The sequence below is a fragment of the Lampris incognitus genome, chromosome 21 (genome assembly GCF_029633865.1).
Source record: "Lampris incognitus isolate fLamInc1 chromosome 21, fLamInc1.hap2, whole genome shotgun sequence".
Classification (NCBI taxonomy): domain Eukaryota; kingdom Metazoa; phylum Chordata; class Actinopteri; order Lampriformes; family Lampridae; genus Lampris; species Lampris incognitus.
The window spans coordinates 27731941-27875629 of NC_079231.1; the positions used below are offsets into that span (position 1 = coordinate 27731941).

At 48.1% G+C, this 143689-nt stretch overlaps 2 protein-coding genes across 4 annotated transcripts in view; both read left to right on the plus strand.

The window, feature by feature from the left end:
- The first annotated feature begins 26607 nt into the window (after nt 1–26607).
- LOC130131457 (insulin receptor substrate 2-like) lies at nt 26608–99904 on the plus strand. Of its 3 annotated transcripts, XM_056301136.1 has the most exons (4): nt 26608–29469; nt 29708–30216; nt 80213–80259; nt 85419–87943. In XM_056301136.1, exons 1-4 carry the CDS (start codon nt 26780–26782, stop codon nt 85467–85469), a joined length of 3297 nt encoding a protein of 1098 aa, XP_056157111.1. In that variant the 5' UTR covers nt 26608–26779; the 3' UTR covers nt 85470–87943. The 3 variants fall into 3 exon arrangements, with proteins under 3 accessions (XP_056157111.1, XP_056157112.1, XP_056157113.1); XM_056301137.1 differs by lacking the exons at nt 80213–80259; nt 85419–87943 and adding an exon at nt 99568–99904; XM_056301138.1 differs by lacking the exon at nt 80213–80259 and having other exon boundaries at nt 85419–85499.
- Nucleotides 99905–136240: 36336 nt separating this feature from the next.
- LOC130131665 (DNA ligase 4-like) overlaps nt 136241–143689 on the plus strand; it is a 27555-nt gene continuing 20106 nt past the window's right edge. Inside the window, exon 1 of the mRNA XM_056301441.1 lies at nt 136241–136317. The gene's annotated coding sequence lies outside the window, so the exon portion shown is untranslated. The remainder of the gene's footprint in view (nt 136318–143689) is intronic.

Below are 143689 nucleotides of genomic sequence, written 5' to 3' on the forward strand. Positions count from 1 at the left end.
ATGTCATAACCAAAATATGTTGTATAATTACACAAAGTATCACCACATAATTATTATTGTTATTTTCATTGTCAACATTGTTGTTTTATTTTATTATATCATCAGGAAACGCTTATAGTAGCCCCTCCCTGTTGTGACCTCATTTCCTGTTAGTAGCCCCAAAACGTATGTCCCCCCTGACCTCTGCCTCTTTCCCGCTCTGGACATGTAGAAAGAGGCCACAGCAGGAGCTGATCTAAAGTTTCCTGAAACCTGTCCTGTGTTGTTTATATGCCACAGACAGAATACAGATCCCATGCATGAGAGAAGTTGTCCTGTCTTTCCTACACAACGCAACTGAAACAGTACACCGGCCACACCTGCTGCCGTATGACCCGTCCGATCCGTCGTCGCCGATGAGAAAGCGTCGCCACCTGCTGCAGCCGCCGTCTTCTCTCAGCCCGCCCCGCTCCATTCATGGTATCAGGGTTAGCCTGCTATGCTAACAGTGCTACAGATGCTAGCTAGCTAGCTAAGCTCCGTGTTGAATGGTGACGACTGTGTGCGGGGAGGGGAGGGAGGGGAGGTCGTGTTGGGAGGATTTTTTTTTCTGTCGAGTTTTTTTCCGCAAATGGTGCTGGCTAGAGCTGTGTATGTTTATTTATGGGTGGAAGAGAATTGGTTTTATTTTAGGTAAACTATTTCCTGTGATCTTGTTAGGGAATTTGAAGCCATAGGCTGGATGTTTTGATGCTGTGAATTCGTTTGCTTTTGTTTCATTGTGTTTGTTTATGCACTGTTATAGCCTAATTGAGACATGCTAGCAGAGATATCTTCAATACACCTGTTAGCCCTTCCTCTGATGGGCGTGATGCTACTGATGGTGTGGGAAGGGGACAGTTCATTCATGGTATGGGAAGGGGACAGTCCACTAGTGTGGGTAGAGGGCAGTTGGTATTGCCGGTTGGCCATGGGAGAGCTAGGTCTAGGTCTGTGTGTCCTGTTGTGGGCAGCCTTGATCAGGGGAATGATGAGTCACTGTTTAGTGTGTCGGGTCCCTCTGCCAGTTCAACACCTATCGTACACGCCCCCCACCTGTCTCAGCAGACTTCCCCCCAAGTTGTTGTTACTACTGAAACACTGGGCAGTGTTATTACTGATTTAGCTAAACAGATTAGCGTGAAAATATCGCTGTTAGCTTCCATGCCATGCACCTGCCCAGCAGCCCCCAATCTCAGTCCCAGCCTCTAGACAACCAGAATGTGACTATCGATCCCACACAGCTTAAAGTCGTAGTCCAGTCAGAGTCCAAGCCCCCTCCCCCTTTTAAAGGTGACAAGTCTGAGAAATTTTCCATTCATGAGTGGGAAGATATGATGAGGAGATACATGAGCAGGATGGCCTGCGGCTCAGATGCTGAGAGGTCTGACCTGATAATGAGCAGGCTGAGTGGTAAAGCTAGAGATGTGGTGAAAGTGTCACTCCGTAGTCGTCCTGGAGTCAGTCCAGCTGAGCTTCCTACCACAATATTTGACATCCTCAAGTGCAATTTCAGCGAGCTCACATACTCCAGCATGCCTATGAAGGACTTTTATGGGACTGTGCCACGCGTGTCAGAAAGTGCAATGGATTATTGGATCCGACTGAACAAAGCCATCGATGTTGCTGATGAGAGCCTCCGCAGGCGAGACAAGAGTGTTGAGGATCCGAGTGTTGAGGTAGTCATGATGTTTATCACTCATTGCCCTGACCCCAGACTGGCAGTGTATTTCCAGTTCAAGCTCGTGGAGCAGTGGACAGCAGCTGAAGTCCAGGAGAGGTTGGATGGTCATGTAAGGAGTCTGAAGAGCACAGCTGCCCATCCCCAACACGCAAACGTCTCAGTCTGCACACATTAATGGATGGTGCCAGCCCCTCACTGTGGCACATAGCACCAGCCTGTCGTGGTAACCTCTCCACCGGTTTCGTCTGCACCTGCCACTGCATATACTCTTGTTCCCAGTCAGTCTCAACAACGCCCTATGTTGGCTGCTCAGTCTCCTCCTATGCCTACTGTGCCTGTTATTGATGTGAACGTTCAGCAGGTTACCGCCCTGTTTGACAAGGTCCTGTCTCTGTGTACGACAATGCTAGCTACCTCGGGCCAGGCTCCCACCCAGTCCCAGAACTACTGTCACCGGTCTCAGAGTAACTCCCACCGGCCCCAGATCCAACCCCGCCGGTCAAGAGGCTATTCCAGCATGCCAGAATGCACTCACGCTCAGTCCAGTTCCCCGTGCTCAGTGTGTGGTGACAGTAGTCACACGACCTATTCACACTGCAGGTTTCACAGACTTTGTCTCCGCTGTCATTAGCCTGGGCACTTTGTGAATGTATGCGCCACGGGCCCCCAGCCCCCAGTTATGCCAGCGTAGTCTCCCACTGCAGATTTAAACTAGAGCGCCCGTGTGATGAGAGGGGTAGCAGGGGCAATAGTGATTTAACCCTCAGTAAAGAAGAAGACTTGCATTCACTTTATGTACAGACCTGTAGTGCATCACCTGGAGATGAGATGGTCATACTGACAGGCTCTCAGAGAGTAGAGCAGAGTAGTGAGTTGTTTTATGCTTCTGTTAAGATTGATGACAAAGTTGTGTTGAAAGGTATGTTAGATTCGGGCAGTATGTCATGTACCCTCAGTGAAGCTGCAGAGAGTGAGCTTAGAGATTCTGGGGCTCTACCCTGTCCCCAGCCAGTGCCACCCAATGTTGTCCTTGTTGGTTGTGGTGGTGGTATGACTAGACCAAGGTGCATTTATGAGTTGGAGATTGATGTTGATGGTTTTAAATTCACTGTTCCATCATTCGTTGTTCCGAACCAAAAGGATGAGTTTATTGTAGGGAGCAATGTTCTCAGACCTATCATTCAGAAAATGAAGGGGGATGACATGTATTGGAAGCTTATCTCCTCAAGCAACACTGACCCTGATTGTGAGCAGTTTCTCCAGCTGCTGAGCTGTATTTCCCGATGGTCAGGCCCGGAGGTGCCAGATGTTGTGGGTACTGTGCGACTGAGAGAGGCTGTCACACTCCTTCCCCAGCACGAGTATGTGGTGTGGGGTAAGCTGCCCAGTGGGTCTCCTATCTCACCTGGGAGCACCGTGATGGTGGAGCCGACTGCTGCACGTTCGACGCCCAGAAACATCCTGGTGGGACGAGTTGTGACACCCATGTGGGGGGACCACTGGGTGCCTGTCAAAGTATTGAACCCGACACCTAAACCCATAACACTGCACCGGAACGCCAAGATAGCTGATGTTTTCCCCTGCCTCGCTGTGGAAGATTTGCCTATCACTCAGGGGACGTGCAGATCGGTTATCGACACCTCTGACTCACCTAGTTCGCCGCCACAGTGAGCTGGAGACCCGGTGCAGCTGCCGAAGGATTGTGGCTTGGGAGACATTGATGTTGATGGCTGTGAGGTAAGTGAGAGTTGTAGGAGGAAGTTGGCTGAACTTGTGCTCTCTTACCAGGATCTCTTCTCCAGGGATAAGCTGGATTGTGGAGAAGCGAAGGGGTTCGTCCACCGCATCCATCTCTCTGATGACCGCCCCTTCCGCCTCCCTTACCGCCGTGTCTCCCCCGGCCACTATCAACAGCTGAGAGAGGTGCTGTCAGACATGGAGTTGAAAGGCATTATCAGTAAATCGATCAGTGAGTATGCCACCCCCCTCGTGATGGTCTGGAAAAAGAACGGAGACCTGAGGATCTGCACAGACTTTCGATGTCTCAATGCCAAGACTGTCAAAGACGTTCATCCATTGCCCCATCAGGCAGACTGCCTCGCTGCCCTTGGAGGAAACGCCCTGTTCAGCACCATGGACCTGACTTCAGGGTTCTACAACATCCCGCTCCACGAGTCTGACAGGAGTTTCACAACCTTCACAACACCCCTCAGCCTGTAGGAATATAATCGGCTCCCCCAAGGTCTGTGCAACAGTCCGGCGTCTTTCATGCGCATGATGCTTAGCATTTTCGGTGACCTCAACTTCTCCAGCCTCCTCTGTTACTTGGATGACTTGCTGGTGTTTGCTCTGTCGGAGGAAGAAGCATTGGGGCGGCTGGAGGTCGTCTTTACCAGACTAAGAGTCAGTAACCTGAAGATCTCACAGAAGAAGTGTAACTTTTTGAGGAAGTCTGTGAGATTCCTAGGTCATGTGGTTGATGTCAGTGGAGTGACCAGGAAAAGGTCACGGTCATCTCCAGAAAGATGATCTGATGGAAGCCGATGGCTGCACCCCCCCCCCTCAGAAGAAGATTAGGTCTTTTTTTAGCATGGTGCTGTACTATCAGCATTTTATCCCTGGTTGTTCGAAGATGGCAAAGCCTCTCTTTGCTTTGACTGGAGGACAGAAGCGCAAGCTGAAGGGCTCTAGAGGCTGCAGGAGAGTGGGGACGTTCCGCCCACTGACTCCCCAGGACTGGGATCCGGCTTGTGAGAGGGCTTTTGAGGGCCTGAAGTCTGCACTGCTTCACTCTGTCGTTCTGGCCCATCCAGATTTCAACAGGCCGTTCATCCTCTCTACTGATGCCTCTCTGGATGGTTTGGGTGCAGTGTTGTCCCAGGTCCCTGCTGGCGAAGACAAAGCCCGACCCATTGCATTTGCCAGTAAAGCCCTCAGTCGCATCCAAGCGAAGTATCCTGCTCACAGACTCGAGTTCCTCGCTTTGAAATGGGCCGTGTGTGACAAGTTCAGCCACTGGCTCAAGGGCCACAAGTTCACCGTCTGGACTGACAACAACCTGCTCACATACATCATGACGAAGCCGAGGTTGGATGCGTGTGAGAAGTGCTGGGTCTCTAAACTGTCCCCATACTCATTTGAGATCAAACATGTCCCGGGCAGACTGAATGTGGTAGCTGATGCTGTCAGCAGGACTCCCTTTGTCAAACCTCTAGGCCAGCGTCTCCTGTCAGAGCCCTACTCAGAGTTGCTGGGACAAGTGTGCAGCATTGATGACAGTTGTGTGCAAAATGCATTCCATGTGACCTGTCTGGCTCAGTCTGCCGAGAACCACTCTCTGTGTGCTACTGGTGGCATGTCATTGTCCTAAGAGGATGTGTCATCTCTCCTCTCCTCCTGTGGTGATTGGGAGTCCGGCCCGATGCAGAGGGCTGCTTCCTTGGCTGGTCACCTTGGCGGGCTAGCTCCTCCTGGCCAAGATGTGTTCTCCTCACTCTCATCCGCAGACCTGCAGAGCCACCAGAGACAGGATCCTACCATCGGTAGAGTCCTACACTTCGTTGAGAGGAAGCGGAGACCTTCGAGGTGTGAGCGGGATAAGGAGAGCATGATGGTGTTACGGATTCTGAAGCAATGGGAGAAACTTACCGTGTTGGATGGAACCCTGTACAGAGTCTCAAAGGACCAAGTGACCAAACACAGGAGGTTCCAGTTCGTTCTTCCAGACTCCCTGAAATTGCAGGCCTTGGGTGGCGTTCATGACCTGGCTGGTCACCAGGGTCAGCTTCGTACATTGTCGCTGGTCCGTCAGCACTTTTTCTGGTACGATATGGAGAGGGATGTGCGAAGCTATGTCAGGAACTGTCCCAGATGTCCAGGGTGTTGACACAGTGTCCCATGACCCCTCTACGCTGCACATGCCTGATCCTGAAGTGGCAGTGTCAGAGCCTGGCATTGAGGCCGAGCATTCAGGAGTGGATTCATCCTCATGGCAGAACCCGGGTGAACATGATCGCACTGCTTCCTGGGTCTGTGATCAGTCCAGCCATGCTGAGATGGAGGGTGTTAGTGACTTACCTGTTGAGTGCGCCCCCTCCCCTGCAGTAGCTGTCCTCCCCACCGATGATGCTGCTCATCTCACACCATCCCCCTTCCCCTTGCCCCATGCCCCTCCCCTCACTGACATCCTACCTCAGAGCCCTGGGAATAGTGTTCGCTCTAGGTATGGCAGGGTAGTGAGATCAGTTCATAGGTTGATTGAAACCATGGTTCAGTTCAGTCCACGCTATACTGTTGCTCCACAGTCTGCCTCCTTTTTGTTTTAGGCCTAATGTGTTTATATGGGTAGTGTAATGTAGGCCTACATTGCTGTTTGGTTCGTGTAATGTCCACTGTGGAATTTGCCATTTATTTTTTTGGTTGATTTCATTTTGTGAGTCGTCGCCCCTTTGTGTCCATTTTGGTTAGGTGTAACAGGCACCTTGTTTTGTCCGTGGAGTGGTTTTAGATATGGTTTGGCACTTCGCCAGTATGTGGCTCTCCTAACCTTAGTAGGTGGCAGGTATTGCTGACTTTGCTGTGGGTGTTGTGTTCTTGGATGATTGCAATTTGTGATATGTTCAAATTTTTGTATAATTCTAGGGGGGTGAATGTAGCCCCTCCCTGTTGTGACTTCATTTCCTGTTAGTAGCCCCAAAACATATGTTCCCCCTGACCTCTGCCTCTTTCCCGCTCTGGACATGTAGAAAGAGGTACACTCACCGGCCACTTTATTAGGCCACACCTGTCCCAACTGCTCGTTAACGCAAATTTCTAATCAGCCAATCACATGGCAGCAACTCAATGCATTTAGGCATGTAGACATAGTCAAGACAATCTGCTGCAGTTCAAACCGAGCATCAGAATGGGGAAGAAAGGTGATTTAAGTGACTTTGAACGTGGCATGGTTGTTGGTGCCAGACGGGCTGGTCTGAGTATTTCAGAAACTGCTGATCTACTGGGATTTTCACGCACAACCATCTCTAGGGTTTACAGAGAATGGTCCGAAAAAGAGAAAATATCCAGTGAGCGGCAGCTCTGTGGGTGAAAATGCCTTGTTGATGCCAGAGGTCAGAGGAGAATGGCCAGACTGGTTCGAGCTGATAGAAAGGCAACCGTAACTCAAATAACCACTCATTACAACCGAGGTATGCAGAAGAGCATCTCTGAACGCACAACACGTCGAACCTTGAGGCAGATGGGCTACAGCAGCAGAAGACCACACCGGGTGCCACTCCTGTCAGCTAAGAACAGGAAACTGAGGCTACAATTCGCACAGGCTCACCAAAATTGGACAATAGAAGATTGGAAAAACGTTGCCTGGTCTGATGAGTCTCGATTTCTGCTGCGACATTCGGATGGTAGGGTCAGAATTTGGCGTCAACAACATGAAAGCATGGATCCATCCTGCCTTGTATCAACGGTTCAGGCTAGTGGTGGTGGTGTAATGGTGTGGGGGATATTTACTTGGCACACTTTGGGCCCCTTAGTACCAACTGAGCATCGTGTCAACGCCACAGCCCACCTGAGTGTTGTTGCTGACCATGTCCATCCCTTTATGACCACAGTGTTCCCATCTTCTGATGGCTACTTCCAGCAGGATAACGCACCATGTCATAAAGCTCGAATCATCTCAGACTGGTTTCTTGAACATGACAATGAGTTCACTGTACTCAAATGGCCTCAACAGTCACCAGATCTCAATCCAATAGAGCACCTTTGCGATGTGGTGGACCGGGAGATTCGCATCATGGATGTGCAGCCAACAAATCTGCAGCAACTGCGTGCTGCTATCATGTCAGTATGGACCAAACTCTCTGAGGAATGTTTCCAGTACCGTGTTGAATCTATGCCACGAAGGATTAAGGCAGTTCTGAAGGCAAAAGGGGATCCAACCCGGTACTAGCAAGGTGCACCTAATAAAGTGGCCAGTGAGTGTATGTGTTCATTTTGTCTGCCCCGTAATTTATTTTATCCATTCCTAATGTCTAATGTGGGTCCCAATTCTTGCGTAGGCTACAGTAGGAGCTGATCTGAAGTTTCCTGAAACCTTCCTGTTTTGTTTATATGCGACAGGTATGTTTTATTTCTTTTTGCATAAAATTGTGTTGCTAGCTGCGTGCTCTTTCCCGCTCTGGACAAGTAGAAAGAGGCTACAGTAGGAGCTGATCTGAAGTTTCCTGAAACCTTCCTGTTTTGTTTATATGCGACAGGCGACAGCGACAGAAAACAGATCCCATGCATGAGAGAAGTTGTCCTGTCTTTCCTACACAACGCAACTGAAAAAGTACACCGGTCACACTTGCACACACATGCAGTGTAATGCCACACGTGGAACCAGCAGGGGTAGAAACCAGCGCAAGACAACATTTCACTGGTATGTAAATCTGTTCTTCTCGGGTAAACAAAGTTTACTCTGTAAAACGCTGACAGGTACAACTGGTGGACACGAAGAAGAATTGCAACTACATAACCACAAAGACACCGCTGAGCCACATGGCGCTGCAAGGAAGTGTGACGTCAGCACAAGAACTACTATATGTAGGAACTATTTTCTTAGACTGAACTAAACCCACATGAACTACACCCACACGAACTACACCCACATACCCACATGGCCTAAACCTACATAAAGTACACCTACATGAAGTACACCTACATGAAGCACACCCACATGAAGTACACCCAGATGACCTAAACCTACATAAAGTACACCCACATGAACTACATGCACATGAACTACACCCATATGATCTACACCCACATGAACTTGCTGACAGCACAGTGTGGATCATCCTGAGCAGTCGGGTCATGGTTTCTGGAAAGAGACATTCTGTTCAAATGTATTTTATTTATTTATTTGGTGTTTTGAGTGACACAAGCCGAGTGCCATCCAGTTCCACTGTACTGCAGAGAAGGAAAACACCTCCAAAACTCAGCAAGTCCACCAAAACGATCTAGATGGATCAATAACACTACAGGTAAGAACATGTGTTTTGATTCAGGGCTGAACTGCTCATTTAACATATCACAGGCAAAACAGAAGAAGTGTTGTGGTGAAGGACATCAGAGTCATAGCACCTTGCGGGTCTCCACCACAGGAAACAAGGTCATCACATTAACAGTATTTATCACCTTTGTCAAAAGTATCGACTCTGTGATTAGAAAAAAAAAGTTATACACAAAGGTTTGCCTGGTGTTTGGCATCCCATACAGCGTCTAATCTCCTCTGCTTAGGGACAAACAAGAGGATCTCAGTAGTCCCACCTGTGATCAAGGAAACTCTACAGAGGGACAAATGCTGCAAGGGCTGGGACGGGCCAAGTTACTGTGGACTATATGAATTAAATTCAATGACTTTACTGTGCGTATTGTTTCAATGTGACCATACATCATGTATTCTTTGTGCCTAGCTAGGACCCCTGGTATCTAGTATGCTGGTAGCTAGGACTCCTGGCTTCTAGTATCCTGGTCGCTAGGACCCCTGGTATCTAGTATCCTGGTAGCTAGGGCCCCTGGTATCTAGTATCCTGGTGGCTAGGACCCCCTGGTATCGAGTACCCTGGTAACTAGGACCCCTGATAGCTAGTATCCTGGTATCTAGTATCCTGGTAGCTAGGACTCCTGGTATCTAGGACCCCTGATAGCTAGTATCCTGGTAGCTAGGACTCCTGGTATCTAGGACCCCTGGTATCGAGTATCCTGGTTGCTAGGACCCCTGGGATCTAGTATTATGGTAGCTAGGACCCCTGCTATCTAGGATCCTGATAGCTAGGACCCCTGGTATCTAGTATCCTGGTAGGTAGGACCCCAATATGGTTCTGTAATCTTCCAGCAGTTTATTTATGCATCACTAATCCTGAACCCTCAGATGAGTGACCAAGATATGAGGGTCCTGTGTTATGCGTGTATGTGTGTGTATGTGCAAGAGATTTAACCTTGTAACCTTTCTTCCAGATCTGGCTTACCCAGACCCCAGGGCACTGAGCCATAATCCTATTTGTTTCAAGTAAGCAGGATAACGCATCTAAGCAGCATCATAGGAGGTGTTAAATGTTAAAGCTGTATGTGGAGAAGGGCTGAGGTCAGAGTTACAAGTAGTTGGCCTTTAATCCTCTTGGGTTTGACAGTGTTCAATGAAGCATTGGGCAAAAATACTCTCTCATTGTCTTCCATTTAAACTCTGTTACACACATTCACACTGGGGCACTCCCCAGTCTTCTTCTTTTGGCTTGTTCCCTGTTTCTCAGGGGTCGCCACAGTGGATTTTAGAGTTTCCATCGGTACCCTGTGAGGGCACAGCACCCATGGTGGCTGTTGTCAGCCCGGGCCTTCACCGACCCCATATGGTCTTGTCGATCCACAATGATTTGGAAAAATGTTACATGGGATGTCCTTCCTGACACAACCACTACCGCTATGGACGGGGGTACAGGTAAAGCGCTGGATGCTATCGCAGTATGCATGCACTTGCGCCCATGCCTGTCACTCAATTTGGGTGCTCCCCAGTGCCACCCCACATTGCATTGGTGAACCCTGCAGAGTCCAGACTATTAAACAAGACTGCCGAATTTGCCCCATATCAACCACTCCATTCATGGTAGGAAAATAGTTGATGATCCTCATGGAGGAAATTCCTCTCCACAGACAGTGCAAAGTAGGCAAAGAGACGACTGAAAGAAAAAACGGTTCATATATATATATATAAAAAAAATCCACCGGAAATGTACGATATACCAATCTCCCATTCACCCCAAAAATGTGTTGTAATTCACACAAGCATAGGGAAGAAAACCTTCTCCTTAGCGATGACTTGGAGCATGACGCAAACTCGTCTTCCATCCTGAGTTATGGTCCACGTTCTACTGAAATCTGTTAGGGCTTAGGCGAACGCGCTGCAGTGGTGCTAAAACGGGTTTATTCGTCTTAGCCAAAAGGTCGGCAACAGAAAAAGGCAGGAGGCGAGGACTGAAGGCAGGCTGGCGCCTTCCCGGAGATCTGGAAATGGCAAGGGGGAGAGTTTGGTCAAGAAATAAACAAACGGCAAGAACGCTCTCTCGGGAAATTTCTTCTGGATAGGGTACGCAGGCACTATCGATGAGACGGAATTATCTGGCAAAGTGGTGACGACTGAACCAGGCTTTTATGGAGGAGAGGTGGGTGATTGCACATGGGGGATCAGGTATGCCTTGCTGCACTAAGCCCAGAAGTAGGTCTGCCCCGCCTTCATGTCGCAGCCCATCCTGCAGGTACTCGGAGAGAGGAAACACTCAGACCATAACAGCCCCCCCCCCCTAATGGACGCCTCCTGGCGTCCTACCAGGCTTGTCTGGAAATCTGTTATAAAAAAATCAGTCAAAAGGTCAGGATCCAGAATCAGGGAGCGTGAGATCCAAGAGCGCTCCTCGGGGCCAAACCCCTCCCAGTCTACCAGATATTGGTAGCCGCGGCCCCGCCTGCGGACATCCAGGATGCAGTTGACAGTGAAGGCCGGGTGGCCATCGATGAGACGGGGGGGGGGGGGTCAGCGGACTGTCGGTAACCGGTTTCAAGAGGGAAACATGGAAGACGGGGTGTACCTTGAGTGCTGCGGGGAGCCTCAGCTTGATGGCACTGGGGTTCACGATACGCTCCACGGTGTAAGGGCCAATGTACCTAGGAGCCATTTTTCGAGACTCCGTCTGGAGGGGGAGGTCCCGAGAGGCAAGCCAGACCTGTCGGCCCACCTTGTACTTCGGGGCAGGGGTTCGGTGTCGGTCCGCGATCCGTTGGTTCCGGGCAGCGGTTCTGAGTAGAGCGGACCGGGCTTCACGCCACACTCGATGAGCTCGGCGGAAGTGGGCCTGGACTGATGGGACTGCCACCTCCGTTTCCTGGCTGGGGAATAGTGGAGGTTGGAAGCCATTAGAGACCATAAATGGAGACATACCGGTTGCGGAGCTGATCAGGGAATTGTGGGAATACTCGACCCATGGCAGGTGCGTGGACCAGCAGGCTGGAAGACGTGATGCCACGCACCGCAGGAAAGACACCAGGCTCTGATTGGCCGTTAGACTGTTGATGGTACCCCGACGTCAGGCTGGCAGTGATACCTAAGGTTAGACAAAAGGATTTCCATACGTGGGAGGTGAACTGAGGGCCCCTGTCTGAGACGATGTCTTGGGGAATGCCGTGCAAGCAGAAAACATGCTGTATGAGGAGGTCAGCAGTTTCTAAGGTTGATGGGAGTTTGGGCAAGGGGACAAAGTGCACAGACTTAGAAAAACGGTCAACTATTGTTAGGATAGTGGTATTCCCTTCTGACGGGGGCAGGCCAGTGTCAAAGTCCACCGCTACGTGTGACCAGGGGCGATGGGGAATGGGTAAGGGTTGAAGGAGTCCAGCTGGTGCCTGGTGAGAAGGCTTGTTGCGAGCACACACTGAGCAGGCGGCAATGAACTCCCGGGTGTCAGCTGCCATGGTCGGCCACCAGAAGCGCTGTTGAAGGAAGGTCCGACGGACCCCGGGATGACACGCCACCTTGGATGCGTGGGCCCATTGGAGCACAGGGGACTTCACAGACAATGGAACATACAGTCGTCCAGGCGGACACTCTCCCGGCACGGCTTGTCCTTGCTGGGCCTCCCGGACACGTTCCTCCACTTCCCACCTGGCCGCTCCGACCACGCAGACTGACCGAAGGATTGTCTCATTAGGGGTTCCCTCTCCCTCTGGGAGGAACTGCCTCGAGAGAGCATCTGGTTTGACATTTCGTGAACCAGGCCGGAATGTGAGGGTGAAATTGAACCTGCCGAGGAAGAGGGCCCACCTGGCCTGGTGTGAGTTGAGTCGGCGAGCAGCTCGGAGGTAGGATAGGTTCTTATGGTCCGTCCAGACGATGAACGGGTGAGCCGCTCGCTCTACCCAGTGCCGCCATTCCCGGAGGGCCAGAACCACCGCTAGCAACTCTCGGTTACCCACATCGTAGTTTCCCTCTGCTTGGGTTAGGCGACGGAAGAAGAACGCGTATGGGTGAAGTTTGTGGCCTGCAGGGGAGCGCTGGAAGAGGACGGCGTCGACTCCTGAATCAGAGGCATCAACCTCTGATAAATTGGAGGTCTGGGTCTGGATGAGTTAATACCGGAGCACTTGTGAACCTACCTCTCAGTTTGTCAAAAGCAGACTGGGCGGCAGTGGACCAAACAAAGGGCTTTTTGACAGAGGTTAGCTGGGTAAGGGGGGCAGCGATGCTGCTATACTTACAGATAAACCTATAAAAGCTTGCAAAGCCCAGGAATCTCTGGAGGTACTTGCGAGTGGCTGGAACTGGCCATTCTACAACAGCCCTGATCTTTTCTGGGTCTGGTCTGAGTTGCCCCTTCTCAACCAGATACCCCAAAAAGCTTACTGTGGATGTCGCATTTTTCAGTTTTGACAAACAGTTTGTTTTCGAGTAGCCTACTCAACACCTGTCTCACGTGGTTAAGGTGTTCTTCATGGCTGCGGGAGAAAAAAAAAATAAAATCAGGATATCAAGATACACGAAAACAAGCCTGTTCAACATGTCTCCGAGTACATCGTTGAATAGGGCCTGAAAAAATAGGGGCATTGGTCAAACCAAAAGGCATTACTCGATATTCGAAATGTCCCAGATGTGTGTTGAACGCAGTTTCCCATTCGTCTCCTTCTCAGATTCTGACCAGGTGGTTTGCATTTCTTAAGTCCAGTTTGGAAAAAAATGACTGCTTCGTGAAGTGGTGTGAATGCTGAATCTAGAAGTGGGAGAGGATACTTATTTTTGACTGTGATGCTGTTTAGACCTGTGTAATCGATGCAGGGGTCACAAAGATGTCCTTTTTCTCCACGAAGAAAAAAACCGGCTCCTACTGGGGAGGAGGCCGCCTGCAGCGAGGGAGTCATTTATGTATTTTTCCATAGCTTCTCTCTCTGGTTTGGAGAGGTTGTATAGTTTTTTGGTGGGTAAAGGTGAGCCAGGGAGCAGGTCAATAGCACGGTCATATGGGGGGGGGGGGGGGCGAGAGCACGGTCCTTACTAAAAGCCTCTTTTAGGTCATGGTATTCATGGGGGACGTTGGATAAGTCTATGTCCTCGGTGGGTTCTGCGGTGTGAGGAGGCTGTTCAGGAGTGGCTAACAGCAGGCAGTGTTGGTGGCAGTAGTTGCTCCAACTGCGAATGGTCGTGGTGGGCCAGTTTATGTGTGGGTTGTGGTGGGGAATTGGTGGCTGCGGAGACGGTGGAGATTTGGCTGGCGACAGTATCCAATCTGCTGGCGAGTTGTGTCACACCGGCGGTTAATCGCTACAGATTGTCCACGATTTGTCGAAGGGTGGAATCGTGCTGACCCACCATTGCGCCTTGGGTCGCCAGGGCTCTTCGCAGATGTTCTGTCTCTGCTGGGTCCATCTTGGCCAGATAATTCTGTTAGAGCTTAGGCGAACGCGCGGACCCAAGGATGCAGGAAACAGTGCAGTTGTGCTAAAACGGGTTTATTCGTCTTAGCCCAAAGGTCGGCAACAGAAAAAGGCAGGAGGCGAGGACTGAAGGCAGGCTGGCGCCTTCCCGGAGATCTGGGCTGAAGCAACGAGGTCCTGGATCTGGAAATGGCAAGGGGGAGAGTTTGGTCAAGAAATAAACAACAAACGGTAAGAACGCTTTCTCGGGAAACTTCTTCTGGATAGGGTACGCAGGCACTATCGATGAGACGGAATTACCTGGCAAAGTGGTGACGACTGAACCAGGCTTTTATGGAGGAGAGGTGGGTGATTGCACATGGGGATCAGGTGTGCCTTGCTGCACTCAGCCCAGAAGTAGGTCAGCCCCGCCTTCATGTCGCAGCCCATCCTGCAGGTACTCGGAGAGAGGAGGGGGAAACACTCAGACCATAACAGAAATCATCCTTCTTTCACGTGAATTATTCATATCTAGGGCAGAAATGTTACCGGAAGTGAGGATGGAGTAGTATGAGTGATCTGGGTAATCGGCTCTCTTATGTGGTGTGTGTGGGATGAGGTCTGGTAAAAAGCTCGTTATGGATAGAGTGTAATATGTATAATATGGTGTATAATGTGTAATGTGTGTAATATGGTGTGTAATGTGTAATATGTAATATAGTTAGAGTTATAGCAAATTCGGAGGGGGGGGCAGCCGGCGTTTCCTTCACCAGAGACAGGCTTCACGTTGCTTCATATAGAATCCCGTGTTTCACTGTCCTGTCTTCATTCACTGACTGACAGAGAGAAATTCTCTAATGATGATCAATGTAGGCGTGATCTATCTCTAATGATGACCAATATAGGCGTGGTCTATCTCTAACGATGATCAATATAGGCGTGATCTATCTCTAATGATGATCAAAATAAGCGTGATCTATCGCTAATGATGATCAATATAGGCGTGATCTGTCTCTAATGACGATAAATATAGGCGTGATCTATCTCTAATGATGATCAAAATAAGCGTGATCTATCTCTAATGATGATCAATATAGGCGTGATCTAGCTCTAATGATGATCAATATAGGAGTGATCTTGTAACGGCTCACCCACCCCGCGCCGTGGCCCGCCCACCCCGCGCCGGCAGCCAATCAGCTCGTCAGGCCCGGGCTTAGCAGTCAGGGCTGGGCTTAAGTTTGGTGGCCTGCGACGCGCCCGTTGTCAGCTCGTGTTGTAACCTCCCCGCAGTAGCGGCTACTCTTCCCTCGCGGTCCCTTTCTCTCCGAACTCACCCCAGCCCTTGGTTTATGTTTTCCCTTGCAAAGTTTCCCCGTGGAAGTATCCTGCCGTGTTCCCGTTTTGGATTACCCGCGAGTTTTTTTCCCCCTTGGACTTTCCGTTTTTCTTGTCGCTCATTGCCTCCCTGTGTTTGACTATTTGTACGCGTAAGGAATAAAGTACGCCAGTTTTCGGCTAACCCCATCTCTGCCTGGTGTCGTGCACTTGGGGTCTTCCACAAACCCTAACAGTACGAACTGACCATGACGACCCCAGCCGACAGAGAGCGTACCGGCCAGTCCGCTTCGAGCGGCTCTCATCGGACAGATCCAACTGACTAACTCCCACACCCAGCAGCTAGAGGCGGCCTACGCCGCGGTGAGAGATCTTCAGACTCGGGTCCAGCCCCTCCAGGCCTGTGTGGGTAACCTAACGAGCCAGCAGGCGGCGTTGGCGAGCCAAGAAGCAGAGATCCTGCGGCAGTTGCAAACCATGACGGCGGCTCTCGCCATCCAGCCGCCGGGCCAGCCTGCCCCTGGAGTCGTGGGTAACCCGCCCCCTGGGCCCGCTGCCCCGGTTAACCCTGTGGGGCTCAACCCAGTTCCCCGGGAGCCCTGCCTCTCCAGCCCACGACCATTTGATGGCGACTTTGAGACCTGTGCCACGTTCATCATGCAGTGTGAGCTGGTCTTCCTGCACCAACCCAGCATGTTCACGTCTGGTGCTGCCCGGGTCGCTTACGTGACCAACCTGGTCACAGGCCGAGCAGCTCAGTGGGCCACTGAACGCCAGTTTCTGCCTCGTCTATGAGGCCTTTGAGGCGGAACTACGGAAGGTTTTCCACCATCCAGTCGGTGGCCAGGACCCTGGTGCTCGGCTGAGCAGTATCCAGCAGGGCAGGGGCAGTGTCACAGACTACTCGGTGGAGTTCAGGCTGGCCACAGCTGAGAGCGGCTGGAACGACCAGTCACTTTGGGTCACCTTCCGGAGGGGTCTCAGCGAGGCTGTCAAGGACCAGCTAGCCACCCGGGAGGAGCCCACCTCCCTCGAGGACCTGATCAAGCTCGCCTTCCGCATCAACGGACGCCTCCGGGAGATGAGGCGCGAGCGAGCCCTGCGTGGATCCCCGTCCATTCCCCAGTCGTCCAGCACTCCTAACAGGACCCCTACTCCTGCTCGCCCCACTTTCCCTGTGGCCGTTTCTCCCCCCGCGCCCCAGACCATGACGGGGGAGGAACCTATGAAGCTGGGGCGCATGCGCCTTAGTCCGGCCGAACGGGAGGCCCGGTTCAAGGCGGGTCAATGCCTCTACTGTGGCCAGAAGGGACATCTGATCAGTGGCTGCCATTCTCGGCCAAAAGACTAGGCTCACTGGGGCCTCGGGAGATCCTAGTGAGCCGCCTTTCCTGTTCCCGCCGTCCTGCCCCACAGAACCATCTAGTTAGCGTTACCCTGGCCTGGGCTGACCAGCGGCTCACGGTGGGTGCACTCCTCGACTCGGGGGCTGATGAGTGTTTCCTGGACTCAGAGTTTGCTGCCCAGGCTAACATCCCGCTAGAGACGCTGGAGAAGCCCATGGAGGCCTTCGCGCTGGACGAGCGCTGCCTGGCCAGCGTCTCCCAACGCACCCACCCTGTCTCTCTCACCATGGCAGGTAACCATGTGGAGAGACTTCGGTTCTACATCATTCAGTCCCCGTTAGTCCCTGTGATACTAGGGCGCCCCTGGTTCGTGCAGCATGAGCCACACATCGCCTGAACCTCCTGTACCATCATGGAGTGGAGCTCCTCCTGTCATGCCCAATGTCTCCAGGCTGCTCCCGCCCCATCCCCCCGACGTGCCCCTAGTGCCCCGCCTCCCGACCTCTCCTCTGTTCCCCCTGAGTACCATGAGTTAGGTGAGGTTTTCAGCAAGACCCGGGCCCAATCTCTTCCTCCTCATCGGCCTTATGACTGTGCTATCGACCTCCACTCTGGGGCACCCCTTCCCAGCAGTCGTCTGTACAGTCTGACCATCCCCGAGAAGGCTGCGATGGACAAGTACATCTCCGAGTCCTTGGCAGCGGGGCTCATTCAGCCCTCGTCCTCCCAGGTGGCAGCTGGATTCTTTTTCGTGAAGAAGAAGGACGGGGGCCTCCGACCCTGCATTGACTATCGCCAACTCAATGAGATAACCGTCAAGAACAAGTACCCCCTTCCTCTCATGAGTTCCACCCTTGAGCCCCTCACCCAGGCTACAGTCTTCACTAAGCTGGACCTCCGGTGTTCCTATCATCTGGTCCGGATCTGGAAGGGGGACGAGTGAAAGACAGCCTTTAACACGCCCCGGGGTCATTATGAGTACCTAGTCATGCCGTTCGGCCTCACCAACGCCCCGGCGGTATTCCAGGCTCTCATGAATGACATTCTCTGCGACATGCTCGACGAGTTTGTTGTGGTGGTCTACCTCGATGACATCCTCATCTTCTCCAGGACCCTCGAGGAACATGTCTCGAACGTCTCCTCCGGAACCGGCTCTTCGTCAAGGCAGAGAAGGGCCGGTTCCATTCCCCTTCCGTTGAGTACCTGGGCTTCGTCGTTAAGAGGGGACAGACCCAGGCCGACCCCCGCAAGATCCAGGCTGTGGTTGACTGGCCCGATCCCACATCACGGAAGGAATTACAGAGCTTCCTCGGGTTTCCGAACTTCTATCGGAGGTTCATCAGGAACTACAGCCGCGTGGCAGAACCTCTCACCAGGCTGACCTCCCCCTCCCAGCCGTTCATCTGGTCCCCGGCTGCCCGCTCTGCGTTCCAGTCCCTCAAGGAGAGGTTCACCAGCGCCCCGGTCCTGCTCCACCCCGACCCCAAGAGGCAGTTCCTCGTAGAGGTGGACGCTTCGGACAACGGGTTGGGGGCTGTCCTCTCCCAGCGGTCAGCGTCTGACCAGAAGGTCCATCCATGCGCCTTCTTCTCTCGCCGGTTCCTCCCCGCCGAGGAGAACTACGATGTCGAAAACCGGGAGCTGCTGGCAGTGGTGGCTGCTCTGGAGGAGTGGCGCCATTGGCTGGAGGGGGCGGAACAGCCGTTCACCATCTGGACTGATCATAAGAACTTGACGTTCATCCGGGCAACCAAGCGCCTCAATGGTCGGCAGGCACGGTGGGCCAGCTTCCTCAGTCGGTTTGACTTCACGCTGACTTATCGCCCCGGGTCCCGCAACACGAAGGCAGACTCCCTGTCCCGACAACACCCGAGGAGGGAGCCAGCTACAAAGGAGCCGACTCCCATCCTTCCTGAGGCCAGGGTGGTTGGCGTGGTTACCTGGGGCATCGAGACCGTGGTCAGGCAGGCGTTGCGCTCCCATCCCGCCCCAAGCCACGTCCCTCCACGCCGCCTATTCGTCCCGGACGCAGTCCGGCCCCGGGTTCTCCAGTGGGGCCATGCCAGTCAGTTTGCTTGCCACCCTGGTGTCCACAGCACCTTTACCTTTCTGGCTCGGCGTTTCTGGTGGCCCACCATGAGGATCGACGTCAGGGACTTCGTAAGGGCCTGCTCCGTCTGTGCTCGCAGCAAGGCCTCTCACCAGGCACCCGCGGGTCTGCTGCAGCCCCTCCCAACTCCAAGCCGGCCCTGGTCCCATGTGGCGTTGGATTTTGTCTCCGGACTGCCTCCCTCCCAGGGTAACACTGTGATCCTGATAGTGGTGGACCGCTTCAGTAAGGGAGTGCACCTGGTGGCCCTCCCCAGACTCCCATCGGCTTCTGAGACGGCGGACCTCCTGATAAGCCACGTGTTCCGTCTCCACGGCCTTCCCCTGGACGTCGTCTCGAACCGAGGGCCCCAGTTCGTCTCCCAGGTATGGCGGGCCTTTTGTAAGGGGTTGGGTGCCTCTGTTAGTCTCTCCTCTGGCTATCACCCACAGACTAACGGGCAGACGGAGAGAATGAACCAGAGTGTGGAGTCTGCCCTCCGGTGCGTGGCCGCCAAAAAGCCCAGCTCCTGGTGCCGGTTCCTCCCCTGGGTCGAGTATGCCATCAACTCCCTGGTCAGCTCTGCCACCGGCCTCTCACCTTTTGAAGTGTCCCTGGGCTACCAGCCGCCTCTTTTTGCTGCGCAGGAGTCGGAAGCGGCAGTTCCCTCCGTGCAGGCCCATCTGAACTGGTGACGTCGCGTCTGGGAGGTGACCAGAGCTGCTCTGCTCCGGGCAGCTGAGCGCGCCAGTCGGGGAGCCAACCGACGCCGGTCTCCGGCGCCTACGTACCAACCAGGCCAAAGGGTGTGGCTGTCCTCGAAGGATCTCCCGCTTCAGTCCACCGCGAAGAAGCTGAACCCCCGGTTTGTCGGCCCCTTTGAGATCAGGAAGGTTCTCAGCCCCGCGGCGGTGAGTCTGAAGCTTCCGGCTTCCTTGAAGACCCACCCCGTGTTTCATGCGTCGCGGGTTAAGCCTGTCTCCCACAGTCCTCTGATGCCTCCGGCCCCGGCTCCGCCTCCCCCTGAGATCGTGGATGGGCACCCCCAGTGGAAGGTCCGCTGGCTGCTGGACGTCCGGCGCCGAGGACGGGGGTTCCAGTATTTGGCGGACTGGGAGGGCTACGGTCCGGAAGAACGTAGCTGGGTCTCCCGCCAGCTCATCCTCGACCCTGGGCTGCTCACTGAGTTCCATCATTCCCATCCCGACAAGCCGGGCAAGTCGCCTGGTGGCTCCCGTGGAGGGGGGGGGGTACTGTTACGGCTCGCCCACCCCGCGCCGTGGCCCGCCCACCCCCCGCGCCGGCAGCCAATCAGCTCGTCAGGGCCGGGCTTAGCGGTCAGGGCTGGGCTATGTGATCTATCTGTAATGATGATCAAAATAGGCGTGATCTATCTCTAATGATGATCAATATAGATGTGATCTAGCTCTAATGATGATCAATATAGGCGTGATCTATCTCTAGATCAATATAGGCGTGATCTATCTCTAATGATGATCAATATATAGGTGTGATCTATCTCTAATGATGATCAATATAGGCGTGATCTATCTGTAATGATGATCAATATAGGTGTGATCTATCTCTAATGATGATCAATATAGGCGTGATGTAGCTCTAATGATGATCAATATAGGTGTGATCTAGCTCTAATGATGATCAATATAGGTGTGATCTATCTCTAATGATGATCAATATAGGCGTGATGTATCTCTAATGATGATCAATATAGGTGTGATCTATCTCTAATGACGATCAATATAGGCGTGATCTATCTCTAATGACGATCAATATAGGTGTGATCTATCTCTAACGATGATCAATATAGGCGTGATCTACCTCTAATGATGATCAATATAAGCGTCATCTATCTCTAACGATGATCAATATAGGCGTCATCTATCTCTAATGATGATCAATATAGGCGTGATTCCTTAATATTGTAGCGAAGTCCGGGAACCACCGCAGCCACGACGCGAACCCGAATCTAGTAGTAGTAGTGCTCCTTTTCAATCATGGAAAATGTAAATTGATTTGTGTTTGATTATGAGTTGCTAGTTTCTGTCTGGAGCTGTGCATTACCATGAGTGGAATAAATAATAATGAAATGAAATCTCCCGCACCACGGGCGACAGCGCTAACCAGTCGACTAAAGGGTCCGAGCCGTTAGCCAAGGGCTAGCGAGTCGAGTCATCAGGGGTCATTACGCCATGTTAGCTTTGAGCTGGGTCAGAGTTAAAACCCATAGGATGGACATGAGTATGAGCATGCAGAAGGGAGGACTGCCACAAAAAACATGCATTGCAAGATTTATACGATCTAAGGTTAATGTAACCCATTAAATCTTAATCGTAACTCTAAAAATTAACAAGTATGAAAAGAATCTGCAACTTGCGGATCAATATGGATTCATCTCCTTCAGGGGAAAATTGATTCAATTTAGCAAATATTAAAATCACTACCGAAGACCAATGTAATACAGCAGGTAACAGAAGTATGGGCAAGACTTGCTTTTCGGCATTTTTACCTTTTTGTTAGACAGCGTAGTGAAGAGGCGGACAGGAAATGACGTAAGGGGGAACGACTTACAACATATTTCCGCCTCCGGTGTGGAAGTGGTGACACCTTGCCAACACTACGGTTACGTTCATGCCAGGGCTTGGGCCCAGTTCAGTGCTTAACATGTAGCTGTGATCAGACATTGTGTGGTTTCTTCATGGGTGCCTCAGGTGGTTTATGTCTACGGTGAAATGTGGTGTGGAGGTAAACCCTCGCGTGGTGTTTAGGGTTATGAAGAGTTTTCATTTTTGAGGGGGCAACTAATGTGGAAAAATCCAGCTTGGGCCAGAATGAACCCCAATAAATAAACACTACTGGAAAACAAAGAAGCAACGCAACAGCCATATGACACACACCACCACCACCACCACCAGCAGCAGAAACAGAGAGCAATAGAGATCCCCAGGGATTAGTCTTAATCTGTGGTGGCTTTATATTTACATAGGACTCAGGAGAGCAACAGCCACTTGATGCTATGCTCACTACTACTAGTACTGCTACTACAACTAACACTATTACTACTACTACTGCTACTGCTACTGCTACTACTATTACTACTATTACTATTACTGCTACTGCTACTACTATTACTACTATTACTGTTACTGCTACTACTACTACTACTACTACTACCACCACTATTACTATCACTACTGTAAACTACTAATAAGACACATTGGCCCCTAGCTAGCGGGTCTGACGTTTTAGCCGAGCGGTTGGTGATGTCGCCTTGTGGTGCAGTACACCCCTTATCGAATCCAGCACCGGGCAAGAAAATAACCGAATCCCACCGCTGCCACCAATGTAACCGGTTATTTTCTTGCCCGGTGCGGGATTCGATGAGGGGTGTATTGCACCACAAGGCGACATCACTAACCACTCGGCTAAAGGGTCAGACACGTTAACTAGGGGCTAATGTGTGTTATTAGTAGTTTACACTACTACTACTGCTACTACTACTATTACTCCTACTACTACTACTACCACTACTACGACTACTACTACTACGACTGCTACTACTACTACTACCGCTACTGCTACTAATACTACTATTACTATTACTGCTACTGCTACTACTATTACTATTACTACTACTACTACTACTGCTACTACTACTACGACGACGACGACTGCTACTACTGCTACTACTACGACGACGACTGCTAATACTACTACTACTACTACTACCACTATTACTGCTACTACTGCTACTACTACTGCTACTACTACTACTACCACTATTACTGCTACTACTACTACTACTACCACTATTACTGCTACTACTGCTACTGCTACTACTACTATTACTAAATTACTATTACTATTACTACTACTACGACTGCTACTACTACTACTACTACCACTACTACCACTACTACAACTACTACTATTACTATTACTGCTACTGCTACTACCGCTACTACTACCACTACTATTACTATTACTACTACTACTACCACTACTACTACTATAACTGCTACTGCTACTACTGCTACTACTACTACTACTACTATTGCTACTACTACTGCTACTACTACTATTACTAAATTACTATTACTACTACTACGACTGCTACTACTACTACCACTACTACAACTACTACTATTACTATTACTACTACTGCTACAGCTACTGCTGCTACTACCAATACTACTATTACTACTACTACCACTGCTATTGCTATTACTATTACTACTACTACGACTGCTATTACTACTACTACCACTACTACTACTATAACTGCTACTGCTACTACTGCTACTACTATTATTACTATTACTATTACTACTACTGCTGCTACTACTACTACTACTACTGCTACTACTATTATTACTATTACTATTACTACTACTGCTGCTACTACTACTACTACTACTACTTTCGGCTGCTCCCGTTAGGGGGCGCCACAGCGGATCATCCGTTTCCATCTCTTCCTGTCCTCTGCATCTTCCTCTGTCACACCAGCCACCTGCATGTCCTCCCTCACCACATCCATAAACCTCCTCTTTGGCCTTCCTCTTCTCCTCTTCCCTGGCAGCTCCATATTCAGCATCCTTCTCCCAGTATACCCAGCATCTCTCCTCCACACATGTCCAAACCATCTCAATCTTGTCTCTCTTGCTTTCTCTCCAAACCGTCCAACCTGAGCTGTCCCTCTAATATACTCGTTCCTAATCCTGTCCTTCTTCATCACTCCCAATGAAAATCTTATCATCTTCATCTCTGCCACCTCCAGCTCCACCTCCTGTCTTTTCATCAGTGCCACTGTCTCCAAACCATATAACATAGCTGGTCTCACAACCATCTTGTACTCCTTCCCTTTAAGTCTTGCTGGTTCTGTCACACATCACTCCTGACACCCTTCTCCACCCACTCCACCCTGCCTGCACTCTCTTCTTCCCCTCTCTACTGCACTCCCCGTTACTTTGGACAGTTGACCCCAATTATTTAAACTCATCCACCTTTATCACCTCTACTCCTTGCATCCTGACCATTCCACTGTCCTCCCTCTCATTCACTCATATGTATTCTGTCTTGCTCCTACTGACTTTCATGCCTCTTCTCTCCAGTGCATACCTCCACCTCTCCAGGCTCTCCTCACCCTGCACCCTACTCTCACTACAGATCACAATGTCATCCACAAACATCATCGTCCATGGAGACTCTTGCCTGATCTCGTCCATCTTGCTTGCTTGCTGGTTGTCCATGGTGCCCGATGATGACCATCTTCTTCTATTTGTGGGTCCTTTGAGGACTCAGATAGCAGAAGATCCCTGCGCAGCAGAGATGGTTTTTAAAGTGGCATGGGGGGTGGGGCGCTTCTCCCAACGCCACATGACTTGATTGTAGAGGAGATGGTTCCGATGGCAAGGGAGATCCCTAGACGACCGGCACCTCCACACAACTGCAGGGGGCTGCCGGAAATCCAGTTTTTTGGAAACCGCCTCAAAGCGTGCCGCCACAGCTTGCTTTTCTGTTGGGGTAAGCTCCCTTAGCCTTATGTCTTCCAGACTCACCCACAAGGCAGCGGGGCAGTGGTTGATAGGTGCCAGGGTGTGTCCACCAGGGTGGGCCTGCACACCATATCTCTGGGGCCCACTGCTGCTCCGAGATCCCCTGCCAAGTTAGCCTGGGGCCGCAAGACCCCAGTTACCACGTGTGGCCACGGGGAGGCCTGGCAGGAGTCTTGGTGAAGGAGAGGCTATGTACTGGCAAGGGAAGGCTTACACGCTAGCATGCTGCCCTATTGGCCACAAAGGCTAGCTAGCGGCAGCAAGCTAAGGGCAGGAAGGACACAAGCGGGTTGGAAGAACACATGCACCTTCCCTCCAACTACACACTGCTGCACTAGACACATCACAACACTCTGTGTGTATGTACACACACACACACAACTCTCGTCCATCAACCTGTCCATCACCACTGCAAACAAGAAAGGGCTCAGAGCCTATCCTTGATGTAGTCCCACCTCCACCTTGACCCCATCTGTCATTCCAACCACACACCTCACCACTGTCACACTTCCCTCATACATATCCTGCACCACTCCTACATACTTCTCTGCAACTCCCGACTTCCTCATACAATACCACACCTCCTCTCTCGGCACCCTGTCATATGCTTTCTCGCCTGCTGCACATCTTCCCAGCTCGGTCCCTCTGTCTAGCCAATCGGTACAAGTCCCTTTCTCCTTCCTTAGTGTCTAACCTCTCATACATCTCATCATACGCATTTTCCTTTTCCTTTGCCACCTCTCTCTTCACTTTACGCTGCGTCTCCTTGTACTCCTGTCTACTTTCTTCATCTCTCTGACTATCACACTTCTTTGCCAACCTCTTCCTCTGTATACTTTGCTGTACTTCCTCATTCCATCACCAGGTCTCCTTGTCTTCCTTCCTCTGTCCAGATGACACACCAAGTACCTTCCTAGCTGTCTCCATCACTATTTCTGCAGTGGTTGTCCAGCCATCCGGCAACTCTTCACTACCACCCAGTGCCTGTCTTAACTCCTCCCTGAACTCCACCCAACAGTGAGCATAGCATGTTCACTAGGGAGGTGTAAAGGACCCCCCCCCCAAAAAAACACACACACACACACACACACACACACACACACACACACACACACACACACACACACACACACACACACACACACACACAAGGTAATACCACTGTATCGACAACGTGGCTGACAGGTCTGCCTGCCTGCCTGCAAGACGTACATAGAACACCATCAGTGAGATCAGCACCACTGCCATCATTACCCAGGTCATGGGATCAGCAGATTTCTACATGTCTTCCGTTTACCTCGTATAATCGGACTGCCTGATTTACCTTCTCCAGCTATCTGTGTCAACAGCGGTCTAGAGGAAAGTGTCTGTATGTGGACATGACCAACATCGAACAGCCGAACTAAGGAATAGAAGCGTTTGTCTAATCTGTTCAGTGTAAACCTGCGTAAGAGGCAGCAGCCATGTGGTGGAGGCGCAGCCACAAGATGGCGTATTTGTGCTGCTCGGGGATGCAGTGCGTCACCGACCCATTTTTCTTTTTAGTTCCGCTCATAAAAATGCTGTGTGGTTTCGTGTACGGCGACTATTCCCCCCGTGCTTTACTCGTGCTCTCACGTTCTGATTGTGACGTAAGAGGCCTTTCCTCCATCGGCAATGTGCGCATGTTCACAATAAGGCAGATGAAAGCGCGGCCCGGGCGCAGGGAGCAGAGAGGTGCTGCAACACGAGCCGTGCGCAGGGCTGCTGTTGGGCCGGAAACCCCGCGGGTTACGCGTTACGTAAGAAGTGGGGCGCAGGGGACGCTACCACGCTAAACCAACAGGCCGACATAAACAAAATGGACGGCCGCTCACTCACACCAAGCGCACACTGTTCACTACACTCGGTTGGACACTGGGTTAAAATGCTTCTCCCGGAATGTGAGACTAGCAGCGGCAGGGAGGGACCCGCTTCGCGTCAATCATGTCGTCCAGCCAATGAGCCAAATGAATAGAGCAAAATGTGCGTGATTGACAAGGCACCACCCCTCCAGCCCGCACCGCCTTTTATGACCGTTTCCCCCTCCTCCTCTCTTGAGTGGAACGACGTCACATGTTTTTCTCCCCCAGCTCAGTCGCTGGAGTGCTGGGCCGCGGCTGGCTGCGGTGACCGCTGTGAGCAGCGGACGGGACTTTCGGACCTCTTAACGCCTTGGGGGGGAAAGAAAAGCAAATAACGAGCATTTATTTTTCTTTGCTCACTGGAAATATATTCGAATAGAAAACGTTTGCTCCCTGAAAATAACGAGCGTGATAAGTGAGAAATGGCAAGTCCTCCGGCGACGGGAGGACACCTGTTATCTAATGTGGAAAACAACGTCAAGAGGTGCGGGTACCTGAGGAAGCAGAAGCACGGACACAGGCGTTTCTTCGTGCTCAAAGAGCAAAATGGATGTTCCCCCGCTCGGCTGGAGTATTACGAGAGCGAGAAGAAATGGAAGAACAAGGCTGCTGCTAAACGGGTCATAACTTTGGACTCCTGCTTGTGCGTAAACAAGCGGGCGGACGCCAAACACAAACACCTCATCGCCCTCTACACCAAGGACGAGTACTTCGCTGTGGCCGCCGAGAACGAGCAGGAGCAGGAGAGCTGGTACGGTGTTTTGACCGATTTGATCACGGAGGGGAAAGTGTACGACAGCCCCACTTCCACATCTTCTTTGGTGGGCTTCGAGGAGGCCAACTACGGTCTTATTGCGACTGCTACCGCGGCCTACAGAGAAGTATGGCAAGTCAATTTGAAATCTAAAGGCTTGGGTCAAACCAAGAACCTGACAGGCGTGTACAGGCTGTGTCTATCCAGCAGGACAATCAGCTTCGTGAAGCTCAATTCTGAGGTGGCCGCTGTCAGTTTACAACTCATGAATATTCGGAGATGTGGTCACTCGGAGAGCTTCTTCTTCATTGAGGTGGGTCGCTCGGCGGTCACCGGGCCCGGGGAGTTTTGGATGCAGGCTGAGGACTCGGTGGTCGCGCAGAACATCCACGAGACCATCCTGGAGGCGATGAAGGCCATGAAAGAGCTCTCCGAGTTCCGGCCGCGAAGCAAAAGCCAGTCTGCCAGCACCAACCCCATCTCAGTGCCCACACGACGCAATCTGAACAACCTCCCCCCAAGTCAGACAGGGCTGGTCAGAAGATCAAGGACAGACAGCATGGCAGCCACATCCCCCGGGCGAAAATTCACCTCTTGTCGGATAAGGACGGCCAGTGAAGGAGATGGGAGCATGACACGACCGGTATCCATGAGCGGGAGTCCTGCCAATCCAAACTCTGAAAATAACTTGATGAAGTCCCACACTCTCAGCAGTGGGCGTACCTGCAGAATGTTGGAATCTTCCTCCAACCTCCAGCACAGCAGGTCAATGCCTGTGTCCAACTCCCCTCCAGCCACCTCCAGCCCTATCAGCATGTCTCCCAGAGGGCAAACTAACATCTCCACTCCAGATAAGGCACGGCGCCCCTTTAGCTGCAGCGCCTCCATCTCCGGCTCCCTCAGTGACACCGGTATAATGCTGTGTGACGAGTTCAGCTCCAGTCCCAGTGATCTTAAGTTCCTCTCTTTGACCCGGAGCGACACCCCTGATTCTCTTTCCAGCACTCCCCCCTCTCGAGAGGCTAGTGACCCATGTGGCTACATGATGATGGATGGGGCTTACAGCCAGAGGTATCCAGGAAGCAGGGAAAGCCTGACCCTTGACAAAGCTTACAGGAAGCGCACCTACTCCCTCACCACACCCCGTCAGCAGAGAGCGGTGGCACCACTGTCTTCAGCCTCCCTTGACGAGTACACGCTTATGCGAATGGCACAAAGTCAGAGCTCACACTCTGCCTCCCCCAAAGTGTCCTACCCTGAGGACTATGGTGATGTTGAGATTGGATCATCCAGGAGTTCCAGTAGTAATCTTGGAGATGATGGCTATATGCCCATGACACCAGGTGTAGGGCCGCATTCTGGAAAGGTTGATAACTATGTGCCCATGAGCCCCATGTGTGTCTCTGCCCCTAAGCAGATCGTCAACCCCAGGGTGCACCCAAAGTTGTCAGGCAGTGGGAGCTACAAAACAAACTCCCCCAGCAGTAGTTCTCTAGAGGACAGCGGTTATATGAGGATGTGGTGTGGCTCCAAAACCTCCATGGGGAGCCCAGATAGCCAGATGACAAATGGGGAGTACATGAACATGTCACCTGGCACGCAACCCCCACTTCAAACTCCCCCTGACTACTACTTGGGCCCTCTGTCTGGTGATCCAGCATCTCTTAGGCCAGCCCACCAGACCAACTCCCTTTCACACCCATCCAAACTGCAGGCCCCCAAGAATGAAGATAATGACAACCAGTATGTTTTGATGAGCCCTCTGAGCCAAAAGCCTAGAGGGGAGGAGTCAGACTACTATTTAGTGAAGCAGCCCAATGTGTTCCAGACCTCCACAGTGAACCCCACAACGGCACCCACCCCCGTCAGACATAACAGGGCGGAGAGTCTGCCCTACCGAGGGAGGCTGGGCAGACCTAATAGGCTGTCATTGGAAACACTGAGAACCCTGCCCAGCATGAATGAGCACCCTCTGCCCAGTGAGCCCAGGAGCCCAGGTGAATACATCAACATTGACTTCAGTGGGAGTAAATTTGCATCGCCTGCCACCGCATCCACTGAGAGCCACTCGTCATCTCTGGGCTCCAGTGGCAGTCGCCAAAGGAAATCCATGCTCTCAGATTACATGAACCTGGAGCTGGGCTCGCGCTCACCCAAGGAGGCAGGCACCCCAGTTGAGCATTTGGATGTGCTTCCAGAATTATCCATATGTCCATGCTCAGAGGAGGACAGTGTGTATCGTCTGCATGGTGAGAGGGGCTCTGAGGGCCTTGGGGATGAAGTGAAAAATGACTACGCTGAGATGACGTTTGGATTGTCTGGCTCACCTCCACAGCTTTTTCCTCCAACCACAGAAAGGTGTGTATTTTTTGTAGTGAAGGGAATTGGTTAGATTACAGTTGCTTATTATGTAATGCAGTGTCAAATAATTAACTAAGAGGTTGATCTATGAGCTATGACTGCAAATAAAGAAATTCACTACTGTTATTTGAGCTATCCCGATGTTAAATCATAGTTAGTGTGGTAGTTCAGTAATCATTAAGCATTATTAATATTACATGTGTATTAAATGAGTCTGAAATGCAATCTTTTACAGTGGCCAGAGCAGCAAGGAGAGAAGGCTCTCTTTGGAGGACCAGGGAGCCACAGGGGGTATTGGGGTGTTCCTGCTTGGGGCTGTACCCCCTTCCTCTGTGACGGTGGACCCTGACTGCTCGGCAAAAGTGATTCGGGCCAATCCGCAGGGTCGCCGGCGCCATAGCTCCGAGACCTTTTCCTCTACCACCACTGTTAATCCAGTCTTCCCCTCCTTCGCCTGTGGCGATGGAGTGAAGAGGCACAGCTCCGTGGAGAACATCTCATCCAGAAGCAGCGAGGGCTCCGATGAAGAGTGTGGGAGCCCTCTGAGCCAGCAGCAGACCTCGGCTGCCTATCAGAATGGAACTAACTACATAGCCTTGAATCTGGTGGAGAACAGAAACATGGAGAAATGTGAGGAACTAGTTGGCTTCAAACCCACGAGCAGCTGCAAAGGGGGAATCAATGGATTACACACCATACCGTACGTCTGCCTGGGGTTCAAAGAGGCTGCAACCACTGTCAAAGGTGAGTGAAGATGATGTTATGTCTGTGACAATGAACAACAGCTCATCTGAATTTGGAGTATTTGAAGTTGAATGATTTACAGCTTCAAGTTTTTGTATGAGTATGATTTACAATTAAATTGTTTGTATTTGTTAATAGAAAATTATTTCAAATTCCATAGTGTAATGATAAGCCCATAATGGAGAAGTGTTATCCTGTAGCGACTAATATTACTTCCGTTTCTATGACCAGCAAACGTTTAAATGGTTGTAGCTCGTAATCGGTAGTCCAAGAGAAATGGTTTAGTGAAAAAAACAACAACATGCAGAGCAGACGAGGTGTTTTCCTGTATTCCCAGTCAGACTGGGGTAGGGAATGTTTTCCTGTATTCCCAGTCAGTCTGGGGTAGGGAAGATTTCCTGTATTCCCAGTCCGACTGAGGTAGGGAATGTTTTCCTGTATTCCCAGTCAGACTGAGGTAGGGAATGTTTTCCTGTATTCCCAGTCAGACTGGGGTAAGGAATGTGTAGGTGTGAAACGTGACTAGTGAACGTTGGGCTTGTGGGAACAGCGAAGTAAACAAGCCAGCATGACAGTGCATGCTCTCAGAGGGGGATCTGCAGGGATGTTGTGGAAGTAAAAATAGAGATAGATCTGTGAATCCTCTTGTTGTGATTGGATTAAAATGCAGTAATAAGTGACTCCTGCACAGAACTGGACTGCGTGAGGCATGTATGTGAAATGTCTGATTTCTGTTTTGTTATTTCAGACTGAAATGACTGAATTTGATTTGGTTTTTTTATTAGTGTATTAGTTTATTTATTTATATATTTATTCATTATTTTGTTATTGTTGTTGTTGTTTATTTTTATTTTATTTATTTTATTTTAGACTGACATTTTGTTTGGATAAGGTTGATGATGAGAATAGATGCAATAAGGTTTAACCTATGAATAAGATGGAGGTTATATGGAAGTACCAGACCTCAGATAGATTGATAACGTATCAGGATTTCCTCAGCACTGGTTTGCTGTGGCTTGGTGGGTTGTTGCGGTGCACATGGCGATAGTGGAGTTAATTCTACAGGAATGTCTCAAACATGACAGGGCGCTGTCACGTGCAGGCCCGTCATTTGTAATGCCACACCAAGCCCCCGGTGTTCCTTGCTGCTGCTGATCAGTTGGCGAGGTATTACGGTACACCGTGCATGATCAGTTGGCGAGGTATTACAGTACACCGTGCATGATCAGTCGGTGAGGTATTACGGTACACCGTGCATGATCAGTCAGCGAGGTATTACGGTACACTGTGCATGATCAGTCGGTGAGGTATTACGGTACACCGTGCATGATCAGTCAGCGAGGTATTACGGTACACTGTGCATGATCAGTCGGTGAGGTATTACGGTACACCGTGCATGATCAGTCGGTGAGGTATTACGGTACACCGTGCATGATCAGTCAGCGAGGTATTACGGTACACTGTGCATGATCAGTCGGTGAGGTATTACGGTACACCGTGCATGATCAGTCAGCGAGGTATTACGGTACACTGTGCATGATCAGTCGGTGAGGTATTACGGTACACCGTGCATGATCAGTCGGTGAGGTATTACGGTACACCGTGCATGATCAGTCGGCTAGGTATTACTGTACACTGTGCACGATCAAGTAGGCAAAGTATTACAGTACACCGTGCATGATCAGTCTGCGAGGTATTACAGCACACCATGCATGATCAGTCGGCAAGGTATTACGGTACACCATGCATGAGTGTGACCCTGTTCCACACACATTCCCACTGGTTTGTGACTCTGCAGAAGCTGTAAACACACTTGAGTGTTGACAATTCCCCGAGCTTCACCCCAATCACAGCTCACAGTGACCCCCACCTGCGGTCATGAGCGAGCAGGGCTCTGCCGACATGTGAGGCCCGGCACGTGGAGGCTCACCCAGCAGGCTCCTAGCGCCGGGCTGGCTGGGAGGGAGCGAACAAAGTGGGTCTGTTTGTTAAGTAGGCATCAGGTAACAACATGTCATGGTCACATTACCGGCTTTGTGTGACTTACTGTTGTGTGCAGCAGCCCAGGAGTGCAGAATGCATTATTTAACCACGCAGGAAGTAGTTTTGATGACACAGCAGCAATAATTCATGAAAGCCACCACACAAAAACATCTGTCATACACAAAAAAGACAACACAACAGCATTTCGCTGCAATACATAAACATTAAGCCATAATACAACAGCATTCATAGCACATTTATATTAAACCACAAAACAATGACAGGCTCTTCCCAGTGGAAGTGAGAGGGGGACTCTTCCCAGTGGAAGTGAGAGGGGGACTCTTCCCAGTGGAAGTGAGAGGTGGACTCTTCCCAGTGGAAGTGAGAGGTGGACTCTTCCCAGTGGAAGTAAGAGGGGGACTCTTCTCAGTGGAAGTGAGAGGGGGACTCTTCCCAGTGGAAGTGAGAGGTGGACTCTTCCCAGTGGAAGTGAGAGGTGGACTCTTCCCAGTGGAAGTAAGGGGTGGACTCTTCCCAGTGGAAGTGAGAGGGGGACTCTTCCCAGTGGAAGTAAGGGGTGGACTCTTCCCAGTGGAAGTGAGAGGGGGACTTGCCACTACGCCCCCAACCAGGTGTTCATCACAAAGCACCGCAACTTAATGTCATTGGACAACAGTTGTAGATGGTCTTTCACATAGGGGACACTGATTGGACAGTGAAGATGCACAGGTTCTACTTTTTCACTGTCAATACCTACTACTACTACTGCTACTACTACCACTACTACTACTACTGCTACTGCTACTACCACTACTACTGATACTTCTACTACTACTTCTACCACTGCTGCTGCTACTACTACTACTGCTACTACCAGTACTACTACTACTGCTACTGCTACCACTACTACTGCTACTACTACTACTACTGCTACTGCTACTGCTACTGCTACTAATTTTGGCTGCTCCCATTAGGGGTCGCCACAGCGAATCATCCATTTCCATCTCTTACTTCCTTCCTTTTTTCACTGTCAATACCAATTCCACTTAATTTGTTGATGCCAAGTACAGATCCTCTGCTTCCACTGGAAAATGCATGATGGGCTATCAGACTTTGAGGTCAGTGGAAACTAATGGTTCAGGATGTAGTCATTAATAATAATCATAGAACATCCCATCACCTCTAGAATGGATGGAAAAATAACGCTGTTGCGTTGACATGTTACACGTGACACTTGATGCTCAGTTTAAGTCGGTGCAGTGACTGAAGAGGTGTTAAATAGCAGAACAGCACAGGCTTTCCAAACCAGGGAATCTGTGTACTGATACGGGAGACTGACATGGGGAATTGATGCAGGCAGATGAAAATCAACTCGCAGACGTTGTCACATTTTTTGAATCACCTCACTTATTTGAGTAGTAGTGAAATAGACTGTTTCAGTGAACTACCAAACAAATATTCCTCACTGGTTTTATGGATTACAAACCCCAATTCCAATGAAGTTGGGACGTTGTGTAAAACATAAATAAAAACAGAATACAATGATTTGCAAATCCTTTTCGACCAATATTCAATTGAATCCACTACAAAGACAAGATATTTAATGTTCAAACTGATAAACTTTATTGTTTTTTTGCAAATATTCACTCATTTTGAATTTGATGCCTGCAACACGTTCCAAAGAAGCTGGGACAGGGGCGTGTTCACCACTGTGTTACACCACCTTTCCTTTTAACAACACTCAATAAGCGTTTGGGAACTGAGGACACTACTTGTTGAAGCTTTGTAGGTGGAATCCTTTCCCATTCTTGCTTGATGTACGACTTCAGTTGCTCACCAGTCCGGGGTCTCCGTTGTCGTATTTTGCGCTTCATAATGCGCCACACATGTTCAATGGGAGACGGGTCTGGACTGCAGGCAGGCCAGTCCAGTACCTGCACTCTTTTACTACGAAGCCCCACTGGTGTAACACCTGCAGAATGTGGCTTGGCATTGTCTTGCTGAAATAAGCAGGGACGTCCCTGAAAAAGACCTCTCTTGGATGGCAGCATATGTTGCTCCAAAACCTGTATGGACCTTTCAGCATTAATGGTGCCTTCACAGATGTGCAAGTTACCCATGATGCCATGGGCACTAACACACCCCCATACCATCACACATGCTGCCTTTTAGACTTTGGGCTGATAACAATCTGGATGGTCCTTTTCCTCTTTAGCCCGGAGGACACGACGTCCATGATTTCCAAAAACAATGTGAAATGTGGACTCGTCAGACCACAGCACACTTGTCCACTTTGTGTCAGTCCATCTCAGATGAGCTCGGGCCAGAGAAGCCGGCGGTGTTTCTGGGTGGTGTTGATATCTGGCTTTGGCTTTGCATGGTAGAGTTTTAACTTGCACTTGTAGATGTAGCGACGAACTGTGTTAACTGACGATGGTTTTCCCAAGTGCTCCTGAGCCCACGTGGTAATATCCTTTACAGAATAGTGTCGGTTTTTAATGCAGTGCCGCCTGAGGGGTTGAAGGTCACGGGCATTCAGTGTTGGTTTTGGGCCTTGCCGCTTACGTGCAGAGATTTCTCCAGATTCTCTGAATCTTGTGATGATATTATGGACTGTAGATGATGAAATCCCTAAATTCCTTGCAGTTGCACGTTGAGAAACGTTGTTCTTAAACTGTTGGACTATTTGCTCACGCAGTTGTTCACAAAGTGGTGAACCTCGCCCCATCCTTGCTTGTGAATGACTGAGCCTTTCGGGGATGCTCCTTTTATACCCAATCAGGACACTCACCTGTTTCCAGTTAACCTGTTCACCTGTGGAATGTTCCCAACAGGCGCTTTTTGAGCATTCCTCAACTTTCCCAGTCTTTCGTTGCCTCTGTCCGAGCTTCTTTGGAACGTGCTGCAAGCATAAAATTCAAAATGAGTCAATATTTGCGAAAAACAATAAAGTTCATCAGTTTGAACATTAAATATCTTGTCTTTGTAGTGTATTCAATTGAATATAGGTCAAAAAGGATTTGCAAATCATTGTATTCTGTTTTTATTCACATTTTACACAACGTCCCAACTTCACTGGAATTGGGGTTTGTACATTTATATAGAGCTTTATCTAGACACCCAAAGATCTTCACAGAGAAGGGGGAACTCACCTCAACCACCACCAGTGTGTAGCACCACCTGGATGATGCACAGCAGCCATTTTGCACCAGAACATTCACCACACATCAGGTTCAGGTGGAGAAGGAGGAATCATTGAGCCAGTCATACTGGGGGGGGGGGGGTTATTAGGTGGCCAGATGGAGAGAACCAGGTTGGCAAGTTTTCCAGGACACCAGGGGACCCCTACTCTTTGTGATAAGTGCCATGGGATCTTTAATGACCACAGTGAGTCAGGACCTCAGTTTTAACGTCTCATCAGAAGGACGGCATCTCCTACAGCACTGTGTCCCCGTCACTGCACTGGGACATTGGCATTTGCTGTTGTTTTTATTAGGAACATATTTTCACTGGGAGTGATGAAGGGCAGGATTAGGAACGAGTATATTAGAGGGACAGCTCAGGTTGGACGGTCTGGAGACAAAGCAAGAGAGGCAAGATTGAGATGGTTTGGACATATGTGGAGAAGAGATGCTGGGTATATTGGGAGAAGGATGCTGAATATGGAGCTGCCAGGGAAGAGGAGAAGAGGAAGGCCAAAGAGGAGGTTTACGGAGGTGGTGAGGGAGGACATGCAGGTGGCTGGTGTGACAGAGGAAGATGTAGAGGACAGGAAGAGATGGAAACGGATGAGGAGCTGAGAGGAGTAGTAGTAGTATTAGGACCACAGGCTAACCTGCCCCCTACTGGCCCACCAACACCAAATTCAGCAGCAACTCAGTTTTCCCCGGGAGGTCTCCTCTCCAAGTACTAGCCAAGCCCACACCTGCTTAGCTTCCGTCATTGGGCAGAGCCAGGATACATGTTGGTATGGCTGCCCACAAACCAGCCCAATCTGAGTTAACTGGTATGACCACGGTGGTCAACAACTTTCTCTGTCAACTCAGGTCACATGATCAGGTCACATGATTAGGGTCCATGTTGATATGGCTGCCTGCAAACCAACCCAATCTGAGTTAACTGGTATCATGACGGTGGTCAACAACTTTCTCTGTCAACTCAGGTCACATGGTCAGGTTACATGATTAGGGTCCATGTTGGTATGGCTGCCGGTTTTAAAAAGACAGACCCACTTTTTGAGTCTGAAGACACTGTTGTCACATTAGCACAGCTACCGCCCGTTGAGAGAAGGGTTCAGCAATCTTTTTACACAGCTGTTCCTTGTGTTGATGCTGTTGTGTTCAGGTTTAATGCTGTTGTGTGTTGTGGATTCGTCTTAGCGCTACAGAGGCCTTGTGGCTGGAGGCTGCTGGGTTGGGTTGGGGGTCATTGCTGCAGTGTTGTCAACATGGTCTTCTACCCACCTAAAGGAAAGTTAATGGCCGTGACTATGTTTTTGTTTGCATAATTGCCAGTTAGAATTTAGCCACCACGGACAGTGCGCTGGTTTGAATCTAAAGTCAGACACAAGTAATGAGTTTAGTTTCAGGTTGTGTCACTGTTCCATGTTTTTGTGCAAGTGAAGCTTCTTGAATTGAGATTGATGGAGAGGAAACCAGGGTAGGCTTGAACATGTGGACTAAAGCATGTACACATACAGAAAAGTCTTTTTCAGTGTAGTGTCTTCTTCTTCTTCTTCTTCTTCTTCTTCTCCTTCTTCTTCTTCTTCTTCTTCTTCTTCTTCTTCTTCTTCTTCTTCTTCTTCTTCTTCTGCCTCTGCATTGATGAAAAGGGGAGAGAGAGCATTGCCTGTTATTGTTTTGCAATTTGAGTGTGGCAGAGTGTGGTAGAGTGTGGCAGAGTATGGCAGTGTGTGGCAGAGTATGGTAGAGTGTGGCAGAGTATGACAGTGTGTGGCAGTGTGTGGCAGAGTGTGGCAGAGTATGGTAGAGTGTGGCAGAGTATGGCAGTGTGTGGCAGAGTATGGCAGAGTATGGCAGTGTGTGGCAGTGTGTGGCAGAGTATGGTAGAGTGTGGCAGAGTATGGCAGTGTGTGGCAGTGTGTGGCAGAGTGTGGCAGAGTATGGCAGTGTGTGGCAGAGTATGGCAGAGTATGGCAGAGTGTGGCAGAGTGTGGCAGAGTGTGGCAGAGTATGGTAGAGTGTGGCAGAGTGTGGCAGAGTGTGGCAGTGTGTGGCAGTGTGTGACAGAGTGTGACAGAGTGTGGCAGTGTGTGGCAGAGTATGGTAGAGTGTGGCAGAGTATGGCAGAGTGTGGCAGAGCATGGCAAAGTATGGTAGAGTGTGGCAGAGTGTTGCAGAGTATGGTAGAGTGTGGCAGAGTGTTGCAGAGTATGGCAATGTGTGGCAGTGTGGCAGAGTGTGGCAGAGTATGGTAGTGTGCGGCAGAGCATGACAGAGTGTGGCAGAGTATGGCAGAGTGTGGCAGAGTATGGCAGAGTGTGGCAGAGTATGGCAGAGTGTGGCAAAGTATGGTAGAGTGTGGCGGTGTGTGGCAGTCTGGCAGAGTGTGTGGCGGTGTGTGACAGACTGTGACGGTGTTTTGCAGAGTGCAGCGATGTGTGGCAGTGTGTGGCAGAGTGTGGCAGTGTGTGGTAGAGTGACTAAACATGTGTATGTGTGTAATGTGCAGGATGGCATGTGCACTCCAATGACCTTCTGCCTCATTAGGCTGTTCACTTAGCAGAAGTAAGACAAGACGAAGAAGATGGAGGTGAGAAAGAGGAGGGGGGTACACAGCTGTGTGGTTGGTGTGTAGTTGGTGACTGCGTGGTTGGTGTGTGGTTGGTGACTGCGTGGTTGGTGTGACTGTGCGGTTGGTGTGTAGTTGGTGACTGTGTGGTTGGTGTGTAGTTGGTGACTGTGTAGTTGCTGTGTGGTTGGTGTGTAGTTGGTGACTGTGTGGTTGGTGTGTAGTTGGTGACTGTGTGGTTGCTGTGTGGTTGGTGTGTAGTTGGTGACTGCGTGGTTGGTGTGTGGTTGGTGACTGTGTGGTTGGTGTGAGGTTGGTGTGTAGTGACTGTGTGGTTGGTGTGTGGTGACTGTGTGGTTGCTGTGTGGTTGGTGACTGTGTGGTTGGTGTGTGGTTGGTGTGTAGTTGGTGACTGTGTGGTTGGTGTGTAGTTGGTGACTGTGTGGTTGGTGTGTGGTGACTGTGTGGTTGCTGTGTGGTTGGTGACTGTGTGGTTGGTGTGTGGTTGGTGTGTAGTTGGTGACTGTGTGGTTGGTGTGTGGTGACTGTCTGGTTGCTGTCTGGTTGGTGACTGTGTGGTTGGTGTGTAGTTGGTGACTGTGTGGTTGGTGTGTAGTTGGTGACTGTGTGGTTGGTGTGTAGTTGGTGACTGTGTGGTTGGTGTGTAGTTGGTGACTGCGTGGTTGGTGTGTGGTGACTGTGTGGTTGGTGTGTAGTTGGTGACTGTGTGGTTGGTGTGTAGTTGGTGACTGCGTGGTTGGTGTGTGGTGACTGTGTGGTTGGTGTGTAGTTGGTGACTGCATGGTTGGTGTGTGGTGACTGTGTGGTTGGTGTGTAGTTGGTGACTGTGGTTGGTGTGTAGTTGGTGACTGTGTGGTTGGTGTGTAGTTGGTGACTGTGGTTGGTGTGTAGTTGGTGACTGTGTGGTTGCTGTGTGGTTGGTGTGTGGTTGGTGTGTAGTTGGTGACTGCGTGGTTGGTGTGTGGTTGTTGTGTGGTTGGTGTGTGTTGACTGTGTGGTTGGTGTGTGGTGACTGTGTGGTGACTGTGGTTGGTGTGTGGTTGGTTGCTGTGTGGTTGGTGTGTGGTTGATGACTGTGTGGTTGGTGTGTAGTTGGTGTGTGGTTGGTGACTGTGTGGTGACTGTGTGGTTGGTGACTGTGTGGTTGGTGTGTAGTTGGTGACTGTGGTTGGTGTGTAGTTGGTGACTGTGTGGTTGGTGTGTGGTTGGTGACTGTGTGGTTGGTGTGTAGTTGGTGACTGCGTGGTTGGTGTGAGGTGACTGCGTGGTTGGTGGGTGGTGACTGCGTGGTTGGTGTGTTGTGACCGTGTGGTCGATGTGTAGTTGGTGACTGTGTGGTTGGTGTGTGGTTGGTGACTGTGTGGTTGGTGTGTAGTTGGTGACTGCGTGGTTGGTGTGTGGTTGGTGTGTGGTGACTGTGTGGTGACTGTGTGGTTGTTGTGTAGTTGGTGACTGTGTGGTTGCTGTGTGGTTGGTGTGTAGTTGGTGACTGTGTGGTTGGTGTGTGGTGACTGTGTGGTTGGTGTGTGGTGACTGTGTGGTTGGTGTGTGGTGACTGTGTGGTTGGTGTGTAGTTGGTGACTGTGGTTGCTGTGTGGTTGGTGACTGTGTGGTTGCTGTGTGGTTGGTGTGTAGTTGGTGTGACTGTGTGGTTGCTGTGTGGTTGGTGTGTGCTTGGTGACTGTGTGGTTGTTGTGAGGTTGGTGTGTGGTTGGTGACTGTGTGGTTGGTGTGAGGTTGGTGTGTGGTTGGTATGTGGTGACTGTGTGGTTGGTGTGTGGTGACTGTGTGGTTGGTGTGTGGTTGATGTGTAGTTGGTGACTGTGTGGTTGGTGTGTAGTTGGTGTGTAGTTGGTGACTGCGTGGTTGGTGTGTGGTTGGTGTGTAGTTGGTGACTGTGTGGTTGGTGTGTAGTTGGTGACTGCGTGGTTGGTGTGTGGTTGGTGTGTAGTTGGTGACTGTGTGGTTGGTGTGTAGTTGGTGACTGCGTGGTTGGTGTGTGGTTGGTGTGTAGTTGGTGACTGTGTGGTTGGTGTGTAGTTGGTGACTGTGGTTGCTGTGTGGTTGGTGTGTAGTTGGTGACTGCGTGGTTGGTGTGTGGTTGGTGTGTAGTTGGTGACTGTGTGGTTGGTGTGTAGTTGGTGACTGTGTGTAGTTGGTGACTGTGTGGTTGGTGTGTGGTGACTGTGTGGTTGCTGTGTGGTTGGTGTGTGGTGACTGTGTCGTTGGTGTGTAGTTGGTGACTGTGGTTGGTGTGTAGTTGGTGACTGTGTGGTTGGTGTGTAGTTGGTGACTGTGGTTGGTGTGTAGTTGGTGACTGTGTGGTTGCTGTGTGGTTGGTGTGTGGTTGGTGTGTAGTTGGTGACTGCGTGGTTGGTGTGTGGTTGTTGTGTGGTTGGTGTGTGTTGACTGTGTGGTTGGTGTGTGGTGACTGTGTGGTGACTGTGGTTGGTGTGTGGTTGGTTGCTGTGTGGTTGGTGTGTGGTTGATGACTGTGTGGTTGGTGTGTAGTTGGTGTGTGGTTGGTGACTGTGTGGTGACTGTGTGGTTGGTGACTGTGTGGTTGGTGTGTAGTTGGTGACTGTGGTTGGTGTGTAGTTGGTGACTGTGTGGTTGGTGTGTGGTTGGTGACTGTGTGGTTGGTGTGTAGTTGGTGACTGCGTGGTTGGTGTGAGGTGACTGCGTGGTTGGTGGGTGGTGACTGCGTGGTTGGTGTGTTGTGACCGTGTGGTCGATGTGTAGTTGGTGACTGTGTGGTTGGTGTGTGGTTGGTGACTGTGTGGTTGGTGTGTAGTTGGTGACTGCGTGGTTGGTGTGTGGTTGGTGTGTGGTGACTGTGTGGTGACTGTGTGGTTGTTGTGTAGTTGGTGACTGTGTGGTTGCTGTGTGGTTGGTGTGTAGTTGGTGACTGTGTGGTTGGTGTGTGGTGACTGTGTGGTTGGTGTGTGGTGACTGTGTGGTTGGTGTGTGGTGACTGTGTGGTTGGTGTGTAGTTGGTGACTGTGGTTGCTGTGTGGTTGGTGACTGTGTGGTTGCTGTGTGGTTGGTGTGTAGTTGGTGTGACTGTGTGGTTGCTGTGTGGTTGGTGTGTGCTTGGTGACTGTGTGGTTGTTGTGAGGTTGGTGTGTGGTTGGTGACTGTGTGGTTGGTGTGAGGTTGGTGTGTGGTTGGTATGTGGTGACTGTGTGGTTGGTGTGTGGTGACTGTGTGGTTGGTGTGTGGTTGGTGTGTAGTTGTTGACTGTGTGGTTGGTGTGTAGTTGGTGTGTAGTTGGTGACTGCGTGGTTGGTGTGTGGTTGGTGTGTAGTTGGTGACTGTGTGGTTGGTGTGTAGTTGGTGACTGCGTGGTTGGTGTGTGGTTGGTGTGTAGTTGGTGACTGTGTGGTTGGTGTGTAGTTGGTGACTGCGTGGTTGGTGTGTGGTTGGTGTGTAGTTGGTGACTGTGTGGTTGGTGTGTAGTTGGTGACTGTGGTTGCTGTGTGGTTGGTGTGTAGTTGGTGACTGCGTGGTTGGTGTGTGGTTGGTGTGTAGTTGGTGACTGTGTGGTTGGTGTGTAGTTGGTGACTGTGTGTAGTTGGTGACTGTGTGGTTGGTGTGTGGTGACTGTGTGGTTGCTGTGTGGTTGCTGTGTGGTTGGTGTGTGGTGACTGTGTCGTTGGTGTGTGGTGACTGTGTGGTTGGTGACTGTGTGGTTGGTGTGTGGTTGGTGTGTAGTTGGTGACTGCATGGTTGGTGTGTGGTGACTGCGTGGTTGGTGTGTGGTGACTGCGTGGTTGGTGTGTGGTGACTGTGTGGTCGGTGTGTAGTTGGTGACTGTGTGGTTGGTGTGTAGTTGGTGACTGTGGTTGCTGTGTAGTTGGTGACTGTGTGGTTGCTGTGTGGTTGGTGTGTAGTTGGTGAATGTGTGGTTGCTGTGTGGTTGGTGACTGTGTGGTTGGTGTGTGGTTGCTGCTTGGTTGGTGTGTGGTTGGTGACTGTGTGGTTGGTGTGTGGTTGGTGACTGTGTGGTGACTGTGTGGTTGCTGTGTGGTGACTGTGTGGTTGGTGTGTGGTGATTGTGTGGTTGCTGTGTGGTTGCTGTGTGGTTGGTGTGTAGTTGGTGACTGCGTGGTTGGTGTGTGGTTGGTGTGTAGTATGTGACTGCGTGGTTGGTGTGTGGTTGGTGTGTAGTTGCTGACTGTGTGGTCGGTGTGTAGTTGGTGACTGTGTGGTTGGTGTGTGGTTGGTGTGTAGTTGGTGACTGTGTGGTTGGTGTGTAGTTGGTGACTGTGTGGTTGGTGTGTGGTGACTGCGTGGTTGGTGTGTGGTGACTGTGGTTGCTGTGTGGTTGGTGTGTAGTCGGTGACTGTGTGGTTGGTGTGAGGTTGGTGTGTGGTTGGTATGTGGTGACTGTGTGGTTGGTGTGTGGTGACTGTGTGGTTGCTGTGTAGTTGGTGACTGTGTGGTTGCTGTGTGGTTGGTGTGTAGTTGGTGACTGCATGGTTGGTGTGTGGTTGGTGTGTAGTTGGTGACTGTGTGTAGTTGGTGACTGTGTGGTTGGTGTGTGGTGACTGTGTGGTTGCTGTGTGGTTGCTGTGTGGTTGCTGTGTGGTGACTGTGTCGTTGGTGTGTGGTGACTGTGTGGTTGCTGTGTGGTTGGTGTGTGGTTGGTGTGTAGTTGGTGACTGTGTGGTTGGTGTGTGGTGACTGTCTGGTTGCTGTGTGGTTGGTGACTGCGTGGTTGGTGTGTGGTTGGTGTGTAGTTGGTGACTGTGTGGTTGGTGTGTAGTTGGTGACTGTGTGGTTGGTGTGCAGTTGGTGACTGTGTGGTTGGTGTGTAGTTGGTGACTGCATGGTTGGTGTGTGGTGACTGCGTGGTTGGTGTGTGGTGACTGTGTGGCCGGTGTGTAGTTGGTGACTGTGTGGTTGGTGTGTAGTTGGTGACTGTGTGGTTGCTGTGTGGTTGGTGTGTAGTTGGTGACTGTGTGGTTGCTGTGTGGTTGGTGTGTAGTTGGTGACTGTGTGGTTCCTGTGTGGTTGGTGACTGTGTGGTTGGTGTGTGGTTGCTGCTTGGTTGGTGTGTGGTTGGTGACTGTGTGGTTGGTGTGTGGTTGGTGACTGTGAGGTGACTGTGTGGTGACTGTGTGGTTACTGTGTGGTGACTGTGTGGTTGGTGTGTGGTGATTGTGTGGTTGCTGTGTGGTTGGTGTGTAGTCGGTGACTGTGTGGTCTCTGTGTGGTTGGTGTGTAGTTGGTGACTGCGTGGTTGGTGTGTGGTTGGTGTGTAGTTGGTGACTGCGTGGTTGGTGTGTAGTTGGTGACTGTGTGGTTGGTGTGTGGTTGGTGTGTAGTTGGTGACTGTGTGGTTGGTGTGTAGTTGGTGACTGTGTGGTTGGTGTGTGGTGACTGCGTGGTTGGTGTGTGGTGACTGTGTGGTTGGTGTGTGGTGACTGTGTGGTTGGTGTGTAGTTGGTGACTGTGTGATTGCTGTGTGGTTGGTGACTGTGTGGTTGCTGTGTGGTTGTTGTGTAGTTGGTGTGTGGTTGGTGACTGTGTGGTGACTGTGTGGTTGGTGTGTGGTTGGTGACTGTGTGGTTGGTGTGTAGTTGGTGACTGTGTGGTTGGTGTGTGGTGACTGTCTGGTTGCTGTGTGGTTGCTGTGTCGTTGGTGTGTGGTGACTGTGTCGTTGGTGTGTGGTGACTGTGTGGTGACTGTGTGGTTGCTGTGTGGTTGGTGACTGTGTGGTTGCTGTGTGGTTGGTGACTGCGTGGTTGGTGTGTGGTTGGTGTGTAGTTGGTGACTGTGTGGTTGGTGTGTAGTTGGTGACTGTGTGGTTGGTGTGCAGTTGGTGACTGTGTGGTTGGTGTGCAGTTGGTGACTGTGTGGTTGGTGTGTAGTTGGTGACTGCGTGGTTGGTGTGTGGTGACTGCGTGGTTGGTGTGTGGTGACTGTGTGGTCGGTGTGTAGTTGGTGACTGTGTGGTTGGTGTGTAGTTGGTGACTGTGTGGTTGCTGTGTGGTTGGTGTGTAGTTGGTGACTACGTGGTTGGTGTGTGGTTGCTGTGTGGTGACTGTGTGGTTGGTGTGTGGTGACTGTGGTTGGTGTGTAGTTGGTGACTGTGTGGTTGCTGTGTGGTTGGTGTGTGGTTGCTGCTTGGTTGGTGTGTGGTTGGTGACTGTGTGGTTGGTGTGTGGTTGGTGACTGTGTGGTGACTGTGTGGTTGGTGTGTGGTTGGTGACTGTGTGGTTGGTGTGAGGTTGGTGTGTGGTTGGTGTGTGGTGACTGTGTGGTTGGTGTGTGGTGACTGTGTGGTTGGTGACTGTGTGGTTGCTGTGTTGTTGGTGTGTAGTTGGTGACTGCGTGGTGGGCGTGTGGTTGGTGTGTAGGTGGTGACTGTGTTGTTGGTGTGTAGTTGGTGACTGTGTGGTTGCTGTGTGGTTGGTGTGTAGTTGGTGACTGTGTGGTTGGTGTGTGGTTGCTGTGTAGTTGGTGACTGTGTGGTTGGTGTGTAGTTGGTGACTGTGTGGTTGCTGTGTGGTTGGTGACTGCGTGGTTGGTGTGTGGTGACTGTGAGGTTGGTGTGTGGTGACTGTGTGGTTGGTGTGTAGTTGGTGACTGTGTGGTTGCTGTGTGGTTGGTGACTGTGTGGTTGCTGTGTGGTTGGTGTGTAGTTGGTGTGTGGTTGGTGACTGTGCGGTGACTGTGTGGTTGGTGACTGTGTGGTTGGTGTGTAGTTGATGACTGTGTGGTTGGTGTGTGGTGACTGTGTGGTTGCTGTGTGGGTGGTGTGTGGTGACTGTGTCGTTGGTGTGTGGTGACTGTGTGGTTGGTGTGTGGTGACTGTGTGGTTGCTGTGTGGTTGGTGTGTAGTTGGTGACTGTGTGGTTGCTGTGTGGTGACTGTCTGGTTGCTGTGTGGTTGGTGACTGCATGGTTGGTGTGTGGTTGGTGTGTAGTTGGTGACTGTGTGGTTGGTGTGTAGTTGGTGACTGTGTGGTTGGTGTGTAGCTGGTGACTGTGTGGTTGGTGTGTAGTTGGTGACTGCGTGGTTGGTGTGTGGTGACTGCGTGGTTGGTGTGTGGTGACTGCGTGGTTGGTGTGTGGTGACTGTGTGGTCGGTGTGTAGTTGGTGACTGTGTGGTTGGTGTGTAGTTGGTGACTGTGTGTTTGCTGTGTGGTTGGTGTGTAGTTGGTGACTGCGTGGTTAGTGTGTGGTTGGTGTGTAGTTGGTGTGTGGTGACTGTGTGGTTGGTGTGTGGTGCCTGTGTGGTTGCTGTGTAGTTGGTGACTGTGTGGTTGCTGTGTGGTTGGTGTGTAGTTGGTGACTGTGTGGTTGATGTGTGGTTGGTGACTGTGTGGTTGGTGTGTGGTTGCTGCTTGGTTGGTGTGTGGTTGGTGGCTGCTTGGTTGGTGTGTGGTTGGTGACTGTGTGGTTGGTGTGTGGTTGGTATGTGGTGACTGTGTGGTTGGTGTGTGGTGACTGTGTGGTTGGTGACTGTGTGGTTGCTGTGTGGTTGCTGTGTGGTTGGTGACTGTGTGGTTGGTGTGAGGTTGGTGTGTGGTTGGTATGTGGTGACTGTGGTTGGTGTGTGGTGACTGTGTGGTTGGTGTGTGGTGACTGTGTGGTTGCTGTGTGGTTGGTGACTGTGTGGTTGCTGTGTGGTTGGTGTGTAGTTGGTGACTGCGTGGTTGGTGTGTGGTTGGTGTGTAGTTGGTGACTGTGTGGTTGGTGTGTAGTTGGTGACTGTGTGGTTGCTGTGTGGTTGGTGTGTAGTTGGTGACTGCGTGGTTGGTGTGTGGTTGGTGTGTAGTTGGTGACTGTGTGGTTGGTGTGTAGTTGGTGACTGTGTGGTTGCTGTGTGGTTGGTGTGTAGTTGGTGACTGCGTGGTTGGTGTGTGGTGACTGCGTGGTTGGTGTGTAGTTGGTGACTGTGTGGTTGGTGTGTAGTTGGTGACTGTGTGGTTGCTGTTGGGTTGGTGTGTAGTTGGTGACTGCGTGGTTGGTGTTCTGGTGACTGTGTGGTTGGTGTGTAGTTGGTGACTGCGTGGTTGGTGTGTGGTGATTGTGTGGTTGGTGTGTAGTTGGTGACTGTGTGGTGACTGTGTGGTTGGTGTGTGGTTGGTGACTGTGTGGTTGGTGTGTAGTTGGTGACTGTGTGGTCACTGTGTGGTTGGTGACTGTGTGGTGACTGTGTGGTTGCAGTGTGGTTGCTGTGTCGTTGGTGTGTGGTTGGTGACTGTGTGGTTGCTGTGTGGTTGCTGTGTGGTTGCGTTGTGGTCTGTGACTGTGGTTGGTGTGTGGTTGGTGTGTGGTTGCTGTGTGGTTGGTGACTGTGTGGTTGCTGTGTGGTTGCTGTGTGGTTGCTGTGTGGTTGGTGACTGTGTGGTTGGTGACTGTGTGGTTGGTTTGTGGTTGCTGTGTGGTTGCTGTGTGGTTGGTGTGTGGTTGGTGACTGTGTGGTTGCTGTGTGGTTGCTGTGTGGTTGGTGACTGTGTGGTTGGTGACTGTGTGGTTGCTGTGTGGTTGGTGACTGTGTGGTTGGTGACTGTGTGGTTGCTGCGTGGTTGCTGTGTTGTTGGTGTGTGGTTGGTGACTGTGTGGTTGGTGTGTGGTTGCTGTGTGGTTGCTGTGTGGCAGCTGTGTGGTTGCTGCGTGGTTGCTGTGTGGTTGCTATGTGGTTGGTGACTGTGTGGTTGCTGCGTGGTTGCTGTGTGGTTGGTGTGTAGTTGGTGACTGCGTGGTTGGTGTGTGGTGATTGTGTGGTTGGTGTGTAGTTGGTGACTGTGTGGTGACTGTGTGGTTGGTGTGTGGTTGGTGACTGCGTGGTTGGTGTGTGGTGATTGTGTGGTTGGTGTGTAGTTGGTGACTGTGTGGTGACTGTGTGGTTGGTGTGTGGTTGGTGACTGTGTGCTGACTGTGTGGTTGCTGTGTGGTTGGTGTGTAGTTGGCGACTGTGTGGTTGGTGTGTAGTTGGTGACTGTGTGGTGACTGTGTGGTTGGTGTGTGGTTGGTGACTGTGTGGTTGCTGTGTAGTTGGTGACTGCGTGGTTGCTGTGTGGTTGGTGTGTAGTTGGTGACTGTGTGGTGACTGTGTGGTTGGTGACTGTGTGGTGACTGTGTGGTTGCTGTGTGGTTGGTGTGTAGTTGGCGACTGTGTGGTTGGTGTGTAGTTGGTGACTGTGTGGTGACTGTGTGGTTGGTGACTGTGTGGTTGCTGTGTAGTTGGTGACTGCGTGGTTGCTGTGTGGTTGGTGTGTAGTTGGTGACTGTGTGGTTACTGTGTGGTTGCAGTGTGGTTGCTGTGTCGTTGGTGTGTGGTTGGTGACTGTGTGGTTGCTGTGTGGTTGCTGTGTGGTTGCGTTGTGGTCTGTGACTGTGGTTGGTGTGTGGTTGCTGTGTGGTTGCTGTGTGGTTGCTGTGTGGTTGGTGACTGTGTGGTTGCTGTGTGGTTGCTGTGTGGTTGGTGACTGTGTGGTTGGTGTGTGGTTGCTGTGTGGTTGCTGTGTGGTTGGTGTGTGGTTGGTGACTGTGTGGTTGCTGTGTGGTTGCTGTGTGGTTGGTGACTGTGTGGTTGGTGACTGTGTGGTTGCTGTGTGGTTGGTGACTGTGTGGTTGGTGACTGTGTGGTTGCTGCGTGGTTGCTGTGTTGTTGGTGTGTGGTTGGTGACTGTGTGGTTGCTGTTTGGTTGCTGTGTGGTTGCTGTGTGGCAGCTGTGTGGTTGCTGCGTGGTTGCTGTGTGGTTGCTATGTGGTTGGTGACTGTGTGGTTGCTGCGTGGTTGCTGTGTGGTTGGTGTGTAGTTGGTGACTGTGTGGTGACTGTGGTTGCAGTGTGGTTGCTGTGTCGTTGGTGTGTAGTTGGTGACTGTGTGGTTGGTGTGTAGTTGGTGACTGTGTGTTTGCTGTGTGGTTGGTGTGTAGTTGGTGACTGCGTGGTTAGTGTGTGGTTGGTGTGTAGTTGGTGTGTGGTGACTGTGTGGTTGGTGTGTGGTGCCTGTGTGGTTGCTGTGTAGTTGGTGACTGTGTGGTTGCTGTGTGGTTGGTGTGTAGTTGGTGACTGTGTGGTTGATGTGTGGTTGGTGACTGTGTGGTTGGTGTGTGGTTGCTGCTTGGTTGGTGTGTGGTTGGTGGCTGCTTGGTTGGTGTGTGGTTGGTGACTGTGTGGTTGGTGTGTGGTTGGTATGTGGTGACTGTGTGGTTGGTGTGTGGTGACTGTGTGGTTGGTGACTGTGTGGTTGCTGTGTGGTTGCTGTGTGGTTGGTGACTGTGTGGTTGGTGTGAGGTTGGTGTGTGGTTGGTATGTGGTGACTGTGGTTGGTGTGTGGTGACTGTGTGGTTGGTGTGTGGTTGCTGTGTGGTTGCTGTGTGGTTGGTGTGTGGTTGGTGACTGTGTGGTTGCTGTGTGGTTGCTGTGTGGTTGGTGACTGTGTGGTTGCTGTGTGGTTGGTGACTGTGTGGTTGCTGTGTGGTTGGTGACTGCGTGGTTGGTGTGTGGTTGGTGTGTAGTTGGTGACTGTGTGGTTGGTGTGTAGTTGGTGACTGTGTGGTTGGTGTGCAGTTGGTGACTGTGTGGTTGGTGTGCAGTTGGTGACTGTGTGGTTGGTGTGTAGTTGGTGACTGCGTGGTTGGTGTGTGGTGACTGCGTGGTTGGTGTGTGGTGACTGTGTGGTCGGTGTGTAGTTGGTGACTGTGTGGTTGGTGTGTAGTTGGTGACTGTGTGGTTGCTGTGTGGTTGGTGTGTAGTTGGTGACTACGTGGTTGGTGTGTGGTTGGTGTGTGGTGACTGTGTGGTTGGTGTGTGGTGACTGTGGTTGGTGTGTAGTTGGTGACTGTGTGGTTGCTGTGTGGTTGGTGTGTGGTTGCTGCTTGGTTGGTGTGTGGTTGGTGACTGTGTGGTTGGTGTGTGGTTGGTGACTGTGTGGTGACTGTGTGGTTGGTGTGTGGTTGGTGACTGTGTGGTTGGTGTGAGGTTGGTGTGTGGTTGGTGTGTGGTGACTGTGTGGTTGGTGTGTGGTGACTGTGTGGTTGGTGACTGTGTGGTTGCTGTGTTGTTGGTGTGTAGTTGGTGACTGCGTGGTGGGCGTGTGGTTGGTGTGTAGGTGGTGACTGTGTTGTTGGTGTGTAGTTGGTGACTGTGTGGTTGCTGTGTGGTTGGTGTGTAGTTGGTGACTGTGTGGTTGGTGTGTGGTTGCTGTGTAGTTGGTGACTGTGTGGTTGGTGTGTAGTTGGTGACTGTGTGGTTGCTGTGTGGTTGGTGACTGCGTGGTTGGTGTGTGGTGACTGTGAGGTTGGTGTGTGGTGACTGTGTGGTTGGTGTGTAGTTGGTGACTGTGTGGTTGCTGTGTGGTTGGTGACTGTGTGGTTGCTGTGTGGTTGGTGTGTAGTTGGTGTGTGGTTGGTGACTGTGCGGTGACTGTGTGGTTGGTGACTGTGTGGTTGGTGTGTAGTTGATGACTGTGTGGTTGGTGTGTGGTGACTGTGTGGTTGCTGTGTGGTTGGTGTGTGGTGACTGTGTCGTTGGTGTGTGGTGACTGTGTGGTTGGTGTGTGGTGACTGTGTGGTTGCTGTGTGGTTGGTGTGTAGTTGGTGACTGTGTGGTTGGTGTGTGGTGACTGTCTGGTTGCTGTGTGGTTGGTGACTGCATGGTTGGTGTGTGGTTGGTGTGTAGTTGGTGACTGTGTGGTTGGTGTGTAGTTGGTGACTGTGTGGTTGGTGTGTAGCTGGTGACTGTGTGGTTGGTGTGTAGTTGGTGACTGCGTGGTTGGTGTGTGGTGACTGCGTGGTTGGTGTGTGGTGACTGCGTGGTTGGTGTGTGGTGACTGTGTGGTCGGTGTGTAGTTGGTGACTGTGTGGTTGGTGTGTAGTTGGTGACTGTGTGTTTGCTGTGTGGTTGGTGTGTAGTTGGTGACTGCGTGGTTAGTGTGTGGTTGGTGTGTAGTTGGTGTGTGGTGACTGTGTGGTTGGTGTGTGGTGCCTGTGTGGTTGCTGTGTAGTTGGTGACTGTGTGGTTGCTGTGTGGTTGGTGTGTAGTTGGTGACTGTGTGGTTGATGTGTGGTTGGTGACTGTGTGGTTGGTGTGTGGTTGCTGCTTGGTTGGTGTGTGGTTGGTGGCTGCTTGGTTGGTGTGTGGTTGGTGACTGTGTGGTTGGTGTGTGGTTGGTATGTGGTGACTGTGTGGTTGGTGTGTGGTGACTGTGTGGTTGGTGACTGTGTGGTTGCTGTGTGGTTGCTGTGTGGTTGGTGACTGTGTGGTTGGTGTGAGGTTGGTGTGTGGTTGGTATGTGGTGACTGTGGTTGGTGTGTGGTGACTGTGTGGTTGGTGTGTGGTGACTGTGTGGTTGCTGTGTGGTTGGTGACTGTGTGGTTGCTGTGTGGTTGGTGTGTAGTTGGTGACTGCGTGGTTGGTGTGTGGTTGGTGTGTAGTTGGTGACTGTGTGGTTGGTGTGTAGTTGGTGACTGTGTGGTTGCTGTGTGGTTGGTGTGTAGTTGGTGACTGCGTGGTTGGTGTGTGGTTGGTGTGTAGTTGGTGACTGTGTGGTTGGTGTGTAGCTGGTGACTGCGTGGTTGGTGTGTGGTGACTGCGTGGTTGGTGTGTGGTGACTGTGTGGTCGGTGTGTAGTTGGTGACTGTGTGGTCGGTGTGTAGTTGGTGACTGTGTGGTTGCTGTGTGGTTGGTGTGTGGTTGCTGCTTGGTTGGTGTGTGGTTGGTGACTGTGTGGTTGGTGTGTGGTTGGTGACTGTGTGGTGACTGTGTGGTTGGTGTGTGGTTGGTGACTGTGTGGTTGGTGTGAGGTTGGTGTGTGGTTGGTGTGTGGTGACTGTGTGGTTGGTGTGTGGTGACTGTGTGGTTGGTGACTGTGTGGTTGCTGTGTTGTTGGTGTGTAGTTGGTGACTGCGTGGTGGGCGTGTGGTTGGTGTGTAGGTGGTGACTGTGTTGTTGGTGTGTAGTTGGTGACTGTGTGGTTGCTGTGTGGTTGGTGTGTAGTTGGTGACTGTGTGGTTGGTGTGTGGTTGCTGTGTAGTTGGTGACTGTGTGGTTGGTGTGTAGTTGGTGACTGTGTGGTTGCTGTGTGGTTGGTGACTGCGTGGTTGGTGTGTGGTGACTGTGAGGTTGGTGTGTGGTGACTGTGTGGTTGGTGTGTAGTTGGTGACTGTGTGGTTGCTGTGTGGTTGGTGACTGTGTGGTTGCTGTGTGGTTGGTGTGTAGTTGGTGTGTGGTTGGTGACTGTGCGGTGACTGTGTGGTTGGTGACTGTGTGGTTGGTGTGTAGTTGATGACTGTGTGGTTGGTGTGTGGTGACTGTGTGGTTGCTGTGTGGGTGGTGTGTGGTGACTGTGTCGTTGGTGTGTGGTGACTGTGTGGTTGGTGTGTGGTGACTGTGTGGTTGCTGTGTGGTTGGTGTGTAGTTGGTGACTGTGTGGTTGCTGTGTGGTGACTGTCTGGTTGCTGTGTGGTTGGTGACTGCATGGTTGGTGTGTGGTTGGTGTGTAGTTGGTGACTGTGTGGTTGGTGTGTAGTTGGTGACTGTGTGGTTGGTGTGTAGCTGGTGACTGTGTGGTTGGTGTGTAGTTGGTGACTGCGTGGTTGGTGTGTGGTGACTGCGTGGTTGGTGTGTGGTGACTGCGTGGTTGGTGTGTGGTGACTGTGTGGTCGGTGTGTAGTTGGTGACTGTGTGGTTGGTGTGTAGTTGGTGACTGTGTGTTTGCTGTGTGGTTGGTGTGTAGTTGGTGACTGCGTGGTTAGTGTGTGGTTGGTGTGTAGTTGGTGTGTGGTGACTGTGTGGTTGGTGTGTGGTGCCTGTGTGGTTGCTGTGTAGTTGGTGACTGTGTGGTTGCTGTGTGGTTGGTGTGTAGTTGGTGACTGTGTGGTTGATGTGTGGTTGGTGACTGTGTGGTTGGTGTGTGGTTGCTGCTTGGTTGGTGTGTGGTTGGTGGCTGCTTGGTTGGTGTGTGGTTGGTGACTGTGTGGTTGGTGTGTGGTTGGTATGTGGTGACTGTGTGGTTGGTGTGTGGTGACTGTGTGGTTGGTGACTGTGTGGTTGCTGTGTGGTTGCTGTGTGGTTGGTGACTGTGTGGTTGGTGTGAGGTTGGTGTGTGGTTGGTATGTGGTGACTGTGGTTGGTGTGTGGTGACTGTGTGGTTGGTGTGTGGTGACTGTGTGGTTGCTGTGTGGTTGGTGACTGTGTGGTTGCTGTGTGGTTGGTGTGTAGTTGGTGACTGCGTGGTTGGTGTGTGGTTGGTGTGTAGTTGGTGACTGTGTGGTTGGTGTGTAGTTGGTGACTGTGTGGTTGCTGTGTGGTTGGTGTGTAGTTGGTGACTGCGTGGTTGGTGTGTGGTTGGTGTGTAGTTGGTGACTGTGTGGTTGGTGTGTAGTTGGTGACTGTGTGGTTGCTGTGTGGTTGGTGTGTAGTTGGTGACTGCGTGGTTGGTGTGTGGTGACTGCGTGGTTGGTGTGTAGTTGGTGACTGTGTGGTTGGTGTGTAGTTGGTGACTGTGTGGTTGCTGTTGGGTTGGTGTGTAGTTGGTGACTGCGTGGTTGGTGTTCTGGTGACTGTGTGGTTGGTGTGTAGTTGGTGACTGCGTGGTTGGTGTGTGGTGATTGTGTGGTTGGTGTGTAGTTGGTGACTGTGTGGTGACTGTGTGGTTGGTGTGTGGTTGGTGACTGTGTGGTTGGTGTGTAGTTGGTGACTGTGTGGTCACTGTGTGGTTGGTGACTGTGTGGTGACTGTGTGGTTGCAGTGTGGTTGCTGTGTCGTTGGTGTGTGGTTGGTGACTGTGTGGTTGCTGTGTGGTTGCTGTGTGGTTGCGTTGTGGTCTGTGACTGTGGTTGGTGTGTGGTTGGTGTGTGGTTGCTGTGTGGTTGGTGACTGTGTGGTTGCTGTGTGGTTGCTGTGTGGTTGCTGTGTGGTTGGTGACTGTGTGGTTGGTGACTGTGTGGTTGGTTTGTGGTTGCTGTGTGGTTGCTGTGTGGTTGGTGTGTGGTTGGTGACTGTGTGGTTGCTGTGTGGTTGCTGTGTGGTTGGTGACTGTGTGGTTGGTGACTGTGTGGTTGCTGTGTGGTTGGTGACTGTGTGGTTGGTGACTGTGTGGTTGCTGCGTGGTTGCTGTGTTGTTGGTGTGTGGTTGGTGACTGTGTGGTTGGTGTGTGGTTGCTGTGTGGTTGCTGTGTGGCAGCTGTGTGGTTGCTGCGTGGTTGCTGTGTGGTTGCTATGTGGTTGGTGACTGTGTGGTTGCTGCGTGGTTGCTGTGTGGTTGGTGTGTAGTTGGTGACTGCGTGGTTGGTGTGTGGTGATTGTGTGGTTGGTGTGTAGTTGGTGACTGTGTGGTGACTGTGTGGTTGGTGTGTGGTTGGTGACTGCGTGGTTGGTGTGTGGTGATTGTGTGGTTGGTGTGTAGTTGGTGACTGTGTGGTGACTGTGTGGTTGGTGTGTGGTTGGTGACTGTGTGCTGACTGTGTGGTTGCTGTGTGGTTGGTGTGTAGTTGGCGACTGTGTGGTTGGTGTGTAGTTGGTGACTGTGTGGTGACTGTGTGGTTGGTGTGTGGTTGGTGACTGTGTGGTTGCTGTGTAGTTGGTGACTGCGTGGTTGCTGTGTGGTTGGTGTGTAGTTGGTGACTGTGTGGTGACTGTGTGGTTGGTGACTGTGTGGTGACTGTGTGGTTGCTGTGTGGTTGGTGTGTAGTTGGCGACTGTGTGGTTGGTGTGTAGTTGGTGACTGTGTGGTGACTGTGTGGTTGGTGACTGTGTGGTTGCTGTGTAGTTGGTGACTGCGTGGTTGCTGTGTGGTTGGTGTGTAGTTGGTGACTGTGTGGTTACTGTGTGGTTGCAGTGTGGTTGCTGTGTCGTTGGTGTGTGGTTGGTGACTGTGTGGTTGCTGTGTGGTTGCTGTGTGGTTGCGTTGTGGTCTGTGACTGTGGTTGGTGTGTGGTTGCTGTGTGGTTGCTGTGTGGTTGCTGTGTGGTTGGTGACTGTGTGGTTGCTGTGTGGTTGCTGTGTGGTTGGTGACTGTGTGGTTGGTGTGTGGTTGCTGTGTGGTTGCTGTGTGGTTGGTGTGTGGTTGGTGACTGTGTGGTTGCTGTGTGGTTGCTGTGTGGTTGGTGACTGTGTGGTTGGTGACTGTGTGGTTGCTGTGTGGTTGGTGACTGTGTGGTTGGTGACTGTGTGGTTGCTGCGTGGTTGCTGTGTTGTTGGTGTGTGGTTGGTGACTGTGTGGTTGCTGTTTGGTTGCTGTGTGGTTGCTGTGTGGCAGCTGTGTGGTTGCTGCGTGGTTGCTGTGTGGTTGCTATGTGGTTGGTGACTGTGTGGTTGCTGCGTGGTTGCTGTGTGGTTGGTGTGTAGTTGGTGACTGTGTGGTGACTGTGGTTGCAGTGTGGTTGCTGTGTCGTTGGTGTGTAGTTGGTGACTGTGTGGTTGGTGTGTAGTTGGTGACTGTGTGTTTGCTGTGTGGTTGGTGTGTAGTTGGTGACTGCGTGGTTAGTGTGTGGTTGGTGTGTAGTTGGTGTGTGGTGACTGTGTGGTTGGTGTGTGGTGCCTGTGTGGTTGCTGTGTAGTTGGTGACTGTGTGGTTGCTGTGTGGTTGGTGTGTAGTTGGTGACTGTGTGGTTGATGTGTGGTTGGTGACTGTGTGGTTGGTGTGTGGTTGCTGCTTGGTTGGTGTGTGGTTGGTGGCTGCTTGGTTGGTGTGTGGTTGGTGACTGTGTGGTTGGTGTGTGGTTGGTATGTGGTGACTGTGTGGTTGGTGTGTGGTGACTGTGTGGTTGGTGACTGTGTGGTTGCTGTGTGGTTGCTGTGTGGTTGGTGACTGTGTGGTTGGTGTGAGGTTGGTGTGTGGTTGGTATGTGGTGACTGTGGTTGGTGTGTGGTGACTGTGTGGTTGGTGTGTGGTTGCTGTGTGGTTGCTGTGTGGTTGGTGTGTGGTTGGTGACTGTGTGGTTGCTGTGTGGTTGCTGTGTGGTTGGTGACTGTGTGGTTGCTGTGTGGTTGGTGACTGTGTGGTTGCTGTGTGGTTGGTGACTGCGTGGTTGGTGTGTGGTTGGTGTGTAGTTGGTGACTGTGTGGTTGGTGTGTAGTTGGTGACTGTGTGGTTGGTGTGCAGTTGGTGACTGTGTGGTTGGTGTGCAGTTGGTGACTGTGTGGTTGGTGTGTAGTTGGTGACTGCGTGGTTGGTGTGTGGTGACTGCGTGGTTGGTGTGTGGTGACTGTGTGGTCGGTGTGTAGTTGGTGACTGTGTGGTTGGTGTGTAGTTGGTGACTGTGTGGTTGCTGTGTGGTTGGTGTGTAGTTGGTGACTACGTGGTTGGTGTGTGGTTGGTGTGTGGTGACTGTGTGGTTGGTGTGTGGTGACTGTGGTTGGTGTGTAGTTGGTGACTGTGTGGTTGCTGTGTGGTTGGTGTGTGGTTGCTGCTTGGTTGGTGTGTGGTTGGTGACTGTGTGGTTGGTGTGTGGTTGGTGACTGTGTGGTGACTGTGTGGTTGGTGTGTGGTTGGTGACTGTGTGGTTGGTGTGAGGTTGGTGTGTGGTTGGTGTGTGGTGACTGTGTGGTTGGTGTGTGGTGACTGTGTGGTTGGTGACTGTGTGGTTGCTGTGTTGTTGGTGTGTAGTTGGTGACTGCGTGGTGGGCGTGTGGTTGGTGTGTAGGTGGTGACTGTGTTGTTGGTGTGTAGTTGGTGACTGTGTGGTTGCTGTGTGGTTGGTGTGTAGTTGGTGACTGTGTGGTTGGTGTGTGGTTGCTGTGTAGTTGGTGACTGTGTGGTTGGTGTGTAGTTGGTGACTGTGTGGTTGCTGTGTGGTTGGTGACTGCGTGGTTGGTGTGTGGTGACTGTGAGGTTGGTGTGTGGTGACTGTGTGGTTGGTGTGTAGTTGGTGACTGTGTGGTTGCTGTGTGGTTGGTGACTGTGTGGTTGCTGTGTGGTTGGTGTGTAGTTGGTGTGTGGTTGGTGACTGTGCGGTGACTGTGTGGTTGGTGACTGTGTGGTTGGTGTGTAGTTGATGACTGTGTGGTTGGTGTGTGGTGACTGTGTGGTTGCTGTGTGGTTGGTGTGTGGTGACTGTGTCGTTGGTGTGTGGTGACTGTGTGGTTGGTGTGTGGTGACTGTGTGGTTGCTGTGTGGTTGGTGTGTAGTTGGTGACTGTGTGGTTGGTGTGTGGTGACTGTCTGGTTGCTGTGTGGTTGGTGACTGCATGGTTGGTGTGTGGTTGGTGTGTAGTTGGTGACTGTGTGGTTGGTGTGTAGTTGGTGACTGTGTGGTTGGTGTGTAGCTGGTGACTGTGTGGTTGGTGTGTAGTTGGTGACTGCGTGGTTGGTGTGTGGTGACTGCGTGGTTGGTGTGTGGTGACTGCGTGGTTGGTGTGTGGTGACTGTGTGGTCGGTGTGTAGTTGGTGACTGTGTGGTTGGTGTGTAGTTGGTGACTGTGTGTTTGCTGTGTGGTTGGTGTGTAGTTGGTGACTGCGTGGTTAGTGTGTGGTTGGTGTGTAGTTGGTGTGTGGTGACTGTGTGGTTGGTGTGTGGTGCCTGTGTGGTTGCTGTGTAGTTGGTGACTGTGTGGTTGCTGTGTGGTTGGTGTGTAGTTGGTGACTGTGTGGTTGATGTGTGGTTGGTGACTGTGTGGTTGGTGTGTGGTTGCTGCTTGGTTGGTGTGTGGTTGGTGGCTGCTTGGTTGGTGTGTGGTTGGTGACTGTGTGGTTGGTGTGTGGTTGGTATGTGGTGACTGTGTGGTTGGTGTGTGGTGACTGTGTGGTTGGTGACTGTGTGGTTGCTGTGTGGTTGCTGTGTGGTTGGTGACTGTGTGGTTGGTGTGAGGTTGGTGTGTGGTTGGTATGTGGTGACTGTGGTTGGTGTGTGGTGACTGTGTGGTTGGTGTGTGGTGACTGTGTGGTTGCTGTGTGGTTGGTGACTGTGTGGTTGCTGTGTGGTTGGTGTGTAGTTGGTGACTGCGTGGTTGGTGTGTGGTTGGTGTGTAGTTGGTGACTGTGTGGTTGGTGTGTAGTTGGTGACTGTGTGGTTGCTGTGTGGTTGGTGTGTAGTTGGTGACTGCGTGGTTGGTGTGTGGTTGGTGTGTAGTTGGTGACTGTGTGGTTGGTGTGTAGCTGGTGACTGCGTGGTTGGTGTGTGGTGACTGCGTGGTTGGTGTGTGGTGACTGTGTGGTCGGTGTGTAGTTGGTGACTGTGTGGTCGGTGTGTAGTTGGTGACTGTGTGGTTGCTGTGTGGTTGGTGTGTAGTTGGTGACTGCGTGGTTAGTGTGTGGTTGGTGTGTGGTGACTGTGTGGTTGGTGTGTGGTTGGTGACTGTGTGGTGACTGTGTGGTTGCTGTGTGGTTGGTGTGTAGTTGGCGACTGTGTGGTTGGTGTGTAGTTGGTGACTGTGTGGTGACTGCGTGGTTGGTGTGTGGTGATTGTGTGGTTGGTGTGTAGTTGGTGACTGTGTGGTGACTGTGTGGTTGGTGTGTGGTTGGTGACTGTGTGGTGACGGTGTGGTTGCTGTGTGGTTGGTGTGTAGTTGGCGACTGTGTGGTTGGTGTGTAGTTGGTGACTGTGTGGTGACTGTGTGGTTGGTGTGTGGTTGGTGACTGTGTGGTTGCTGTGTAGTTGGTGACTGCGTGGTTGCTGTGTGGTTGGTGTGTAGTTGGTGACTGTGTGGTGACTGTGGTTGGTGACTGTGTGGTGACTGTGTGGTTGCTGTGTGGTTGGTGTGTAGTTGGCGACTGTGTGGTTGGTGTGTAGTTGGTGACTGTGTGGTGACTGTGTGGTTGGTGACTGTGTGGTTGCTGTGTAGTTGGTGACTGCGTGGTTGCTGTGTGGTTGGTGTGTAGTTGGTGACTGTGTGGTGACTGTGTGGTTGCAGTGTGGTTGCTGTGTCGTTGCTGTGTGGTTGGTGACTGTGTGGTTGCTGTGTGGTTGCTGTGTGGTTGCGTTGTGGTCTGTGACTGTGGTTGGTGTGTGGTTGGTGTGTGGTTGGTGTGTGGTTGGTGTGTGGTTGGTGACTGTGTGGTTGCTGTGTGGTTGCTGTGTGGTTGGTGACTGTGTGGTTGGTGTGTGGTTGGTGTGTGGTTGGTGTGTGGTTGGTGACTGTGTGGTTGCTGTGTGGTTGCTGTGTGGTTGGTGACTGTGTGGTTGCTGTTTGGTTGGTGACTGTGTGGTTGGTGACTGTGTGGTTGGTGACTGTGTGGTTGCTGCGTGGTTGCTGTGTTGTTGGTGTGTGGTTGGTGACTGTGTGGTTGGTGTGTGGTTGCTGTGTGGTTGCTGTGTGGCAGCTGTGTGGTTGCTGCGTGGTTGCTGTGTGGTTGCTTTGTGGTTGTTGACTGTGTGGTTGCTGCGTGGTTGCTGTGTGGTTGGTGTGTAGTTGGTGACTGCGTGGTTGGTGTGTGGTGATTGTGTGGTTGGTGTGTAGTTGGTGACTGTGTGGTGACTGTGTGGTTGGTGTGTGGTTGGTGACTGCATGGTTGGTGTGTGGTGATTGTGTGGTTGGTGTGTAGTTGGTGACTGTGTGGTGACTGTGTGGTTGGTGTGTGGTTGGTGACTGTGTGGTGACTGTGTGGTTGCTGTGTGGTTGGTGTGTAGTTGGCGACTGTGTGGTTGGTGTGTAGTTGGTGACTGTGTGGTGACTGTGTGGTTGGTGTGTGGTTGGTGACTGTGTGGTTGCTGTGTAGTTGGTGACTGCGTGGTTGCTGTGTGGTTGGTGTGTAGTTGGTGACTGTGTGGTGACTGTGTGGTTGGTGACTGTGTGGTGACTGTGTGGTTGCTGTGTGGTTGGTGTGTAGTTGGCGACTGTGTGGTTGGTGTGTAGTTGGTGACTGTGTGGTGACTGTGTGGTTGGTGACTGTGTGGTTGCTGTGTAGTTGGTGACTGCGTGGTTGCTGTGTGGTTGGTGTGTCGTTGGTGTGTGGTTGGTGACTGTGTGGTTGCTGTGTGGTTGCTGTGTGGTTGCGTTGTGGTCTGTGACTGTGGTTGGTGTGTGGTTGGTGTGTGGTTGCTGTGTGGTTGTTGACTGTGTGGTTGGTGTGTGGTTGGTGTGTGGTTGGTGACTGTGTGGTTGCTGTGTGGTTGCTGTGTGGTTGGTGACTGTGTGGTTGGTGACTGTGTGGTTGGTGACTGTGTGGTTGCTGCGTGGTTGCTGTGTTGTTGGTGTGTGGTTGGTGACTGTGTGGTTGGTGTGTGGTTGCTGTGTGGTTGCTGTGTGGCAGCTGTGTGGTTGCTGCGTGGTTGCTGTGTGGTTGCTATGTGGTTGGTGACTGTGTGGTTGCTGCGTGGTTGCTGTGTGGTTGGTGTGTAGTTGGTGACTGTGTGGTGACTGTGGTTGCAGTGTGGTTGCTGTGTCGTTGGTGTGTGGTTGGTGACTGTGTGGTTGCTGTGTGGTTGCTGTGTGGTTGCTTTGGCGTCTGTGACTGTGTGGTTGCTGTGTGGTTGGTGTGTGGTTGCTGTGTGGTTGCTGTGTGGTTGCTGTGTGGTTGGTGACTGTGTGGTTGCTGTGTGGTTGCTGTGTGGTAGCTGTATGGTTGGTGTGTGGTTGCTGTGTTGTTGGTGTGTGGTTGGTGACTGTGTGGTTGGTGTGTGGTTGCTGTGTGGTTGCTGTGTGGTTGGTGACTGTGTGGTTGCTGTGTGGTAGCTGTGTGGTTGGTATGTGGTTGCTGTGTTGTTGGTGTGTGGTTGGTGACTGTGTGGTTGCTGTGCGGTAGCTGTGTGGTTGCTGTGTGGTGACTGTGTAGTCGGTAACTGTGTGGTGTCTGTGTAGTTGGTGACTGTGTGGTTGCTGTGTGGTTGGTGTGTGGTTGGTGTGTGGTTGGTGACTGTGTGGTTGGTGTGTGGTTGCTGTGTAGTTGGTGACTGTGTGGTTGGTGTGTAGTTGGTGACTGTGTGGTTGCTGTGTGGTTGGTGTGTAGTTGGTGACTGTGTGGTTGGTGTGTGGTGACTGTGAGGTTGGTGTGTGGTGACTGTGTGGTTGGTGTGTAGTTGGTGACTGTGTGGTTGCTGTGTGGTTGGTGACTGTGTGGTTGCTGTGTGGTTGGTGTGTAGTTGGTGTGTGGTTGGTGACTGTGCGGTGACTGTGTGGTTGGTGACTGTGTGGTTGGTGTGTAGTTGGTGACTGTGTGGTTGGTGTGTGGTGACTGTGTGGTTGCTGTGTGGTTGGTGTGTGGTGACTGTGTCGTTGGTGTGTGGTGACTGTGTGGTTGGTGTGTGGTGACTGTGTGGTTGCTGTGTGGTTGGTGTGTAGTTGGTGACTGTGTGGTTGGTGTGTGGTGACTGTCTGGTTGCTGTGTGGTTGGTGACTGCGTGGTTGGTGTGTGGTTGGTGTGTAGTTGGTGACTGTTTGGTTGGTGTGTAGTTGGTGACTGTGTGGTTGGTGTGTAGCTGGTGACTGTGTGGTTGGTGTGTAGTTGGTGACTGCGTGGTTGGTGTGTGGTGACTGCGTGGTTGGTGTGTGGTGACTGTGTGGTCGGTGTGTAGTTGGTGACTGTGTGGTTGGTGTGTAGTTGGTGACTGTGTGGTTGCTGTGTGGTTGGTGTGTAGTTGGTGACTGCGTGGTTAGTGTGTGGTTGGTGTGTGGTTGGTGTGTGGTGACTGTGTGGTTGGTGTGTGGTTGGTGTGTGGTTGCTGTGTAGTTGGTGACTGTGTGGTTGCTGTGTGGTTGGTGTGTAGTTGGTGACTGTGTGGTTGATGTGTGGTTGGTGACTGTGTGGTTGGTGTGTGGTTGCTGCTTGGTTGGTGTGTGGTTGGTGGCTGCTTGGTTGGTGTGTGGTTGGTGACTGTGTGGTTGGTGTGTGGTTGGTATGTGGTGACTGTGTGGTTGGTGTGTGGTGACTGTGTGGTTGGTGACTGTGTGGTTGCTGTGTGGTTGGTGTGTGGTTGGTGACTGTGTGGTTGGTGTGAGGTTGGTGTGTGGTTGGTATGTGGTGACTGTGTGGTTGGTGTGTGGTGACTGTGTGGTTGGTGTGTGGTGACTGTGTGGTTGCTGTGTGGTTGGTGACTGTGTGGTTGCTGTGTGGTTGGTGTGTAGTTGGTGACTGCGTGGTTGGTGTGTGGTTGGTGTGTAGTTGGTGACTGTGTGGTTGGTGTGTAGTTGGTGACTGTGTGGTTGCTGTGTGGTTGGTGTGTAGTTGGTGACTGCGTGGTTGGTGTGTGGTTGGTGTGTAGTTGGTGACTGTGTGGTTGGTGTGTAGTTGGTGACTGTGTGGTTGCTGTGTGGTTGGTGTGTAGTTGGTGACTGTGTGATTGGTGTGTGGTGACTGCGTGGTTAGTGTGTAGTTGGTGACTGTGTGGTTGCTGTGTGGTTGGTGTGTAGTTGGTGACTGCGTGGTTGGTGTGTGGTGACTGTGTGGTTGGTGTGTAGTTGGTGACTGCGTGGTTGGTGTGTGGTGATTGTGTGGTTGGTGTGTAGTTGGTGACTGTGTGGTGACTGTGTGGTTGGTGTGTGGTTGGTGACTGTGTGGTGACTGTGTGGTTGCTGTGTGGTTGGTGTGTAGTTGGCGACTGTGTGGTTGGTGTGTAGTTGGTGACTGTGTGGTGACTGTGTGGTTGGTGTGTGGTTGGTGACTGTGTGGTTGCTGTGTAGTTGGTGACTGTGTGGTGACTGTGTGGTTGCTGTGTGGTTGGTGACTGTGTGGTGACTGTGTGGTTGGTGTGTGGTTGGTGTGTGGTTGCTGTGTGGTTGGTGACTGTGTGGTGACTGTGTGGTGACTGTGTGGTGACTGTGTGGTTGGTGTGTGGTTGGTGACTGTGTGGTTGCTGTGTAGTTGGTGACTGTGTGGTGACTGTGTGGTTGGTGTGTAGTTGGCGACTGTGTGGTTGCTGTGTAGTTGGTGACTGTGTGGTGACTGTGTGGTTGGTGTGTAGTTGGCGACTGTGTGGTTGCTGTGTAGTTGGTGACTGTGTGGTGACTGTGTGGTTGGTGTGTGGTTGGTGACTGTGTGGTTGCTGTGTAGTTGGTGACTGCGTGGTTGCTCTGTGGTTGGTGTGTAGTTGGTGACTGTGTGGTGACTGTGTGGTTGGTGACTGTGTGGTGACTGTGTGGTTGCTGTGTGGTTGGTGTGTAGTTGGCGACTGTGTGGTTGGTGTGTAGTTGGTGACTGTGTGGTGACTGTGTGGTCTGTGACTGTGTGGTTGCTGTGTAGTTGGTGACTGTGTGGTTGGTGTGTAGTTGGTGACTGTGTGTTTGCTGTGTGGTTGGTGTGTAGTTGGTGACTGCGTGGTTAGTGTGTGGTTGGTGTGTAGTTGGTGTGTGGTGACTGTGTGGTTGGTGTGTGGTGCCTGTGTGGTTGCTGTGTAGTTGGTGACTGTGTGGTTGCTGTGTGGTTGGTGTGTAGTTGGTGACTGTGTGGTTGATGTGTGGTTGGTGACTGTGTGGTTGGTGTGTGGTTGCTGCTTGGTTGGTGTGTGGTTGGTGGCTGCTTGGTTGGTGTGTGGTTGGTGACTGTGTGGTTGGTGTGTGGTTGGTATGTGGTGACTGTGTGGTTGGTGTGTGGTGACTGTGTGGTTGGTGACTGTGTGGTTGCTGTGTGGTTGCTGTGTGGTTGGTGACTGTGTGGTTGGTGTGAGGTTGGTGTGTGGTTGGTATGTGGTGACTGTGGTTGGTGTGTGGTGACTGTGTGGTTGGTGTGTGGTGACTGTGTGGTTGCTGTGTGGTTGGTGACTGTGTGGTTGCTGTGTGGTTGGTGTGTAGTTGGTGACTGCGTGGTTGGTGTGTGGTTGGTGTGTAGTTGGTGACTGTGTGGTTGGTGTGTAGTTGGTGACTGTGTGGTTGCTGTGTGGTTGGTGTGTAGTTGGTGACTGCGTGGTTGGTGTGTGGTTGGTGTGTAGTTGGTGACTGTGTGGTTGGTGTGTAGCTGGTGACTGCGTGGTTGGTGTGTGGTGACTGCGTGGTTGGTGTGTGGTGACTGTGTGGTCGGTGTGTAGTTGGTGACTGTGTGGTCGGTGTGTAGTTGGTGACTGTGTGGTTGCTGTGTGGTTGGTGTGTAGTTGGTGACTGCGTGGTTAGTGTGTGGTTGGTGTGTGGTGACTGTGTGGTTGGTGTGTGGTTGGTGACTGTGTGGTGACTGTGTGGTTGCTGTGTGGTTGGTGTGTAGTTGGCGACTGTGTGGTTGGTGTGTAGTTGGTGACTGTGTGGTGACTGCGTGGTTGGTGTGTGGTGATTGTGTGGTTGGTGTGTAGTTGGTGACTGTGTGGTGACTGTGTGGTTGGTGTGTGGTTGGTGACTGTGTGGTGACGGTGTGGTTGCTGTGTGGTTGGTGTGTAGTTGGCGACTGTGTGGTTGGTGTGTAGTTGGTGACTGTGTGGTGACTGTGTGGTTGGTGTGTGGTTGGTGACTGTGTGGTTGCTGTGTAGTTGGTGACTGCGTGGTTGCTGTGTGGTTGGTGTGTAGTTGGTGACTGTGTGGTGACTGTGGTTGGTGACTGTGTGGTGACTGTGTGGTTGCTGTGTGGTTGGTGTGTAGTTGGCGACTGTGTGGTTGGTGTGTAGTTGGTGACTGTGTGGTGACTGTGTGGTTGGTGACTGTGTGGTTGCTGTGTAGTTGGTGACTGCGTGGTTGCTGTGTGGTTGGTGTGTAGTTGGTGACTGTGTGGTGACTGTGTGGTTGCAGTGTGGTTGCTGTGTCGTTGCTGTGTGGTTGGTGACTGTGTGGTTGCTGTGTGGTTGCTGTGTGGTTGCGTTGTGGTCTGTGACTGTGGTTGGTGTGTGGTTGGTGTGTGGTTGGTGTGTGGTTGGTGTGTGGTTGGTGACTGTGTGGTTGCTGTGTGGTTGCTGTGTGGTTGGTGACTGTGTGGTTGGTGTGTGGTTGGTGTGTGGTTGGTGTGTGGTTGGTGTGTGGTTGGTGACTGTGTGGTTGCTGTGTGGTTGCTGTGTGGTTGGTGACTGTGTGGTTGCTGTTTGGTTGGTGACTGTGTGGTTGGTGACTGTGTGGTTGGTGACTGTGTGGTTGCTGCGTGGTTGCTGTGTTGTTGGTGTGTGGTTGGTGACTGTGTGGTTGGTGTGTGGTTGCTGTGTGGTTGCTGTGTGGCAGCTGTGTGGTTGCTGCGTGGTTGCTGTGTGGTTGCTATGTGGTTGTTGACTGTGTGGTTGCTGCGTGGTTGCTGTGTGGTTGGTGTGTAGTTGGTGACTGCGTGGTTGGTGTGTGGTGATTGTGTGGTTGGTGTGTAGTTGGTGACTGTGTGGTGACTGTGTGGTTGGTGTGTGGTTGGTGACTGCATGGTTGGTGTGTGGTGATTGTGTGGTTGGTGTGTAGTTGGTGACTGTGTGGTGACTGTGTGGTTGGTGTGTGGTTGGTGACTGTGTGGTGACTGTGTGGTTGCTGTGTGGTTGGTGTGTAGTTGGCGACTGTGTGGTTGGTGTGTAGTTGGTGACTGTGTGGTGACTGTTTGGTTGGTGTGTGGTTGGTGACTGTGTGGTTGCTGTGTAGTTGGTGACTGCGTGGTTGCTGTGTGGTTGGTGTGTAGTTGGTGACTGTGTGGTGACTGTGTGGTTGGTGACTGTGTGGTGACTGTGTGGTTGCTGTGTGGTTGGTGTGTAGTTGGCGACTGTGTGGTTGGTGTGTAGTTGGTGACTGTGTGGTGACTGTGTGGTTGGTGACTGTGTGGTTGCTGTGTAGTTGGTGACTGCGTGGTTGCTGTGTGGTTGGTGTGTCGTTGGTGTGTGGTTGGTGACTGTGTGGTTGCTGTGTGGTTGCTGTGTGGTTGCGTTGTGGTCTGTGACTGTGGTTGGTGTGTGGTTGGTGTGTGGTTGCTGTGTGGTTGGTGACTGTGTGGTTGGTGTGTGGTTGGTGTGTGGTTGGTGACTGTGTGGTTGCTGTGTGGTTGCTGTGTGGTTGGTGACTGTGTGGTTGGTGACTGTGTGGTTGGTGACTGTGTGGTTGCTGCGTGGTTGCTGTGTTGTTGGTGTGTGGTTGGTGACTGTGTGGTTGGTGTGTGGTTGCTGTGTGGTTGCTGTGTGGCAGCTGTGTGGTTGCTGCGTGGTTGCTGTGTGGTTGCTATGTGGTTGGTGACTGTGTGGTTGCTGCGTGGTTGCTGTGTGGTTGGTGTGTAGTTGGTGACTGTGTGGTGACTGTGGTTGCAGTGTGGTTGCTGTGTCGTTGGTGTGTGGTTGGTGACTGTGTGGTTGCTGTGTGGTTGCTGTGTGGTTGCTTTGGCGTCTGTGACTGTGTGGTTGCTGTGTGGTTGGTGTGTGGTTGCTGTGTGGTTGCTGTGTGGTTGCTGTGTGGTTGGTGACTGTGTGGTTGCTGTGTGGTTGCTGTGTGGTAGCTGTATGGTTGGTGTGTGGTTGCTGTGTTGTTGGTGTGTGGTTGGTGACTGTGTGGTTGGTGTGTGGTTGCTGTGTGGTTGCTGTGTGGTTGGTGACTGTGTGGTTGCTGTGTGGTAGCTGTGTGGTTGGTATGTGGTTGCTGTGTTGTTGGTGTGTGGTTGGTGACTGTGTGGTTGCTGTGCGGTAGCTGTGTGGTTGCTGTGTGGTGACTGTGTAGTCGGTAACTGTGTGGTGTCTGTGTAGTTGGTGACTGTGTGGTTGCTGTGTGGTTGGTGTGTGGTTGGTGTGTGGTTGGTGACTGTGTGGTTGGTGTGTGGTTGCTGTGTAGTTGGTGACTGTGTGGTTGGTGTGTAGTTGGTGACTGTGTGGTTGCTGTGTGGTTGGTGTGTAGTTGGTGACTGTGTGGTTGGTGTGTGGTGACTGTGAGGTTGGTGTGTGGTGACTGTGTGGTTGGTGTGTAGTTGGTGACTGTGTGGTTGCTGTGTGGTTGGTGACTGTGTGGTTGCTGTGTGGTTGGTGTGTAGTTGGTGTGTGGTTGGTGACTGTGCGGTGACTGTGTGGTTGGTGACTGTGTGGTTGGTGTGTAGTTGGTGACTGTGTGGTTGGTGTGTGGTGACTGTGTGGTTGGTGTGTGGTGACTGTGTCGTTGGTGTGTGGTGACTGTGTGGTTGGTGTGTGGTGACTGTGTGGTTGCTGTGTGGTTGGTGTGTAGTTGGTGACTGTGTGGTTGGTGTGTGGTGACTGTCTGGTTGCTGTGTGGTTGGTGACTGCGTGGTTGGTGTGTGGTTGGTGTGTAGTTGGTGACTGTTTGGTTGGTGTGTAGTTGGTGACTGTGTGGTTGGTGTGTAGCTGGTGACTGTGTGGTTGGTGTGTAGTTGGTGACTGCGTGGTTGGTGTGTGGTGACTGCGTGGTTGGTGTGTGGTGACTGTGTGGTCGGTGTGTAGTTGGTGACTGTGTGGTTGGTGTGTAGTTGGTGACTGTGTGGTTGCTGTGTGGTTGGTGTGTAGTTGGTGACTGCGTGGTTAGTGTGTGGTTGGTGTGTGGTTGGTGTGTGGTGACTGTGTGGTTGGTGTGTGGTTGCTGTGTGGTTGCTGTGTAGTTGGTGACTGTGTGGTTGCTGTGTGGTTGGTGTGTAGTTGGTGACTGTGTGGTTGATGTGTGGTTGGTGACTGTGTGGTTGGTGTGTGGTTGCTGCTTGGTTGGTGTGTGGTTGGTGGCTGCTTGGTTGGTGTGTGGTTGGTGACTGTGTGGTTGGTGTGTGGTTGGTATGTGGTGACTGTGTGGTTGGTGTGTGGTGACTGTGTGGTTGGTGACTGTGTGGTTGCTGTGTGGTTGGTGTGTGGTTGGTGACTGTGTGGTTGGTGTGAGGTTGGTGTGTGGTTGGTATGTGGTGACTGTGTGGTTGGTGTGTGGTGACTGTGTGGTTGGTGTGTGGTGACTGTGTGGTTGCTGTGTGGTTGGTGACTGTGTGGTTGCTGTGTGGTTGGTGTGTAGTTGGTGACTGCGTGGTTGGTGTGTGGTTGGTGTGTAGTTGGTGACTGTGTGGTTGGTGTGTAGTTGGTGACTGTGTGGTTGCTGTGTGGTTGGTGTGTAGTTGGTGACTGCGTGGTTGGTGTGTGGTTGGTGTGTAGTTGGTGACTGTGTGGTTGGTGTGTAGTTGGTGACTGTGTGGTTGCTGTGTGGTTGGTGTGTAGTTGGTGACTGTGTGATTGGTGTGTGGTGACTGCGTGGTTAGTGTGTAGTTGGTGACTGTGTGGTTGCTGTGTGGTTGGTGTGTAGTTGGTGACTGCGTGGTTGGTGTGTGGTGACTGTGTGGTTGGTGTGTAGTTGGTGACTGCGTGGTTGGTGTGTGGTGATTGTGTGGTTGGTGTGTAGTTGGTGACTGTGTGGTGACTGTGTGGTTGGTGTGTGGTTGGTGACTGTGTGGTGACTGTGTGGTTGCTGTGTGGTTGGTGTGTAGTTGGCGACTGTGTGGTTGGTGTGTAGTTGGTGACTGTGTGGTGACTGTGTGGTTGGTGTGTGGTTGGTGACTGTGTGGTTGCTGTGTAGTTGGTGACTGTGTGGTGACTGTGTGGTTGCTGTGTGGTTGGTGACTGTGTGGTGACTGTGTGGTTGGTGTGTGGTTGGTGTGTGGTTGCTGTGTGGTTGGTGACTGTGTGGTGACTGTGTGGTGACTGTGTGGTGACTGTGTGGTTGGTGTGTGGTTGGTGACTGTGTGGTTGCTGTGTAGTTGGTGACTGTGTGGTGACTGTGTGGTTGGTGTGTAGTTGGCGACTGTGTGGTTGCTGTGTAGTTGGTGACTGTGTGGTGACTGTGTGGTTGGTGTGTAGTTGGCGACTGTGTGGTTGCTGTGTAGTTGGTGACTGTGTGGTGACTGTGTGGTTGGTGTGTGGTTGGTGACTGTGTGGTTGCTGTGTAGTTGGTGACTGCGTGGTTGCTCTGTGGTTGGTGTGTAGTTGGTGACTGTGTGGTGACTGTGTGGTTGGTGACTGTGTGGTGACTGTGTGGTTGCTGTGTGGTTGGTGTGTAGTTGGCGACTGTGTGGTTGGTGTGTAGTTGGTGACTGTGTGGTGACTGTGTGGTCTGTGACTGTGTGGTTGCTGTGTAGTTGGTGACTGCGTGGTTGCTGTGTGGTTGGTGTGTAGTTGGTGACTGTGTGGTGACTGTGTGGTTGCAGTGTGGTTGCTGTGTCGTTGGTGTGTGGTTGGTGACTGTGTGGTTGCTGTGTGGTTGCTGTGTGGTTGCGTTGTGGTCTGTGACTGTGGTTGGTGTGTGGTTGGTGTGTGGTTGCTGTGTGGTTGCTGTGTGGTTGCTGTGTGGTTGGTGACTGTGTGGTTGCTGTGTGGTTGCTGTGTGGTTGCTGTGTGGTTGGTGACTGTGTGGTTGGTGTGTGGTTGGTGTGTGGTTGCTGTGTGGTTGCTGTGTGGTTGCTGTGTGGTTGGTGACTGTGTGGTTGCTGTGTGGTTGCTGTGTGGTTGGTGACTGTGTGGTTGGTGACTGTGTGGTTGCTGTGTGGTTGGTGACTGTGTGGTTGGTGACTGTGTGGTTGCTGCGTGGTTGCTGTGTTGTTGGTGTGTGGTTGGTGACTGTGTGGTTGGTGTGTGGTTGCTGTGTGGTTGCTGTGTGGCAGCTGTGTGGTTGCTGCGTGGTTGCTGTGTGGTTGCTATGTGGTTGGTGACTGTGTGGTTGCTGCGTGGTTGCTGTGTGGTTGGTGTGTAGTTGGTGACTGTGTGGTGACTGTGTGGTTGCAGTGTGGTTGCTGTGTCGTTGGTGTGTGGTTGGTGACTGTGTGGTTGCTGTGTGGTTGCTGTGTGGTTGCTTTGGCGTCTGTGACTGTGTGGTTGCTGTGTGGTTGGTGTGTGGTTGCTGTGTGGTTGGTGTGTGGTTGCTGTGTGGTTGCTGTGTGGTTGCTGTGTGGTTGGTGACTGTGTGGTTGGTATGTGGTTGCTGTTTGGTTGCTGTGTGGTTGGTGACTGTGTGGTTGCTGTGTGGTAGCTGTGTGGTTGGTATGTGGTTGCTGTGTTGTTGGTGTGTGGTTGGTGACTGTGTGGTTGCTGTGTGGTAGCTGTGTGGTTGCTGTGTGGTGACTGTGTAGTCGGTAACTGTGTGGTTGCTGTGTAGTTGGTGACTGTGTGGTTGCTGTGTGGTTGGTGTGTAGTTGGTGACTGTGTGGTTGGTGTGTGGTTGGTGTGTAGTTGGTGACTGTGTGGTTGGTGTGTAGTTGGTGACTGTGTGGTTGCTGTGTGGTTGGTTTGTAGTTGGTGACTGCGTGGTTGTTGTGTGGTTGGTGTGTAGTTGGTGACTGTGTGGTTGCTGTGTAGTTGGTGACTGTGTGGTTGCTGTGTGGTTGGTGTGTAGTTGGTGACTGCGTGGTTGGTGTGTGGTGACTGCGTGGTTGGTGTGTAGTTGGTGACTGTGTGGTTGCTGTGTGGTTGGTGTGTATTTGGTGACTGCGTGGTTGGTGTGTGGTGACTGTGTAGTCGGTAACTGTGTGGTTGCTGTGTAGTTGGTGACTGTGTGGTTGCTGTGTGGTAGCTGTGTGGTTGGTGACTGTGTGGTAGCTGTGTGGTTGGTGACTGTGTGGTAGCTGTGTGGTTGGTGACTGTGTGGTTGCTGTGTGGTAGCTGTGTGGTTGGTGTGTGGTTGGTGACTGTGTGGTTGGTGTGTGGTTGGTGACTGTGTGGTTGCTGTGTGGTAGCTGTGTGGTTGGTGTGTGGTTGGTGACTGTGTGGTTGGTGTGTGGTTGGTGACTGTGTGGTAGCTGTGTGGTTGGTGACTGTGTGGTAGCTGTGTGGTTGGTGACTGTGTGGTTGCTGTGTGGTAGCTGTGTGGTTGGTGTGTGGTTGGTGACTGTGTGGTTGGTGTGTGGTTGGTGACTGTGGTTGCTGTGTGGTAGCTGTGTGGTTGGTGACTGTGTGGTTGCTGTGTGGTAGCTGTGTGGTTGGTGTGTGGTTGGTGACTGTGTGGTTGCTGTGTGGTTGGTGGATGTGTGGTTGGTGTGTGGTTGGTGACTGTGTGGTTGCTGTGTGGTAGCTGTGTGGTTGGTGTGTGGTTGGTGACTGTGTGGTTGCTGTGTGGTAGCTGCGTGGTTGCTGTGTGGTGACTGTGTAGTCGGTAACTGTGTGGTTGGTGACTGTGTGGTTGGTGTGTGGTTGGTGACTGTGTGGTTGCTGTGTGGTAGCTGTGTGGTTGCTGTGTGGTGACTGTGTAGTCGGTAACTGTGTGGTAGCTGTGTGGTTGGTGACTGTGTGGTAGCTGTGTGGTTGGTGACTGTGTGGTAGCTGTGTGGTTGGTGACTGTGTGGTTGCTGTGTGGTAGCTGTGTGGTTGGTGTGTGGTTGGTGACTGTGTGGTTGGTGTGTGGTTGGTGACTGTGTGGTTGCTGTGTGGTAGCTGTGTGGTTGGTGTGTGGTTGGTGACTGTGTGGTTGCTGTGTGGTTGGTGGATGTGTGGTTGGTGTGTGGTTGGTGACTGTGTGGTTGCTGTGTGGTAGCTGTGTGGTTGCTGTGTGGTTGGTGACTGTGTGGTTGCTGTGTGGTAGCTGCGTGGTTGCTGTGTGGTGACTGTGTAGTCGGTAACTGTGTGGTTGTGACTGTGTGGTTGGTGTGTGGTTGGTGACTGTGTGGTTGCTGTGTGGTAGCTGTGTGGTTGCTGTGTGGTGACTGTGTAGTCGGTAACTGTGTGGTTGCTGTGTAGTTGGTGACTGTGTGGTTCGTGTGTGATGGCGAGGGGGTGTGTACCTCAGGTGAACCGAGCCGGCGCCCCCTGCTGGGTGACGCTGGCTGGTGGCGGCTCAGCCAGGGTGGATGTTCTGTACCACACCCAGATTAGCCAAATCAGCCGTCTGCTTGTGCAGCTCCTCCTCCGACTAATGACTTGATCCACTGGTAACACAAGCCCGTCTGCACCCACTCTGTTTCACTGACACACACCTACTACACAACACACACCTACACAACAACACACACCTACACAACAATACACACCTACACAACAACACACATTCTGATGCCATACAGCAGGGTTCACACTGACCATCAAAACGACACATGATGGTTCTGCTCACATGAAGTCTGTTCGTCCATCCTGTCTCTGTAGGCGCCATCTAGTGGACAATGAAGAAAGGGGTAAAGTGTTTCTAGTGTTTCCTGGTGTGTTTGTGTGGTGGTGGGGGGATTGGGAATTGAGGAGGGGGTAACAGGGGCTTGATAGGTAAGTAATATTGATGTGACACCGCAGCATGGTGGTGCAGTGGTTAGTGCTGTTGCCTCACAGCAACAAGGTCCTGGGTTCGAGCCCCGGGGGAGTCCAACCTGGGGGTGGTCCCGGGTCGTCCTCTGTGTGGAGTTTGCATGTTCTCCCGTGTCTGCGTGGGTTTCCTCCAGGGGCTCCGGTTTCCTCACACAGTCCAAAGACATGTAGGTCAGGTGACTCAAAGACATGTAGGTCAGGTGACTCAAAGACATGTAGGTAAGGTGACTCAAAGACATGTAGGTCAGGTGACTCAAAGACATGTAGGTCAGGTGACTCAAAGACATGTAGGTCAGGTGACTCAAAGACATGTAGGTCAGGTGACTCAAAGACATGTAGGTCAGGTGACTCAAAGACATGTAGGTCAGGTGACTCGGCTGTACTACATTGTCCCTAGGTGTGTGTGTGTGTGTGTGTGTGTGTGTGTGTTTGTCGGCCCTGTGTGATGGCCTGGCGGCTTGTCCAGGGTGTCTCCCGCCCGCCGCCCAATGACTGTGTCCAGGTCGCTGCACTAGCGCCTCTTCTGGTTGGTCGGGGTATCTGTTCAGGGGGGAGGAGGAACTGGGGGGAATAGCGTGATCCTCCCACATGCTACGTCCCCCTGGTGAAACTCCTCACTGTCAGGTGAAAAGAAGCGGCTGGTGACTCCACATGTATGGGAGGAGGCATGTGGTAGTCTGCAGCCCTCCCCGGATCAGCTGAGGGGGTGGAGCGGAGACCGGCGCCGCACGGGAGAGTGGGGTAATTGGACGGGTACAACTGGGGAGAAAAGGGGGGGGATAAAATAAATAAACAAACAAACAAACAAACAAACAAATAAATAAAAAAGGATGATGGATGGATGGATGGGTGGATGGGTGGATGGACACACGTTTACTTGTGTGTTCCGCGCGCACAAATTCATGGTTTTCCGGCGGCCACACGTGACATGCGAGGTGAAAAGCGAAGCGGCGCCACGAGAGTAGGGACGGGTCTTTCTAGAATCCTTGCGCCTGGATGCTATGCGGGGCGTGAGGAGGCATGGTAGAGGCATTTCGCGCATGCTCAGTTGATCGTTCTCTACTCCATTTCCGTTCTCTGCATCGATGGGAACTAGCCTCTACCTTGTTGCGAATGCAGCGCAGGTCACGTGACAAGAACCGACCAATCAGCGCCACAGTCCTTTGCGTCACCCTTTCCATCCAAGGACAGATGCAGCAGCAGCAGCAGCAGCAGCAGCAGCAGCAGGCAGGCTGCTGTGGGGGGGGGGGCAGTTCAGTGTAGTTAAGTTAGTTTGGCCAGCGAGGCTTACTGCTAAGTTACCACAACATGCCCCCACCCCCTTTTTCTCCCCATTTGTACCTGTCCAATTACCCCACTCTTCTGACCCGCCCCGGTCTCTGCTCCACCCCTCTGCTGATCCGGGGAGGGCTGCAGAGTGCAGACTACCACATGCCTCCTCCCATACATGTGGAGTCACCAGCCACTTCTTTTCACCGGACATTGAGGAGTCTCACCAGTTCCCGCGGCGGTCTTTCACCTGGAAGTGGAACAGCGTAGTATCAGCAGGGTCAGAGGTACAGCACAGAGTACATATGAAATGGACAGCGCCATCTTGTGGTGTCCATGTCTTCACTGCGCCACATGGAACCCGCTTGCCGCTTGCCAGCTTGTTTGTTACTTGTTTGGTGTGTGACGCAAGAGGTCAACCGGAAGAAGGTCCAACAGCACCCAGCTGAAAGGGAGCGTACCGCCACCTAGTGTACCGGGGTGGGACATACTTCCATCAATAAATGGATTGTCCCCCGGTTCTTGTATACTGGGACAACAACAGTAGTCCAATTACATGGCCAAATCGAGCTGTAAGTGTAGCTCCACTTAACTGTGCATGTAAACACAGTAACACACACACACACATACACACACACACATATATATATATCACTCACTTCACACAGCTGCACCTGCAGCAGGCAGCAGCTGTGTTAATAAGCCCAGCAAAGCCTCTCCCCTCATGATAGTCTCCCGTCATGAGATTCTCTCCCCTCATGAGATTCTCCCCTCTCATGATAGATTCTTCCTCTCATGATAGTCTGTCCTCTCATGAGATTCTCTCCTCTCATGATAGTCTCCCCTCATGAGATTCTCTTCTCTCATGAGATTCTCTCCCCTCATGAGATTCTCCCCTCTCATGATAGATTCTTCCTCTCATGAGATTCTCTTCTCTCATGAGATTCTCTCCCCTCATGAGATTCTCCCCTCTCATGATAGATTCTTCCTCTCATGATAGTCTGTCTTCTCATGAGATTCTCCCCTCTCATGATAGATTCTTCCTCTCATGATAGTCTGTCTTCTCATGAGATTCTCCCCTCTCATGATAGATTCTTCCTCTCATGATAGTCTGTCCTCTCATGAGATTCTCTCCTCTCATGATAGTCTCCCCTCATGAGATTCTCTTCTCTCATGAGATTCTCTCCCCTCATGAGATTCTCCCCTCTCATGATAGACTCTTCCTCTCAAGATAGTCTGTCCTCTCATGAGATTCTCCCCTCTCATGATAGATTCTTCCTCTCATGATAGTCTGTCCTCATGAGATTCTCTCCTCTCATGATAGTCTCCCCTCATGAGATTCTCTTCTCTCATGAGATTCTCTCCCCCCATGAGATTCTCTCCTCTCATGATAGATTCTCTCCTCCTCTCATGAGATTATCTCCTCTCATGATAGATTCTCTCCTGTCATGATAGAATTTCTCCCCTCTTGATAGTCTCTCCTCTCATGATAGATTCTCTCCTCTCATGATAGATTCTCTCCTCCTCTCATGAGATTCTCTTCCCTCATGAGATTCTCTCCTCTCATGATAGATTCTCTCCTCCTCTCATGAGATTATCTCCTCTCATGATAGATTCTCTCCTGTCATGATCGAATTTCTCCTCTCTTGATAGTCTCTCCTCTCATGATAGATTCTCTCCTCTCATGATAGATTCTCTCCTCCTCTCATGAGATTATCTCCTCTCATGATAGAGTCTCTCCTCTCATGATAGATTCTCGTAAAGTCTCTCCTCTCATGATAGTTTTTCTCCTCCTCTCATGTGATTATCTCCTCTCATGATAGATTCTCTCCTCCTCTCATGAGATTCTCTCCTCTCATGATAGATTCCCTCCTCTCATGATAGTTTCTCTCCTCCTCTCATGAGATTATCTCCTCTCATGATAGTCTCTCCTCTCATGATAGAGTCTCTCCTCTCATGATAAAGTCTCTCCTCTCATGGTAAAGTCTCTCCTCTCATGATAGTTTCTCTCCTCCTCTCATGTGATTATCTCCTCTCATGATAGAGTCTCTCCTCTCATGATAGATTCTCTCCTCCTCTCATGAGATTCTCTCCTCTCATGATAGATTCCCTCCTCTCATGATAGATTCTCTCCTCCTCTCATGAGATTATCTCCTCTCATGATAGAGTCTCTCCTCTCATGATAGATTCTCTCCTCCTCTCATGAGATTCTCTCCTCTCATGATAGATTCCCTCCTCTCATGATAGATTCTCTCCTCTCATGAGATTATCTCCTCTCATGATAGAGTCTCTCCTCTCATGATAAAGTCTCTCCTCTCATGGTAAAGTCTCTCCTCTCATGATAGTTTCTCTCCTCCTCTCATGTGATTATCTCCTCTCATGATAGTCTCTCCTCTCATGATAGATTCTCTCCTCCTCTCATGAGATTCTCACCTCTCATGATAGATTCTCTCCTGTCATGATAGAATTTCTCCTCTCTTGATAGTCTCTCCTCTCATGATAGATTCTCTCCTCTCATGATAGATTCTCTCCTCCTCTCATGAGATTATCTCCTCTCATGATAGATTCCCTCCTCTCATGATAGATTCTCTCCTCCTCTCATGAGATTATCTCCTCTCATGATAGAGTCTCTCCTCTCATGATAGATTCTCTCCTCCTCTCATGAGATTCTCTCCTCTCATGATAGATTCCCTCCTCTCATGATAGATTCTCTCCTCCTCTCATGAGATTATCTCCTCTCATGATAGAGTCTCTCCTCTCATGATAAAGTCTCTCCTCTCATGGTAAAGTCTCTCCTCTCATGATAGTTTCTCTCCTCCTCTCATGTGATTATCTCCTCTCATGATAGTCTCTCCTCTCATGATAGATTCTCTCCTCCTCTCATGAGATTCTCTCCTCTCATGATAGATTCCCTCCTCTCATGATAGATTCCCTCCTCTCATGATAGATTCTCTCCTCCTCTCATGAGATTATCTCCTCTCATGATAGTCTTTCCTCTCATGATAGAGTCTCTCCTCTCATGATAAAGTCTCTCCTCTCATGGTAAAGTCTCTCCTCTCATGATAGTTTCTCTCCTCCTCTCATGTAATTATCTCCTCTCATGATAGAGTCTCTCCTCTCATGATAGATTCTCTCCTCCTCTCATGTGATTATCTCCTCTCATGATAGAGTCTCTCCTCCCATGATAGATTCTCTCCTCCTCTCATGAGATTCTCTCCTCTCATGATAGATTCCCTCCTCTCATGATAGATTCTCTCCTCCTCTCATGAGATTATCTCCTCTCATGATAGTCTCTCCTCTCATGATAGAGTCTCTCCTCTCATGATAAAGTCTCTCCTCTCATGGTAAAGTCTCTCCTCCCATGATAGTTTCTCTCCTCCTCTCATGTGATTATCTCCTCTCATGATAGATTCTCTCCTCCTCTCATGATATTCTCTCCTCTCATGATAGATTCCCTCCTCTCATGATAGTTTCTCTCCTCCTCTCATGAGATTATCTCCTCTCATGATAGTCTCTCCTCTCATGATAGATTCTCTCCTCCTCTCATGAGATTCTCTCCTCTCATGATAGAGTCTCTCCTCTCATGATAGAGTCTCTCCTCTCATGATAAAGTCTCTCCTCTCATGATAGATTCCCTCCTCTCATGATAGTTTCTCTCCTCCTCTCATGAGATTCTCTCCTCTCATGATAGAGTCTCTCCTCTCATGATAGAGTCTCTCCTCTCATGATAGAGTCTCTCCTCTCATGATAGAGTCTCTCCTCTCATGATAGAGTCTCTCCTCTCATGATAAAGTCTCTCCTCTCATGGTAAAGTCTCTCCTCCCATGATAGCCCACCATCTGCTGCATGCAGAGGCTGCAGAAAGCAAAACCATCAGTTCCGTGTGTGTGTGTGTGTGTGTGTGTGTGTGTGTGTGTGGGGGGGGGGTAATTCTTGGGTGAGATTAGAGACAGGCATATACCCATCAGCTTCAGTCACCCTGCATCTGGTGTGTCGTGCAGTACTATCACACACACGACGTCACCGCTTCATGGAGGGAAGAGCCAAACGCACTCAGTGACCACAAGGCACTAAACATCAACAAGCCTGTGTTACTTTGCCGATGACGTGTGTGTGTGTGTGTGTCTGTGTGTGTGTGTGTGTGTGTGTGTGTGTGTGTGTGTGTGTGTGTGTGTGCGCGCGCGCGCGCGCGACCGTGTGTATGTGTGTTGTTGATGTCAAAGTGAGCTGTGGCACAGGAAGGGACACGGAGAGATGGGGGTGGGGGTGATCTAGTTGCATGACATCACATTCCTAACTCGCTCCGAGTGCAAGGTAAGCCTCTGAGCATGCTCAGTACATGCAGCTGTCACAACAAGGTGAGGGTTCAGACAGTCGGGGGAGGGGAGTTTGAGGGGAGGCGAGCACTCACACACACTCTGCACCCCAATCTGATCCTCCTGCTACTGCAGCTCCCACTGGCATGTGTCTTTCATGTCTCTGTGCTCCCTGTCATTTTGAGCCTCCCAGTATCTTCATCACTTCTGTTACGCACACGCACACACACACACACACACACACACACACACACAAGCACGCACGCACACGCCACCCTATAGTTGTGGGGACCCCCTCATTGACGACATTCATTCCCGAGCCCTTAACCTTAACCATCATAACTACATGTCTAGCACTACCCCTCACCCTAACCTGAACCTAGTCCCTATACCCAAGTCCTGAACCTAGTCCTAATCCTACTCTCAACCCTAAACCCAAGTCCCGACCCTAAAGTACACCCTCCTCCTCATGGGGACCCCTAAAATGTCCTCACAAGGTAGAGGGTTTCAGGTCTTTCTATCCTAATGGGACCAAATGTCCCCATTAGGGTAGAAAAACCTGGTACACATGAAAACACACACACACACACTGTAGGATGCAACATCAAATATAAAATGTAGTATGCAAAGTAAAATATAAACTGTAGTATGTAACATAAAATATAAAATGTAGTATTCAACATAAAATATAAACTGTAGTATACAAAATAAAATGTAAAATATAGCATGCAACATAAAATATAAACTGTAGTATGCAACATAAAATATAAAATATAGTAGTCAACATAAAATAAAAAATATAGCATGCAACATAAAATAAAAACTGTAATATGCAACATAAAATATAAACTGTAGTATGCAACATAAATTATAAACTGTAGTGTGCAACATAAAATATAAAATATAGTATACAACATAAAATATAGTATGCAACATAAAATATAAACTGTAGTATGCAATATAAATTATAAACTGTAGTATGCAACATAAAATATAAAGTATAGCATGCAACATAAAATATAAACTGTAGTATGCAAAATAAAATATAAACCAGTATGCAACATAAATTATAAACTGAGTATGCAATATAAAATATAAACTGTAGTATGCAATATAAAATACAAACAGTAGTATGCAATATAAAATATAAAATATAGTATTCAACCTAAAAGATAAAGTAAAGCATGCAACATAAAATATAAACTGTGGTATGCAACATAAATTATAAACTGAGTATGCAATATAAAATACAACATAGTACGCAAATATAAACTGTAGTATGCAACATAAAATATAAACTGTAGTATACAATATAAAATATAACCTGTAGTATGCAACATAAAATATAAAATATAGCATTCAACATGAAATATAAAATATAGCATTCAACATAAAAATATAGTATGCAACATAAAAAGTATAGTATATAACATAAAATATGAAATATAGTATGCAACATAAAAATATATTACGCAACATAAAATATAGTATGCAGCATAAAATATAAAGCATAGTATGCAACATAAAATATAAAATATAGCATGCAACATAAAAATATATTACGCAATATAAAATATAACATAGTACGCAAATATAAACTGTAGTATGCAACATAAAATATAAACTGTAGTATACAATATAAAATATAACCTGTAGTATGCAACATAAAATATAAAATATAGCATTCAACATGAAATATAAAATATAGCATTCAACATAAAAATATAGTATGCAACATAAAAAGTATAGTATATAACATAAAATATGAAATATAGTATGCAACATAAAAATATATTACGCAACATAAAATATAGTATGCAGCATAAAATATAAAGCATAGTATGCAACATAAAATATAGCATGCAACATAAAATATAAACTAATATGCAACATAAAATATAAACTGTAATATGCAACATAAAATATAAAATATAGTGTGCAACATAAAAGATAAACTTTAGTAGTAGTCCGCAGTGGTATAACATAAAATGTAAAATAGTAAGAAGAAGTAAGATATAAAATATAGTATACAACATAAAAATATAGTATGCAACATAAAATATAAAGCATCATATGCAACATAAAATATAAAATATAGTACGCAACATAAATATATATTACGCAACATAAAATATAAAATATAGCATGCAACATAAATATAAACTGTAGTATGCAACATCAAATATAAAATGTAGTATGCAAAGTAAAATATAAACTGTAGTATGTAACATAAAATATAAAATGTAGTATGCAACATAAAATATAAACTGTAGTATGCAACATAGAATATAAAATATAGCATGCAACATAAAATATAAAATGTAGTATGTAACATAAAATATAAACTGTAGTATGCAACATAAAATATAAAATATAGTAGTGAACATAAAATATGAAATATAGCATGCAACATAAAATATAAACTGTAGTATGCAACATAACATATAAACTGTAGTATGCAACATAAATTATAAACTGTAGTGTGCAACATAAAATATAAAATATAGTGTGCAACATAAAATATAGTATGCAACATAAAATATAAACTGTAGTATGCAATATAAAATATAAACTAGTATGCAAATATAAACTGTAGTATGCAACATAAAATATAAACTGTAGTATGAAATATAAAATATAAACTGTAGTATGCGACATAAAATATAAAATATAGTATTCAACATAAAATATAAAATAAGGCATGCAACATAAAATATAAACTGTAGTATGCAACACAAGGTGAAGCAACAGACATGCAGTGTTACTCGATAGAAACACACATGTATACATGCACGTAACACTGCATTCTCTTATGTCACAGTTTCCAAGCAGATGCTGTGGTGTATGTGTGTGTGTGTGTGTGTGTGTTTGTGTGTGTGTGAGGACACACGGGGGGGATAAAGTAGGCCAGGATGTTCCAGACACAGCACTAGCTTGATAACTACGAAGCCAGCGTTCCCCACATTTAGCCAGCCACCGCTCCAGATGAGATTACAGGCGGTGCAGGCAGGATTAGACGGCGTGGGTCAGCCTGGGACGGCTCACACACTGTCGGCCAGGAGACGAGCAGGGCGTCCCCCCTACTGCTGTTCCACTCTTTCTCCAAATTTATGTTTTTATCCCTTGATTTACACTACCTTTCTTTCCTCAGTCTAGTATCCTGCTATTCAGTCTCACCTCCCGCCCGCCCCCACCGTCTCTCTGTCTCTGCCTCTCTCTCTCTCTCCCCCCCCCCCTCTCTCTATCTGTCTGTCTGTCTGTCTGTCTGTCTGTCTCTCTGTCTCCCTTTCTGTCTCGGAAGTGTGAAACAGACACCTGCCTCTCTCTCTCTGTCACTCCCTGTCTCTCTGTCTGTCTCTCTCTGTCTGTCTGCCTGTCTCTGTCTATGGAGTGTGAAACAGACACCTGCCTCTCTCTCTCTCCCCCCCCCCCCCCTCTCTCTATCTGTCTGTCTGTCTGTCTGTCTGTGTCTCTATGTCTCTCTCTCTGTCTGTCTGTCTCTGTCTGTCTCTCTCTCTCTCTGGCCGTCTCCAAGAGACTCACACATGGCACATACAAATCTGGAAATATGTCTATGCACCAGTTGACCTCAGATTCTCAGGAGAAGTATCAAAACAATCATTCTCCTCCCTGCTCTCTCCTCTTCTTCTCTGCTCTACTGCTTCCTGTCTCTTCCATCATCCTGTCCTCTGAGTCCTGCAGGAGTCCAGGTGTTGTCATGCCGAGGTGCCCTCGTAGGTTCAGTGAAGGTAACTGTTTTCAGTAAGGATGCACCAGTACTTGTATCAGATGTCGTGATGATTCCTGCAGAATTCTGGTATTGTAGATTTTACCCAAGAGTGAAATGATTGAAATCTGACACCAGAAGCCGCGGGTGGTAACATGTCCTACACGAGACACCAGACCAGTCAGTTCAGTCCTGCTGAGATCAGCTAGCCGTTGTGCATGCATCCTGCCCTGCAAGCCGACATGCAGACCTCCACCGCCTGACCTGCAAACCTCCACCGCCTGACATGCAGACCTCCACCGCCTGACCTGCAAACCTCCACCGCCTGACATGCAGACCTCCACCGCCTGACATGCAGACCTCCACCGCCTGACATGCAGACCTCCACCGCCTGACATGCAAACCCCCACCGCCTGACATGCAGACCTCCACCGCCTGACATGCAGACCTCCCCTGCCTGACATGCAGACCTCCACCGCCTGACCTGCAGACCTCCCCTGCCTGACCTGCAGACCTCCCCTGCCTGACCTGCAGACCTCCGCCGCCTGACATGCAGACCTCCCCCACCTGACATGCAGACCTCCCCTGCCTGACATGCAGACCTCCCCCACCTGACCTGCAGACCTCCCCTGCCTGACCTGCAGACCTCCCCTGCCTGACCTGCAGACCTCCGCCGCCTGACATGCAGACCTCCCCCACCTGACATGGAGACCTCCACCGCCTGACCTGCAAACCTCCACCGCCTGACATGCAGACCTCCACCGCCTGACATGCAGACCTCCACCGCCTGACCTGCAGACCTCCCCTGCCTGACCTGCAGACCTCCCCCACCTGACATGCAGACCTCCGCCGCCTGACATGCAGACCTCCCCCACCTGACATGGAGACCTCCACCGCCTGACCTGCAAACCTCCACCGCCTGACATGCAGACCTCCACCGTCTGACCTGCAGACCTCCACCGCCTGACATGGAGACCTCCCCCACCTGACATGCAGACCTCCCCTGCCTGACATGCAGACCTCCCCCACCTGACCTGCAGACCTCCCCTGCCTGACCTGCAGACCTCCCCTGCCTGACCTGCAGACCTCCGCCGCCTGACATGCAGACCTCCCCCACCTGACATGGAGACCTCCACCGCCTGACCTGCAAACCTCCACCGCCTGACATGCAGACCTCCACCGCCTGACATGCAGACCTCCACCGCCTGACCTGCAGACCTCCCCTGCCTGACCTGCAGACCTCCCCCACCTGACATGCAGACCTCCGCCGCCTGACATGCAGACCTCCCCCACCTGACATGGAGACCTCCACCGCCTGACCTGCAAACCTCCACCGCCTGACATGCAGACCTCCACCGTCTGACCTGCAAACCTCCACCGCCTGACATGCAGACCTCCACCGCCTGACCTGCAAACCTCCACTGCCTGACATGGAGACCTCCACCGCCTGACATGCAGACCTCCACTGCCTGACATGCAGACCTCCACCGCCTGACATGCAGACCTCCACCGCCTGACATGCAGACCTCCCCCGCCTGACCTGCAAACCCCCACCGCCTGACATGCAGACCTCCCCCACCTGACATGGAGACCTCCACCGCCTGACATGCAGACCTCCCCCACCTGACATGGAGACCTCCACCGCCTGACATGCAGACCTCCCCCACCTGACATGGAGACCTCCACCGCCTGACATGCAGACTTCCCCCACCTGACATGGATACCTCCACCGCCTGACATGCAGACCTCCCCCACCTGACATGCAGACCTCCACCGCCTGACCTGCAAACCTCCACCGCCTGACATGCAGACCTCCACCGCCTGACCTGCAAACCCCCACCGCCTGACATGCAGACCTCCCCCACCTGACATGGAGACCTCCGCCATCTGACCTGCAGACCTCCGCTGCCTGACCTGCAGACCTCCCCTGCCTGACCTGCAGACCTCCCCCACCTGACATGCAGACCTCCCCCACCTGACATGCAGACCTCCGCCGCCTGACATGCAGACCTCCCCCACCTGACATGGAGACCTCCACCGCCTGACATGCAGACCTCCCCCACCTGACATGGAGACCTCCGCCATCTGACCTGCAGACCTCCGCTGCCTGACCTGCAGACCTCCCCTGCCTGACCTGCAGACCTCCCCCACCTGACATGCAGACCTCCGCCGCCTGACATGCAGACCTCCCCCACCTGACATGGAGACCTCCACCGCCTGACATGCAGACGTCCCCCACCTGACATGGAGACCTCCGCCATCTGACCTGCAGACCTCCGCTGCCTGACCTGCAGACCTCCCCCACCTGACATGCAGACCTCCGCCGCCTGACATGCAGCCAGTGTATCAAAAACCTAGATGACACACTGACCTCATGGCTGCAGACGCTTTATCTAACTCACTAACCCAACTAACTACACACACACACACACACACACACACACACACACACACACACACACACACACAACCACCTACCCAGGCTCAGTCGAAAATCTTTCCATGCCGCACAAAGAAAAGCTGTTGGCCATGATGTACACAATACACTGAAGACATAACTCGTCACTGTAGGCAGAGTGGTGGTGCAGGGCTGTTTGCCACTGCTCTCTTTCTCCTTCCTCCTGTCTCTCCCCCTCTGCTGTCTCTCTCCCCCTCCGTCTGACACAGCCAAAGGGAATGAAATGGCGTCTGGGCTAAACGGGCAGTGTGCAGTGTCTGTTACTGCCTCATGTGCAGAACTCCAGCTTAACGTGTGGTCACAGCAAAAGAGCAGGACTCCAGGAATGACCCATCCCCTGACAGTATACCCCCAAAATTATACCCCCCTCCATCTTCCTCTCGAGGTTATACCCCCCTCCATCTTCCCCTCGAGGTTATACCCCCTCCATCTTCCCCTCGAGGTTATACCCCCTCCATCTTCCCCTCGAGGTTATACCCCCCTCCATTTTCCTGTTGAGGTTTTACCCCCCTCCATGTTCCCCCTGATGTTATACCCCCCCCCATCTTCCCCTGAAGTTATACCCCCTCCATCTTCCCCTCGAGGTTATACCCCCCTCCATCTTCCCCTGAAGTTATACCCCCTCCATCTTCCCCTTGAGGTTATACCCCCCTCCATCTTCCCCCTGACGTTTTACCCCCCTCCATGTTTCTCCTGACGTTATACCCCCCTCCATCTTCCCCTGAAGTTATACCCCCCGTCTTCCCCTCGAGGTTATACCCCCCTCCATCTTCCATTTTTTTCTTACCGAACGTTAGGTAATAATGGCTGTTGGCAGATACACCCCCTCCCCCCATGCTGAGTTGGTCCTCTGTCACAATCTGACTTCTCTTCATGCCCACTTGCAGCCCCCAACACACACACACACTGACACACACACTGACACAGTCATGTCGGGTGGACTATTTGTAGTGTAGCCTGTCAGTGGTCTTCAGTCCGTTAGGGGCTCTTCCTTCTGCTGGGTGAAACACCTTTACCGCTGATGCTCGTGCTGTATTAGGGTGGACCCCCGATATGGTTTTTCAGGGCTGATACTGACACTGATTATTCGTAAGTTATGGAGGCTGGTAGCCAATATTTGGGGCCGATGTTCGGTTGCAGTAAATGTAAAAAAAATGTTGCGCCAAACTTTACAGCAACACAAACAAGACTGTCTTTAAATGAACGTTGAATTTTGTGTAAAGCAGAAAATAAAAATAAAGTGCATGATGTTCAAGGCACTAGATCATCTGAGTGGAATTATTTTTAGTTAAGATAAATCACTTCCAAAGCCTAAAAATGGAATGACTTAAAGTGCACGGCCAGCAGCAGTAGAGTCTGACCCAGCTGAATCATGGGGCTGTTAGAATAACGCCGCATCACGTGGTTACGCCGCATCACGTGGTTACGCCGCATCACGTGGTTACAGCGCTCCCTCCAGCAGGCTTTGCCTGGGCTGAGTGGGAAACGTACAGTAGGGTCGTTACCTTCTGTTGTCTGTCTCTTCCCTTCAAAGTGGTCGCTGGGTTGTTTTGAGGTGGGGTGCATGGGGTACGTATCGGCAGTCAGGGTGTTACCTGCAGTAGGTGGGAGTCTGTGCACTCCCAGGGTGGAGGTAGGAGGAGGAAGTGGAGGCTAAAAAACACAACCCGTGTGAGTGTGCGCTGCGTTTGGAATATTGTCACCGCGGTATCCTGCCGCCAGACGGCCCTCTCACCTGGAACTACTTTCTCTCACCCGCAGAATGTCCGTATTCCTTCGCATAAGTGCACCTATGCAGGGCACGTTGTTACTCCGCAGATCAGCGGAACTGCTAACTGTTCTGCTAGCTCAGTGCTAACACCGTTATGTTTTCACCTCTGTTCTGCTAGCTCAGTGCTAACACCGTTATGTTTTTACCTCTGTTCTGCTAGCTCAGTGCTAACACCGTTATGTTTTCACCTCTGTTCTGCTAGCTCAGTGCTAACACCGTTATGTTTTTACCTCTGTTCTGCTAGCTCAGTGCTAACACCGTTGTGTTTTCAGCTCTGTTCTGCTAGCTCAGTGCTAACACCGTTATGTTTTCACCTCTGTTCTGCTAGCTTAGTGCTAAAACTGTTATGTTTTTACCTCTGTTCTGCTAGCTCAGTGCTAACACCGTTATGTTTTTACCTCTGTTCTGCTTGCTCAGTGCTAACACCGTTATGTTTTTACCTCTGTTCTGCTAGCTCAGTGCTAACACCGTTATGTTTTCACCTCTGTTCTGCTAGCTCAGTGCTAACACCGTTGTGTTTTCACCTCTGTTCTGCTAGCTCAGTGCTAACACCGTTATGTTTTTACCTCTGTTCTGCTTGCTCAGTGCTAACACCGTTGTTTTCACCTCTGTTCTGCTAGCTCAGTGCTAACACCGTTATGTTTTCACCTCTGTTCTGCTAGCTCAGTGCTAAAACCGTTATGTTTTTACCTCTGTTCTGCTAGCTCAGTGCTAACACCGTTATGTTTTCACCTCTGTTCTGATAGCTCAATGCTAACACCGTTATGTTTTTACCTCTGTCTTGCTAGCTCAATGCTAACACCGTTATGTTTTTACCTCTGTTCTGCTAGCTCAGTGCTAACACCGTTATGTTTTCACCTCTGTTCTGCTAGCTCAGTGCTAAAACTGTTATGTTTTACCTCTGTTCTGCTAGCTCAATGCTAACACCGTTATGTTTTCACCTCTGTTCCAGACTAGAGGAACCTCCACAGACCTTCTCACAACACAACCCGGCTGGAGGTAGAACCTGCCCGACCTGCCCTGCTGCTGAAACGACACACACACACACACACACACACACACACACACACACACACACACACACACACACACACACAAACTTAACTTCTACTGGCTGTCTGGAGAGGTCAGCCTACGCCCCAGGACTGTCCACACACACACACACACACACACACACAAACACACACACTCTTGCTCTCTCTTTGAAGTCACCATCTATGCATGTCCTACATTAGCTGAAGGGAGGACATGTGTGTGACAGGTGTGTGACAAGTGTGTGTTGTGTGTCTTGAGTTGGGCTGTGCGTTACGAGGCCATTTTCCCTGTGACCCACATTTTCACACTAAACAAAGAAGAAAATGCTGTCAGACAACAACACTCTTACAGGTTCCTGTTCAGTATTTATTGATCCATGGATGGGTTGACGGCTGTGTGTGTGTGTGTGTGTGTGTGTGTGTACAAGATAATGTACGACCAGCGAGGATGTCCGTAAAGGCCTCAGTGTGTCAGTTACACCAACCACAGAACTGCTCTACCTCACAAGGAGCAAGCACATGCAGCCTGAGAGGTACACTCAGCACAGGACTATATGAATATATATTTACAGCAGAGTTGTTATTTATTTTTGGAAGATGAATGTTTGATAAGACCAACGCAATGCCTTAATGTCTCAGATGTCTTTATGTTTTCTATGAAATATAAGCTGAATAACCAGTCATGTCTCTACATTGTTATTCTCTTGTGAAAAGGTGAAAAGTGTAATGTATAATTAACAAAACAAAAAAAAAATATTGATATTATTTCAGAATTGCACAGTAGGGCTTCTGGAGATCTGATTTATTTAATTGATATGAAAGTATTTTCCTAATTACTAATTTCTTATTTATTCAAACCTAGTTTATTTTTTCATCCAATCGAAGCGTTTCACTTAAGTAGTTATAAATCCTAATGTTTGCACAAGTTCTGCATGGCTGTTACCCTGACCCACACCCCGACACTGCACCTGACTGCAGCACACCTTCCACTGGAACCTAAACCCCCCATCACCCCATCCCCTATCCACCCATCACTCCCATCCACACATCCCCCCCATCACCCACCCCCCGACCCCCCAACCCCCCATCCCCATCCACCCATCACCCCATCACCCAATCCACCCATCCCCTATCCACCCATCACCCCACCCACCCATCACTTACATCCTACATCACCCCAACCCCATAACACCCATCACCCCCATAACCCCATCCCCCTCATCACCCCCATAACCCCCCCAACACTCTTACAATCACGCCTGCTGTTTCGCTCAGTGCAGGCTGCAAATGCTGTGACACCTTTCATATGGTACGCTAGTTTTACAGCCAGCCATGATGATGTCAAGTCACGACCGAGTTGGAAAACTTGTCAATGAGTCACTAACAAAAAGAAAAAACGGTCTTGCCAATCTGAAACAGAACGGGACCACCGGCATCAGTAGCTGTGCTAGCCAGAGCATGTAACAGAGAAAGGGGTATATTCCACCACAGAGAAGAGCCGTTGAAGAGAATAGATGTGCCCATTGAGGCCGGTGGCAATAGAACGGTTGCTCTTGGCATCTTTTATTTCCACGTTGTCCCCTGTGCCAGCTCAGACTGTGCCAGCTCAGACTGTGCCAGCCCAGCCTGGCCCACCATGCGTTAGCATATATTGTAAAACACGAATCATGTCTGAATGTATTGCTGAGCACTCAGTGTGTACACCACAGAGAAGTATTGTGGCAAGTGATTTTGACAGAGTAATAATATAAGAATCTACCACACTTAAGGTATCTATTTATCTTGATTGTATATATTGTGTATATGTAAAGGAGTTTAACTGAGAGAAGTCTATTGGTATGCATAGAGTACCTAGAGTTGACCTACGATGTTCCTGTGTAAAGTCCTGGGCTACCGAGTTCTGCAGAGGGTACGGGTGTTTTTGCGTTGGGGTTGTAAAGTGTACTGTATGCTTTTCTCCCACACCGTCTGTTGCAAGATGAGAATCTATTTTACTGCAGAGATCTCTGCCTTGTTGACACACTTTACCCGATGGCATATGCAATAGTGAAATTAATACAGTCTAGTTTACAACCACGGAACCAAATGTAACGCGTTGATCATGTTTCTACTGTGTGAAGAAAGGAAACGATTTTACTCTTGGAAAATATCTCTTATTGCCAACTGTTATTTTATTTTAATTTGTTTTTTTCCCCACTGGAAACTCTGATCTTAAATGGTTTTAACAGTGCTATCCCCGTTTCTCTACATGGACAGATTCCTACGTGAGGACGGTGTTGGACTGAGGCGGTATGAATGTGTTGTTGTCTTCCATTGTACATAGCTCAATATGCTGTTGTGATGCCCACAAGAGATGATGATTTACATTTCTGGTAGTAGAGTATTGCTTTTGTCTGTATTGATTATGGATAGCAACCTGCAGAAAAAAATAAATTTATTTAAAGAGGAACAAGTTCATCATGAGTGTTTTTTTTTCATAATGCAACCCACGACTCATGATAAATTGTCAGAAGGACAGAACAGTGACAGTTTCAATAAATCTCTGCCCTCCTCTCACCATGTTAACGAAGAAAGAACGTCCTTTGAAAGATTTTGGCAAAATAAAAGGTACATTTACACTACCGTTCAAAAGTTTGGGATCACCCAAACAATTTTGTGTTTTCCATGAAAAGTCACACTTATTCACCACCATATGTTGTGAAATGAATAGAAAATAGAGTCAAGACATTGACAAGGTTAGAAATAATGATTTGTATTTGAAATAAGATTTTTTTTACATCAAACTTTGCTTTCGTCAAAGAATCCTCCATTTGCAGCAATTACAGCATTGCAGACCTTTGGCATTCTAGCTGTTAATTTGTTGAGGTAATCTGGAGAAATTGCACCCCACGCTTCCAGAAGCAGCTCCCACAAGTTGGATTGGTTGGATGGGCACTTCTTTGAGCAGATTGAGTTTCTGGAGCATCACATTTGTGGGGTCAATTAAACGCTCAAAATGGCCAGAAAAAGAGAACTTTCATCTGAAACTCGACAGTCTATTCTTGTTCTTAGAAATGAAGGCTATTCCATGCGAGAAATTGCTAAGAAATTGAAGATTTCCTACACCGGTGTGTACTACTCCCTTCAGAGGACAGCACAAACAGGCTCTAACAGGTACTATTTAATGAAGATGCCAGTTGGGGACCTGTGAGGCGTCTGTTTCTCAAACTAGAGACTCTAATGTACTTATCTTCTTGCTCAGTTGTGCAACGCGGCCTCCCACTTCTTTTTCTACTCTGGTTAGAGCCTGTTTGTGCTGTCCTCTGAAGGGAGTAGTACACACCGGTGTAGGAAATCTTCAATTTCTTAGCAATTTCTCGCATGGAATAGCCTTCATTTCTAAGAACAAGAATAGACTGTCGAGTGTCAGATGAAAGTTCTCTTTTTCTGGCCATTTTGAGCGCTTAATTGACCCCACAAATGTGATGCTCCAGAAACTCAATCTGCTCAAAGAAGTGCCCATCCAACCAATCCAACTTGTGGGAGCTGCTTCTGGAAGCGTGGGGGTGCAATTTCTCCAGATTACCTCAACAAATTAACAGCTAGAATGCCAAAGGTCTGCAATGCTGTAATTGCTGCAAATGGAGGATTCTTTGACGAAAGCAAAGTTTGATGTAAAAAAAATCTTATTTCAAATACAAATCATTATTTCTAACCTTGTCAATGTCTTGACTCTATTTTCTATTCATTTCACAACATATGGTGGTGAATAAGTGTGACTTTTCATGGAAAACACAAAATTGTTTGGGTGATCCCAAACTTTTGAACGGTAGTGTATAAAGTCTCCAAATACACACACACACACACCCACACATACACACACAAATCAATCCATCTATCCACTCATCATCTAAACCGCTTACCCTGCTCTCAGGGTCGTGGGGATGCTGGAGCCTATCCCAGCAGTCATTGGGTGGCAGGAGGGGAGACACCCTGGACAGGCCGCCAGGCCATCACAGGGCGCATCTAATTGATTAAATATACAAACCTAGAGATAGGAAGGAAAACACTAGTATAGGTATTTTTTTAGATGTATCTAAGGCATTTGACACAATCACCATATTGCACTTCAGAAGCTTTCACGTCTTAGATTTAGAAACAATGCGCTTAAATTTTAATTAATTAATGTCATTAATATATATCAGAAATAAAAAAGGCCAAATAACTGAGCCTTGTGGTATGCCATAGAGTATGGGAAGAAAAGTAGAATTCGTTCCATTGTAGGACACGAACTGTTGTCTTTAAGGTAACTGGTGAACCAGAGCAGTGCATTGTTTCTAACTTCTATATATATATACCTTTATTAAAACAAACACTCAACGGTAGGGAAAGTGCTCAACAGATAAGGAGCAAAATAATCCAGAGTCAAGTAAATTCTTTATGAGACGGTACAAGCCTGTTTCATGCCACAAGCAATCATCAACTGTCAATTTTCAATGATTTTCAGTAGTGTTGTTGTCAGTAGTGTTATTTTCAGTAGCGTTGTCAGTAGTGTTATTGTAATTAGTGTTGTCAGTAGTGTTGTTGTCAGAAGTGTTATTGTAAGTAGTGTTGTCAGTAGTGTTATTGTAAGTAGTGTTGTCAGTAGTGTTATTGTCAGTAGTGTTATTGTAAGTAGTGTTGTCAGTAGTGTTGTTGTCAGTAGTGTTATTTTAAGTAGTGTTGTCAGTAGTGTTGTTGTCAGTAGTGTTATTTTAAGTAGTGTTGTCAGTAGTGTTATTGTAAGTAGTGTTGTCAGTAGTGTTATTGTAAGTAGTGTTGTCAGTAGTGTTGTTGTCAGTAGTGTTATTGTCAGTAGTGTTATTGTAAGTAGTGTTGTCAGTAGTGTTGTTGTCAGTAGTGTTATTTTAAGTAGTGTTGTCAGTAGTGTTATTGTCAGTAGTGTTGTCAGTAGTGTTATTGTAAGTAGTGTTGTCAGTAGTGTTGTTGTCAGTAGTGTTATTGTAAGTAGTGTTGTCAGTAGTGTTATTGTCAGTGGTGTTATTGTAAGTAGTGTTGTCAGTAGTATTGTTGTCAGTAGTCTTATTGTAAGTAGTGTTGTCAGTAGTATTGTTGTCAGTGGTGTTATTGTAAGTAGTGTTGTCAGTAGTGTTATTGTAAGTAGTGTTGTCAGTAGTGTTATTGTAAGTAGTGTTGTCAGTAGTGTTATTGTAAGAAGTGTTATTGTCATTAGTGTTATTGTCAGTAGTGTTATTGTAAGTAGTGTTGTCAGTAGTGTTATTTTAAGTAGTGTTGTCAGTAGTGTTATTGTAAGTAGTGTTGTCAGTAGTGTTATTGTAAGAAGTGTTATTGTCATTAGTGTTATTGTCAGTAGTGTTATTGTAAGTAGTGTTGTCAGTAGTGTTATTGTCAGTAGTGTTATTGTAAGTAGTGTTGTCAGTAGTGTTGTTGTCAGTAGTGTTATTTTAAGTAGTGTTGTCAGTAGTGTTATTGTCAGTAGTGTTGTCAGTAGTGTTATTGTAAGTAGTGTTGTCAGTAGTGTTGTTGTTTGTAGTGTTATTGTAAGTAGTGTTGTCAGTAGTGTTATTGTAAGTAGTGTTGTCAGTAGTGTTATTGTTTGTAGTGTTATTGTAAGTAGTGTTGTCAGTAGTGTTATTGTAAGTAGTGTTATTGTCAGTAGTGTTATTGTAAGTAGTGTTGTCATTAGTGTTGTTGTCAGTAATGTTATTTTAAGTAGTGTTGTCAGTAGTGTTGTTGTCAGTAATGTTATTGTAAGTAGTGTTGTCAGTAGAGTTATTGTAAGTAGTGTTGTCATTAGTGTTATTGTCAGTAGTGTTATTGTAAGTACTGTTGTCAGTAGTGTTATTGTCAGTAGTGTTATTGTAAGTAGTGTTGTCAGTAGTGTTATTGTAAGTAGTGTTGTCAGTAGTGTTGTTGTCAGTAGTGTTATTGTCAGTAGTGTTATTGTAAGTAGTGTTGTCAGTAGTGTTATTGTCAGTAGTGTTATTGTCAGTAGTGTTGTCAGTAGTGTTATTGTAAGTAGTGTTGTCAGTAGTGTTGTTGTCAGTAGTGTTATTGTAAGTAGTGTTGTCAGTAGTGTTATTGTCAGTGGTGTTATTGTAAGTAGTGTTGTCAGTAGTATTGTTATCAGTAGTCTTATTGTAAGTAGTGTTGTCAGTAGTATTGTTGTCAGTGGTGTTATTGTAAGTAGTGTTGTCAGTAGTGTTATTGTAAGTAGTGTTGTCAGTAGTGTTATTGTAAGTAGTGTTGTCAGTAGTGTTATTGTAAGAAGTGTTATTGTCATTAGTGTTATTGTCAGTAGTGTTATTGTAAGTAGTGTTGTCAGTAGTGTTATTTTAAGTAGTGTTGTCAGTAGTGTTATTGTAAGTAGTGTTGTCAGTAGTGTTATTGTAAGAAGTGTTATTGTCATTAGTGTTATTGTCAGTAGTGTTATTGTAAGTAGTGTTGTCAGTAGTGTTATTGTCAGTAGTGTTATTGTAAGTAGTGTTGTCAGTAGTGTTGTTGTCAGTAGTGTTATTTTAAGTAGTGTTGTCAGTAGTGTTATTGTCAGTAGTGTTGTCAGTAGTGTTATTGTAAGTAGTGTTGTCAGTAGTGTTGTTGTTTGTAGTGTTATTGTAAGTAGTGTTGTCAGTAGTGTTATTGTAAGTAGTGTTGTCAGTAGTGTTATTGTTTGTAGTGTTATTGTAAGTAGTGTTGTCAGTAGTGTTATTGTAAGTAGTGTTATTGTCAGTAGTGTTATTGTAAGTAGTGTTGTCATTAGTGTTGTTGTCAGTAATGTTATTTTAAGTAGTGTTGTCAGTAGTGTTGTTGTCAGTAATGTTATTGTAAGTAGTGTTGTCAGTAGAGTTATTGTAAGTAGTGTTGTCATTAGTGTTATTGTCAGTAGTGTTATTGTAAGTACTGTTGTCAGTAGTGTTATTGTCAGTAGTGTTATTGTAAGTAGTGTTGTCAGTAGTGTTATTGTCAGTAGTGTTATTGTAAGTAGTGTTGTCAGTAGTGTTATTGTAAGTAGTGTTGTCAGTAGTGTTATTGTCAGTAGTGTTATTGTAAGTAGTGTTGTCAGTAGTGTTGTTGTCAGTAGTGTTGTCAGTAGTGTTGTTTTCAGTAGTGTTATTGTAAGTAGTGTTGTCAGTAGTGTTATTGCAAGTAGTGTTGTCAGTAGTGTCATTGTAATTAGTGTTGTCAGTAGTGTTGTTGTCAGAAGTGTTATTGTAAGTAGTGTTGTCAGTAGTGTTATTGTAAGTAGTGTTGTCAGTAGTGTTGTTGTCAGTAGTGTTATTGTAAGTAGTGTTGTCAGTAGTATTGTTGTCAGTAGTGTTATTTTAAGTAGTGTTGTCAGTAGTGTTATTGTCAGTAGTGTTGTCAGTAGTGTTATTGTAAGTAGTGTTGTCAGTAGTGTTGTTGTCAGTAGTGTTATTGTAAGTAGTGTTGTCAGTAGTGTTGTTGTCAGTAGTGCTGTCAGTAGTGTTATTGTAAGTAGTGTTGTCAGAAGTGTTATTGTCAGTAGTGTTACTGTAAGTAGTGTTGTCAGTAGTGTTATTGTCAGTAGTGTTATTGTAAGTAGTGTTGTCAGTAGTGTTGTTGTCAGTAGTGTTATTTTAAGTAGTGTTGTCAGTAGTGTTATTGTCAGTAGTGTTGTCAGTCGTGTTATTGTAAGTAGTGTTGTCAGAAGTGTTATTGTCAGTAGTGTTGTCAGTAGTGTTATTGTCAGTAGTGTTATTGTAAGTAGTGTTGTCAGTAGTGTTGTTGTCAGTAGTGTTAGTTTAAGTAGTGTTGTCAGTAGTGTTGTTGTCAGTGGTGTTATTTTAAGCAGTGTTGTCAGTAGTGTAATTGTAAGTAGTGCTGTCAGTAGTGTTATTGTAAGTAGTGTTGTCAGAAGTGTTATTGTCAGTAGTGTTACTGTAAGTAGTGTTGTCAGTAGTGTTATTGTCAGTAGTGTTATTGTAAGTAGTGTTGTCAGTAGTGTTATTGTCAGTAGTGTTATTGTAAGTAGTGTTGTCAGTAGTGTTGTTGTCAGTAGTGTTATTTTAAGTAGTGTTGTCAGTAGTGTTATTGTCAGTAGTGTTGTCAGTCGTGTTATTGTAAGTAGTGTTGTCAGTAGTGTTGTTGTCAGTAGTGTTATTTTAAGTAGTGTTGTCAGTAGTGTTATTTTAAGTAGTGTTGTCAGTAGTGTTATTGTCAGTAGTGTTGTCAGTCGTGTTATTGTAAGTAGTGTTGTCAGTAGTGTTGTTGTCAGTAGTGTTATTTTAAGTAGTGTTGTCAGTAGTGTTATTGTCAGTAGTGTTGTCAGTAGTGTTATTGTAAGTAGTGTTGTCAGTAGTGTTGTCAGTCGTGTTATTGTAAGTAGTGTTGTCAGTAGTGTTATTGTCAGTAGTGTTATTGTAAGTAGTGTTGTCAGTAGTGTTATTGTCAGTAGTGTTATTGTAAGTAGTGTTGTCAGTAGTGTTATTGTCAGTAGTGTTATTTTAAGTTGTGTTGTCAGTAGTGTTATTGTAAGTAGTGTTGTCAGTAGTGTTATTGTCAGTAGTGTTATATTAAGTAGTGTTGTCAGTAGTGTTATTGTCAGTAGTGTTATTTTAAGTAGTGTTATTGTCAGTAGTGTTATATTAAGTAGTGTTGTCAGTAGTGTTATTGTCAGTAGTGTTATTGTCAGTAGTGTTATTGTAAGTAGTGTTGTCAGTAGTGTTATTGTCAGTAGTGTTATTGTAAGTAATGTTGTCAGTAGTGTTGTTGTCAGTAGTGTTATTGTAAGTAGTCTTGTCAGTAGTGTTATTGTTAGAAGTGTTATTGTAAGTAGTGTTGTCAGTAGTGTTATTGTCAGTAGTGTTATTGCAAGTAGTGTTGTCAGTAGTGTTATTGTCAGTAGTGTTATTGTAAGTAGTGTTGTCAGTAGTGTTATTGTCAGTAGTGTTATTGCAAGTAGTGTTGTCAGTAGTGTTATTGTCAGTAGTGTTATTGTAAGTAGTGTTGTCATTAGTGTTATTGTCAGTAGTGTTATTGTAAGTAGTGTTGTCAGTAGTGTTATTGTCAGAAGTGTTATTGTAAGTAGTGTTGTCATTAGTGTTGTTGTCAGTAATGTTATTTTAAGTAGTGTTGTCAGTAGTGTTATTGTCGGTAGTGTTATTGTAAGTAGTGTTGTCATTAGTGTTATTGTCAGTAGTGTTATTGTAAGTAGTGTTGTCAGTAATGTTATTGTAAGAAGTGTTATTGTCATTAGTGTTATTTTCAGTAGTGTTATTGTAAGTAGTGTTGTCAGTAGTGTTATTATAAGTAGTGTTGTCAGTAGTGTTATTGTTAGTATTGTTATTGTAAGTAGTGTTGTCAGTAGTGTTATTGTCAGTAGTGTTATTGTAAGTAGTGTTGTCAGTAGTGTTATTGTAAGTAGTGTTATTGCAAGTAGTGTTGTCAGTAGTGTTATTGTCAGTAGTGTTATTGTAAGTAGTGTTGTCAGTAGTGTTATTGTAAGTAGTGTTGTCAGTGGTGTTATTGTCAGTAGTGTTATTGTCTTTAGTGTTAATCTCAGTAGTGTTATTGTAAGTAGTGTTGTCAGTAGTGTTATTGTCAGTAGTGTTATTGTAAGTAGTGTTGTCAGTAGCGTTATTGTCAGTAGTGTTGTCATTAGTGTTATTGTCAGTAGTGTTATTGTAAGTAGTGTTGTCATTAGTGTTGTTGTCAGTAATGTTATTTTAAGTAGTGTTGTCAGTGGTGTTGTTGTCAGTAGTGTTATTTTAAGTAGTGTTGTCAGTAGTGTTATTGTAAGTAGTGTTATTGTCAGTAGTGTTATTGTCAGTAGTGTTGTCAGTAGTGTTATTGTAAGTGGTGTTGTCAGTAGTGTTATTGTAAGTAGTGTTGTCAGTAGTGTTATTGTAAGTAGTGTTGTCAGTAGTGTTATTGTAAGTAGTGTTGTCAGTAGTGTTATTGTAAGTAGTGTTGTCAGTAGTGTTATTGTAAGTAGTGTTGTCAGTAGCGTTATTGTCAGTAGTGTTGTCATTAGTGTTATTGTCAGTAGTGTTATTGTAAGTAGTGTTGTCATTAGTGTTGTTGTCAGTAATGTTATTTTAAGTAGTGTTGTCAGTGGTGTTGTTGTCAGTAGTGTTATTTTAAGTAGTGTTGTCAGTAGTGTTATTGTAAGTAGTGTTATTGTCAGTAGTGTTATTGTCAGTAGTGTTGTCAGTAGTGTTATTGTAAGTAGTGTTGTCAGTAGTGTTGTCAGTAGTGTTATTTTAAGTTGTGTTGTAAGTAGTGTTGTCAGTAGTGTTATTGTCAGTAGTGTTATTTTAAGTAGTGTTGTCAGTAGTGTTATTTTAAGTAGTGTTGTCAGTAGTGTTATTGTCAGTAGTGTTATTGTCAGTAGTGTTATTTTAAGTAGTGTTGTCAGTAGTGTTATTTTAAGTAGTGTTGTCAGTAGTGTTATTGTAAGTAGTGTTGTCAGTAGTGTTGTTGTTTATTAGTGTTATTTTAAGTAGTGTTGTCAGTAGTGTTGTTGTCAGTGGTGTTATTTTAAGTAGTGTTGTCAGTAGTGTTATTGTAAGTAGTGTTATTGTAAGTAGTGTTGTCAGTAGTGTTATTGTCAGTAGTGTTATTGTAAGTAGTGTTGTCAATAGTGTTATTGTCAGTAGTGTTACTGTAAGTAGTGTTGTCAGTAGTGTTATTGTCGGTAGTGTTATTGTAAGTATCGTTGTCATTAGTGTTATTGTCAGTAGTGTTATTGTAAGTAGTGTTGACAGTAGTGTTATTTTAAGTAGTATTGTCAGTAGTGTTATTTTAAGTAGTGTTGTCAGTAGTGTTATTGTCGGTAGTGTTATTGTAAGTAGTGTTGTCATTAGTGTTATTGTCGGTAGTGTTATTGTAAGTAGTGTTGTCAGTAGTGTTATTGTAAGTAGTGTTGTCAGTAGTGTTGTTGTCAGTAGTGTTGTCAGTAGTGTTATTGTAAGTATCGTTATTGTCGTTAGTGTTATTGTCAGTAGTGTTATTTTAAGTAGTGTTGTCAGTAGTGTTATTGTCAGTGGTTTTGTCAGTAGTGTTATTGTAAGTAGTGTTGTCAGTAGTGTTGTTGTCAGTAGTGTTATTGTAAGTAGTGTTGTCAGTAGTGTTATTGTCAGTAGTGTTATTGTAAGTAGTGTTGCCAGTAGTGTTGTTGTCAGTAGTGTTATTGTAAGTAGCGCTGTCAGTAGTGTTATTTTAAGTAGTGTTGTCAGTAGTGTTGTTGTCAGTAGTGTTATCGTAAGTAGTGTTGTCAGTAATGTTATTGTAAGAAGTGTTATTGTCATTAGTGTTATTTTCAGTAGTGTTATTGTAAGTAGTGTTGTCAGTAGTGTTATTATAAGTAGTGTTGTCAGTAGTGTTATTGTTAGTATTGTTATTGTAAGTAGTGTTGTCAGTAGTGTTATTGTCAGTAGTGTTATTGTAAGTAGTGTTGTCAGTAGTGTTATTGTAAGTAGTGTTATTGCAAGTAGTGTTGTCAGTAGTGTTATTGTCAGTAGTGTTATTGTAAGTAGTGTTGTCAGTAGTGTTATTGTAAGTAGTGTTGTCAGTGGTGTTATTGTCAGTAGTGTTATTGTCTTTAGTGTTAATCTCAGTAGTGTTATTGTAAGTAGTGTTGTCAGTAGTGTTATTGTCAGTAGTGTTATTGTAAGTAGTGTTGTCAGTAGCGTTATTGTCAGTAGTGTTGTCATTAGTGTTATTGTCAGTAGTGTTATTGTAAGTAGTGTTGTCATTAGTGTTGTTGTCAGTAATGTTATTTTAAGTAGTGTTGTCAGTGGTGTTGTTGTCAGTAGTGTTATTTTAAGTAGTGTTGTCAGTAGTGTTATTGTAAGTAGTGTTATTGTCAGTAGTGTTATTGTCAGTAGTGTTGTCAGTAGTGTTATTGTAAGTGGTGTTGTCAGTAGTGTTATTGTAAGTAGTGTTGTCAGTAGTGTTATTGTAAGTAGTGTTGTCAGTAGTGTTATTGTAAGTAGTGTTGTCAGTAGTGTTATTGTAAGTAGTGTTGTCAGTAGTGTTATTGTAAGTAGTGTTGTCAGTAGCGTTATTGTCAGTAGTGTTGTCATTAGTGTTATTGTCAGTAGTGTTATTGTAAGTAGTGTTGTCATTAGTGTTGTTGTCAGTAATGTTATTTTAAGTAGTGTTGTCAGTGGTGTTGTTGTCAGTAGTGTTATTTTAAGTAGTGTTGTCAGTAGTGTTATTGTAAGTAGTGTTATTGTCAGTAGTGTTATTGTCAGTAGTGTTGTCAGTAGTGTTATTGTAAGTAGTGTTGTCAGTAGTGTTGTCAGTAGTGTTATTTTAAGTTGTGTTGTAAGTAGTGTTGTCAGTAGTGTTATTGTCAGTAGTGTTATTTTAAGTAGTGTTGTCAGTAGTGTTATTTTAAGTAGTGTTGTCAGTAGTGTTATTGTCAGTAGTGTTATTGTCAGTAGTGTTATTTTAAGTAGTGTTTTCAGTAGTGTAATTTTCAGTAATGTTATTGTCAGTAGTTATATTGTCAGTAGTGTTATTTTAAGTAGCGTTGTCAGTAGTGTTGTTGTCAGTAATGTTATTGTAAGTAGTAGTGTCAGTAGTGTTGTTGTCAGTAATGTTATTGTAAGTAGTGTTGTCAGAAATGTTATTGTAAATAGTGTTGTCATTAGTGTTGTTGTCAGTAATGTTATTGTAAGTAGTGTTGTCAGTAGTGTTATTGTCAGTAGTGTTATTGTAAGTAGTGTTGTCAGTAGTGTTATTGTCAGTACGGTTATTGACTTTAAAAACAGAAGAACAGCAGCCTAAGTTCCTCTTTGTTCTATAGTCTATGTTTCAGTCACATTCAGCCAATGGAATTTAAATGGGTGTCAGTACAGATTTATATGTTTAAATGGGTGACCTATAGATTTACATGTTTAAATGTGTGACCTATAGATTTATATGTTTAAAGGGGTGACAGTGCAGATTTATATATTTGAATGGGTGACAATATAAATTTACATGTTTAAATGGTTGACAGTATAGATTTATATGTTTAAATGGGTGACAGTATAGATTTATATGTTTGAATGGGTGACAACATAGATTTATAAGTTTAAATGGGTGACAGTACAGGTTTATATCTTTAAATGGGTGACAGTATAGATTTAGCTGTTTAAATGGGCGGCAGTACAGATTTATATGTTTAAATTGGTGACCTATATATTTATATGCTTAAATGGGTGACAGTACAGATTTATATAGATTTATATGTTTAAATGGGTGACCTATAGATTTATATATTTAAATGGGTGACAGTTTAGATTTATATGTTTGAATGGGGGACAGTATTGATTTATATATCTAAATGGGTGAAGGTACAGATTTATATGTTTAAATTGGTGACAGTACAGATTTATATGTTTAAATGGGTGACAGTACATATTTATATGTTTAAATTGGTGACAGTACAGATTTATATGTTTAAATGGGTGACCTATAGATTTATATATTTAAATGGGTGACAGTACAGATTTATATGTTTAAATGGGTGACAGTACATATTTATATGTTTAAATTGGTGTCAGTACAGATTTATATGTTTAAATGGGTGACCTATAGATTTACATGTTTAAATGTGTGACCTATAGATTTATATGTTTAAAGGGGTGACAGTGCAGATTTATATATTTGAATGGGTGACAATATAAATTTACATGTTTAAATGGTTGACAGTATAGATTTATATGTTTAAATGGGTGACAGTATAGATTTATATGTTTGAATGGGTGACAACATAGATTTATAAGTTTAAATGGGTGACAGTACAGGTTTATATCTTTAAATGGGTGACAGTATAGATTTAGCTGTTTAAATGGGCAGCAGTACAGATTTATATGTTTAAATTGGTGACAGCATGTTTAAATGGGTAACAGTACAGATTTATATGTTTGGAAAGCAGAACCAGGAGTCTATAAGAAGCTCTTGAAAGCTCTTGACCTGCTGATGCATGTTAACAAAAAGCTTCCTGGATATGGGTTGGAGGAACAGGATAACCCTGTCCATTTCCTTTTAATAACAAAGCACGAGAAACTGCAGCTGTTACAATTTCTCTTTTATTTTTTTTCTCCATTTAAGACTCAGACCATGGCAGGAAGCTCATATTGAGCCAATGACTTCCTGTCAAGCCACACGTCTGGACCGAGGACCAAAAAGTCAGAGTCAGCAGTCAGAAGGCCCAAACATGAAGTAAACATCTCTCTCTCTCTCTCTCTCTCTCTCTCTCTCTCTCTCTCTCTCTCTCTCTCTCTCTCTCTCTCTCTCTCTCTCTCTCTCTCTCTCTCTCTCTCTCTCTCTCTCTCTCTCTCTCTCTCTCTCTCTCTCTCTCTCTCTCTCTCTCTCTCTCCATCATGCATACATCACTGACCTAGAACCAGTGTGTTGATTTTTCAGGGAAACTTGACACTGAACACGGCAGTCCAGTCCCCATTGTATAACTTGTGTTTCCGTGCTGTGGTTTTGAACTACTGTGTTCATTAAATAAAATTAAATTCAAATCAGAGCTTGGTGATGTTCTTTTTTGGGGCTGGGGATGAGAAGCCCGAGGCTTATGGAATTCAACACAGGACATGTGATGTCCAGTTGAAATACTGATAATTGTAGCTCAAACTTGCACATTTTCCAACGTACTGCAGTAAGGTGAACATGTGCATGTTAAGTGACACATAAATCCACACACAAACACACGAACAGCCATCCCATGCAGAGGTCCAGCTCATGTATATTCATGTTGTCCACGACACCGTCAGTCGGGGGGGGTCAGTTGGCACCGCGGGCATCAAGGTGCCAAGATCACTGGGGCACTACTTCATCCTGCTGCTGGTTAAAAACCAAGCATTATGTAAGGACCAAGCATCCTCACCACATCAGGGACAAAGTATTCCTTTAGACTCGAATTATAAGAGAAAAGCCCTTTTATTGTCTCTGGGAGATTACATTACATTACATTAATGTAATTGTGACGTTACTTTATTAGAATGTGAGAAGAGTACTTTTATTTTGAAGTTTATTTACTCCCTCTAGCCTCCCTCACGCGACTTTACTTCAGGGAATAGTTTGCTGCCTGGCAGTCATGGTAGCAGTACAGTCCAGCTTTCCATGCGGAGTTTCATATGTTTGCCCAGCTCCTGTGTTTATTGCTTCTATCTACGTTTGTGCCTTGGAGAGCATCGTCTGTAAGTTCAGTTGTGACATTATTTAAGTGATTGATGATGTCTGTAATAAGAACTTCGTTGTATTCATGTTAATATGAAAATAGCTATGTGTAACGTTAGCTTCTCCCATTTTCTGTTAGCTAGTTAGCCAGCCAGGCTTTCGGTTGCTAGTTAGCTGTGTCAGCTCCGTGGTAGAAATGTCACGTTATTCTGTCTGCCCGTATTCCGCCTATATTATAGCATATTGATCTATGTTATATGTACATTATTTACAATTAGTTCATAAGTCATTCATAATTCATGTGTGATTTCGTCATTCCTAGGTTATGTACAGCTATTTACATGCAGTTATGTAGCCTACAATTATTATTTACATGCAGTCATGTGCAGTTATTTACATGTGTTATGTAGTTATGTCATAGACATGTAATAACATTTTATAATATATGCAATGTTTATTGAAACATTCTTTCTCTGTATTGCCCCCCTATACAGTTTTACAAAAAAGGGTTGAATTCTCAAAGTTCTTCAGTCAAGTTCCTCAACTTGGACCGGCACTCTGTATTTCTTTGGGATTCTTCATGTTGGCTATCTGTCGGCCTGTCTATACATGGACACAAACACGTAGGACAGAATAGTAATGCATAGGAATTCTGCATAGGAATATTTCTGTACACAGACATAGAAAAGGATACAGGAAGCCAAGTGTGGAATAGTTTGGTTTTCGATAATTATCTTGTTTTGTATGAACACTATTTATCAAAAGCAGTTCTATGTTACTTTTTTGGTAGGTACACTCCGAGATAGGCTCCAGAGTTACTAAAACATATAAGATTGGATAGCTTTATTTCTCCCCAAGGAAAATGATTTTGTATAAAATTAAACAGGTATGGCTGTTGTCAAACCTCGGATCCAGGAAGAACAATGAGGATTCCGTCCTGGCCGTGGAGCAACTGACCTCCTCTTTACCCTTGCGGAAGTGCTGAGGGGGGCATGGGAGTTTGACCAGCCAGTCTGTTATGTCTGCACACATCGACAGTGCTGCATTTGATTTGGTGCTGTTCTATTGTGCTGGGATCGATTGGTGATGCCTGCGGGCTCTGGGTTGTTTGATCGGGTCTGCCTGTGATGCTGTGTCAGTCTAAATAAACAACGCAACGTAGAGGTTGTGTCGAGCGACAGCGCTGTGTCCTGACGTGATTTCTCAATACAATATTGGCGACGAGGATGGCTGATATCTCTCTCCCACCACCTGCCCCCTTCCTGGCGTTACCTGGCGAGCCTCCGGTACCATGGACTCCCTGGCTACATGTTTTGAAAATTACATCATCGCCTCAGGGCTGGACGACGTGAGCCAGGCTAGGAAGACGGCTCTGTTGCTACACTGCTTGGGAGCAGAGGGTCATCGTGTGCTCGGGACTCTGGGGAACGTCACAAACTTTGACGAAGCTGTGGGACTTCTGAGCACCCATTTCGCTGCTCCACAGAGTGCCCTCCTTCGGCGATTTATATTCCGTCAGCGACACCAACTGCCTGGTGAGTCTGTGCGGCAGTACGTAGCTAATTTGCGAGGGCTAGCTAGCTCATGCAAGTTTGGCGCGCTTCAGGACGAGATGGTTCGCGACCAGCTAATCGAACACACCAACAACGCAAAGGTGCGTGAGACTCTGCTGCTGGAAAAAGACGATCTGCTGCTGTCCAGAGCAATTACCATCGCACTACAGGTTGAGGGAGCAGCTGAGTGTGCTGCTGTGCTAAATACACAGCAAGTGGCCACCTCCAGTCAAGCTGCCAACGACTCCTCCCTCTACTCACGGCTGCCCCTCGGGACGCAACCCAGCCAGAGCGAGGCGGGCGCCGACTCCACTGGGGACGTCTTGCAACTGCAACGACGGCGTTCTCGGCCCCGCCCTCAAAAGTCCTGTGGTAACTGTGGATCTCGGTCTCATGTTCAAGGGCTCAGAACTGCCCTGCCCCTGGCCAGACATGCCGTAGCTGCGGTAAGCACAATCACTTTGCCAACGTCTGTCGATCTTCCCCGGCTGGGTCAGAGGGCCACACCCCCCAGTCTTCAACCGCCGTCATTCACAAGGTGAGCTCTGGGCCAGTGTCATTCAAATCATGCACAGTCAACATTAATGCTGTGTGCATCCCCCTGCTGTTGGACACCGGTGCAGGTGTGTCTCTCCTGAATGTTGATACCTACAGTCAATTTTTCGGTTCACTGCCACTGTCCACACCCTCAGCTGTCCTCTGTGGGTATGGTGACTCCAAAATCGATCTGGTTGGCTCTCTCCAAGTGGCTGTCGGCTATGGAAACAAGCTGGTGCCCAATGCAGTTTTTCATGTGGCACGCCGTGGGGCCAACCTGATGGGCCTGGACCTGTTCTCCGCTCTGGGGTTCTCCCTCTTAGACACAAGGGGGGCAGCAATCCTGACTGTTGCCACACCTCGGCAGCAGAAGTGGCCATCGCTGTTTATGGGGCTGGGCTGCCTCTCCGCCTTCGCCCATCAACCTCTCCTCAACCCTGCTGTGAAATCTGTCATCCAACCACTGCGCCGCATCCCGTTGGCTCTCTGTGATGGGGTCTCCGCCGAGCTGCAATAACTGCTGGAAGCTGGCATCATTGAACCGGTGGACGCGTCACCTTGGGTCTCAAACCTCGTGGTGGCTAAGAAGAAGTCGGGGGGCCTGCGTGTCTGCGTCGATCTACGTGCAGTAAATAAGGCAGTGGTCCCTGATAAGTATCCGCTGCCCACCTCAGAAGAACTCACTGCTCAGTTCTATGGCTCTGAGGTGTTCTCCAAGCTCGACCTCAGACAGGGGTACTTACAGGTGCCCCTCCACCCCAGCAGCCGAAACCTCACAGCCTTTGTGACACATGCAGGAGTGTTTCGCTACACCAGGATGCCTTTCGGTCTCAGCTCCGCCCCTAGCTGCTTCCAGAAAATCATGGTCTCCGTGCTGGCTGGCATACTGGGCGTGTCCATTTATCTGGACGATATAGTGGTACACGGGCCCACCAGTGAAATCCACGACAAGCGCCTCAACATGGTCTTCGCAGCCCTGTCCAAGCACAAGCTAACTCTCAATGCTGAGAAATGTGTCCTTTCTGTGCCAGCCATCGACTTCGTGGGGTTCCGGCTGTCAGCGAGCGGTGTAACTCCACTACAATCCAATGTGGACGCCATTCAGGCCATCCCTGAGCCCAGCTCGGCCGCCCAGGTCGCCTCCTTCCTGGGTATGACAAGTTACTACCTGAGGTTTCTTCCCCAGTACTCTGCGACCACAGCCCCCCTGCGCCAGCTGCTGCGTAAGGACGAGCCATGGGTGTGGTCAAAGGCATGCAGTGACGCTGTGCGTGATCTCAAGACTCAACTGACTTCACCACCAGTGTTGGCTCACTTCGACATCTCCAGCTCCACCTTTGTGACCTGTGACGCATCAGCCACAGCGATAGGGGCTGTGCTGTCTCAAACCCAGAACGGTGTGAAGCCCATTGCCTTCGCCTTCCGTGCCCTCAACCTGACCGAGCAGCGGTACTCCGTGGGTGAGCGTGAGGCGTTAGCCTGTATCTGGGCTTGTGAAAGGTGGCACCTCTACCTCTATGGCCGCTCCTTCACCCTCAGGACAGATCACCAGGCCCTGACAGCGCTGCTGTCCACATCTGGGACAGGCCACAAACCCCTGAGGCTGCACCGCTGGTCTGACCGCCTCCGCCAGTACAACTTCAGCCTGCAGTTCACCCCAGGCAGAGACAATGTTGTCGCCGACCTGCTCTCTCGCTCTGTCTCCACCCCAGCTCCACAGACGGACACTGACTGTGTGGAAAAGGACATTGTCCAAATGCTACACACACCCCTCCAGGCCACTGTCTCTCTGCAGGAGCTGAGGGCAGCCTCCGAACAGGACCCTGTCCTCTCCCAGCTCCGCACCTACATCCAGAACGGCTGGCCTCACAAGGTCCCAGAGGAGCTGGCTGCGTTCGCCCGAGTCAGACAGGAGCTCTCCTGCTGGAACGACACCTGCGTGGCACGTGGGTTTTGCACAGTGGTCCCAGCTGCTCTCCGTGCACGTGTTTTGAATACGGCGCATGAAGGCCACCTGGGCATTGTGAAACTGAAACAGCGCTGCCGAGACCTGGTGTGGTGGCCGGGGATAGACAGAGATATTGAGGCTCTGGTGAAGGACTGTTCTGCCTGCCTTGTGAGTGGCAAGACTGGCCACCAGGCTCCCCCACCCCTGCAACCTCTCGCCTGGCCCTCTCAGCCCTGGGAACACCTGCAGTTGGACATTTGTGGTGAGATCCATGGAGTTCCCCACCACCAACGCTTCATGGTGGTCGCCTACGATCTACACTCAAAATGGCCTGAACTCACCACTTCCGGCACTGTGACCTCACAGATCATCATCGACTTCCTGGACTCTCTTTTCTCTCGCTGGGGCCTCCCAAAGGCCATCACCACTGACAACGGCCCTCAGCTGGTGTCTGCTGAGTTCACTGCTTATCTCGAAAGCAAGGGCATCCGTCATATACACACTGCGTACTACCACCCCCAGGCCAATGGCGGCGTTGAACGTTTTCACCAGTCACTGAAGAACGGCCTCAGAGCACACATGGCCCAAGGGTGCTCTTTCACGCAGGCCATCCGTCACACTCTGCTGCACTATCGGGCCACACAGCACTCGACCACAGGCGTCTCCCCAGCCTCTCTCATGCTAGGCCGGGAACTGTGCATGCCCCTTGACAGGCTCCGCCCCTCCACACCTCAGGCACCTCCCTCTGGGGTCAGAGCCTCAGTCACTCATCAGCAGACGCGGATGAAGCAACGGTTTGACCAGTCAAAACGAACCAGGGTGCCAGACATCAATGTGTCAGACTGGGTCAGGGTCCGCAGGCCCCACAGGGACAATAAAATGGCTTCATACAGGTCCTCTCCTCTCCAAGTCACCCGTCAGCTGGGCCCAGCCACTTACCTCCTCAGCGATGGCACTCGGTGGCACTCCAGTCATCTACGGAAGGTGTCAGCTCCGCCACACACAGCTGGTGACACAACCTTAGCCATTCCCTCAGCATGGCGAGACGCCCCGGGGCTTCATGCAGCTCCTACACGGGCCCCAGACATTCCTGGGCCTCAGCTCCCCCTGCCATCTCCCTCCCCACCTCGGCCTGCCCAGCCTCAGGCCGCCCCGCGACCTGTTTGCACACGTTTACGCCCTGGCCACCTAGAGGACTTTGTGTCAACCTTTCATGTTTGAAATCCTGCCGGGGGGGGGGGGGGGATGTTATGTCTGCACACATCGACAGTGCTGCATTTGATTTGGTGCTGTTCTATTGTGCTGGGATCGATTGGTGATGCCTGCGGGCTCTGGGTTGTTTGATCGGGTCTGCCTGTGATGCTGTGTCAGTCTAAATAAAGAATGCCACGGAGAGGTTGTGTCGAGCGACAGCGCTGTGTCCTGACGTGATTTCCAAATACAATACAGTCTACGTGTGTTTTGTGGACTTGGAGAAGGCTTACGACCGTGTACCCCGGGGCACTCTGTGGGGGGGGGGGGGTACTGTGGGAGTATGGGGTACCGGGGCAGTTGCTACAAGCCGTCCGGTCCTTGTATAACCAAAGTGAGAGCTGTGTCCGCATTCTCGGCACAAAGTCAAACACGTTTTCGGTGGGTGTCGGACTCCGCCAAGGTTGTCCCTTGTCTCCGGTTGTGTTTGTGATATTCATGGACAGGATGTCAAGGTGAGGAGTGTGTCCATTTTGGGAACCTCAGAATTGCATCTCTGCTCTTTGCTGATGATGTGGTTTTGTTGGCTTCGTCAGAAAACGATCTCCATCGTGCACAGGTGCAGTTTGCAGCTGAGTGTGAAATGGCCGGAAAATGGTGGAGTGCTCCCTCCGGGTTGGGGATGAGTTGTTGCCTCAAGTGAAGGAGTTCAAGTATCTCGGGTCTCGGGGTCTTGTTCACAAGCAGGGCCGCTGCTAGCCATTTGGGTTCCCTAGGCGTAATTGCTTTGTAGTGCCCCCTGCCCCCGCCCTGTGGTGGTGCACATACTATCAGCCACACTCCCACCCCGACAAACCCCCGGGGGGAGGGGAGCACCACATATTTGTATAAATATTTGTATTGGTAAGAAAATATGGCACGGAAATATTTGAAAGTGCAATCTTATTCAGTAAATACAAACAAAGAAATATATGTAATTATAAATGTTGCAACTCTGGTTAAAACTAAATAAATATAAATAAATAAAAATAAGAAAAACAGAGCTGTTCAAGCATTCACACAAAACAGAAGAAAAGTTACACAACTTCACAAACACTGCAAAAGATAGTATGTATTGCACTAGAACAGGCATTTCCAGCAGTTGCAGGAAGCGCTTCACAAACTTTGTAAAGTCAGTATATACTGCACTATAGAACAGTTAAGACAACAACAACAACAACAACAATAACAACAACACACACTCACACACAAGCGCAACCTTCTTCATTAACATAAACCAAATAATTATATTTTAATTATCAATGTTGCAACTTTTGATAAAATTAAATGAATATAAATACAAATAAGAAAACAGAACTATACAATTAGTCACACAAAACATAAGTTACAAAGCTTCCAAAAACACTAAAAGACAGTAGGCCTATATATTGCACTACAGAATAGGCGTTTTCAGCAGTTGCAGGAAGCTCTACAGACGCACGCGTCTGCATTTCCTAGCTGCAAAATCGTTAATTAAGTCATCATATGACAGCTTCTGAGCGAGTTCTGCACTGATGCTGATGACAGCAAGACCGCTTAGACGCTCCTGTCCCATTGATGAACGCAGGTATGTTTTAATGAGCTTAAGTTTTGAAAACTTTGCTCAGCAGAGGCATCTGTAACTGGGAGGGGTAATGCGATGCGTGGAGCAATCCAGAGATTTGGAGAGACCTCCTGAAGTTGGTTGTCATGAAGAAATGTGAGCATCCCTGACAAAGAAATCGGTTTTACACAGTCAATTAGCAATCTCTGAACGCTGGTCCATCTGTCATGGCAGATCTGATTACAATCAGCCTCCGATGTCCACAAGTTATTCCTGTGTTAAGAGGCTCCAATCTGATCCTCTCAAACGGCCTGCAAACGCCATGTTTTGAGATAAATATGCCAAACTTGGGTAAATGCTTTGCTGGCAGGCTAATGACCGGTTTGAAGCAAGGGGTACTGACACGTGATGAGTAGGCCAACTAGTACCGAGAAGAACGTATTCATGTATTTCAGAATAAACCGTCATCTATTGCAGAAAATCTGCACCTAGTAACGTAACTATAGCTTCCCTTAAATATCTGCCCCCTAAACAACGCTGGTAACGTTAAAGACTATGAGATGTTTGCTTGCAGCTCACGTTATAAGATGTTTAGCTTGCTAACTTTACCTGCTGGTTGCCTCAAGATGCGTCCTACCATTAGGCTACATATCGTAGCGAATTCGGGGGACAGGCTAGGAGACAGTCGCCACAGCCTGGACGCGAACCCGTGGCTCCCACACCGCAAGCGACAACGTTAACCAGTCGACTAAGGGGTCCGACCCGTGTTATCCATGCACGTTACAATACGTTATGCATTCCAAGGCTAACATTTAAGCGCTTTACAGTATTTTAAGAATTAATATTTCTAAAACATACCTGCAAGTGATGCACGAGCGTCACCCCGCTGCTTCTCTGCTCCCGACTCCTGTCGCCTGTTCGAAGCCGTGGTGTGTAGCTAACGTTTAAGCTAGCGCCAGGCTTGAGTTTGTTAGGCGCCATCGCACAGACCAAAGGAAGGAAGAGGGGGGGGGGCACCATAATTAATTTCATTATTTTGAGGAAATATGTTTATCTTTGTATGACCTATGTGACCCTATTCTTCTGTCTGTCGGCCCGAACACCCCTTGAACAGTCTCTGCGTTGTGTTATTTTTCTTAAATAATTAATCATTATGAAAATGATAAGTAACTAAATAATTCTTGCGCCCCCTCCGGCAGTTGGTGCCCTACGCACATTGCGTGATGCGCGTTATGGGCGTGGCGGCCCTGTTCATAAGTAAGGGTCGGATGGAGCGGGAGATTGACAGGCGGCTTGGTGCAGCATCAGCAGTAACGCGGACGTTGTACCGGACCGCTGTGGTGAAGAGGGAGCTGAGCCGGAAGGCAAAGCTCTCAGTTTACCAGTCAATCTTCGTTCCAACCCTCACCTATGGTCATGAGCTTTGGGTAGTGATCGGAAGGAGGAGATCGTGGATACAAGCTGCTGAAATGAGGTTCCTCCGTAGGGTGTCTGGGCTCAGCCTTAGAGATAGGGTGAGGAGCTCGGAGTAGAGCCGCTGCTCCTTCGCCTCGAAAGGAGCCAGGTGAGGTGGTTCGGGCATCTGGTCAGGATGCCCCCTGGGCGCCTTCCTTTGGAGGTTTCCCTGGCAAATCCAACTGGGAGGAGACCCCGGGGTAGACCCAGAACTCGCTGGAGGGACTACATGTCCAATCTGGCCTGGGAGCGTCTTGGGGTCCCCCAGGAGGAGCTGGAGGGTGTTGCTGGGGAGAGGGACGTCTGGAGTGCCCTACTTAGCTTGCTGCCACCGCGACCCGACCCCAGAGAAGCGGCTGAAGATGAGATGACTAAACAGGTATCGACATTACAATGGCGAATGTAGAATATGAAAGTATAGCACACTCAATAAAGAAAAGAATGTCGATTGAAAGATCTGATAAAGTACAAAGAAATTATGTACACCGGTTTAAAATATGCACAATCCTGATTGCAAAGTGGAAAAGTGAGAATTTGTACGGTTGAATATTGAACCTCTAAATATACAGATGAGATTTGGCGAAGCAAGTGTTTAAAGGTATAATCCGTAATGTCGCGCAACACCATGGCTGACGTTTGCTTTGAGAATGTTGATGGAGAAGTATAGAGAAGGTCAGAAGGAGTTGCATTGTGTCTTTGTGGATTTAGAGAAAGCATATGACAGGGTGTTGAGAGAGGAGGTGTGGTATTGTATGAGGAAGTCGGGAGTTGCAGGATATGTATGAGGGAAGTGTGACAGTGGTGAGGTGTGTGGTTGGAATGACAGATGGGGTCAAGGTGGAGGTGGGATTACATCAAGGATCGGCTCTGAGCCCTTTCTTGTTTGCAGTGGTGATGGACAGGTTGACGGACAAGATCAGGCAGGAGTCTCCATGGACGATGATGTTTGTGGATGACATTGTGATCTGTAGCGAGAGTAGGGTGCAGGTGGAGGAGAGCCTGGAGAGGTGGAGGTATGCACTGGAGAGAAGAGGAATGAAAGTCAGAAGGAGCAAGACGGAATACCTATGAGTGAATGAGAGGGAGGACCGTGGACTGGTGAGGATGCAAGGAGTGGAGGTGATGAAGGCATATGAGTTTAAATACTTGGGGTCAACTGTCCAAAGTAACGGGGAGTGCAGTAGAGAGGTGAAGAAGAGGGTGCAGGCAGGGTGGAGTGGGTGGAGAAGGGTGTCAGGAGTGATGTGTGACAGAAGGGTACCAGCAAGAGTTAAAGGGAAGGTTTACAAGATGGTTGTGAGACCAGCTATGTTGTATGGTTTGGAGACAGTGGCACTGACGAACAGACAGGAGGAGGTGGAGCTGGAGGTGGCAGAGATGAAGATGATAAGATTTTCACTGGGAGTGATGAAGAAGGACAGGATTAGGAACGAGTATATTAGAGGGACCGCTCAGGTTGGACGGTTTGGAGACAAAGCAGGAGAGACAAGATTGAGATGGTTTGGACATGTGTGGAGGAGAGATGCTGGGTATACTGGGAGAAGGATGCTGAATATGGAGCTGCCAGGGAAGAGGAGAAGAGGAAGGACAAAGAGGAGGTTTATGGATGTGGTGAGGGAGGACATGCAGGTGGCTGGTGTGACAGAGGAAGACGCAGAAGACAGGAAGAAAAGGAAATTGATGATCCGCTGTGGCGCCCCCTAACGGGAGCAGCCAAAAGTAGTAGTAGGAGATTCTTTAATTTAAATGCCTTTTTATGAATTACTTGTCAAATCCTTCTTTATTGTATATGGTTTTTTTATTTATTTTTATGTGAAGCATAACGAGTCTGCCCTGTGTATAAAATGTGCTATGTAAATAAAGTTGTCTTGCCTTCACAGACGTTGTAGTGAGTCTCCTGTTTGCTGGGCGTCATCCTCCACCTGCTCCGCTGTGGAGGTCTTTCTTCAGTTGCGTTTTGTCTGGTACCTGCCCCTCAACCTCTGGTACACACGAGCTTCTCCACCACGACAAGGTGGTGAACGCACACATATACGGACACACACACAAATATCAGGAATTAGGAATCAGGAATAATTTATTTGTCATTTCATATTATGTAGTACGCACACAAAAGAAACGAAATTCCGTTTTCCCCAGCCCACAGCAGTGCAACATGAAAACACATCCAAAAAGCTACAAAAACACAACCAAAAACATACAAAAACTCCACCAAAAACAGAGAGGACAAAGCAAAAAGAAAAGAAAAGAAAAGAAAGGAAAAGAAAAAAAAGAAAACAAACAAAACAAAACAGCCTACAACACAGTCCACCCAGTGCAACACAGCCCAAAAACCACCGTCCACAGAACGAACGCCAGCCAGGACTGTCCGAACTTGCTGGTCTGCATGGGCTAGCAGTTAGCTTAGCCTGCCCCGCTTCCGCGTCCTGCCAGACCGCCCTTGGTGTTTCCTCTCGCGCAGGGCCCTGGGCTAGCAGTTAGCTTAGCCTGCCCCGCTTCCGCGTCCTGCCAGACCGCCCTTGGTGTGTCCTCTCGCGCAGGGCCCTGGGCCAGCAGTTAGCTTAGCCTGCCCCGCTTCCGCGTCCTGCAAGACCGCCCTTGGTGTGTCCTCTCGCGCAGGGCCCTGGGCTAGCAGTTAGCTTAGCCTGCCCCGCTTCCGCGTCCTGCCAGACCGCCCTTGGTGTGTCCTCTCGCGCAGGGCCCTGGGCCAGCAGTTAGCTTAGCCTGCCCCGCTTCCGCGTCCTGCAAGACCGCCCTTGGTGTGTCCTCTCGCGCAGGGCCCTGGGCTAGCAGTTAGCTTAGCCTGCCCCGCTTCCGTGTCCTGTCAGACCGCCCTTGGTGTTTCTCTCGCGCAGGGCCCTGGGCTAGCAGTTAGCTTAGCTTGCCCCGCTCCTGCGTCCCGTCAGTGCGCCCTTGGTGTTTTTCCCTCAAGCACAGCTCCAGGCAGCGCCGCAGTCCCTGGGCCTATTGGCTGTAGCAGACCAGGCTCCCCCTGCCGATCCAACGACAGCTCTCCAGCCAGACACCCTCAACACACTTCCCCGCACTGCACACGACGACACAAACGCAGAGGCAGACAAAAACACTGAACAGTCGACACTAGGCGGGGCCGCCACCAGACTGCCTCGGAGTTTCCTCTCGGGCAGGGCCGTGGGCTAGCAGTTAGCTTAGCCTGCCCTGCAGCAGACCAAGCTGTCTCAGCCGATCCAGCACCAGCTCTCCCAGCCAAATGAAATCAACCATCCAAAGAAAAACTTCACACGATGACACGTGGACAAAGACACTGCATAACCGGCACTGGGCGAGGCTGCGCCGCCATCACCAGGCAAGCACACACAAACTTGCACACACTCATGCTCAAGATAGCTCTCATGCTATAGCAGCTGATGCTATTCTGCAAGGGGGACTGGAGCCCAGAAGGCCTCCAGTTTAGAACAACATCAAGTTATTCACTGAATAACTTGACAGATGATGTGAAAATGAAGTAAGCACGTGGCAGAGAGTCACAGCTATAGAATTTTTAATCTAATTACATATTTGCACAAAAGAACACAAACAGACACAAATAAAGCAATACATAACACACACACACACACACACACACACATCATCATCATCATCATCATCATCATCAGTGTATGTATCACTGCAGTGCTCTATTTGATTGTCCATTAACGTGGTCATGGTCTGCTGGTCAGGATGAAACAACCTCTCTTGGATCCACTTGCAGACAGATTGACAGATTGACAGATTGCTCCGGCAGGAAATCATCCTGATATCAGACAGAAAAAGCAGCGGGAGAATCAGCCGGCATGTTTATGTCAACGCTTTAATGGAGGACAGCACGTAATTGTAGCTTCAAAAAGTGTGTTTAAGAACATTAAGGTTGGCACATTTGCCATCTTATCACACGGCTGGAGACGAGAGAGGACTTTATCCTGCTGGTTTACCTCTGCTATCACTGTGAGTCTGATGTAACAGGACCTGTACACAGGGTTTGTCCTATATCTGGTACATTTTGTAGTTGAAATGGTTGGTAAATGGCTGCGCAAATTCAGGTTTGCAGCGGCCTCAGCCAGTACCGTCCACGCAGTACCATCCCTGCAGTACCGTCCCTGCAGTACCGTCCATGCAGTACCATCCCTGCAGTACCGTCCATGCAGTACCGTCCATGCAGCGTCTGTGTCTAAGTTTGTCTTCGTTTGGTGCCTGGGAGAGCTGGCACTGGATCTGCTGGGAGAGCTTGGTCTGCTGCATCCTGTGGGCCCAGGGACCATGGCCCTGCCTGGAGCTGTGCCCAAGGAGGAAACTCCAAGGGCATTCTGACAGGACGCGGAAGTGGGGCAGGCTAAGCTAACTGCTAGCCCATGCAGACCGGCAGTACTGACAGTCCTCCTGGCTGGTGTTCGTTCCCCTGGGCAGTGATTTTTTTTTTGTAGATATATATAGGTATGTGTTTGTTTGGATGTGTGTGTTCTTGTAGTTTTTGGGTGTGTTTTTGTCTTTGTGTTGCACTGCTGTGGGCTGGAGGAAACGATGTGTTGTTTCATTTCATGTGCATTTCTAGTGCATGACATGCATGTAACGACAAATAAAGTGTTCCTGTTTCTGATATCTGTTTCTGATATCTGATCCTGAATAAAGTTCAGAGGAAGATGAGAATGTGGACAGCGTCATCCTGGCTGTTTGTTTCACTGCCTCGGGAGGGAAACTCCATGATATGGAAGAATGAGTGGGACCTGGACTCCAGCCTGGTCAGTGTTATTGGAATAACATAAAAAAAGGGAATGGAACCGTTCACCCCGACGGTGTTATTGGTATTGATTAGATTCATGAAGGCTGTGTCCATGCCCTGCAGCCAGTCTGAAATTCCAACAGGGAAACGTTTTAAACTCCGCTGGGTCTCGCTCCACTCATTCCATGAACGGATTACAACAAAAATCCTTGTTTGGCAAAAGAAAAGGCATTCATCTCCTCAGTAAAAAAAGTTGGTTTTCAATTATGTCTTGGTACCGAGCGTTAGCAAAAATGATTCCAAACAGAATTCCATTTGGTTAACCCTTTTGTCCCAGAGACGGGTTTCTGAGCTCAGGGCCTGCTGGCTGCCTGGTTGATAAACACAACATGCACGCAGTGTTAAGTAATGCTGTCTTTCAGATGCGTCACAACACGTTTGGTCACACATGAGCAGCTGAGCACTGTTCTGCTGTCACTTCCATACACGTTCCACGTTTAAGCACTTTTTCACATTTTTAATTCGACATGGCCGGAAATGATGTGAATGCTGCTCCTAACTGAGCAGCAAGGAGGCGGCACGGTGGTGAAGTGGTTAGTGCGGTCATGTGACAGCAAGAAGGTCCTGGGTGTGAGCTCTGGGGTAGTCCAACCTTGGGGGTCATCCCGGGTCATCCTGTGTGTGGAGTTTGCATGTTCTCCCCGTGTGTGTGGGAGTTTCCTCCGGGGGCTCCAGTTTCCTCCCACAGTCCAAAGACATGTAGGTCAGGTGACTCGGCCGGACTACATTGTCCCTAGGTGTGAATGTGTGTCAGCCCTGTGATGGCCTGGCGGCCTGCCCAGGGTGTCTCCCCGCCTGCTGTCCAATTACTGCTGGGATAGGCTCCAGCATCCCCACGACCCTGAGAGCAGGATGAGCGGTTTGGATAATGGATGGATGATGAAAACAACCTCCTTCTCTAAAACCATATTTTGCATCATTTCGCTATCAGTAGTAAGTGAAATCAGTAAAACATGGCTGTTGGAAAAAGGTAATCAAACTGTCTCCACACAGAGGTGACTTCCAGCCCATGGGTGGGGATGATTCATTCAAGCAGAAACAATGGACATGAAACAAATGAACTTGTCAGGAAAGCTGGACTCTGCATGGTCTACCGTACACTTCACTGCATGGTCTACCGTACACTTCACTGCATGGTCTACCATAGACTTCACTGCATGGTCTACCATAGACTTCACTGCATGGTCTACCATACACTTCACTGCATGGTCTACCGTACACTTCACTGCATGGTCTACCGTACACTTCACTGCATGGTCTACCATAGACTTCACTGCATGGTCTACCATAGACTTCACTGCATGGTCTACCATACACTTCACTGCATGGTCTACCATAGACTTCACTGCATGGTCTACCGTACACTTCACTGCATGGTCTAGCATAGTCTACCACAGACTTCCCTGCATGGTCTACCATAGACTTCACTGCATAGTCTACCGTAGACTTCACTGCAAGGTCTACCGTGGACTTCACTACATGGTCTACCATAGACTTCACTGCATGGTCTACCGTGGACTTCACTACATTGTCTACCATAGACTTCACTGCATAGTCTACCACAGACTTCCCTACATGGTCTACCATAGACTTCACTGCATGGTCTACCATAGACTTCACTGCATGGTCTACCATAGACTTCACTGCATGGTCTACCATACACTTCACTGCATGGTCTACCATACACTTCACTGCATGGTCTACCGTACACTTCACTGCATGGTCTACCGTACACTTCACTGCATGGTCTACCATAGACTTCACTGCATGGTCTACCATACACTTCACTGCATGGTCTACCGTACACTTCACTGCATGGTCTACCGTACACTTCACTGCATGGTCTACCATAGACTTCACTGCATGGTCTACCATAGACTTCACTGCATGGTCTACCATACACTTCACTGCATGGTCTACCATAGACTTCACTGCATGGTCTACCGTACACTTCACTGCATGGTCTAGCATAGTCTACCACAGACTTCCCTGCATGGTCTACCATAGACTTCACTGCATAGTCTACCGTAGACTTCACTGCAAGGTCTACCGTGGACTTCACTACATGGTCTACCATAGACTTCACTGCATGGTCTACCGTGGACTTCACTACATTGTCTACCATAGACTTCACTGCATAGTCTACCACAGACTTCCCTACATGGTCTACCATAGACTTCACTGCATGGTCTACCATAGACTTCACTGCATGGTCTACCATAGACTTCACTGCATGGTCTACCATACACTTCACTGCATGGTCTACCATACACTTCACTGCATGGTCTACCGTACACTTCACTGCATGGTCTACCGTACACTTCACTGCATGGTCTACCATAGACTTCACTGCATGGTCTACCATACACTTCACTGCATGGTCTACCGTACACTTCACTGCATGGTCTACCGTACACTTCACTGCATGGTCTAGCATAGTCTACCACAGACTTCCCTGCATGGTCTACCATAGACTTCACTGCATAGTCTACCGTAGACTTCACTGCAAGGTCTACCGTGGACTTCACTACATGGTCTACCATAGACTTCACTGCATGGTCTACCGTGGACTTCACTACATTGTCTACCATAGACTTCACTGCATAGTCTACCACAGACTTCCCTACATGGTCTACCATAGACTTCACTGCATAGTCTACCATAGACTTCACTGCATGGTCTACCGTGGACTTCACTACATGGTCTACCATAGACTTCACTGCATAGTCTACCACAGACTTCCCTGCATGGTCTACCGTAGACTTCACTGCATGGTCTACTGTGGACTTCACTACATGGTCTACCGTAGACTTCACTGCATGGTCTACCGTGGACTTCACTACATGGTCTACCATAGACTTCACTGCATAGTCTACCACAGACTTCCCTGCATGGTCTACCATAGACTTCACTGCATGGTCTACCATAGACTTCACTGCATAGTCTGCCGTAGACTTCACTGCATGGTCTACCGTAGACTTCACTACATGGTCTACCGTAGACTTCACTGCATAGTCTACCACAGACTTCCCTGCATGGTCTACCATAGACTTCACTACATTGTCTACCATAGACTTCACTGCATAGTCTACGATAGACTTCACTGCATTGTCTACCGTGGACTTAACTGCATGGTCTACGTTAGACTTCACTAAATGGTCTATGTTAGACTTCACTGCAAGGTCTACCATAGACTTCACTGCAAGGTCTACCATAGACTTCACTGCATGGTCTACCGTACACTTCACTGCATGGTCTAGCATAGTCTACCACAGACTTCCCTGCATGGTCTACCATAGACTTCACTACATTGTCTACCATAGACTTCACTGCATAGTCTACCATAGACTTCACTGCATGGTCTACCGTAGACTTCACTGCATGGTGTACCGTGGACTTCACTACATGGTCTACCGTAGACTTCACTGCATGGTCCACCGTGGACTTCACTGCATGGTGTACCGTAGACTTCACTGCATAGTCTACAGTAGACTTCACTGCATGGTCCACCGTGGACTTCACTGCATGGTCTACCGTAGACTTCACTGCATAGTCTACAGTAGACTTCACTGCATGGTCTACCGTAGACTTCACTGCATAGTCTACAGTAGACTTCACTGCATGGTCTACCGTAGACTTAACTGCATGGTCTACGTTAGACTTCACTAAATGGTCTATGTTAGACTTCACTGCAAGGTCTACCATAGACTTCACTGCAAGGTCTACCATAGACTTCACTGCATGGTCTACCGTAGACTTCACTGCATAGTCTACCACAGACTTCCCTGCATGGTCTACCATAGACTTCACTACATTGTCTACCATAGACTTCACTGCATAGTCTACCACAGACTTCCCTGCATGGTCTACCATAGACTTCACTACATTGTCTACCATAGACTTCACTGCATAGTCTACGATAGACTTCACTGCATTGTCTACCGTGGACTTCACTGCATGGTCTACCGTAGACTTAACTGCATGGTCTACGTTAGACTTCACTAAATGGTCTATGTTAGACTTCACTGCAAGGTCTACCATAGACTTCACTGCAAGGTCTACCATAGACTTCACTGCATGGTCTACCGTAGACTTCACTGCATAGTCTACCACAGACTTCCCTGCATGGTCTACCATAGACTTCACTACATTGTCTACCATAGACTTCACTGCATAGTCTACCATAGACTTCACTGCATGGTCTACCGTAGACTTCACTGCATGGTGTACCGTGGACTTCACTACATGGTCTACCGTAGACTTCACTGCATGGTCCACCGTGGACTTCACTGCATGGTCTACCGTAGACTTCACTGCATAGTCTACAGTAGACTTCACTGCATGGTCCACCGTGGACTTCACTGCATGGTCTACCGTAGACTTCACTGCATAGTCTACAGTAGACTTCACTGCATGGTCTACCGTAGACTTCACTGCATAGTCTACAGTAGACTTCACTGCATGGTCTACCGTAGACTTAACTGCATGGTCTACGTTAGACTTCACTGCATGGTCTATGTTAGACTTCACTGCAAGGTCTACCATAGACTTCACTGCAAGGTCTACCATAGACTTCACTGCATGGTCTACCGTAGACTTCACTGCATAGTCTACCACAGACTTCCCTGCATGGTCTACCATAGACTTCACTACATTGTCTACCATAGACTTCACTGCATAGTCTACCATAGACTTCACTGCATGGTCTACCGTAGACTTCACTGCATGGTGTACCGTGGACTTCACTACATGGTCTACCGTAGACTTCACTGCATGGTCCACTGTGGACTTCACTGCATGGTCTACCGTAGACTTCACTGCATAGTCTACAGTAGACTTCACTGCATGGTCCACCGTGGACTTCACTGCATGGTCTACCGTAGACTTCACTGCATAGTCTACAGTAGACTTCACTGCATGGTCTACCGTAGACTTCACTGCATAGTCTACAGTAGACTTCACTGCATGGTCTACCGTAGACTTAACTGCATGGTCTACGTTAGACTTCACTAAATGGTCTATGTTAGACTTCACTGCAAGGTCTACCATAGACTTCACTGCAAGGTCTACCATAGACTTCACTGCATGGTCTACCGTAGACTTCACTGCATAGTCTACCACAGACTTCCCTGCATGGTCTACCATAGACTTCACTACATTGTCTACCATAGACTTCACTGCATAGTCTACCATAGACTTCACTGCATGGTCTACCGTAGACTTCACTGCATGGTGTACCGTGGACTTCACTACATGGTCTACCGTAGACTTCACTGCATGGTCCACTGTGGACTTCACTGCATGGTCTACCGTAGACTTCACTGCATAGTCTACAGTAGACTTCACTGCATGGTCCACCGTGGACTTCACTGCATGGTCTACCGTAGACTTCACTGCATAGTCTACAGTAGACTTCACTGCATGGTCTACCGTAGACTTCACTGCATAGTCTACAGTAGACTTCACTGCATGGTCTACCGTAGACTTCACTGCATAGTCTACAGTAGACTTCACTGCATGGTCTACCGTAGACTTCACTGCATGGTCTACCGTAGACTTCACTGGAGCACAAAACACCAAGTGGAACAAAGAGGAAGCCAGAATGTCTTGAGAAATCCACCTGTAGGACATCCGCAGAGAAGCATGGATGAAGCATGTGGGACGATGGTGGTGCGAATTAACGTTTGTGTGTCAGTTTAGATATGTGTGTTAGTTTAGATATGTGTGTTATTTTGGATATGTGTGTTAGTTTGGATATGTGTGTTAGTTTGGATATATGTGTTAGTTAGATATGTGCGTTAGTTTAGGTATGTGTGTTAGTTTGGATATGTGTGTTAGTGTGGATATGTGTGTTAGTTTGGATATGTGTGTTAGTTTAGATATGTGTGTTAGTTTAGATATGTGTGTTAGTTTAGATATGTGCAGGTGGGGCCGCTGTGGGCATTTATTCAGAAGACACACGGAAAGAACGCTCAACAGAAGGGCTGCTCCTCGTCCTCTCCTACGCTGGGCGGGCGGGTGGGCAGCCAACCCAACACAACACAACACAACACAACCCAACCCAACTAACTCACTCTCTCTCTCTCTCTCTCTCTCTCTCTCTCTCTCTCTCTCTCTCTCTCTCTCTCTCTCTCTCTCTCTCTCTCTCTCTCTCTCTCTCTCTCTCTCTCTCTCTCTCTCTCTCTCTCTCTCTCTCTCTCTCTCTCTCTCTCTCTCTCTCTCTCTCTCTCTCTCTCTCTCTCTCTCTCTCTCTCTCTCTCTCTCTCTCTCTCTCTCTCTCTCTCCTCTCCCGGGCGGCTGTCTCTCGCTCCCTCTCCCGGGCGGCTGTCTCTCGCTCCCTTTTATCCTGGGACTCATCAGCCTCTGATTGGGGCCAGGTGTGTCGCTTAGTCTCCCTCTCGCGATTGGGGCCAGGTGCGTTTCTGGGCTGTGCTGGCTCACTGGCCATGGTGCTGAAGCCGGGCTGACCCCGGGGTTGTCACAGGATATGTGTGTTGTCTTTGTGTTGCACTGCTGTTGGGCTGTGGAACAATGTTTTGTTTCATTTCCTGTGCACAGGTGCATGACATGAGACGACAAATAAAGTGGTTCTGATTCTGGTGCTGATGGGTAACCTTCACCATGCTATTGTTTTGCTCTTCCCCACCGAGCTGCACAGGACCGGTGGAAATGGTTAAGAGTTTGAGGATGGTGGTGCACTTCCCCTTTACGGACTCAATGCACCACTCAGCAGTACTACGTTAGAGTATGCATACTGTGTACTGCGGAGTACAAGAATGTGGGTGTGTCCTGCGGGGTCACAGCAGCCACTGTGCTCAAGTGGACGCCCCTGCCAGTTTGTTGTGGCACTGGGCTGCATGCTGGTGGGGGGGGGTATGGGAGTCTCTGGCCCCATTATTTCTCCCTGAATCAGCCTAAGGAGGGTTTCAGCCTGGCTCACTCACCAAACGCCACCACGCTGCAGCATGCTCCTACTCTCCCCCCCGTAACGCGGCAGCCAGCTCCAGAGTGGGACGGAGGATGAGAACACCAGTGGCACGCAGTAGTGGTGCTACCATGCAGACACACTACACACCTTGACATACACACAATTTCAGAGGTAGTAAGAATGGATGGCGGACGTAGCAGTAGTGACTAAAACATTTGTGGAGTGTTGAAATACGCGTTAGCATGCACACACGTCTGACACATGAGGAGTTTAACAGTGGAACAGCTGCATGAAGGTGAATATATCCTACGACTATATTGTAGCATTTTGGAGATGTTGAAATGCCATGAAAGGAAGGTCACTATGGAGGTGTGTGTGTGTGTGTGTGTGTGTGTTTGGGGGGGGCATGAATGAACCCTTACTGACGCATGGATTAGGCCCTTTAACAGCTAAAGACCTCACTGTTTAGGGATCCCGTGTTATGTTTTCATCATTTGAAGAAACTTCTCTAGCAGTGCTGCGGCAGAAGAGCCTGTGTGGGTTCCTGTATGTCTGCTGGTAGACTCGTGACTTCAGGACATGTCTTAGGATCTTTAGGACATTGACCCTTGACTTCAGGACATGTCTTAGGATCTTTAGGAAACTGACTTGTGACTTCAGAACATGTCTTAGGATCTTTAGGACACTGACTCATGACTTCAGGACATGTCTTAGGATCTTTAGGACATTGACTCGTGACTCGAGGACATGTCTTAGGATCTTTAGGACATTGAATCATGACTTCAGGACATGTCTTAGGATCATTAGGACATTGACTCATGACTTCAGGACATGTCTTAGGATCTTTAGGACATTGACTCGTGACTTCAGGACATGTCTTAGGATCTTTAGGACATTGACTCATGACTTCAGGACATGTCTTAGGATCTTTAGGATATTGACTCGTGACTTCAGGACATGTTTTAGGATCTTTAGGACATTGACTCATGACTTCAGGACATGTCTTAGGATCTTTAGGACATTGACTCGTGACTTCAGGACATGTCTTAGGATCTTTAGGACATTGACCCGTGACCCGTGACTTCAGGACATGTCTTAGGATCTTTAGGACATTGACCCGTGACTTCAGGACATGTCTTAGGATCTTTAGGACACTGACTTGTGACTTCAGAACATGTCTTAGGATCTTTAGGACATTGATTCATGACTTCAGGACATGTCTTAGGATCTTTAGGACACTGACTCATGACTTCAGGACATGTCTTAGGATCTTTAGGACATTGGCTCATGACTTCAGGACATGTCTTAGGATCTTTAGGACATTGAATCATGACTTCAGGACATGTCTTAGGATCTTTAGTACACTGACTCATGACTTCAGGACATGTCTTAGGATCTTTAGGACATTGACTCGTGACTTCAGGACATGTCTTAGGATCTTTAGGACATTGACTCGTGACCTCAGGACATGTCTTACAATCTTTAGGACATTGACTCTTTACTTCAGGACATGTCTTAGGATCTTTAGGACATTGACCCGTGACCCGTGACTTCAGGACATGTCTTAGGATCTTTAGGACATTGACTCGTGACTTCAGGACATGTCTTAGGATCTTTAGGACACTGACTTGTGACTTCAGAACATGTCTTAGGATCTTTAGGACATTGATTCATGACTTCAGGACATGTCTTAGGATCTTTAGGACACTGACTCATGACTTCAGGACATGTCTTAGGATCTTTAGGACATTGACTCGTGACTTCAGGACATGTCTTAGGATCTTTAGGACATTGACTCGTGACTTCGGGACATGTCTTAGGATCTTTAGGACATTGACTCGTGACTTCAGGACATGTCTTAGGATCTTTAGGACATTGACCCGTGACTTCAGGACATGTCTTAGGATCTTTAGGACATTGACTCGTGACTTCAGGACATGTCTTAGGATCTTTAGGACATTGACTCGTGACTTCAGGACATGTCTTAGGATCTTTAGGACACTGCTGTACCCAACGCCAGAAGCCACAGGCATCTGCAGTGTAGCGTGCACGGACAAATACACTCGCCTTAGCCTTGGGTAACGGGCCGGCCCCTTTAGTCGACTAGTTAACGTAGTCGCTCGTGGTGTGGGAGACCCGGGTTTGCGTCTCGGCTGGGGCGGTTCCCGGGCCGCCGACCCGCCCCCCGAAGTCGCTACAACTGCTTAGTTGTAGCAACCTGCTCTGAACGATAAGCTGAAGTGTAATAAGTGCAAGCCAGTGAAGAGCAGACGGCCTCTGCTGGTCGTGTGCGCCAGTACAGCCGAGGGCTCGGCTTGCAAAGGTCAGGTTGGCGACCTTCGCCCCCGCGACTGTTTACCTTCTGAGAGAAACGTAGGTTCATGTGAGCCTTAATCTATCAGCAAGTACATGCTCTTCTATTACCTAGTCCTAGGCCATAGAGCAACACACACACACACACACACACACACACACACGTATTGACACACAAATGCACATCCAGTTACACACACGCATATGGCACACCTGTGCCGGGGCTCTGTGTGAGCTCTTGTCTTGGAACTTGCACTTTTATGAGCAATAACAGGAGAGATAAAGACCCACTCAGCATGTGCATGATCAACACACACAGCAGCAGCACGGACCTCAGGGCAAATGTTTCCATGCAGTGTGCTGCACGGAGTGGAGTGGTAATGTCATGCAGCCTCGTGCACCAGCAGCTCCCTGGAGTCCTGCCTGTGCTTAAAACCCCGCATTCACGTCCCTGCTCCATCCACATTAAAGCAAGATCTGTGGTTTTTCTCAAAGGTTTCCACCGACGTTCCCCGTCCAGTTGTCACCTGTCGTCTGCAGCCTCATCTCTTATGTGCCCGAGATATTTACGGGTGCAACACAACCCCGAGCAATACTTATTAGAAAAGATAAGGGAGATAGATCCCTGTCTTCATCATCTGCTCTGCAACGAGCATCTGAGAAGCCTTTACTTATGCCCGTTACATAGCCACACATTTGCTATATGTAAATGACATCGCTTCCAGTGTGGGAAGATGGCTGCGCGAATTCACGTTTGCGGCGGCCTCGCCCAGTACCAGTATCCAGTACCAGTACCAGTGTCTAAGTTCGTCTACGTTTGGTGGCTGGGAGAGCTGGCGCTGGATCGGCTAGGAGGGCTTGGTCTGCTGCGTCCAGTGGGCCCAGGGACCATGGCTCTGCCTGGAGCTTCACCCACAGAGGAAACACTGAGGGCGGTCTGACAGGATGCAGAAGCGGGGCAGGCTAAGCTAACTGCTAGCCCATGCAGACTGGCAGTTCTGACAGTCATCCTGACGTTGGCTCTCTTGGACAGTGATTTTTTTTTAATAAGTTGGATATATATGTCTTGTACTTTTTTGTAGTTTGGGTATGTGTGTTCTTGTAGTTGTTTTGTAGTTTGGGTATGTGTGTTCTTGTAGATTGGATCTGTTTTTGTCTTTGTGTTGTACTGCTGTGGGCTGGAGGAAATGATATTTCGTGTCATTTCATGTGTGCAGGTGCATGGAATGAAATGACAAATGTTCCTGATTCCTGACCCTGATATATATATATATATATATATATATATATATATATATATATATATATATATATATATATATATATATATATATATATATATATATAGCTTTTTTCCCGAAACCGTCAATGGTGTTATAAGTGCTCAACTAATGAGGAGCGGAATATCAACACAGATACAGGAAAAAAACGTTTCCCCTGTATCTGTGTTGATATATATATATATATATATATCTGTTTTAAAACGACTCAATATCTCTAACTTATTCAGTCAAATCGTCAACAAAGAACTTGCCTTACATACACTGCAGCTTGACTCCCTTTCCCTTCTGATAGACGACATTTTCCTCCCTGTAGAGCCACTGCTTCCATTTTACATCAAAATGAACTTTGGACCAGTCAGCAGGCCTTTTGAGCGTAGCCCAGTCTGTCAGTGGGAATGGGTTTTAAAGCCTATAGAATGCTCACTTCATTTTCACACAATTTCCACAAATCGAGGTGATGCATGCAGGGGCATGTTTGCATGTATTGCCTCCAAGTAAATCAGCCACCAAACATGCCAGGCACCAGGCCAAAGCTTAGAGAACAGGACAGAGACGATGGACTCATCCATCCAGAGGGGCTTAACGGACGGCAGTGGCACGCAAAGTTGCAGCGACCCAATACCTCACATCCAAATCTAATGCACAATCCCGTGCAACAGACCTAAATAAAGCCTGTCCCGCTGCGACATGAAATAACCCCACCAAAATGATAGCAAGTGTCTCGCAGAATTGGAGTTTGTAACCTAGGAGGCGATTCCAAAGCTACATGGCCTGCTTTTAGTCATAGGAGATTTGCTCCACTGGGATAGAGCAGAACTACTGGATTTCACTTGACACATGCCACTGGAGACGGCTGGTGAGGTGTGCAACTAGTGGTGATGCCAGGTGGGGATTGGAGCAACATCTGCAGTGTCATGACTAGTGGCAAGCCTACGGCGTGTTGTGGTCTGTTCTAGGCTTTAGTAGGCTTCACCTAGTCACCAGACTATATGTTCTGAGACCATAAATATGCATCAGTAAGGAAGGTAATGATGTAGATCGATGACATCACATATCATGGACACACATGAATGCACTGTCCTACTGATCCAAACTGAGAACATTCCAAAGGTCCAGGATGGTCAGAAACACTCTTTCATCTGAATTCACTTTAAGAACCATACCAAGTCCTGCTCCAGGTCATGACCATGTGGCTCTAAGAGGGATGGCACGGGAACTGCTTGTTTACAAGTGACCAGATTCTGGTTGCTCTCATTGACCCAGTGGTCAGCACTGTTTCCTCACAGCAATTAGGTCCTGGGTTCGAACCCCAGGCCATCACAGGTCCTTTCTGTGTGGAGTTTGCATGTTCTCCCTGTGTCTGTGTGGGTTTCCTCCGGGTTCTCTGGTTTCCTCCCCCCATCAAAAAGACATGCATGTTAGGGTTAATACTCCTGCCTGTGCCCCTGAGCAAGGCAATGGAAAGAACTGGAGTTGGTTCCCGGGTGCTGCAGCTGCCCGCTGCTCCTATACAATAGGATGGTTACATGCAGAACACTCATTCATTGTAAGCTGTACAATGACAAAATAAAGTGGCTGTCTTCGTCTTGGATTTTAGACACTGGCGAGTGTCTCATATGTGCCAGTCTCCAAGGCCAGTGGAGGTCTACAAAAAATAGGCTTGAAGGAACCACAAACATACAAATAACACAATTCAGCAGAAAACAAAGAGAAACCAAACCAAACCAGTTATAAGACCCCAACTTGACAGAATCAAACATGATGTGGTAAGCTAATTTTGGGTTTTTAAAGGCCCAGTCTGTAAATGTTTGATCACTGAGGTATAGTCACATGCATCACTGAGAGGTTTGAGACAGAAAGTAAGGATTGTGTGCCTTTTTCAACCAGTTGTAATTGAAAATATAGGCTTGTTTTATGCCAATGCTTACAACCATTACCAATGTCTAAAAACCTTTTACGGCTTCAGAAGACAATACAAACTCAATTCTAGTTTTTTTGTACCGTTACTCCTGGTATTAATGGACCTTTCAGTCAATTTATAAATGATATGATGTTCCTGTCCTGTGTTTCAGACTGTGATGATGGTAAAGGTGTGATCTAAACTGGACTGGAATGGCACCAGTCCAGTTGGAAACTGTCCATTTAGAAGCTCTATGGCCCTGGCATGCATCCTGCACCAAGCACCATGCATCCTGCACCATGCATCATCACATTGCGTGTGGTATCAAACATCTCTTCTCCATGATGTCTTGGCACCGGTCCTTGTCAGGTTTGACACGCATATCAAAGGAGACATCTCACTCCTCCAGAACATGACGGTGTTAATTCAGATGTTATGCAATAGGTTGTTTTTAAACAAGGCTCTGTATGCTAAGCAGATCTGATGAGAGAAATGGTGCTGACATTGCATAATATGTTGTTGTCTTGCTGTGCTCCTCCTGTTTGCTGGCTCTGACCCGATTTAAGAGTGTGTGTGTGTGTGTGTGTGTGTGTGTGTGTGTGTGTGTGGCTTCTTACGTTACACTGCTACAGTTAGTGAAGGTGAGTCAGCACAGTGGTTTGGTATTTAGACTGAAGTTCAGAATAAGTGATTACTGCTCCACTAGCCAGATGATTTACTTTCAAAGAAACCACTGTTGGACTTCTAAGAAGGGATAAAAATAGCAGTAGATCAGAAATACAACAACCATGGTCATAACACCATGTTGTTTGTTATGTATACTTACTATCCAGATAGCAGACACATTTGGGCCTAATCTGGGGAACTTTTGGTACTTACGGATCAGTTACGACACTGGCAATTGTTTTGTAGGCCAGACGTGGCCCAAATGTCATAAACCAGATCTGACTTGGGTTATGGCAAGTGACGTGTGGGCCAGACATGGCCCAAATGTAATGAACCAGGCTTGACTTAGGTTACAGCACATACTATGTGGGCCAGATGTGGCCCAAGTCTGGCTGAGTTGAGGCAGCCACACTCACTCTGAGTCAACGTTGACATTCAAGGCCAAATGTGGGCCATAATATAACTGCAGATGTGGACCATATTTGGGCCAAAGATTCTTTGCTATATGGGTAGAGGAGAAGCCTGGGAAATCAATGCCCATCATCATCATCATCATCATCATCATCACCATCCTCATCAGCGGTCACTCAGGTTGGAGTATGACCGTCCTCCTCCTGGATCCCTCTGGGGTCCTCAGGTGGATATAGCTGCCGATCCTGGAGCCACGTAATGGGAGGACACCTGCATGTGACAGCTTTTTAAGTGGAGAGGTTGATGCTCCTGCAGCCACCACACAGTCATTGACAGGGGCGGCCAGAGTCAAATGGCATGGAGAACCAAGACGATTGGGGACCACGCTCTGTTGCAGCCTTCATCCGCCTTCACTGCCATTGTGACCTGGAGACATCTTCCACCAGTTCTGCCATTGAGGTGTTTGTTGGCTCACGCTTCATCTGGAACCTCCTCCTTGACCTATCTGCCTTGGGTGACCCTATCAGGAGCCAAGCTCCGGATGGCATAGCTCTTGGGATCATTGGTGCACGCAAGCTTCTCCACCACGACAAGGTGGCAATCCAGGAGAAGAATCAATGCCCGCCTAACATGAGAAAAACATCCCGTCAAGCATCAAGAACTTTAAGCTTAGTCTGTGTTTTGGGGTTCAGTTATATAGTTGTCTCCCGAAGAATTACACCCATACATTTTTCTACATTTTGTGTGTTAGCATATAATGTCATGTAGGGATTCTGTAATGCATATTCTGTAATGCATGAGTGGTGACCTCATAATTTGTTTAGGTATTTGTTTAGAAAAGCCAGGAGAAGTCCAGAAAGGTCTGATCGTTGAGAAGGTTCACACTTTGTTTCGTCTGTGAGGACAGACTCAGAGGACCGCACACACGTGCGTACTCACAAGGATCACTGGGTTGTGCCCACAGGCTAGGACTTATTGACATAAACAGAGTAACCGTACAGTTCATGAACACATCACATGAATTGAGGGCCACAACAAGCTACATAAAGATCTCAGACTAGTTCACCTCACATTATATCCACAACCTAGACTAGTGTCCTCAGTGTTCCTCGGTGTGCACTTCCAGGGTTGTTTGCTCCCATCTGATGAGTTGGCTGATGAAGCAGACAGGAGGCTTCTACAGACTAGAGAGCCCCACCTAAGCATCGAGACACTGCCTCAACAGCAGTAGACATTCCAGGACTGTAGGCTGGATACAGTAGCCAACAATCCTGCAGCCAAGCAGTTGCTGTCATGTATCTGGCAGTTGCACTAGGCCGATGACATCCACCTCTATTCTCACCTCTCAACCCAAGGTCTGTGTGACTTAATCCACATCTAGCTAAACAAGTGGGAGTTCTCTCAGATTTTATGTATTCCTTCACTATCTTCAATGTAACAGTAGAGTGAAAAGTACAGGAAAGTACAGGAAAGGGTCATCTTGGCAGCGTGTTTCCATGCATTGCATTTCCTGCTGGACAATCGCATTGCATTCTTTAAGTTCAGTTCACACAAAGCAATCTTTGTAGCTTGCTTGTTTTGTTGCATTGTTCCTTAACTGCCTCGTAGGAACCCCTGCAACTTCCTTGTGACATGGCTGCAATTTAGATACAATGCATTGAGAGCTGTTCAACTTCACACATTGAAACAATGTTGCGAGTTTGTTTTTGTGCATTCAGCCACTGAGCTTGCTCGCTGCAGCTCAGGTGCATCTGAAAAGTGGACAAAGGCACCGTGGATCATATCGAGACAAATAACCATCGTGTTCATTTTAATGTTACGATGTCAAATGGCTTCTACGTTTACCACAAACACTAGTTAAGGGCCGTCCGGGTAGCGTGGCGGTCTATTCCGTTGCCTACCAACACGGGGATCACTGGTTCGACTCCCCGTGTTACCTCCGGCTTGGTCGGGCGTCCCTGCAGACACAATTGGCCGTGTCTACGGGTGGGAAGCTTGATGTGTGTATGTGTCCTGGTCGCTGCACTAGCACCTCCTCTGGTCGGGCGGGGCACCTGTTTGGGGCGAGGGGGAACTGGGGGAAATAGCGTGATCCTCCCACTCGCGGCGTCCCCCCGGTGAAACTCCTCACTGTCAGGTGAGAAGAAGCGGCTGGCGCCTCCACATGTATGGGAGGAGACATGTGGTAGTCTGCAGCCCTCCCCGGATCAGCAGAGGGGGTGGAGCAGAGACCGGGACAGCTCGGAAGAGTGGGGTAATTGGCCAAGTACAATTGGGGAGAAAAGGGGGCGAAACCCCCCCCCCCAAAAAACCACGACACGCAACTTGTAGCCGCAATCAAAACTGTGGGAAAATTGCTTTGTGTAACATTAGCCCTTATTGTGTTCTGTATGAGCCAACATGCTTCCTGTCCTTCATTCATCCATCCTTCAAGGCAGGGTACATGAAGGGGAGCTCCTCGCCTCTCTGCAATAATGCCACACCATGGAACCAGGTCAGCTAGCTGCCCACACAGGCCCGAGGCCTGAGGCACCAGCAGTGAGTCCGTGTTAGACACATTGCGTGGTAAAGTAACGGGAGAGAGACAACATGAACGCACAAGACAGAATGTGAGAGCAGGACATCATGATACCACATGTGGACAAGGACAGACGGCAAGAGGTAGAACAAGGCACATGTGTGGCATGTGCAGGGCAACAAAACGGCTACACAGCGGCGTGTGGGGTGGCAGTAGTGTTTGCCAGTCTAATTTTAGCAGGGCAGCATGTGTCACCAGGCTGTCCCTGGCAGCTGAATCAAGACGGGCCGTTCTTGCACCGGAGTTTGTACATCAACAGGATCTCCTTCTCGCTTTCACTGCTAAACCTGCAAAAGTTCATGTGGTCAGCAGTTCCACAATGTCCGGAGCTGTGCTGAATCCAAACCAGGCGACTACTTTTTTTAATTATTATTTTACGATTTTTTCACTCCTGCCTAAAACGACCATGGGCGGTCAAAATGACCGCCGGTGTTTAAACTCTATAATGTGTCAAGATAAATACCCAGTTGAGATATTTATGCATTACACATGTTAGTGTGTCTGTTAGGAAACTGACTGACACCAACATTAACATTTTAACAACTTTAATACTATTTTTAAACAAGTTAAACTTCAGAGAGACATGGTCGAACTTGAATAGCAGGATTGAAAAGGTGAAAATATTACCTGAAAAACAAAACGGAAACACATATGGCTGATCTAACAAACGGAACAAGGCCTATAACACGTGACCTGTAAAAAAGAACTGAAAATAAATATTGAACCAGTCCCAAACAACGACCGCAACTTAAAAACTACTGGGACGACCGTGGGCGGTCAAAATGACGGCCGGTTTTTAATCAGCTGTGGTCTGTTTGGATCAGGAAAGGTCTTCCTCTGAACCTGAAAATACACCTTTTGCACAGAACAGAGACCGGGCCTAAAGCCATCTTGTCCGATTCATTACATCTATGTGAGACCAGCTGAATAATGCAATTTATGCAACATGTAATCGTGAATATCGGAGAACTTAAATGCTCATGTCTGACTGCATACATTATCACTTTTTCAGGATGGTTCAGTCACACAGGAAGAATCTAGAAGCCTCAAGCTTCAGGCCTCCTGGACACCCTGTCGACGTTACCGTGCTAACCGTGACGTCGTCATGATGCAGCATTGTGAACACACACACCTAATAGGTACTGTCTTGTTTTGCTTGTTGTGGTAACGCCTCTCATTACCCACCCCCACCTTTTCAAACCTTTGCTAGGTCCAGCATGCACGCCATCCCCTCACTCCTAAAGCTGATAAATTCTTGCAACTTTTTTTTCGTTCAAATTTTGGAACCCCTGCATCAGCAAAGACTCCAAAAAACGTACACAACGCCAGTCTCTCCGCCTCCTGATCCCACACAGGCGACGACTGACCGCCTGGGAAGCGCTGTCCTCAGTCTGTCTGCAGCCATTATCACAGGAGACAAATGATGTGCAATCGTTTTAAAAGCGTGTCAGAGTCGGGGGGGGGGTTGGTTCAATGACACAAGGGGGGGCAGCTGCCTAATAATAAACCACCTCATCGGGTTTTTAAGACTATTTTCTCAACCCACCCCCCCCCCCCCCCACTACTCCACTGCTGACATGCAAACTTGCCGTGCAACCCTGCACATAGCCCTCTTTCTCCCCCCCGCCCTGCCGCAAGCCCATGAATGCCACGGAAGCAGTGACGTCGCTTGTTTACGATCTTCTAGGTCGCCGCTCATGCAGGATCCCATACAGCAGGATTATGCAACTGCCGTTATGATCCCTGCACAAGCTCCTCGCTGCAGGATGGGCGAGGAGTCATGACCGACAGTTGGAGTGAGTGGGAGTGCATTTAATGCTGACGGATGACTCCTCTGCACAACGGCAGTGGCATCGTCCGCTCCTATAGGGTCTATCTGCACGTAAACACACGGGCACGTGCACGATCGCGCATTCAAAGTCATCAGTCGGGCTGTTTTCCGCATCAGTGCACCATACGTAAAAAAGAATGGTTTGTGTTAACCGTAAGAACGCACAGCACCTCCATTCTACCCTTCTCTCCTTCACCCCGACACCCTCCTCCCCCACACCTCCACTGCAGCAGCAGCTGAGACGTAAACAATCATGGCTGACGTGTAACTCAGGCCTCCCAGCATGGTGCGCCCCCTCCCTACACACAGAAGAAATTCAGGCGATCAAAAAAAAAAAACTGAGCCGAGATCGCACCCTGCTGGTACAAGAGAGACTTGAGCAATTAACGACGTTAGGGCTGCTTTTCCCTTTGAGATCAACCACCGTCCTGACACCAGACCTCCTGGCTGCATGCTTATCGATCCTCTTGTCGGCAGGATCCCAAGGTTAGACCACTTCCAGATCAAGTCTTTAGGGAGGCAAGTGTGAGTCAGGTTTAAAACTGAAGCCTATCTGGTCTGTCATGGCCAAGACTCTAAGGTGGCGAGTCTTATGTAAAGACTGACACCAGAACAGTCCAAGTCCATTTAAACTCATGGAGTTTAAATGGACTTGGAAACTGTAGGTCAACTGTATAACTCAAACTGTATGTCACCGGGACCTGTGGTGCCAACAGACTGGGCAGGCTGGTGAAGAAGGCCAGAAGCAAATAATCTTTGTGGTGAGGATGGAACTGGTGAGGAAGGCTGGCTCTGTGGTGGGGATGGAACTGGTGAGGAAGGATGGCTCTGTGGTGGGGATGGAACTGGTGAGGAAGGCCAGCTCTGTGGTAGGGATGGCACTGGTGAGGAAGGCTGGCTCTGTGGTGGGGATGGAACTGGTGAGGAAGGCCGGCTCTGTGGTGGGGATGGAACTGGTGAGGAAGGCTGGCTCTGTGGTGGGGATGGAACTGGTGAGGAAGGCAGGCTCTGTGGTGGGGATGGAACTGGTGAGGAAGGCAGGCTCTGTGGTGGGGATGGAACTGGTGAGGAAGGCTGGCTCTGTGGTGGGGATGGTACTGGTGAGGAAGGCTGGCTCTGTGGTGGGGATGGAACTGGTGAGGAAGGCTGGCTCTGTGGTGGGGATGGAACTGGTGAGGAAGGCTGGCTCTGTGGTGGGGATGGAACTGGTGAGGAAGGCAGGCTCTGTGGTGGGGATGGAACTGGTGAGGAAGGCCAGCTCTGTGGTGGGGATGGAACTGGTGAGGAAGGCTGGCTCTGTGGTGGGGATGGAACTGGTGAGGAAGGCAGGCTCTGTGGTGGGGATGGAACTGGTGAGGAAGGCTGGCTCTGTGGTGGGGATGGAACTGGTGAGGAAGGCTGGCTCTGTGGTGGGGATGGAACTGGTGAGGAAGGCTGGCTCTGTGGTGGGGATGGAACTGGTGAGGAAGGCAGGCTCTGTGGTGGGGATGGAACTGGTGAGGAAGGCAGGCTCTGTGGTGGGGATGGAACTGGTGAGGAAGGCAGGCTCTGTGGTGGGGATGGAACTGGTGAGGAAGGCTGGCTCTGTGGTGGGGATGGAACTGGTGAGGAAGGCTGGCTCTGTGGTGGGGATGGCACTGGTGAGGAAGGCTGGCTCTGTGGTGGGGATGGAACTGGTGAGGAAGGCTGGCTCTGTGGTGGGGATGGAACTGGTGAGGAAGGCAGGCTCTGTGGTGGGGATGGCACTGGTGAGGAAGGCAGGCTCTGTGGTAGGGATGGCACTGTTGAGGAAGGCTGGCTCTGTGGTGGGGATGGAACTGGTGAGGAAGGCTGGCTCTGTGGTGGGGATGGAACTGGTGAGGAAGGCAGGCTCTGTGGTGGGGATGGCACTGGTGAGGAAGGCAGGCTCTGTGGTAGGGATGGCACTGGTGAGGAAGGCTGGCTCTGTGGTGGGGATGGCACTGGTGAGGAAGGCCAGCTCTGTGGTAGGGATGGCACTGGTGAGGAAGGCTGGCTCTGTGGTGGGGATGGAACTGGTGAGGAAGACCAGCTCTGTGGTGGGAATGGAACTGGTGAGGAAGGCTGGCTCTGTGGTGGGGATGGAACTGGTGAGGAAGGCTGGATCTGTGGTGGGGATGGAACTGGACTGTGAGGAGGCAGTGACAGAGAAGAGGAGGAGAGGGAAGCTGAAAGCTATCATGAACAACACCTCTCATCCTCTCTAGGCCGAGCTGAGGCCTGTTCAGCCAGACTCATCCAGCGCTTAGGAGGCTCTTTCTGCCATCAGCCACCAGACTGCACAAGGCCACAGCCTCATGTGTATATACATAGAAACACAGACAATTTTATTGTATCTAGTATTACGATTTTATCTTACTTAATTTTTCACTTAATTTTTTTTATGCATTGTACTCATGTTAAACTTTCTTGTCTTTGATGTTCCCCTCGTGCTGCTGTGTCAAATTCAAATTCTCCTACGGGGATCAGTAAAGGTACATCTTATCTCATCTCATCTTATTTGTAAGGGGCTGGACTTGCCATCGCCTGAGTTTTCGATTTGACCACAAATGCTCAAAACCAGCACAACTTGGCTCACACAAATCAAAATATATGAAAGTGAAAATTAGGTTTAGTAGATTTCACAATTATTGTCTTCCCTATATAAAGGGCCTTAAAGTCATGAAAAATAACAATGCAAGGACACTTTTTAGCACAATAGCAGAATATGATTTGCCCAAAAGCCTTAGCCCATTATTTTTTTATATTAATAGTATTTATATTAATAGTAGTTTATTTTAATAATGGAAAGTGAGAGGAGGCCTGAGGAGTGGAGAAGAAGCATACTGGTACCGATTTTCAAGAGTAAGGGCGATGTGCAGAACTGTAACAACTACAGAGGTATAAAGTTGATCAGCACAGCATGAAGATATGGGAAAGAGTAATAGAAGCTAGGTTAAGAGGAGAGGTGATGATCAGCGAGCAGCAGTATGGTTTCATGCCATGAAAGAGCAGCACAGAAGTGATGTTTGCTTTGAGAATGTTGATGGAGAAGTATAGAGAAGGCCAGAAGGAGTTACATTGTGTCTTTGTGGATTTAGAGAAGGCTTATGACAGGGTGCCGAGAGAGGAGGTGTGGTATTGTATAAGGAAGTCGGGAGTTGCAGAGAAGTATGCAGGAGCGGTGCAGGATATGTATGAGGGAAGTGTGACAGTGGTGAGGTGTGTGGTTGGAATATCAGATGGGTTCAAGGTGGAGGTGGATTACATCAAGGATAGGCTCTGAGCCCTTTCTTGTTTGCAGTGGTGATGGACAGGTTGACGGACGAGATCAGGCAGGAGTCTCCATGGACGATGATGTTTGTGGATGACATTGTGATCTGTAGTGAGAGTGGGGTGCAGGGTGAGGAGAGCGTGGAGAGGTGGAGGTATGCACTGGAGAGAAGAGGAATCAAAGTTAGTAGAAGTAAGACGGAATACACATGCGTGAATGAGAGGGAGGAAAGTGGAATGGTGAGGATGCAAGGAGTAGAGGTGATGACGGCGTTTGAGTTTAAATACTTGGGGTCAACTGTCCAAAGTAACGGGGAGTGCAGTAGAGAGGTGAAGAAGAGAGTGCAGGCAGGGTGGAGTGGGTGGAGAAGAGTGTCAGGAGTGATTTGTGACAGAAGGGTACCAGCAAGAGTTAAAGGGAAGGTTTACAAGATGGTAGTGAGACCAGCTATGTTGTATGGTTTGGAGACAGTGGCACTGATGAAAAGACAGGAGGAGGAGCTGAAGATGGCAGAGTTGAAGATGATAAGATTTTCATTGGCAGTGATGAAGGACAGGATTAGGATCGAGTATATTAGAGGGACAGCTCAGGTTGGATGGTTTGGAGACAAAGCAAGAGAGGCAAGATTGTGATGGTTTGGACATGTGTGGAGGAGAGATGCTGAGTATACTGGGAGAAGGATGCTAAATATGGAGCTGCCAGGGAAGAGGAGAAGAGGGAGGCCAAAGAGGTTTATGGATGTGGTGAGGGAGGACATGCAGGTGGCTGGTGTGACAGAGGAAGGAAGAAATGGAAACGGATGATCCGCTGTGGCGCCCCCTAACGGGAACAGCCGAAAACAGCAGCAGCAGCAGTAGTAGTAGTAGTTGTAGTAAATATTATTTCAACATCTTGCCTGTTTTGACTTGTTTTTTTCCCTGTCTTCTTTTTGTATGCACTTGATCCTATTGCTCTAATACGAAGACGTTAAAGTCATTGTTTGTAAATGAGAAATTGTGCAATAAAAAACGTTTAAAAAATTTCATTACAACAAACAGGTATACAATTGTCATACACGGGTACAGACCGGGGGAGTTCAAAGTCCAGTCGTTTTAAGTCCTCTCGGAGTTCAAATAAAACGTGCTTTCTTTAAAATGTCGAAAGTCGTGCAATAAAAAAGGCTCACTTCCGGTGCATCGTTATGACGCGTAACAGCAGCAGCGAGATGGTTTCCGCTCGTGCCTCTGCTGCCCCCCTTGTTAAAGCGGCTCGGGCGCACAGTTACACGTTGATTAAAGGAATGTTTGATTTACGTCGTTGTTGAAATGACGGTGTTTGGCCAGGTCTGCACCGAAATGCGCCATTACCCTGCGCCGGAAGTGGAAACAGTTCGATGGGAAAAACAAGGGAGTAACGCATCTCTTCAGCGCTGCTGACAACACCAAGAGAAAGGTAATAATTATCTGTCGTAATGCCTGGTAGTCTTGAGGTATGCATACACAGAGTAAGTCCTGTGCTATTTGTGTTTCAAGACAAGAGAGTAGAGCAACGACGCCTTCTGATACCGCCAGTCAGTTTGCCATGCACACAGTACCACTACTAACCGTACACACAGTAACGCTACTAACCATACACACAGTACCACTACTAACCGTACACACAGTACCACTACTAACCATGCACACAGTACCACTACTAACCATACACACAGTACTACTACTAACCATGCACACAGTACTACTACTAACCATGCACATAGTACCACTACTAACCGTACACACAATACTACTACTAACCATACACACAGTACCACTACTAACCATGCACACAGTACTACTACTAACCATACACACAGTACCACTACTAACCGTACACACAGTACTACTACTAACCATGCACACAGTACCACTACTAACCATACACACTGTACCACTACTAACCATACACACAGTACTACTACTAACCATGCACACAGTACCACTACTAACCATACACACAGTATCACTACTAACCATGCAGACAGTACCACTACTAACCATACACACAGTACTACTACTAACCATGCACACAGTACCACTACTAACCATACACACAGTACAACTACTAACCATACACACAGTACTACTACTAACCATACACACAGTACCACTACTAACCATACACACAGTACCACTACTAACCATACACACAGTACTACTACTAACCATGCACACAGTACCACTACTAACCATACACACTGTACCACTACTAACCATACACACAGTACCACTACTAACCATGCATACGGTATCTTCTACTAGAACTTACCACACATACAGTACTACTACTAACCATGCACACAATACCACTACTAAACATACACACAGTACTACTACTAACCATACACACAGTACCACTACTAACCATACACACAGTACCACTACTAACCATACACACAGTACTACTACTAACCATGCATACGGTATCTTCTACTAGTACTTACCATACATACAGTACTACTACTAACCATGCACACAGTACTACTACTAACCATACACAATACTACTACAAACCATACACACAGTACGACTACTAACCATGCATACAGTATGACTACTAACCATGCATACAGTATCTTCTACTACTACTTACCATACATACAGTACGACTACTAACCATGCATACAGTATCTCCTATTACTACTTACCATGCATACATTATCTATTACTACTACTAACCATGCATAGAGTATCTTCTGCTACTACTTACCATGCATACAGTACTACTACTAACCATACATACAGTATCTTCTACTACTACTAACCATGCATACAGTATCTTCTACTACTACTTACCATGCATACATTACTACTACTAACCATGCATACAGTATCTCCTACTACTACTTACCATGCATACAGTGTCTATTACTACTACTAACCATGCATACAGTATCTTCTGCTATTACTTACCATGCATACAATACTATTACTAACCATGCATACAGTATCTGCTACCACTACTTACCATGCAAACAGTATCTATTACTACTACTAACCATGCATACAGTATCTTCTACTACTACTTACCATACATGCAGTACTACTACTAACCATGCATACAGTATCTCCAACTACTACTTACCATGCATACAGTATCTATTACTACTACTAACTATGCATACAGTATCTTCTGCTACTACTTACCATGCATACAGTACTACTACTAACCATACATACAGTATCTTCTACTACTACTTACCATGCACACAGTACTACTACTAACCATGTATACAGTATCTTGTACTACTGCTTACCATGCATACAGTACTACTACTAACCATGCATACAGCATCTCCTACTACTACTTACCATGCATACAGTACTACTACTAACCATGCATACAGTATCTTCTACTACTACTAACTATGGATACAGTATCTGCTACTACTACCACTACTGCTACTACTACTGCTACTACTATGCATACAGTAGCTACTACTACTACTAACCATGCGTACAGTAGCTACTACTACTACTACTAACCATGCATACAGTATGTACTACTACTACTACTACTACTACTACTAACCATGCATACAGTATCTACTACTAACCATGCATACAGTATCTACTAATAACCATGCATACAGTATCTACTACTACTACTACTACCATGCATACAGTAGCTACTACTACTACTAACCATGCATACATGGTTAAGCGCTTTGGGTGTCTAGAAAAGTGCTACATAAATGTAATGATGATGATGATGATACAGTATCTACTACTACTACTACTACTACTACTGTTACTACCCCTACCATGCATACAGTAGCTACTACTAACCATACATACAGTATCTACTACTACTATTACCATGCATACAGTATCTACTACATTACATGAAATTACATTCCAGTCATTTAGCTGACACTTTTATACAAAGCGACTTACAATAAGTGCATCATTTAACGTAGGAACAGAGGAGACTATCGTTGGGATGATAGCCGTGATGAGAAAACGGGATTTTCAAGGACCCACATGAGGTTGGAAAGTTTGTAGGGGAAAACTTGGATCGATCGATTGGTACGATTGATCAGGATAAGTAGAAATCAGATGGTTGTCATTGTTATCATGGTTATCATATAAATGTCATTTCCCCCCATTGTGGGCTGGGGGAAACAATATTTCGTTTCATTTCATGTGCACAAGTACCTGCAGTAAGCATGGACCTCTGTCGTCATCTGTATGAGTTCTACCATTCAGCTGCCTCTTGTGGGCATGATATTAAGTAGTAAATTAAAGCCTGAGTAAACACATGTGTTGCTGATTGAACTTGCTTCCTGAAATATAAAAACCCAATAAGTGAGGGTTTTGTTTTATTGTGTCCATTTTGAATTGATTTGGCTTTGGAAACAGACAAAACATCCATCAGCAGCGGGATGGGGTAGCAAGCTTAGAGGCTGCTGTTAAACCGAAGGACCAGAGCTCAACCGCTCATGCTGACGTTGAGCCACCCTGCCGGTGTGTCCAATGGGCCAAGATACCGAGTGCATGCCAGCTTAATAGTGGGGCAACTTAGCATAAAATTGTGCATTTTGTGATAAAAGCATCAAACTTGGTACATATGTAGCTTAATATATTTAGAAGAAATTTGGATATGGAGCCACTGAAAATTAAGCCCGTAGTGGCCATGGCAGGCATGGACATTATTAGATCACTTTTAGTGGGGCTGTGGCCTCCCTAACTTTCATATTAGCTATTATGACAAGACAGGGGACAATGTTGCCTTTCCAGAGATTCCAATATTATTGTTCTAGTCAAAAAAGAACCAAAGATATGCCATTTTACATATCGGATGGCACCAATGCATGTAAAAAAACTAAGTTGCCAGTCCCTGTTGAGACGTTATTTATCTATATACTATGTATAGACACCTGTACCTAAACACTCCTCTATTCATCTATACACTATGTATAGACACCCCTAAACAATCCTTTATTCATCTATACACTATGTATAGACACCTATACCTAAACAATCCTTTATTCATCTATACACTATGTATAGACACCTATACCGAAACACTTCTCTATTCATCTATATACTCTGTATAGACACTATACCTAAACACTCCTCTATTCATCTATACACTCTGTATAGACACCTATACCTAAACACTCCTCTATTCATCTATACACTCTGTATAGACACCTATACCTAAACACTCCTCTATTCATCTATACACTATGTATAGACACCTATACCTAAACACTCCTCTATTCATCTATACACTCTGTATAGACATATGTACCTAAACACTCCTCTATTCATTTATACACTCTGTATAGACATCTGTACCCAAACACTCCTCTATTCATCTATACACTATGTATAGACATCTATAGCTAAACACTCCTCTATTCATCTATACACTTTGTATAGACACCTCTACCTAAACACTCCTCTATTCATCTCTACACTATGTATAGACATCTATCCCTAAACACTCCTCTATTCATCTATACACTATGTATAGACATCTGTACCTAAACACTCCTCTATTCATCTATACACTATATATAGACATCTATACCTAAACACTCCTCTATTCATCTATACACTCTGTATAGACACCTATACCTAAACACTGCTCTATTCATCTATACACTATGTATAGACATCTATATCTAAACACTTCTCTATTCATCTATACACTATGTATAGACACCTATACCTAAACACTCCTCTATTCATCTATACACTATGTATAGACATCCGTACCTAAACACTCCTCTTTTCATCTATACACTATGTATAGACATCTATACCTAAACACTCCTCTATTCATCTATACTCTATGTATAGACACCTATACCTAAACACTCCTCTATTCATCTATACACTTTGTATAGACATCTATACCTAAACACTCCTCTATTCATCTTTACACCATGTATAGACACCTGTACCTAAACACTCCTCTGTTCATCCATACACTATGTATAGACACTATACCTAAACACTCCTCCATTCATCTATACACTCTGTATAGACACCTATACCTAAACACTCCTCTATTCATCTATACACTATGTATAGACACCTATACCTAAACACTCCTCTATTCATCTATACAGTCTGTATAGACATATGTACCTAAACACTCCTCTATTCATCTAAACACTATGTATAGACATCTGTACCCAAACACTCCTCTATTCATCTATACACTATGTACAGACACCTATAGCTAAACACTCCTCTATTCATCTATACAGTCTGTATAAACATATGTACCTAAACACTCCTCTATTCATCTATACACTATGTATAGACACCTATACCTAAACACTCCTCTATTCATCTATACACTATGTATAGACACCTATACCTAAACACTCCTCTATTTATCTATACACTATGTATAGACATCTATACCTAAACACTCCTCTATTCATCTATACACTCTGTATAGACACCTATACCTAAACACTCCTCTATTCATCTATACACTATGTATAGACACCTATACCTAAACACTCCTCTATTCATCTATACACTATGTATAGATACCTATACCTAAACACTCCTCTATTCATCTATACACTATGTATAGACACCTATATCTAAACACTCCTCTATTCATCTATACACTATGCATAGACATCTGTACCTAAACCATCCTTTATTAATCTATACACTATGTATAGATATCTATGCCTAAACACTCCTCTATTCATCTATACACTTGTATAGACACCTATACCTAAACACTCCTCTATTCATCTATACACTATGTATAGACACCTATACCTAAACACTCCTCTATTCATCTATACACTATGTATAGACAGCTGCACCTAAACACTCCTCTATTCATCTATACACTTTGTATAGACATCTATACCTAAACACTCCTCTATTCATCTATACACTATGTATAGACACCTATACCTAAACACTCCTCTATTCATCTATACACTATGTGTAGACATCTATCCCTAAACACTCCTCTATTCATCTATACACTATGTATAGACATCTATGCCTAAACACTCCTCTATTCATCTATACACTTTGTATAGACACCTATACCTAAACACTCCTCTATTCATCTATACACTATGTATAGACATCTGTACCTAAACCATCCTTTATTAATCTATACACTATGTATAGATATCTATGCCTAAACACTCCTCTATTCATCTATACACTTTGTATAGACACCTATACCTAAACACTCCTCTATTCATCTATACACTATGTATAGACACCTATACCTAAACTCTCCTCTATTCATCTATACAGTCTGTATAGACATATTTACCTAAACACTCCTCTATTCATCTATACACTATGTATAGACATCTGTACCCAAACACTCCTCTATTCATCTATACACTATGTATAGACACCTATACCTAAACACTCCTCTATTCATCTATACACTATGTATAGACACCTATACCTAAACACTCCTCTATTCATCTATACCCTATGTATAGACACCTATACCTAAACACTCCTCTATTCATCTATACACTCTGTATAATCACCTGTACCTAAACACTCCTCTATTCATCTATACACTATGTATAGACACCTATACCTAAACACTCCTCTATTCATCTATACACTATGTATAGACACCTATACCTAAACACTCCTCTATTCATCTATACCCTATGTATAGACACCTATACCTAAACACTCCTCTATTCATCTATACACTCTGTATAATCACCTGTACCTAAACACTCCTCTATTCATCTATACACTATGTATAGACATCTATACCTAAACACTCCTCTTCTGTTGGGCAAGGTTTAGAACCAGCGACTGCAGGAAATAATACACAATTCATTACTTCAACATTGTTTATTTTTTTTATTGTTTTTTTATTTACAAAAGTAACTGCTTATCCACTTAGTTTTTTTTACATGCATTGGTGCCATTCGATATGTAAAATAGCATATCTCCGGTTCTGTTTGGACTAGAACAATAATATTGGCATCTCTGGAAAGGTATCATTCTCCTCTGCTTGTCATAATGGCTGATATGAAATTTAGGGGCGCTGTGGCCCCCCTAAATTGATCACTATGTATATACATAGTGATCTAATAACGTCCATGCCTGCCATGGCCACTATGGGGTTAATTTTCAGTAGTTCCATATCCAGATCTCTTCTAAATATATTAAGCTACATATGTACCAAGTTTGATGCTTTTATCACAAAATGCAAAATCCTTATGAATATTGGAGCTTAGCTGCCCACTGTAAGGCTTTCTGACTGTGTGCTTTAATATCCCTATAGTTATTATTGTTATGAAATGAGATGACAGATGAATCGTTCCTGATTCCTGATGGATTGTATATCAAAGCATCAGAGACACAGAGCCCTTAAGATCAGAGCATTTAGAAGGTATCTCTGAGACCAGTTTCCTACTCGGATTAAAAGCAGAGAAGAAGGGAGTGACACGTGACGTTCCACTGTCAGCAGAGGCTGAGTCATTTCAGGGTGTTGCAGGTGTGTGTGGGGCAAGAAGAATTACTAGATTCCAAGAAGGAGGAGGGTAAGGCTGGGCGTTTGACTTTTGAAGGGGAATTGATGGAAAGAATGAACCTTGATTGTGTGAGTTACAGGGTGAGGCCGTGTGAGAGAGCTCCTCTCAGATGTTTTTGGTGTCAACAACGTGGACATGTTGCAGCAGTATGTAATGGAGTCAGAAGATGTGGGAGATGTGGGAAGGACAACTACAATGTGGAAGATCGTGAAGTTGAGAAAGGGCACGCAAAGTGCCTGCACTGCAAGGTACGTGATAGGGTCAGCTCAGTGT

Excerpts from the sequence above, each read along its gene's own strand:
- LOC130131457 (XM_056301136.1), top strand. The coding sequence starts at position 26,780 with ATGGCAAGTCCTCCGGCGACGGGAGGACACCTGTTATCTAATGTGGAA. Across the intron at positions 29,470-29,707 it reads TTTCCTCCAACCACAGAAAG|TGGCCAGAGCAGCAAGGAGA; the intron begins GTGTGTATTTTT and ends AATCTTTTACAG. Across the intron at positions 30,217-80,212 it reads GGCTGCAACCACTGTCAAAG|GAGTCCAGGTGTTGTCATGC; the intron begins GTGAGTGAAGAT and ends TGAGTCCTGCAG.